The sequence below is a fragment of the Boleophthalmus pectinirostris genome, unplaced genomic scaffold (genome assembly GCF_026225935.1).
Source record: "Boleophthalmus pectinirostris isolate CB_2022bp ecotype Guang Dong unplaced genomic scaffold, ASM2622593v1 HiC_scaffold_12, whole genome shotgun sequence".
NCBI classification, from domain to species: Eukaryota; Metazoa; Chordata; class Actinopteri; order Gobiiformes; family Gobiidae; genus Boleophthalmus; species Boleophthalmus pectinirostris.
Window position 1 is genome coordinate 30,159,711 of NW_026571018.1, and position 136,751 is coordinate 30,296,461.

At 38.1% G+C, this 136,751-nt stretch overlaps 5 protein-coding genes and 2 long non-coding RNA genes across 10 annotated transcripts; 5 read left to right on the top strand and 2 right to left on the bottom strand.

Annotated features, from left to right (window-relative positions):
* Positions 1 to 16,712: 16,712 nt before the first annotated feature.
* Positions 16,713 to 41,530, top strand: rad50 (RAD50 homolog, double strand break repair protein). The gene is made up of 31 exons (XM_055148775.1): positions 16,713 to 16,956; positions 17,622 to 17,773; positions 17,927 to 18,010; positions 19,083 to 19,234; positions 19,337 to 19,522; positions 20,070 to 20,274; positions 20,881 to 21,009; positions 22,484 to 22,649; positions 22,983 to 23,041; positions 23,145 to 23,279; positions 24,185 to 24,391; positions 24,957 to 25,139; positions 25,892 to 26,049; positions 26,863 to 27,038; positions 27,542 to 27,779; positions 28,249 to 28,438; positions 28,729 to 28,855; positions 29,150 to 29,343; positions 29,702 to 29,812; positions 29,911 to 30,003; positions 30,111 to 30,224; positions 30,302 to 30,429; positions 30,506 to 30,607; positions 31,556 to 31,678; positions 36,277 to 36,362; positions 36,432 to 36,574; positions 36,780 to 36,913; positions 38,933 to 40,299; positions 40,380 to 40,442; positions 41,025 to 41,138; positions 41,235 to 41,530. The coding sequence occupies exons 2-28, from the start codon at positions 17,645 to 17,647 to the stop codon at positions 39,072 to 39,074; spliced, it is 3,894 nt and encodes a 1,297-aa protein (XP_055004750.1). The 5' UTR covers positions 16,713 to 16,956; positions 17,622 to 17,644; the 3' UTR covers positions 39,075 to 40,299; positions 40,380 to 40,442; positions 41,025 to 41,138; positions 41,235 to 41,530.
* Positions 41,531 to 53,740: 12,210 nt separating this feature from the next.
* On the top strand, positions 53,741 to 56,573 carry LOC129407382 (uncharacterized). Its single transcript, XR_008631516.1, has 3 exons — positions 53,741 to 53,877; positions 55,434 to 55,638; positions 56,103 to 56,573. It is a non-coding gene; the product is annotated as an uncharacterized LOC129407382 (long non-coding RNA).
* A 5,275-nt stretch (positions 56,574 to 61,848) lies between these two features.
* Positions 61,849 to 63,282, bottom strand: pou4f3 (POU class 4 homeobox 3). Its single transcript, XM_020917901.2, has 2 exons — positions 63,163 to 63,282; positions 61,849 to 62,757 (listed from the first exon to the last, which is right to left on the bottom strand). The coding sequence occupies exons 1-2, from the start codon at positions 63,280 to 63,282 to the stop codon at positions 61,849 to 61,851; spliced, it is 1,029 nt and encodes a 342-aa protein (XP_020773560.1).
* A 4,358-nt stretch (positions 63,283 to 67,640) lies between these two features.
* Positions 67,641 to 84,994, bottom strand: rbm27 (RNA binding motif protein 27). Its single transcript, XM_055148204.1, has 21 exons — positions 84,791 to 84,994; positions 83,787 to 83,905; positions 83,566 to 83,693; positions 83,393 to 83,472; positions 82,886 to 83,091; positions 81,896 to 82,189; positions 80,061 to 80,285; positions 77,894 to 78,061; positions 76,941 to 77,090; positions 76,712 to 76,859; positions 75,806 to 75,959; positions 75,326 to 75,559; positions 74,733 to 74,858; positions 73,928 to 74,053; positions 73,771 to 73,845; positions 73,505 to 73,681; positions 72,614 to 72,718; positions 70,964 to 71,191; positions 70,361 to 70,444; positions 70,164 to 70,283; positions 67,641 to 70,001 (listed from the first exon to the last, which is right to left on the bottom strand). The coding sequence occupies exons 1-21, from the start codon at positions 84,847 to 84,849 to the stop codon at positions 69,909 to 69,911; spliced, it is 3,099 nt and encodes a 1,032-aa protein (XP_055004179.1). The 5' UTR covers positions 84,850 to 84,994; the 3' UTR covers positions 67,641 to 69,908.
* Positions 84,995 to 85,179: 185 nt separating this feature from the next.
* On the top strand, positions 85,180 to 109,294 carry lars1 (leucyl-tRNA synthetase 1). The gene is made up of 32 exons (XM_055148203.1): positions 85,180 to 85,335; positions 85,591 to 85,712; positions 85,867 to 85,954; positions 86,037 to 86,117; positions 86,304 to 86,441; positions 86,514 to 86,675; positions 87,324 to 87,436; positions 87,522 to 87,585; positions 87,678 to 87,766; positions 87,850 to 88,075; positions 88,257 to 88,344; positions 88,438 to 88,514; positions 88,605 to 88,658; positions 88,728 to 88,868; positions 89,074 to 89,151; positions 89,244 to 89,329; positions 89,437 to 89,502; positions 89,589 to 89,671; positions 90,717 to 90,855; positions 91,518 to 91,730; positions 92,073 to 92,130; positions 92,393 to 92,456; positions 96,230 to 96,413; positions 98,172 to 98,262; positions 99,147 to 99,287; positions 100,982 to 101,122; positions 102,605 to 102,715; positions 103,208 to 103,318; positions 104,894 to 104,998; positions 105,875 to 105,970; positions 106,713 to 106,845; positions 108,403 to 109,294. The coding sequence occupies exons 1-32, from the start codon at positions 85,330 to 85,332 to the stop codon at positions 108,606 to 108,608; spliced, it is 3,555 nt and encodes a 1,184-aa protein (XP_055004178.1). The 5' UTR covers positions 85,180 to 85,329; the 3' UTR covers positions 108,609 to 109,294.
* Positions 109,295 to 113,715: 4,421 nt separating this feature from the next.
* On the top strand, positions 113,716 to 115,104 carry LOC129407516 (uncharacterized). Its single transcript, XR_008631586.1, has 3 exons — positions 113,716 to 113,838; positions 113,912 to 113,991; positions 114,271 to 115,104. It is a non-coding gene; the product is annotated as an uncharacterized LOC129407516 (long non-coding RNA).
* A 136-nt stretch (positions 115,105 to 115,240) lies between these two features.
* Positions 115,241 to 121,597, top strand: plac8l1 (PLAC8 like 1). 4 transcript variants are annotated; one of them, XM_020917902.2, is made up of 4 exons: positions 115,241 to 115,327; positions 117,528 to 117,763; positions 118,564 to 118,700; positions 120,698 to 121,597. In XM_020917902.2, exons 1-4 carry the CDS (start codon positions 115,305 to 115,307, stop codon positions 120,827 to 120,829), a joined length of 528 nt encoding a protein of 175 aa, XP_020773561.1. In that variant the 5' UTR covers positions 115,241 to 115,304; the 3' UTR covers positions 120,830 to 121,597. The 4 variants fall into 4 exon arrangements, with proteins under 4 accessions (XP_020773561.1, XP_020773562.1, XP_055004600.1 ...); XM_020917903.2 differs by having other exon boundaries at positions 118,564 to 118,687; XM_055148625.1 differs by having other exon boundaries at positions 118,564 to 118,687; positions 120,703 to 121,597.
* The last annotated feature ends 15,154 nt before the right edge of the window (positions 121,598 to 136,751 follow it).

The window sequence follows — 136,751 nt, forward strand, 5'->3', positions numbered from 1 at the left end:
CGTCACCTTCTCATGACAGTCGAGAAAGCAGAGAAAAATATTAGATTATCCAAAAGTACTTCAAAGATTATAACTTTGAAGTACACCCTGTTTACTTACATGTGCTGTACTTACTTCCCATTTTGTACATCTCCAAATCAACACCACGCCAGCAAGAATATGTCACTAGAAATAACAATGCTTTTTTTTTTTTTCAGGGATTGTCTATAATGAAAAGAGACACATCATTGCACTGACAGGAACCATGATGAAACATTTTCCACATCCACTGATCTTTTCTTTCTGATACGAGTCTTTGCAGGGTGGCTTCTGGCTGCCGAGATGTGGATTCTAGCTACAGTTTCCGAGTACAATCGACTGGCAATTATATGGATGGGTGGAGAGGAGCTTTGATTGCTGCTAATGGTTTATTATTACAATATCCAAAGCGAAGCAAACTTTGGCCAAGTGGAGTTGGAAGATGACCAGAGACACAGTAATTGTCTGTCTGAGAAGAGAAGGGTGATTGGATGGATTGGACTCACACTTTACTGCGTCGATGTGGACAATTGTCACAGCTGAAGTTCAATGCGATTTTAATGTTTTCTAGCATCACAGCGGGCAGAAACGGAGTCTGGTTCCAAGACAAACAGCAAGACAGTATGCTTTACTTTTGGACAGCAGAAAATTGAGTCGACTATATGAGCATGACTCATTCACTTTACATCAGAAATAGGACTTTAGACAAACAACTTTAAAGGTGCATTTTGTAAGTTTTCTGGTGGAGAGTTCGTCAAATGCTTTTTAGAGATGTTATTGCTTTGTCTGGAATGTTTCACAGAATGACGTTAAACCTATTTTTATCTTAATGGAGACAAACCAGACCAAGTTACAGGTCAGATCTGAGGTGAGACAACTCCACTCACCATCATAACGCCTTTTTCTACGTGTTTTCTACAAAGTTACACAGTGCACCTTTAATGAAACTACTATGTTATGGGACCCATCTCGAGATCTTGAGTTAGCCTTGGTCAGGACTGTCTTAACTGGAGGATTGTAGCTACGTAGTGCCAGGAGGAAACCCAGACAAATGGGCCTCTCTTGATAATTTGCAGCTGATGTCATCATCATTCTCTGAGGCGTGAGGCTAACTGCAAGCACTGCTCTTTTAGAAGCTCTGTTACTCAAGTTAGACTTTAATCTGAACTTCAGACAAACAGACAGACAAACAGACAGACAGACAGACAGACAGACAGACAGACAGATAGACAGATAGATAGACGGATAGATGGATAGATAGATAGATAGATAGATAGATAGATAGATAGATAGATAGATAGATAGATAGATAGATAGATAGATAGATAGATAGATAGATAGATAGATAGATAGACGGATAGACAGATAGACAGATAGGTGGATAGATAGAGAATACTTTATTGATCCCCAAAGGGAAATTCAGGTATTGATTGACAGTATTTCAGGTGCATCTTCAAGAAAAAAACAGTACAGCATAACATGAGGGGAGGAAGAGGAGGAGGAGAAAAAAGAAGCAAACTCCCCAGTGCTCCGATGTGAAGCACTGTCTGGGGACCAGGACAAAAAAAAAAAAAAAGACATGATCAAACACAATACAACAGCAAGGGGAGATGGACAGGGGGGAGTTGGCATTACCAAAAACACAAAAACAACAGCGAGGGCGTGGGATATGGGGCGGGTTTGGAAAAAGCTCCGCCTGGCCCCAATTTCAGCTGCCATGGGGCGAGTCGATTCCACCCGTCCTTGGCCAAGACTGGTACTGGCTGGGGAAGGCCAGTAAGATAAGATTCAGGTTCAGAGGCGGCACTACCATTAGGCAAAAGTTAGCTGCTGCCTAGGGCCCCCAGACCTGGAGGGTCCCCCAACCAAATGCCCTCAGTGCCACTAATAACCGAGGCCTCAGAGTAATTTCATTTTCTCTCAATATGACATTAAATGAGAGTACTTTACTTTTAAACAATAATCATAAGAAAAATAATAATAATCATGTGACATAAGTCAAATAAATAATAATAACTTCAGTTCATCTAGGGCAGGGGTGTCAAACTCATTTTGGTCCGGGGGCCGAATCCAACCTATTTTGATCCCAAAGGGGCCGGATCAGAAAACTCATGTCATATAAACCCCAAAAACAGCAATAAGTTCAAATATTTGTACAGAGAAACACAAATCTATTACAGAAATATTTTTTAATTGATGAACTGTTTCTTTTACAAAATATTATAATATTATGAACAACCTGAAACTTTAAGAAAAATGCAATTTTAACACAATGTTTTAACATGAACTTGTATGTAAATAGGAATAAGTCAATTTTTCTTGGAAAATCTTGCACTCGGCTCCACTTTTCTCATGTTGGACATTTTGCTGATGAAGGTGTCACGGTCAACAGTCAAAACGATCGTCCTTTAAGAGCGTTTGGAAAGAGACAAGTCTTCATTTGTGCTGCTCTGGTGGGAGGGGCCACGTACAGAGACGCTGGAGACACTGCTGTTATGCTCACCAACGCAGAAAATTACCAATATTTTAATAGAAAATATAATTAAAATATTTTAGTAGAAAATCAGCCGAGGGCCACATTAAAGGTCTTGGAGGGCCGGATCCGGCCCCCGGGCCTTATGTTTGACACCTGTGATCTAGGGCCTCCAGATTGCTAACTCTGCCACCCACTGTTCAGGTTGTTTGGGTTTGGGGTGAGCAGTTGCATTTCATTTATTTGAACTCAATCTGACATTAAAGAGCTGACTCAGTTGAATCTACAACATAAAATTAAGGTCCTACAAGCGAGTTAACAGTAACATTAACCAACAGTTTCTCATTTAGTCACTCTCACCTTTTTTGTTGAAACACTCATACTAGACTATGAACTCTCATATTGATCACAGGCTCCTGAAAAAAAAAAAAATAAATAAAAATTGACAGTGTTTTCTAATCTGTGCATTGTGTCTCTATGGTAACTGATGAATATGCCACCAATACAAATAAATGTAGAACACCCCCAGCATGATGTCACTACAAAGTATCAATAGGCACTGCACTGAGTTCGCCCGCTGCTCCTGACAGTTTACCCAAGGAGCATTGAAGGATGGGTCAAATGCAGAAGATACAAGACTTTAAATATATTCTTTCATTATCTAGCTGTAAATGTTACTGTAATAAGCACAATGCACTTCACCCACCATCCTCACACCCATTGCAGGTCACAGCGTTTGCTCTGACTGACTTGTGTTCTTTGTATCTGGAGTGAACAGTTGCTATTTGCTTTCAGGATGCTGCAGATCAAATCAAAACATCATTCACAAAGACTCTGTTCTGTTCACAGCGCCTCCCATCAAAGCTGTTGTCATTCTGTGCACAGTCTGTGATCTGATACAACATCGGACAGGACACAGAGGAATAGACTTTCACAGAATCAGTGTGAGAACTCTCTCCTTTAATCAATAATGTCATGAATTTGTTCAAGAATGTGTTCAAACATATAGGCATTATATAGTCAGTAATTATAAATATAAATAATATTTTAGGGTTAATTCTCAAACACATATGGTGGATGAGATGTCTGATCAAGAAAGAAAGAACGTAAACTGTAAACCCGAACGTTCAAAGTAATTAAATAGATTAAGTTGTGTATACTCAAAGTTTAAGAAATAGACATACTAACTTAATTATGTCAAGTTGATGTAATATGTTCTTCTTTTTGAGTAATTTTAACCAATATTTTTTTGATTAAATTAAACTATTGTGGGTATAAGTGAGAGTAACTTAAAAACATAGATGAGGTACAACTTAGTAGAATTAAGTAATTAAACGCTCAGAATGATAAAGTCCTCTTCTTTCTATTCATTTTTTTTTCCTTTCTTTGGTTTATTTTATTGTATTTAAATTTGTAATTAATATTGTAATTAAAATTTTATTGAAAATGTTATTTAAGTTGTATTTATTTATGGCTTTGTGAGAATAAAAAAAAAATAATAATAATAAAAAAATTCAATAGTGCAGTGAAGATGCAACTCTTTCTGTCTGTCTGTCTCTCTTTACCTTTGCATAAACCATTGTGACTGAATTGTGATATAAAAAGTCCCCATTTTAGACAAAGCAGAATAGAATGAAAAAATAAAGGTAATATAAAAATTATTCTTCTGCATAGGCAAGGGATACTTCAAGGACAGTGGTCAATTTGCCACAGGCCAGACACAGATGTATTCTGATGGACCACAATTTATATAATTTTTCGAAATCCATTTAGCGAGTGGGAGGCATTTGGAGCACTCAGACATAGCCTGTGTTAGAAGGACAAATACATATATGTACAAATTCAATCAATACGCCATTTACACATGCTCCTTTGAACTTACTTAAACAATTCATGTTACTGACAAAAACAGCTTGACAGTGACGACCTGCCCAAGTCATTCAAAGTTTTGCAAAATCTTGCATTTTAAATGTGCTTTTGGGACTTAAGGGCCCAAATTATGCTATTGTTACCTCATCAAAAAACATCCCTAGACTTGTGTTTTGTTTCATTCACACATGTTTAACACACAAATCCTGCATATTCAGGAGTTTTCTCTCAAACTAAAAATGCTCTCTTCCACCTTGTGATGTCAAGTGGCAATACAAGAAATGCTCCATTTAAACTCCACACACCTTCACTAGAATTATTTGGATAATTTTAGCCTCTACTGAATGAAAGGTAAAACGTAGCTGTTAGGGGTGTAACTATATCCAAGTCTCACAATACGATATCGTCACAGTATGAACAGTACGATATTTATTGCAATATTATGTGGAGGTTAACAAAAATGTTAATATCCTACTTCTTTCCTCTTAAAATGCCTTGACAATACTTCATCTAAAGAACTAAGACTTAAAAGTGTTTAGAACTGTTATTTCTTCATGTAGTCTGCACTGAAATAGAGCAAAGGATCATGGTCTATGTAGTTCCCTCTGTCTTTTTTTTAGCTATTGCTGCACCATAACTCTTCATTTAAGCAAAGAGACTTGTAATTCGATATATTGTGATGGTCCATGATATTATTGCGAGAACTCTGACGATACAATATCATGATATTTTGGTTATTGTTACATCCCTAGTAGCTGTTGACTTGAAAACTACCACTTTATGACATCATAAAGTGGAACAGAGCATTTTAAATTTTGGAGATATGGAGAGACTAATGAGAAAGGATTACAAAAACATGTGGGAATGAAACAAAACACAACTCAGGGTGTGTTTTTGATGAGGTAACTGCATTCTAACAGTTTACTTTTTACAGTTTTTTTTACAGTTAATTTTGCATAATATAGAACCTTTAATATTTGATTTTTTTCGAAAAGTCTATGGGAAAAATGAAAGAAAAATTGACTTCTGTACCCAGAGAAGATGGTCACTGAACTCTATTTGCAAGCAACATTAGTTCTTTCGACATTAGTAATGGATAAAAGGCCATTCATTTGATACATATCCACAATTCTAAAAGTTGTCATCTTCAATCACCGAACAGAAACACTTAGGCATATGCTACGAACCGAAAAATACATTAGCAATAATTTAAAAAGGCGGTGATCCCAAACACGAAGTAAGACTGATGCTCAATATAAGAGACAGACAGAACAGTGCCCATCTCCTGTCAGAAGTAATTGCAAACTCTCCAAGGTACAGTTGACAAAATTGCAGCACTTTTTCTGTACCTTGGCAGATTTCACGGCCTGCTAACCTCTTCATCAAACAAAAGTTATCAGGAGTCAGGCCCGGGACAATGATAAAATGGAAGAAACTGCAGAGAGTCAAAGCCATAGACATCTCGAAAACAACTGATTTATAATATATCCTTGTGTCTATGCTGTTTCTCTTTCTGGCTGTCAAAATAAACGTAAGTCTGGGTCAGCTAAGGTGATTCTGAAAAAGTTAAAGAGGAGTATTTCTAAGTTAAGCTAAATATTTCACTTCACATTTCAGAACTTTTAGATGAGTTTTTGATTAATTGTCAAGAGGGCAGCGGCTCGATGGTTAGAGAGTTCGCCCACTAACCAAAAGATCGGCAGTTCAACCTTATATTGTCACTGAGTCTTTTGGCAAGATACTATTTTTAATTTGATATTATATTTTTGTAATTAGATTGGCCAACCTGGACATGTTGTATTCTCACATACCACCACTAGATGCTGTCTATGTCACTGTTTCCCAAAGACTGGGTCGCAACTCTCAGGTGGGTCACAAGACCTTTTTTTGGGGTCGCCTTGTCACGATCTGCATGTAGGTCACTTCACTTCTTTTCCGTGCACAGAATCTCCACACACCCCTACCCCCCTCCCACTCCTCACTTTTTCTGCAGCACTTGCCTTGCTTGCCAATTTTCTGTGGGAAACACTGATTACTGTTTTTCATTGTTTAAAACTTGAGTAATACTAATTGTTCAGAGCGACACGATCACTCAGTCAAAAATAAAATATAATCATTAATGTTCAATAATGGTCACAAATTTATTTTGTGATTTATGAATAATGTCTATTGCCTTGGGTGGTGAAGATTAGTTACTTCATGGGTCCCCAGAAAAATAGTTTGGGAAACACTGGCCTACATTACTGCTGTTTCACAGAGTGCTACCTCTAACCTGACAGATGAAGACTTGCCTGAACAGCCAGTCACTTCTACTAGTTCTGTTCCAATCCAAAAGAGTCTGGAATTGGTCAATTTGGTTAAAAACCTCCATCCAAACTTGAGATGATTCAACCACAGCCATTAATTTGTATCCAACTCTCAAATGCAAATTTCATGTAACTTTTTATACCTGAGATCAGTAATAGTTTGATGCGATGCTTCTATTGTCGATTCTAAAAAAAAATCCATTCTGTTCCTCAGTCCTTTATGTTGTTTTGTCCCCCTTTTTCACATGTTTTTGAAGCAAATGGACCATGTGTCTTTCTGATTGGTTAATCTGCCTGTCAATTACGCCCTGTGAAATCAGGGAGACAGGACACAGCTCCAGATCCACTCGTCTTTGTAAAGTTTTGTCAAAGCGTGTGGTTCTGGCTGGTCAAGTAAGATGAAGACCAGAGAGGTGGGACACATTTCATAATCACATCTGTCATTTACTGATAAAAAAAAAAATTAACAAAAATAAAAATAAAATAAACTTACAGATGGTATGCAACATGTAAAAAGGGGTACTTTTTTTTGGATACTTTTACCTACTTTGAGATGAATCCAATATGATGAATAAAAACATATAACACCTTTCTAGCAATACTTACAATGTGTTTGCCAAAAAGACAAATGCATACTGGTAAATTACATCCAGATTTACGTTGCTAATGACAGTAAAGATGTATGGTAAACTCAATAGGCTTTTGCCGGCATATTGTCCTCTTTCTTACAATGCTTCACTTCTCTCCTCTTGTGCGTATGTGAAGTGCGAGTGCTGCCGTCTTCCATACAAACCTGCTAGGACCCCTGTGTAGAAGAAAGACTATAGGATCATTTATCTCAGTTTGCCAGGTTTGCTCATTTTCCTAAGCTAGTCTTTAGCCTCTGCGTGGGGCTGTTGAAACTGGAGCTATCTCTTGTCTCCAGCGGTTTGCCCCAGACCTCCTCTGAGCATAAGCCACCATCGTAGTCTTAAACTAACAAGTGGTGCTTGCAAATCTGCTGCAATGGTAAAGTAAATGCGAATGCTTTAAGTTATGTTTGGGTTCATTCAAGTCAGTAAAATATGACATTGAGGACATAATCATAGTACGGAAGTAAAGAACTGACAAGCATTGAACATTTTTACAGGCTTTTTTCTTATTACGAGAAAGTATTCGGTGCCACCATCCATAGCAACATGCCCGACAGGCTAGAGTGTGTAAATGTGCATGTGTGCCTTTGGTTATGCACAGACAGACACGCTCTGGATGTGCACTCCGGTCTCCTGGCGCATTGGCACAACTACTAATAGGTAAAAGGTACAGGCCCAGAGCTTATTACAGTAGGCCTACACGTGATTACTTTTTTAAATAAGAACATGTTGTTGCTTTAACTTAACACTTTGTCAGTTTTATGTTGCTGTGGAATAGCTAGTGCATTACATAAACGGATTGTCCCATCCTAACATCATATATTTTGTGTAATTATTTGTTTGTATATGGTACACCCCCCCAAATACTGCAGTCCCCCAAGAGTTCGCCAGTACCATTCCTGTTACATTATGCAGTGATGTACTGTGGAGGTACTCCTCCAGACTCTCAATTACCATAATTTAGATTCACCATTTCATTATACCTGTATGATAACATTCCAGAGAGCCAACCACTGTGCAACCAATTATCTAATATCTTATCTACTGCCAAAATGTTGACTTAAAGGTGCACTCAGGCTCTGCCATATGCTTATCTCCAATCAGAAGTTATTAGTTTGCCTGGAATGTTCCACAGTATGGTATTAAACATAGTTGCATTCATTCAATTACAGATGTTTTGTTGCAAAGAAAATACATTAAAAAAAAATAAATAAATAAAAAATAAAAACATGCCTCCTTACTGTGAGCAGGCTCAGTTCTCCAAAGATCTGACCAGTAACTTATCTGGTGGCATCACCTGTTTGTCTCCATGAAAGTATATAAAGTATGTTTAATGCCATACTATGGAACTATGTTCTGTTCTACCTTGTGATGTCACGAAGCAGAAGTTTTCACATGAACAGCTACCCTTTACCTTTAGTTCAACAGAGATTGGCAATTCTACATCTGAAATCATCCAAGTAATTCTAATGAAGTGTATGGAGTTTAAAAACACAGTAGAGCACTTGCACTTGTATCATCACAAGGGGGCGCAAAGTATTTTATGGTTCAGCAAAGAACAGACTAAAAATGTGTGTTAAATATGTGTGAATGAAACAAAGCACAATTCCAGGTATGGTTGTGATGAGGAAACAACATTATATCATAGGCATAATATGAGCCCTTTGAATCTACATTAAATTTTATTTTTAGTACTTTGAACAAAACCAAAATTGCACACTATGCAGACTATATTTAGATTCACAAACCTTGTTGTTGACTTTAAGAACATTGCATTGTGAGACAGAACATGACCATAGACTATACCAGAGTATGTGGTCTGTTAGCTCCACACTTTTGCCATTAGTGAACCAAGGAAACCATTTATGGACAGAAGCATTTGCCCATTAATGGTCAGGAAGCACTTTACCATAGTCCATACTGAAAACCAGATTTATGAGCAGAACCGTCAATACAACATGAGCAAACACAAGTTATGACTGTGACCTTTAGCACAGATCAGAATGGCATTTTAATAGATTAGTCTGTGCTCTATTAGACATTTCAGTTACGCTGCTATTAATGCAATCAAGTTGCATCTGGCAATTGGCAAAGCAGAATGCAAAGTAGTTTCTGGAAATTAGTAATACTCATTTGAGCCTTACCTTACCTTATAGTTAAAATCCTGCAAAAATTACTACCAGGAGTTGTGTTTGTTTCATTTATATATGTTTGAGTAAAACTTTATGATTAGTGTGTCTACATCTCCAAAGCTCAAAACACTCTGTTTCATCTTGTGATGTCATGAAGCTGCAGTTTTCCTGTTAACAACTACATTTTACCTTTTGTTCAATAGAAATGGGCAATTCCAGAGTTGAAATAATTCAAATGATTCTAGAGAAGTGCTATGGAGTTTAAAAACATAGTGGAGCACTTCCTGTATTACCATATGGCATCACAAGGTGGAGTGTTTTCTTTTTAAGAGAAGAACTCTTAAATAAAGAGTTAAATATACAGGATTTATGTGTTAAACATGTGTGAATGAAACAAAACACCATCCATTCATTTTCTTACACTTATCCAGGGCCGAGTTGCGGGGACAGCAGTCTAAGCAGGGACTCCCAGACTTCCTTCACCCCGGACCCCCCGAGGCGTTCTCAGGCCAGCCGAGAGACATAGTCCCTCCAGAATGTCCTGGGTCTTCCCCGGGGTCTCCTTCTGGTGGGACATGCCCAGAACACCTCTCGAAGGAGGCGCCCAGGAGGCATCCGGAACAGATGCCCGAGCCACCTCAGCTGCTCCTCTTGATGTGGAGGAGCAGAGAATCTTCTCCAAGCTCCTCCCATGTGACTGAGCTCTTCATCCTATCACTAAGGAAGCACCCAGCCACCCTGCAGAGGAAATTCATTTCAGCCGCTTGTATCCGTGATCTTGTCCTTTTGGTCATTACCCAAAGCTCATGACCATGAGGGGAGGAACATAGATTGACAGGTACACAATGGTCTGATACAGCAACCGCATCACTGCAGATGCTGCATTGATCCGCGTGTCATTCTCATGCTCCGTCCTCCCTTCACTCGTGAACAAGACCCCGACAAACAAAACACAACTCCACATGTCTTTTTGATGAGTCAAAAACATAAAATAGATCTGAAAATAGCATAATATAGGCCCTTTAACTACAAAATGAGTGATTTGGAATTATTTGCATTATTAGTATATTTACTTTTCGTGCATGTCTTGCTACTAATAAATCTTCTTCATTGCAGATATCTACCTGTATACTCTCCTGTAACTGATCTTTGTACTACAACATTACATGTTTTACATATTCACAATGACATGAAAATTGGAAAGGTGGTGACACAGAAAGGACAAAGGAGCTGATTATGACCATTAACAGCTTCTATTACCTTCTAATGATCTGCCTGCATTGTGCCTGTTATCATGGGAACCCCAGCCTCTCTCATAATTGCCAGTGACTAAATCAATAGCGTCCACTTGTCTATGCCATTACAAAGTCACCGTGAGTGGAGCACACCCAAGGGCACCCTCCTCCACACTGATGAACAGGCCTTTAATATGGACTGTGTAATTGTCATTCACACACATGGACAATGATGCTCAAACCGGAGCATTTACTGTTGTTGAATTATGGATTTTACCTTAAGAGAATACAAAGGGCATCTGCAAAGAACGATGAGGGGGAGGACCATTTATTTGGAGTGGATGAGATGTCAAACATGTCATTATTCAGTTTGGTAAATGTTAAGTGCGTCTCTCTCCATCGCATTGAGACAGATGAAATAAACTCAAAATAAGACTATTTCCACCCACGCTACCACAAGACACAGCTCACTTGGGACCTTTTTAATGGTTAGACTTTGCATGCTCTCTCTCTAAGAAATGGACTGAGGGAGAGTGACGTCACCCATAGCGTTCGGCTCCAGTCAAATGAAGCTCATTGAGGCTTGCAGGAATAGGAATAGTTAGAGAGAGGTAACAAGAATAATACATAACACTTGTTTAGCACTTTTCAAGACACTAAAAGAAGCTTTGCATGAGGAGACAAAGGCAAACAAAAGAAATAAAACAGTTAATGAAAGGTGGTTTTAAAGAGATGGTTTTTGGGGAAGGAGTTCCTTTGGAGGGCACGGGTGGGGGTGTGGTGGTGTAGGAGCTCAGAGAAGCAGATGGGGGCCAGGTTATGGAGTGATGTGTTCAGGGGAGGATGCGTGGATGAGGAGGTGGGCAGAGTTCTGGATGTCCTGGAGTCTGTTTTGGAGTTCGAAGGGTGAAGCGTAGAGGCGGCTATTGCAGTGGTCGAGGCGGGAGGTGACAAAAGCGAGGATGAGGGTTTCAGCAGACTGAGGGAAGAGGGATGGGCGGAGGCGAGCGATGTTCCGGAGGTGATGGAAGGCAGTTTTGGTGATGTGTTTGATGTGGTGTTCATAGGAGAGGGTCTGTTCAAAGACGATGCCAAGATTACTGAGGTAGGAGGAGGAGGGGACTGAGGAGCCGTCAATAAAGAGGGTGAAGTTATCGAGGGTTTTGGGGCTGATATTGATTATGCGACAAAACTGATATTGATTCAGTTTTGTCGCAGTTGAGTTGGAGAAAATTAGACTGTAGCCAGGAGGTGACTTTTTTTGTCAGTAGAAAGTGAATTGGGAACGAGTTGATGGAGCTGGAACCATACCTATGAAATAAATAAACAATCAATGCTAAATGATACCCAATCAGAGACCAAGATCAAAAATAAGATACCCAGATGATACTGCTCTGTGGTTGATACTGTCTTAGGTGGAGGACTTACTGTATACCCACCCTGAACTGGCAAAAGTGTTGTATTTGATTGATAATATCCTCCAGATTTCAGCCAAAACTTCCTGATTTCAAAAACACTGTCCAGATGATTACCTATGAAACCTTTTCTACTGCATTTCACCCATCCCAATACAACAACCTGTCAGAAAAGAAGCCATCTCTACATCTGTTATAGCTTCTTCTTTTTCAAAGTTATGCAACTTTGTGGTGGAAAGTCTGTCATATATTCCACTATATGGCATTAAAATATGGCTATTTATTTCCATGTATAGAATTTCAGGTCATGTCTATGAAGGGCCTAGGAAAGACAAGTTAAAATACTTCAAATACATTGCTCACGTCATAGTTTCAGTCTATTAATGTTATGTTCTTTTCCTTCCATTAATTAAATTTTCCCTACATTACAAAAGTCATAAAAGAAAACTCCAAATGGTGAGTTGAAAACCACTGTCAAAAATGTGAAACAGATTTGCTCACGGATCGGGAGGCTCCCCACCAGAGGCTTACCAACCATTTTTAATTTTGGGAATATTTCAGGAGAGAATAAGAGATTTGATTTTTCAGACCTTTCATCACTTTTCACAGCATCTATCTCACATGCCTTTATTCTCCGATCATTTCAAATACTTTACGGCTCTAAAAGCAGCAGCCTCCTGTCACCAAACTGACTACCCCAGACTGAGTGGGAGCGCTATCACAGATATGAGCTTGCAGTCTTCACCATCACAAATCAAGTTCTTTTCAGACTTCCCAGTTAGTGCCATTTCTAAAGCTCCAACTGCACCATTAAAAGTTAAAGTCTGATTGATTCTTCTGTCAGATTAAAATATTAACAGAGAATTACTCATCAGACTATCTTGATAAAAAGGTCCAAAAGGATGTTTTTTGGTAAGTTTGAGTGTCTACTGTTACTTTGCCTGTTATGTAACACTAGGGGTGTAATGATACATGTATTCGTGCCGAACCATTTTGATACGGGACGTTCAATTCGGTGCAGAGCAGTGCATGAGTGAGTTTGTGCAATTTGTGAGTGTTTACATTCCGCCACTACATGTGCACCTACACGGAAGGCACGACTCTTTAATATTCACAAGAGAACTCGTCCGTGATTGGGGTGGCAGTGTTTCCCGCAGCGCTTTATAGTTAGGGCAGCCACCTTGACAACAGTTGCCCTCCTCAGTGACTACGTCCCTCCGAACCATGTGAATCCTCAACTGAGGGATTCAACTGAGGGTTTTTTCACATATGTGTATCCTCACCAAAAAAAACTACGGTCGTCACGCCCCGGTCCTCAGTTTCGCCTTTCACCGGCACAGAATCTTCCCCACACCCGTGACCTCTTTCCCTAGTGAAAGGGCAACTGCCAGCAGATCTGCACTGACTGCAGACAATGTGGACAAGTTGTTTTTTCTGGCCAAAAATATGAAGATTGAGTAAAACTTCATGCTGGAACTGTTAGTGCTGCTTTTCAAAAAGTTTTATTTGTTGTTTACAAGGAATTTAATTTTTTTTTTAATATTTCATAATTTGTTTCTTATTTGAGAATATTTTATTTAATTTATTAGTCTTACCAAGAAGCACTTTGCTGTTATTTTATTTTCCCGTTTGTTTAATGTTAAAAGAAATTGTTAGTTTAATAGAAACACAAATAAACAACAAACAAATGGTTTTGCATTTTGTTCCCATACTGTACTGAAAATGAACCAAACCGTGACCTCAAAACCGAGGCACGTATTGAACCGTGATTTTTGTGTGCTGTTACACCTCTATGTAACACTTAAATATATTTATTAGATTACAAGCATTTTTACTTTCAAAATGATCTATGTTTTATATAGATTGATATCTGTCTGGTCCCCATGCCCTCCTTCACTTCTCAAACCAGAACCAAACATTATGGTGCAATAAAACTTTTTTTTTTTTTCAGTGACACATGTGAAATTAAAGCACTCAAATCAAATTTCTTTCACTTCAAATTAACAGTTTGGTGCTTTTCTCATTGATTCTGCAGAAATCTGTGATGTTTTTTTCTTCCCCATATGATGTTTTTCCCTTTTTTTTAAAAAAAACTTGTAAGCCCTGATTGGGTAATCCACCTGTCAATCATGCCCATCTGAACTCGGGGAGATTCGAGGAGATTCACCAGTGACCAGACTTGCAAAGAAAAAGACTTACTGCAAAAAAAAGCAAACAAAACTTTAGTTCAGTGGTTTTATAGACTGGCATCTGATTGTTTCAATGGCGTTTTATGTACGTCCATGGTGAGACCATCCACCAGAAAACTACACTGTTCCCATGTAATTTGAAATTATTGGAAGCAAACATTTAGTTTGCTATACAATTTAACATATTTATTTCACTCCCAATTTCAATGGTGTTTTTTCTGGGGTAGACTGACAGAAACAGGCCCGCCAATCTACCCCACTGGCCCCTCTGACCATCACCAATCACTCATGCTCACACCACATTCATACGTATATAGTTTGACTGAAGTGTCTTGCCCAAGAATACAAGAAAAGCACTATATGAAACTGTCAACCTTATGATGAAATACGAATTACTTACAGAAGATTATTTTTCTGTTAGCTTTTTGTTAGGAATAGATTTGTATTTCTTGAGCTACTGTGTCAAAGTAATTTCCTTGGTAAATCAATAACGTTTATCTCCCCAAGTCTAAGTAAACAGGTGGCCAAACAGAGACAAGTCACTTCCTTTTGGCTAAAGTGAAGTGAGACTGAAATGCTGTTACTTCCACTCAATCATTCACTGCTTGGCTCCAGTCGATCTTTGAGCCTCTCTTCCAAATTGAACCAATCTCCAGTGTCGTGAACACCACCAGCCCAGCCAGGAACCCATTTTCAGTCATGCAATAACAAATCTATATCATTTTCAGAGGATAATTTTGATCCTCTTCTTTCAGTCTGTTTTGTTTTTACTTTTTTTGTTTGTTTGTTTGTTTGTTTTTTTTAAATTTTCATGAGCAGCACTGACTGACACCCATTCACCTCAAAACACTCCCCAGGACCAATTTAAATACTGACTTGTAGAAGAAAGTTATAAATGTCAGAGAAAGTAAGGCTGTCAGACCATAACATATCATAAAAAAACTGAAAAACATTTGGGGTTTAGAAATTATATTTTAATAACTGCTTGGCTTACAGGGGATACAGGCCTATGATTTAACAAACATAACTGAATTATACAATAAGGGTTGGCAGTTAATGAATTACTGTCCAGTGTTGTCATTGTGTATCTTGACATAAGAATAACATGTCAATACAATTTGTAAACCTATTCATTTTGCAATCAATTCAACTTTGTCCAAAGGTTTGTAGCATTGTATCATGAGACACTTCTGCAAACTGCGAAACTCATAAGAGCTTTAGTTTATTTCAACCAAAAAAAAACCCAAAGCTGTATCCCTATGTTTAGTGAAATGTGTGTTTGAATTTGGGAATATCTAAAATACATTTAATACAGTGTGTAATATTTTGAATGTCATCATCTTCAATCCCTTATAACTTTAATAAAAAAAAAAAAAAAAAAAAGATCTATGAATGCTTCTTGCCATACTTTTGAATAAAAAGTGTGCTAAAGGTTTTCTGGTCCATCACCAGGGAGACAAACTGGTGACACCAGGCCAGAACTGTGGAGAGGGCCCCCACTCACAGTAAACAGTGCATTTTATTCAAATTATTTATGACAACAAAAATAGCTCTAAAATATAAGCATAAATGCAAGATAAACATCTATATTGCCATACTGTGAAAAAGTAACAATGCAAGAGATATCTCTACTGTTCCTTTTTCTACATGTAAAAACAATCAATCAAAACAATCTCAATGCAGGAGTAGTTAAGAATAATGCATAAAAAAAAATAAAAAATAAAAAAAATGCCTGTCTCAGCAAGTTCCTGAACTTTCAGAAGGTGACCATGACTGTATGACTTCCTTTACACAGCTCCATAATAGCACTGATATGCATCTCCAAATAACTGCAGTGGTCCAGAGGAACACACAAGGGCATGCCTGCTTCATGTCGGGCCGAGCCTGAAATAGAAGACAAGCCAGCAGTGAGTCAGAGCTGATAGCACAGAAACACAGACAGGCTGCTGGGCTACTGAGCTGGGAGGGAGAGAGGGAGTCCTAGGTGGGAGACAGAGAGAGAGAGAGAGAGAGAGAATGAGAGACACAGAGACAAAGAGGGCACTGACAAACTTCTATTCCTTAACCTCAGTTAGCTTACTCTTATCAGAATTATTATTTTGCAAGGTGTAAAAGACAATAAAAACATAAAACTAAATTATGATAATTGTTTTAACTGGTTTGAACTGGCCTGACCTGAACCTGTTCTGAAAATGCATTGACTTGTTTTGTGGCAAGTGGCAGGGCTGATTAAAAATGAGTCATCTAAATTGAGCCTTAGTCTCCAAAAGGGAAACACTGTCCTCTAGTGGTGGAAAGTCAGAATGTTTACCCCCATGTTTCTATATAGACTATAATGTCGCCAGCAGTTTTTTTTTTTTTTTTTTTTTTTTTTTTTTTTTTTGTTTTTTAGGATACTAAAAGACAAAGCATTCTGAATTGTAACAATGTTCATTTTAAAAGTTAGAATGTCCCTCCAGCAGTCCTCTAAAGATTAACAAGAGAAGACCTATAAGAAATTGTACATTCCATCGTATATCCCATTTGGTAAAGCGACCATCTAATGTGCAGGATGCATGTAGGCCTACAAATCCTGCACACACATCTGAGCCGGAAGTGTGGTGTTAACGTCATGACGTCACGAGCGCGTACCGCGAAAAGAGTGGGGCTTGTATTTGCAGAGGAGCTGCACATGTCAACATTGTTGGGTGAGCTCCAGATTTTCACTTATTTGTCCACTTACTCGATGTTTAAATACGCCTTATGTCTCCAGCTAAGAGCCCTATTGCACTACTTCGGAACACAGGGTCGACATAAACTTCGGAATAAAAGAGTTAGCTCCACTGAGGCCAAATCATGTTAGCTTTCTCGGCACTAGCTGGTGCATTGACTAATAAAAACTGTTCCGACTTAATAGGCAGGACTAAGTACTAAGTACTAAGTATGATGCGGTCAAATGTTACAAAATGCGCCGCTCTGCTATGTTGCATTAAAGTGGGTGACCAGTGTGCAGGTGTACTAATCACCAGTGTTGTGTATGTTCTAGCAATTACTTTAAAGTCCAATAGCTCGCTAAAGAGTGTCTTTGGATAACACATAGTAAGTAACTGGATGTTTTAGATTCTAAATTCTATTATGTGTAGTTCATCATTATGCTTTTCATGATCATTTTGTTGTTTCTACCCTGTTCATATTGCAAGATGTAATAACAGTATTTAAGGGATTGTAAAGTTTCTCATCTTCTAGTTGTGGACAGTGACAATATGACTTGACATGTAACTATAGACTTCAAAACCTTTACATTTTAAGTTTTTCTGCAAGGTGTTTATTACTTTCTGTCTTCTCTTCTCTTTTCTTGTCTTTTCTCTCACAGTTTCCCTTCAGTAAGCAGCAAACATGTCAAAAATAGACAAGATGAGCATCCTCGGGGTGCGGAGCTTTGGGATAGAGGACAAAGACAAACAAGTCATCTCTTTCTTTAGTCCTCTGACTGTGCTGGTCGGACCCAATGGAGCAGGGAAAACGGTACGGGCATTTTAGGATTAGTTCCAAAGTTAAATCTGAGGCGTGAAGATCATGGCGAGACGTCATTTTTGTTTTGATTTTTAGTTTGAGATAGTGGATATTATTGACTGCAAGTGCAAATATTACAGTTGTTCTACTTGTGCTTTCTTCTAGACAATTATTGAATGTCTAAAATATGCAACATCTGGTGAACTGCCTCCAGGGTCAAAAGGAGGTGCTTTCGTCCATGATCCAAAGGTACTGTACTTCTCGTCTCGTTGTAATTGTTTAAAAGGAATATTTATACTTTGTAAAGCAACACGAGTACTGAATAATTGGTGCTTTTAAGTGAACACTGCAGAAAACACAAACCAACTCAGAACTAGAGCTACACAAATTGTAATCTATTTATTTAAGATTGTGTGTTTTTAACATATTTAAGATTTATTTATTGTGATTTTAGACAAGTGTGTTGGATGATTTTAATTGGTTGTTTATGGAACAAACCATTCTGCACTGGAGCACTGTAACACTTTATTGTAACATTTTATCGTGTTTTTATGTGCGTTTTGTGGATGAATGAAATGTGAAATGTGGAACCTGTCTCTTAAATCTGCAAAGCAAATTTACCTAAGGGTACGAATAAAGCAACCTAACCTAACCTAACCTAACACAAAAGTATTTAAAATTGGATACTTATTGATACTAAAGCTAGTATCAAGACTATATACTCATATAAGTCCCAATGACAATTAACCTTTCCTGAATATCTTTAGAATGATTTTGAGCAGTATCAGAACAAGTGTAGAACTGCACAGACTAATTTACGCCCATGAACCACTACGGAACATACCTGGACGATTGAGGGATTACATGAATGTAAGGTCACAAGGTAATATAAAAGAAAGTACTAATGTTCAGTGTCGATAATGATATTCTATGGCAGGGGTGTCAAACATGCGGCCCGGGGGCCAGATCCAGCCCTCCAAGACCTTTAATCTGTATATAATATATATTAGAAATTGTGGCAAAATCTTGTCTTGCCTCATTCTCATGGACCATCTTGTATTATGTCCTGTCCCCTCCCTATGACTGTTCTATTGAGTGTACCCACACCAAATATTCGTTTGGACAAGTTAACACAAAGGCTTATTTGTGTTCTTGAAAGTTTCATTACAATAATTTCTATAAAGAATACATTGATTTGATGAAACATTTAAATGCATAGTGTTTACTATTACTATTTAACTCATTCAAAATCTGCTAAATGTAGCATACATCCTCCCTTTTAAGACTTTATTTTTTATTAAACCAAGGTGGTGTGTTATAGGATGCCCACGAAACGGATGTGAGAGCTCAGATTCGTCTTTTATTCACCGATGTCAACGGAGAGAAAGTGACCGTCCATCGCTCCATGTCCTGCACCCAGAAGGCCAAGAACTACTCATTTAAAAGCTTAGAACAGGTCATCACCCGAATTAAGTAAGAAGTGAAACCCAATTAAAGTGACATATTAGTCCATTAAACTCTATAATTAGTCAAAGTGTCCTTGTAACATCCATAATTTGTGTACGTTTTTTGTAGGGATGGAGAGAAGGTGAGCTTGTCGTCCAAATGTGGTGAACTGGACAGAGAAATGATTTCGGCTCTGGGTGTGTCCAAGCCTGTGTTAAACCATGTGATCTTCTGCCATCAAGAAGAGTCCAACTGGCCCCTGAGTGAGGGCAAAGCACTGAAGGACAAATTTGATTCCATCTTTGCTGCAACCAAGTAAGGCTATAGGATTTATGTTATATTGTTATCAAATGTGTGCGTTATTACTGTCTCAATGGCATAGCAAGGAGATAATATGATCAAATAAAAGCTTTATTCACAAAGAGTGGAGAACAGGGAATAACAGGTCTAGGGATGCCTCAATTCTAATACTAGAATAGAATATCAATCCAGGAAAATTTGCTGGAGTCGTTATCAGGTTCCATGATATCAGTTCAACTAATATCCTGGTTGGGACTTTTATTGGATGTAAAAAGACTGGCCAACAGTATCGTAGTTTCATAATGTTTAAACTTCTATTCATACAAAGCTGTTCAACAGTTACTTGGTAGAGAAGTCACACAATTAGAACAATTTTGTAGTAGTGTTTACTTTTTATTTATTTATTTATCATAGGACCTATATAATTGCAATTATTCATGAGAATTTTTTGCTGACATTCATCATCATCATTCTCCTTTTTTAATTGTCAGTCCAGTGTAAAGTTACTATAGTATTCTGCTACTCCAAACTTGTGGACTTGAGTTGTTCCTCTATGCCCCAGGTACATAAAGGCTCTGGAAACCATGCGTCAGCAACGTCTCAAACAAAGCCAGACGGTGAAGGAGTGCCAGGTGGAGCTGCGCTACCTGAAGCAGAACAAAGAGAAGGCTCAGCAGATCCGCGAGACTGTGGCCACCAAGGAGGCCCAGCTCATGGCCTCCAAAGACAGTGTGCAGAACATAGAGAGCCAGATCGACCCCCTGGAGGTACAATAATATGCTCTATGACTACTGCACTTTTACAGTAGTCACGTCTTTTGGGGTAAAAAAGAAAAGTATTTCAACTTTTTACCATACAGGCTGTATAATAAACTTGATGAATAACAAGTCTGATGCACAATTAAGATTCAGACTTTGTTTTAGTTAATCAGTTAGTTTTCTTTGCTGGCATCCTAAGAAAGACAATTTATCATCTTGCTAAAAATGTTAATGAATTTGACAAACTTCCCTTTCTGGTACTCTGAATGCTTAAATAAAACCGCTCTGACAATGCTGTTTACGTATAATGAGAAATAAGACACTTTTAAAATGGAGACACTACCGGTAAAAAGATTGACACTTTTTCACATATTTTTCTTCTTTATTTACATGATTATTTGCACTGTAGATTCTCAATGAAAGCATCAAAACTATGACTTACTGTTTGCATAAAAAATACAAAACAGTAATTATGATGGAGCTGACCAGTCTGCATGTCATTTAAGCCTGGCGTCTGGTCGAGCCCTAAACATCTTGGGTGACATGATGTCTGGCTCTTAATTGGCTGAATAACACATGCAACATTTTTATAATAACTGACTGTTTTTGTCCCAGAACCGCCTGATGGATATCGACATGAAGCTAGGCAAAGTGATGAAGCTGGACAATGACATTAAGGCCTTGGAAAGCAGAAAGAGGCAGATGGAGGATGACAACAGAGAGCTGGAGGAGACCATGGAGCAGGTGCCAGGGCAACGGCTCATCCATAATTTATACAAACAAAACACACATAATACATTCATTGCTTTTTCAATTGGTAGGATCATCGTGTACAAAATCAAATTAGAATTCAGAATAAAAATTGTGAAATAATCGGTAAATGTCCAAGTCTGTTAGATGGATGTACATGTAGGTAGACAAGAGAGAGAGATTTTTTATATTATATATCAAGTACCCATAAGGCTAACCAAAAGAATATTTTTTTTAAAGGTAACACATTAGATCACTTTTTGTATTTTTAGAAAATTTGAAAACAATTTTGTCATGCGTCATAGGCTATGTTCAGACCCAACGTGCCAAGTGACCCAAATCAGATTTTTTTCACCCCTATGAGACCTGTATCGATCTTTTAATGATGTAGTATTTAAATGGCCAAGGGGGGGGGGTCCATCACCTGCTTGTCTACATTCTATGTTCCATATTACACCTTTAAATGAGGAAAAAGTTACTTTTTACCACTTCTATCTGGTTAAAATGTGTTGTGTAGAAAGACAAATGAGCAGACACATTGAAATGAAGATGTTCTACTTTGTTTGTCTAAGCAGCTGCCTAATGGGCCACCAGACTCCCCTCTGTTCTATGTGCCTGTGCCTTCCATGGCAGACTGGTAGACTCCACAGATGGTGAATGAGTGTTGTAACTTGGAGGTGACAAGCCTGTTCATCATGCGGCTGTACTCAGATCAGTTTTATTTTTACGAGAGCAGGATGTTTGTTTTCGCTGCTTAAGACAACTCCGAAAACCCCCTCTGCTCCATCTGTGTGTTTGTAGTGAAGGAGTTTGAAATGGGGAATATAATTTGTAACTCATCAGTACCTAGTTAGTACAAAGATGACTACGAAACTAAAATTAACAAAAACAAAATAACTTAAGTGTGTTGCTTTTCTAGATGTGGCAAAACAAATTCACTGTTAAGGCTTTCATTAATAGACTGTAATGTTTTGATGTAATGACAAAACGATGACATGACCTCAAATTATTTTGGTATCAAAGTTGTCTTGCTCTAACTTACAAGACTCTTAAATTTGATTTACAAATGTTTCACTTTGTTTGCTTTAAGATATTTACTCTGCAGAATAACACCTAGACTCTGTGGTTAAAATCAAAACTGTGCTCACAAAAATCTGATTCTTCTTTTATCTCTGGACCTTTAAGGTGATTTAAAAGAAATGAAAACCACAAAACATGTTGTGAGTAATTAGAGGGACCAGGATATGAAAGAAATCCAGTGTTTTTGCTTTTAATAGTCTAATTCCCAAAATCTCATCATAATCAAGTTTTGAGTTTGCATGTAACAGCAGCCAGTCTAAATGCACAGCTCCTGGTTGTTTAATCCTTACATATATCATAACATTAACATGTAACATTAATATCTCACTGATACTTATACTTAAAGCTCTACACACTGACCCTTTACAACCACTGTGCACTGTTCCAGGTTTTCCAAGGCTCAGATGAGCAGCTGCAGGACCTGTACCAGAACCACCAGAAGACAGTGAAGGAGAAGGAGCGCAGGCTGACCGAGTGCCAGAGAGATCTGGAGAGAGCAGGCCGCGAGTGTCAGAGGCTCAACCGGGTCAAAGCTGACCTGCTGGTGGAGCAAGGTACAACCACAGCAAACATATTTATACCTCCTATTTTTAATAACTTTGATCAAATATGGAAGAACATGAGCCACAGCTATTCACATTTTATTTCAATGTCACTCCCTACTCTTCACTCCATTGTGATGATACCCTGTCCTGTCTAATAACCTGATGGGGAAAAAAAACACAGCATTCTCACTGTAAGAGTCTATAGAGCCATCTTGTAGAATTCTCAAATTAAATCAATTAGTATAGTACCAAATTGCAACAGCAATGTCACTGATGTATTGGAAGGTGCTGATAATTTCATATATAATGTAACAAACACACACTATATGTGTTATATTCCAGGTCGTCTCCAGCTCGAGGCTGACCGTCATTCTCAGAACATAAAAAATCGTGACTCCCAGGTAAAAGAAGAGCAAAGAGCTGGAAATAGACAATTTCGTATTACAATTAAAAAGAGCTATATATAAAGATGATTTTTATTTCATGTGACACTGGTTTGTGCAGGTTCGCTCTCTCTCCTCTTTTCTGGAACTGGAGGGATACGACCGGACCCCGTTCACTAAACTACAGCTGGAGAGTTTCCATCGTCAGGTTTCTCAGAGACTGGAGCAGGAGAAAGAGACACTTAGTAAAAGTCTGGTATGAGAAGTGACTAAATATGGTTTGTTTTTGTATGTTCCATTTCACATATTTTTTCTTCTTTCCATTTTTATTTTGTATAATCATTTTGTGTTCAGATTGTGTTATTCACATTCCACAACATGATGCACAGCTGCCACCATCTGTATCTCACATTAGACAGTGAAGTACAAAGGGATGTGCAGAGGAGAACCTAGTATTATATATAGGCTCACTATCTTTACCTTGGTGTGTGACCTATACACTGCCATGAAAAATTTCAATTTAGTTTCACTTCATGAGTGCGTTATTTGTGTTCAATAAATGTAGGACACTTCAAATAAATTAGTAATTAATTGGTGGGTGATTAAACATGAATATCTGTGTAATATGCATGCAAGTGTATGATGAAATTAGGACAACTCATTAATATGCATGAAAACATGAGCGCATTTGCAGCTTGTTCATGGGTCATTCACTCGTCCAGCAAGGGCAAAAGGAGCTCTTATAATTATGACCTGCTGCAAACTAAAGGGGCTGGATTCTTGGTGTGAGGCAAAGACAACAGTCACACCCAGTCCTGTCCTAGTGTCCTCATGCTGGCCTTGTGCTGTCGCTGAAATGTGTTTGTGAGTGAGAGAGGAGCTGTGCCATATTGTACAAACACATTTAATCAATCACAAAGTGATATTTACCCTGAGGAGGAAATCAGGGCCCCGTATTGTTGTAACTATATGTAGACTGACCAAAAGACAAGAATGATAAAGTCACTGCTGCAGGACCCTACACAACTTGTGTAGTCTGTATAGGAAGACTTGTTGCTGTCTGTGTTTGTGTGTTGGAGGAAATACATATATGTCACTGTCTCTATAATATCTATAATCCTATTAAATTCTGTGTTGTGATTTGTTAAATTTTTTGTTTAGGCTGATCTCCAGGAGAAGGCGCATCAGAAGCAGCATTCCATCGATGAAATGCGTGATAAAAAGGCAGGTCTGGAGAGGACCGTGGAGCTGAAGAGGGACCTGCAGACCAAGAAGCAGCAGGAGCTCAAGAACGTGAAGACCGAACTGCAGAGACTGGAGGGCTCATCCAGTCGCCTGCAAGAGCTGGAGACCGAACTGGCCAAAGCCGTGAGTACTACAGAATATTATACTAACGGGTCATTAAATAATCATGTTTAGTTTAGTTTAGTTGGTATGTAATTTCAGGGGCTCTTTACATTGACTCTTTACATTGACGCCAGAAAATGGATCTCAGATAATAGTGTTTGAAATCATCATGGGGCTTTCAGTAAGAAGAAACCGTTTTGAGTTAAGTGCCTTTAAAAGTTCAAACTCTGCTGTAGATTAAAAAGCTTCAAGGTTATCTTTTAAATTTTGAAGCAATTGGATCTCAAGATTTAGTCCCTTTATATACATTTCTCTTTTTTACCTTTTAATTTTCAGACTGTTTAACTGTTTAATCATATAATCAATAATTAACCGAATGGTTTATTTCTCAATAGTAATAAAAGTTGCATTTTGTCTGTAGGGGTGTGAACTACAGGGCAAATAGACCACATGTAGTAAAACAGACACTAATTTTGGAGCAATAAATTGTAATCATGATTTAAGTCTGGTTATTTGCATAGCCGTTTGGGTTGGAACAAGAGTAAACTGCATTGAAAGGTGTCTTTTATTTCCCTGTTGTCTTTAGGAGCGTGAGTTACAGACCACCCTGCAGAACTCCAACGTGGACGAGTTGAAGGCAGAGGTTTTGGATCTTCAGAGGGAAAAGGCGGAGCTGGACCGGACCCAGAGACAACTGGATCAGGAGATGGAGATTCTGAACACTCATACCACTGCACGCACTCAGATGGACATGCTCAAGAAGGACAAGGTAACGTGTGTGTGATCTACTGTAGGGACACTAGAGGTCAGTCATGCTACACCAGGATTGAACATTCCATCAAAAACATACCTAGAGTTTGTTTCATTCACACATATTTAACACAAAAACCCTGCATATTTAGGCTGAGTTTTTCTCACAGAAAATTCTGTTTTACCTTGTGATGTAATTTGGTAATACAGGAAGGTCCACTGCTATGCTTTTAAACTCCATTCACTAGAACCATTTGGATGATTTCAGCTCTTGCCAAACTGAACTAATGCTAAAAAGTAATTCTTAACTTGAAAACTACCACTACATGACTTCACTAAGTAGAACAGGGCATTTCGAGCTTTGGAGATGTAGACAGTGTATTAATGCAGGATTACTCAAAACACTAAATATGTTTTTGATGAGAGTACCACATTATAACATGGCTTAAAGTTCACAAAAATCTATTTTTTGTAATATATTGTTAAATGTTTGCATCAACAAAAAAACAACACACACTTACACATATATTCATTCAGCTGTCGTATTTTGCTTAGCTGTCATTCCAGGGGCAAAACAACATTGGAACTACCTTTGAATGCAATTACATTTTACTCATCCAGTCAAGGCTTTGAATAAAACAATCAGAGAAACAACTCTTTCAACTGTGCATTGTTTTAATAGATTTTGCAGGAATAATTTCATTAGATTAGAAAATAGAAAGCATTTAAGTTGACTGCTTTCACATCTTCTATATCTCTTCGTCTTGTTAGACTGATAAAGAGGAGCAGGTCAGAAAAATCAAATCTCGTCACAGTGAAGATTTGGTGTCGCTGCTCGGACACTTCCCAAACAAGAGAGAGCTGGAGGACTGGATCTACAGCAAGTCCAAGGAGATCAACAGCACCAGGGACCGGCTGGCCAAACTCAAGTCAGTCAGCCAATATATTCAATGCCCTTTATCTTGCAGTAGAATACGATTGTATCTTTGCCCTACAATGATAAAGCAGATATTTGTGGAAAAAAGAGACCTATGTTCTCGGTCTGCTTCAAATTATAAAACATTTGAATTGACCGCTAACATGGATGAGACAATGCAGCTACCTGACAGTTGTGAAATACACATGAAAAGCTGGATTGCCCATATTACACTATTTTCTTATCACTCAGAATGTTTATTTCTTCATCACAAACATAGCTGGATTTGTGTTTTGTTTCATTTGCACATGTTTAACACACATAATCTGCATATTTAGGCTGCGTTCATCTCTCAAACATTGTTCCACTTTATGATGTCATGTGATACTACAGGAAGTGATCCACTGTGTTTTTAAACTCCATACACCTTCACTAGAATTGCCAGTCTCCACTAAACAAAATGTAAAAAAGTAGCTGTTACTTGAAAACTACAGCTTCATGACATCACAAGGTGGAACAGAGCATTTTGAGTTGTGGGGATGTGGAGAAACTTATAGTAAAGGGTTACTCAAACATTTGTGAATGAAAGAAACACAACTCTGGATATGTTTTTGAGGAGGTAACAACATTCTAACATGACTTGAAGCTCACAACAGTAAATTTTGAGTCATGTAGGACCTTCATTGTACTACATGAGATAAAGCCCTGGCTAACAATGTAAAAACTTGACTAGCTCTCGCAATTTAAGAAGTGTAAGAAATCCCAGGCTAGTCACTTTAAGATGATTTGGTGTTTGATGCCTTGGCTTTGTGGTGGTTGTTTGCAGTAAGGACTTGGCATCGAGTGAGCAGAACAAGAGCCACATTGGGGCTGAGCTGCGTAAAAAGGAGCAGCAACTAACCAGTGACCAGGAGAAGTTTTTTGAAGTGTGTGGGAGTCAGGACCTGGAGTCTGACCTGAGCAAAGTTCAGGACGATCTGGAGAAGATCTCAAAACAAAGAGGTACAAGAAGATGCATTTAACTCTCAGTAATCTGGGCAACTCCAATATAACAATCTCTTTATTATTATTTTTTATTTTTTTCCAAAATGCAGTTAATTTGCATTTTGAATAGAAGTAATTTATTACCATTTTCACAAGAATAACATGTTTTTACAGTGAAGGGAATTATATGCAGAATTATGTAATTTTTCTAGGAGTCATTTTATTTCTACTCATTGTAAATATGGCATTTTACCTTGTTCTGTCAAAAGAAACAATTTGTGTTTGTACTTTGCCATTATTGTCTAGACCCAATGCCTATATTCTCTATACAACACAACAATATTTATTTTACCTGCCTCCCATCTGTATTAACTAATATTGGCCTATAGAATGTTGTTATGTCATTTGAAACCCAGTAATATAAATAAGGATGTAAAATAAGTTCCAATTGTTAATCAGACTTATTAGTACACCATTTATTCTCTCTATCTTTCTCTATTTTGTATTTTGTCTTTGTGTAGCCATGTTAGCTGGAGCCACGGCAGTGTATACCCAGTTCATCAGTCAGCTCACAGAGGAGCGAGAGCCGTGCTGCCCTGTGTGCCAGCGCACCTTCCCCTCCGAGTCCGACCTCCAGGAAGTGATCAGCGACATGCAGTCCAAGCTCCGGCTGGTCCCCGACAAACTCAAAAACACAGAGCAGGATCTGAAGAGGAAGGAGAGGAAGAAGGAGGAGATGATGTCTCTCAGACCTGTCAGGTACAAAACACAACCATCTCTGGAGTATTTCAAGGCTTTACAATGTACAATATTACAAACAGGGTTCATTTTAACATAAGTAAAGTAGTAATTAAAAACATTATGCAAATATATTTTAAGATAATCATATTTATTTGGAGGTTATTAACAAAAATACTATTTAAATGAATGCTTAGCTAGAGCTGAATAGCCTTTATGTACTACTCCTGATACTTTCAAGTCTGTTCTACTACAGAGGTTAAGTTCTTGTAGTGTTGCTAAGAATATTTATACACATTAAAGGTAAAACAGGTGAAGATACTGTTTTTAGACAGTGCTTTTACATAAGCTATAAGCTGTAAAGAACGTTTTGTCCAGTAGATGGATTTAGATTTCTATTAATAATGCTGTCATATACTGCAGTAAATAAAAATGTGTTCCAAAAGTAAAAAATAATAGGTTAATTAGATGGCCTTCTTGATACCTCTAGGGAGTCAATAGCTCGCCTGCAGGAGAAGGAGCTGCCGGAGCTGAGGAACAGGTTGCAGGCGGTGAACAGGGACATCGAGCGGCTAAAGGGGGAAGTGGAGACTCAGGAGACACTGCTCGGGACTCTCATGTCTGAGGAGGAGACCGCCAAAGTCTGTCTGCAGGACATCTCCCTCATGGACAGATACCTGGTACTGACCTCTGCTCTCACCTAAGTAACAGACAGATGGACCAAGGATATTTAAGACCACTCAATACAGTAACCCCAACTTCCTGGATAACCCTTTTCAAAGTAAACATAACTATTTCTTATTCCACTGTGAAACACTTATGTAATTTGTTGAAATGAAAGGTGCTTACAATAAAATTGTATAGTATTTTATTCAAAATTAAGTTATTATACACGCACACACAAAAACAAAAATATAATATGTATGTATGTCCTACAAATTTTTAATTAAATATTTTTTGTCCTGTTTAGATGGACCTCAAAGAAGTTGAGAGGAAAATAGCGCAACAGGCAACTAAACTGCAGGGAGTGGACCTGACCAGGACCATTCAACAAGTCAGTCAGGAGAAACAGGAGACGCAGCACAAACTAGACACCAGTAAGACCATTTCGCATTAAGCACAACACACTGATGTAGAGCTGATGTACATCAGGTCAAAACACACTGCAGGACAGCAAGGTTCTAACGCAACCTGAGGGGTGATTTAAATGGGTGCTTTATCTGAAGACCACTGACAAAATTAGGTGAAATCAGCCAAGGCATTGCGTTCAAATCCATATTCCAATTTTCCCAAATACAGACGCATGAAAATAATAGATTTTTTGCTGCTTAGGCCTTAATATTGGCCACACGTCTTTAAGATGTTCAACTCTCTGATGTTTATGTCTGTAGCCTCCAGTAAGATGGATCTGAAACGTAAACTGATCCAGGACCAGCAGGAAGAGATCCAGAGGCTGAAGAGCTCCGTGAATGAGACCAGAGCCGAGAAGCTGCAGCTCAGCAGTGACATGCAGAGGCAGCAGCAGCTAGAGGAGCAGTGTGTGGAGTTCACTGCTGACATCAAGGCTCTCAGCAGAGACATCACGGTACTGTCACACTATGTAGACAGGTCATGTACCAGTTAAAATAAGGAAATGTCTGACCACCCTTTTAAAGTTAAAAATTCTAAGTATGACTAGATATTGAAATACTTCAGTCAGCTGAGTACAGTTATTCAAATTACAGTTTTCTCTGTATTATTCAGAGGTTTTCTCTACAATTTATATAGTGTAGTTTGTTGTGTAATCCACAAAACAATACGTTGAAGTCTGGGATTTAAGAGTTGACAGTGTACAAAACTTGACCTGGACCGTAAAAAATATAAATACATATAACGACTAAGTTTATAACACGTTACCAGTGAGTTTGTATTAAATATGTGACCTCTGACCTTTATTCCCTCAGGACGCCAAAGAGCAGCTGTCTCCTCTGTCGGCAGCACTGGACAAATTGCAACAGGAGAAACAGGAGATTTTGGAGCATAACAGGCAGAAACAGGAGGAGGGCCAAGAGAAGGTGAAGGAAAAACCAAAAATCAAAAAAATTACAAAATTAAAATGTTCTGAAAAGTTGTTTCTAGTTTTGATATAATGTTTGGATGTTTTTGAATTTAGTTAAATGCCATTAAAGAGAGAGTGAAAGTTGTCAACACATTGGAGCGGGAGATCAGCAAATATACAGAAGAGGGAAAAAATGAATACAAAGAGGTTTGCTTTTGCCACAATAAATTTTTGTTAGCAATACATGTTTGTTGTGTATGGACATACATGTTTTTATTATATAGTGTTATTTATCAGAAAACTGTGTACCACAGCAAAAAGAATCAGAGCTTCAAGAAACCAGCCAACAGCTTCATGAAGCAGACAAACAGAAAGAGAAAATCAATAAGGACATTGGCAACATCCGACAGGACATAGATACTCAAAAGGTATTAAAGCATTGACTTGTTTACATATTGCTGAGTAAATGTTGAACACTGAATGACACTCTTTCTTATGTGATCAGGTGCAGGAGCGCTGGCTGCAGGACAACCTCACCCTGAGAAAGCGAGTTGAGGAGCTGAAGGAGGTTGAGGCCAAACGAGAGGTTCTGCTCAAAGACATGGGCAACATGCAGGTTCTGCAGCTCAGACAGTAAGAAACACGTCACTAGACACATGCTGTTACTATGTTGACCATAATAATATCATCTTTTTGTTTTGATTTTTAGAGAGCGTCGTGATCTAGAGCGAAAACTGGAGGACCTGAAGAAGAACCGCAGTATTGCTCTGGGTCGTCAGAAAGGATTTGAGGAGGAGATACTACACTATAGGTTATTATGTTTGTCAGTTTTGAGAAATGAGCATATGTAAGGTGCCTTTAAAAGTATCCTTTAAATATCTGACTCTGTAGAGGAAACCACTTATAAGTTATAATTTGGTATATTGGATCTCAAGACCAATTCATTTGGAAAGAATAAATTAACCTCATATTGAAATTAGTTTGTTAATTAAGTTGTCATTTTCAGTGCTCAAATCCAAATTAGGTTTAAACCTAAAATTATTTTTAGATTTAAACAGCTCTGAATCCTCACTACCTAAAACCTGCCATCTGCAGCCAGTCGTCAGTGCTAGTGCAGCCTCTGCAGTTCAGTGAGTGATATGAAGCATGGCCTGTGCATATACTGTGAATGAGAAAAAAAAAAGTGTCCCCTGTTTGCAGGTTACAACACTTGCAACCCATGTTCAGTTCAAATTATAGCATATTGTTAAAAAATGCACAGCTGCTTTACATTTCTTTTAAAGACACAATTTTAAAGACTTCCAAACATTCAAAATGTGTAATATGGGGCGGCAGTAGCTCAGTTGGTAGAGCATTCGGCCACTGATCTACAGGTTGGCTGGTGTAATTCCAGCTCCCACAGATGAATGCTGTCTTTGTGTCCTTGGGCAAGACACTTAACCCACCTTGCCCACAGTGTCTGCGTACACTGGTGTGTGAATGGGTTCCTTGTTGTAAAGTGCTTTGAGTGCCTTGAAGGTGGAAAAGCGCTATAGAAAAATGTGACCATTTACCATATATATTTACGTTGCAGAAATAATCCAAAGTTTTTTAAACCCATCTAAAACCCATGAATAATGTAGTTATTGAGTTTTATATGCAGTAAGTGCATTTGTTAAGGTGTATTACAACTTCAACAGCCATTCTCTCTGAATAAATACATTACTCTATACTACAAATTTGAAATGCATTTAATGTAAATGCCAATGTCTTGTCACAGGAAAGAGCTGCGTGAGGACCAGTATGACAAAGCTGAAGAGCGCTACAAAAACAAGATGATCGTGATGAGGACCACTGAGCTTGTCATCAAAGACCTGGACTTGTACTACAAGGCCCTCGACCAGTAAGTATCTACCATTCAAATATATCAACATTTATCAAAACAACATCAAATAGCGGCATGCGGCATTTGTTTTATTAGGAGTCAGTCCATATGAAATCATTCACCCTCCTCTATAAGCCATCTCAGATTTGGCTGAAAAAAAAAAAAATCTAAAATGACCAAATTAAACAATCTAAAATTTTAGCTCAATCCCTTGAGTCGTTCCTGAGTTATGGCCCATTGAAATTTTGGGGCCATGCTCACGTTTTCTGAAGCCTTAATTTATAAGCATGTTTGAGAGACCATAACTTCATAAAACATAGAGCTAGGAAGCTGAGAATTTGTATTAATGTAGATTCTTGGTTATAGATTCTGAATCTGTTGTCAGATATGGAGTATCTTTATTAAGGGGGATGCTGTCTCACATCGCTCAATTTTTTTTTTTTTTCAATTTTTGACATCCAAAATCTATTTAATCCAAGCAGATATTTACAAACTAACTGTAGAATATTTACTGTAGAGTATTTGAGAGAATTACCATTTCTGACAACAATCTCACATGTTTCATAGCTTTCATGTGGATGGTGTAGAGTCCCAAATATGGTCACAGACCAAATGTGATCTTTTTGGCCCGTTCTTTGGAGCCTCAGTTCCCCATGTGGGCACACTTAGATGTTAATAAAAAAATACCAGAGAAACTTTGGCATATTCTGATTAGTCTAAAGTTATAAGCGGCAGTAGCTCAGTTGGTAGAGCATTCGCCCACTGATCTGAAGGTTGGCGGTTCGAATCCAGCTCTCGACATAAAAAACATCACAGGTTGAGCAGTCAGATCCACTGACCCACAGGTTGGCTGGTGTGATTCCAGCTCCCACAGATGAATGCTGCTGTTGTGTCCTTGGGCAAGACACTTTCTCACAGTGTCTGCGTACACTGGTGTGTGAATGTGTGTGTGAATGTAAAGCGCTTTGAGTGCCTTGAAGGTGGAAAAGCGCTATAGAAAAATGTGACTAACTTCCTTCATTTCAAATGGATTTTTTGAAAATGAGCTCTCATGGGTAATTTTTGGTGGAGCTTAGGTACTTTTCCACCTGTTGGTGGAAGACAATTGGAGATTATTTGTGGCTACATTGCTTGCAAAATTATGAAAAACTGAGGGTCCAAAGAAGGGGTCAAAAAGATCACATTTGGTCTGTGACCATATTCCGGACTCTACACCATCCACATGAAAGCTCAGAAAAGTGTGAGATTTCTGTCAGAAATGTTCATTCTCTCAAATATTCAGGTTCAACAGTTAGTTAACAGTTAGTGTAAATATCTGCTTGAAGTAAATAGATCTTGGACCTAAAAAATTGAAAAAAAAAAAATATATATATATAGCGATGTGAGATTTTGGGGGCCCACAGCATCCCCCATAATAAAGATACTCAATATTTAACAACAGATTCAGAATCTATGACCAAGAATCTACATTAATACAAATTCTCAGCTTCCTAGCTCTATTTTTATGAAACATGCTTATAAATTAAAGCTTCCGGAAAAAATGAGCATGGCCCCAAAATTTCAACTGGCCATAACTCAGGAATGACTCAAGGGATTGAGCTAAAATTTTAGATTGTTTCATTTGGTGATTTTTGAAACTTTTTGAATTTTTTTCAGCCAAATCTTAGATGGCTCGTAGGGGAGATGCCTTGAAAACTGCTGATTTCATATGGACTGACCCGTACTCAAATAGTTAAAGACTAATAAATTGACTGGGGAAATCATACTCTTCTTCAGTGACACAAACTGAAAAAGATGAAAGATTTTGGTGCTAAACCACAAAGACATGACGCAACTTCCTCATTTTTTACTGTCATGACCCCTGCATTACGCACATTCAAACCATTGTTAGGAGTTATGTGATTTATTTTGGTAATACACTGATGAAGGGGAAATCCAAACTTTTAACATAGCTTATTGTTCATGTTAGACAGTGCTGAAGGGTTTACAGCTGATCCTAAGTCTTTAAAGATGCAAAAGGATCATGTTTGGTATTATAATTATGAACGCCTTAGTCTGAGCTCACATAGCACATTGTGCTGTACAGTGCCAATTGGGCTCCTGATTCTCTCCACTGGGAGTCTTTTTTTTTTGCTGGACACGGGAGATGACTGAAGCCTTGTCCCTTAATAAATGAGTAGTGATTGTGTGAATACGTGATCTCGCACTCGCAGCTTCAAAGGTGCTGACTACAACAGCACAGCAGAGCACCGCTCTGTGTGTCACACCAGAGGCACTGTGTTCCTGATGCAGTCTGAGTGAGACTCTTGCTCTATATGTCCTATTTGTGTCCTACTTCGCACTTACCCTAATAAATGGGTTTGTTTTTACATATAATTTCACACATTCAGGTCTTAAGATATTGTAGAAAATTGGTATATCAGCAGAATCATTTATGACATAAGTCAGTCTACCAGATGTGTTCCATATGACAAAAAAGACAACAGCCAACAACAGAACAAACAAACAAAACAAAACTGTCACTAAAAGTATGTAGTTTGAAGACTTAGATGTTGGAGAAAGAATTTTAACTGGTTTTGTCATTAAATGGTTGCATTGTTATTGAAATACAACTTTGTCTCTTGAAGTTAGAGGGTAATGCCAATGACTGCTGACTGCTGATGACGCTAATGGTTTAGTGCTGTTGAGGAAGTCTTTCCTTTGTGGTGGTGGCCCCTTAAACAGCATCACTTGTTGGTTGGGTGTAAATTTACTCTTAAACATGACTCAATTAGAAAAAAAAAATATTAACTAATGAGTTTATGTAATACCTACAATAATTATGTTTGCCATATTGAAAATATAAATGTACAGTTCATAGTGAAATGGTGACAAAAATGGAAAACAAATTCTGCATATGTCCTCTTTTTGTAGGTCTATGTTTATATGTATATTATAACCTAATCTAATCCATGTCCTGCAGTGAACTTTATATGGTAATGAAAGGAAGAGGCCTCAAGATCTGTTTGAAATAGCTTCGTCCTGCCAACTTTGTGCCTACCTCACCTTTTCAGTTTCAGTCATTCTTTTTGATCATTTTGCAGAAAGTTGAAATGAACTCTCACTGCATTAATTGTAAAAGGCAGCACTCATAAGGAGTAGTTATACTTTCTCTTTATTATTTACTATGAATTGTGTCATAACCAGCCTTCATATTTAGGTTATTGTGTCAAAGTGCAGATCATGCTTTCCATCAGAGGTTTGGTGGTTTAATACACTGCAGTTAATTTTCTTATTGAGCAAGACACCTCACCCAACCTCTGGCATTTCATTTTTTTAATGTTTATTTTATTTTTAGTGTTCTGCAGCACATGTCAATTGAACATTAATTAACATTGCTGCTCCAGAAATTGCCAAATGTTATTTTGCATCTGTTGTAATAATTTCTCAATTTCAACTATCCCAACCAAGGACAATGCAAGCTGCATGCAAAAAAATTATTTAATCATTAAAATAAACAGATGCCTGTATTCTTACATGACTTAACATTTAATGCTATGTGACAAATGCCATATATGCTATATACGTTTGCAAAGAGCAAGACTGTGCATTGCTTCATAGTGCAATCTGTGAACCCCAGCCTGGTGTCATTTGCAGTCATGGAGGACCTACAGATAAGGCTCTGTTGAAGTCTTCGGTAATGTTATCTAAACCACAAGCTTTCTGTTTAATTTCCTCTGTGATAACTGAACCGTTTCTAGGTATTGCCAAAAACATGGCATGTTTATCTGTTTGATCAATGAAGAGCAATGTCACAGATTAGTCATCACTTTATGTTTAGTTGTTATTATCCAATATTTTATTATTTCTCCAAATTAAGATCACTGACAGAGTGTAAAATTTTTTTGCCCATAATTCTAAAATTGCTTTTTGACTATCTATCCACAATAAAACAGATGCTCTGGCATCACTTTTTCTAAATATTTTACACACTTTAAAATCAGCCATTTTTCTTGCTTGGCAAATCCAGTTTTTTTTTTCAGTGACATGAAACAAAGGAGTTCATTGATCACCAATCATTTATTCACAAAATCAAATGTATCTCATGATTACTTCAGATTTACATAGTTTAGTGCTTCGCTCATTGATTCTGCAACATTTTTTAGCCCCCTGTGATATTTTCCAATACGGACAGACCAAGCATGTCCTTGAAGCCGCCTGTCAATCACACCCAACAGGGAGATTCATTGATCAGACTCACATCTTCATAAAGTATTGTTAAAGTATTATTATCATTAAGTGTGTATTCTGGATCATTCTCCTTATATTTATGTTAGGACGTATGTAACATAACATACATTGTTAAGTTATGTCTGTCTGTATGTTAATGCTGTTGATCCCTGCTCCGAGCCACATGTCTTTATGAGGAGACAAAATAAAAGAAAACCTAAACTGCACTAGTAATGTTTAGAATTTGCTACTTCCAGATCATAAACATTCACTGAGGGATTTTTGTTTTTGTTGATGTAAACTAATGATACTGAGATTTATTTAGTTAAAACTCGGTCATCTAGATCACTGGGTATATGACAGTAAGAACTATTGGTCTTTAACTGTTTTTTCTTGTAATTTGTCAGGACAATCATGAAGTTTCACAGCATGAAGATGGATGAGATCAATAAGATCATCAGGGACCTGTGGCGCAGCACATACAGGGGCCAAGGTGCGCTTTTCTAAATGTCCAAAATTCCTTATTGCATGAAATTGTATATGTTTATTTTCTTCTATATAGACATTGAATATGTGGAGATCCGGTCTGATGTGGATGAGAACTCCTCTGCTGGAGTCAAGCGCAGAGTTTACAATTACAGAGTAGTGATGGTGAAAGGAGACACGGCTTTGGACATGAGGGGGCGCTGCAGTGCTGGTCAGAAGGTATTGTCTATTGTTAGTTTTTGCACTGTCATCACAACAAAGTGCAGTGTTGTCAGACCTTGCTGATGACCCTGCCTGTAGATAACTGCAGTTCAGTGCAGTGGTAGTGTGTTGTTGTTTTTTTTTTGTTTTTTTTCCCATTTGTACCAAAATAACTCTTCAAATGGGATTTTGCATAATATGTTTCCTTTAAATCCCTGTGGAGGTGCTGGCGTCGCTGATCATCCGTCTGGCTCTGGCTGAGACCTTCTGCCTGAACTGTGGCATTCTGGCCCTGGATGAACCCACCACAAACCTGGATCGAGAGAACATAGAATCCCTGGCCCACGCACTTGTCGAGTCTGTATAATTTTTATACCTAAAGATAGGCTTAGAAATGCCAGACATAATATGTGAGCATATCAGAGGTTTAACATGAAGGCGTTTTGTGCAAATAGACTGTCTACAATGGACTTATTTGTTTAGAAAAAATATAAATTAATCCACTAAAATAGTCCATGTAACCGCTAGAGTTGGAAGAGGAAAAATGTTCATGCAGCCAGGCCATCAAAGGACATTTAAAATGGATAGACTTGTTTCAGATGGTTTAAGGTTAGTGAATGTTTCAAAATCCGGCATATGGACATATGGAATTATGTATATCAAGAAATGATGAGTGCAAAGCAGTGATCAAAGCAAAGATGGTTTTGTTTGTTTGTTTGTTTGTTTTTGCTACATTGTGAATATCATGGATAAGTTCAATATTTTTTGTCACTTTTTTGTCACTACCATGACCCCCCAATATTATTTCAGAAAGTCAAACCCATGTATTATATAGACTTGTTACGCATAGAGTGAAGTCAAGTCTTTATTTCTTAACATTGTGATGATTATGGATTACAGATCATGAAAACACGAAATTCTGTGTCTCCGAAAATTAGAATAGTGATAAATTGTTCAATAAGGCATGGGAAGGCATCTTGTCTCACCTATCTAATCAGCTTATTAATTGAAAATACCAGCAAATTCCTAAGCCTGTAAAGGTCTCTTGGTCTGTGTTATTAGGTTATTTTTTTTCAGACCAAGAGTTTGTTTTCATACCTGACAGTTTCGACTGCTCACTAGTGGTCTTCCTCAGAGTGGTCATGTGATGTTGCTGTGTCTGATCAGGTGATTTATACAGGTTTTGGCACTGTCAGGTATGAAGACGAGCTCTTGGTCTGAAAAAAGAACCTAATAACAAATTATTGGAAGACCAAATCAACCTCATTGGACTATTATGTCTCTCTGTCTGGCTCAGGGGGGCCATACAATCATGGGGAAGGCTGCTGACTTGACAGATTTGAGTCAAGACAGTCAAGAGTCACTACGGCCCCATATAGAGTCACTACGTCTATATGGGGCCTGAAACAATGTCAGAAGAGTCTTACCAAGGCTGTGGAGAAAAAGAACTGGACTGTTGCTCAGTGGTCCAAAGTCCTCTTTACAGATGAGAGTACATTTTGCATATCTTTTAGATATCAAGGTCCCAGAGTCTGGAGGAAGAGTGGAGAGACAAAGAATCGATGTTGCGTGACGTTCATTGTGAAGTTTCCACAGTCAGTGATTATTTGGGCTGCCGTGTCATCTGCTGGTGCTGGCCCACTGTGTTTTCTGAAATCCTCAGTCAACTTAGCGATCTACCAGGATATTTTGGAGCACATTATGTTTCCTTCTGCTGCAAGCTTTATGGAGAGGCTGATATTCATTTTCCAGCAATTTTCTGCCTACACAGCCAAAGGTACCAAAAGACCATGGTGTTACTGTGCTTTTTTGATTCACCTGCAAACTGGCCTTACCTGAACCTCATAGACAATCTCTGAGGTACTGGCAAGAGGAAGATGAGACACCAGGACCAACTAAGTATTGAGTGCATGGAAATTAACGTACTTTTCAGAAGCCTGACATTTCAGGTTTATTGATCTTATGTAATAGTAACATTTCCTAAGACACAGAATTTCGGGTTTTCATGAAGTCAAGCCATAATCATCAAAATGTCAAGAAATAAAGACTTGGGAGCTTCACTCTATGTGCCATGAGTTCTATAAAATATATGGGCTTGACTTTCTGAAATAAGTAACAAAAAATATTGAACTTTTTCATGATATTCTAATCTTTTATATATTGGTATGTCTTTAAATGTCCGTTCATTGTTTTGATGCCTTCATTGTGAATCTACAATATAAATAATCATGGAAATAAGTAACAAAGAAAAATAAATGAAAAAGTGGTAGTGTAAGAATTCACATGAAATACACATAAAAAATATGAAAAATACAGCAAAGATTTGTCCAGTACAGATTTAATTTAATTTTTTTCATATTTTTTGTGTTTCCACAGAATCATTAAGAGCCGGTCCCGTCAGCGAAACTTCCAGCTGCTCATCATCACTCACGATGAGGACTTTGTGGAGCTGCTGGGGCGCTCCAGCTACATAGAAAACTTTTACAGAATCCGCAAAAACCAGGATCCAAAACTCTGAGATCACAAAGTGCAGCATCTCTTCACTGTCCTCCTATCTACACTGAACACACTGCACAGACAGCTTTTGATTGTAGATGAAGTAATGGTGTATTTACTCATAGAAGCCAGACATCTTTCATTCTGGTTTATTTCATATTAACATTAGGAAACACGGTTAGTATTTTCTCGGTCATTAACAGGGATGCAAAAATGTATGTGTTACCTTTATGTTTGTTTCAATGCATTTCGACTCTATTACTATGCCATTACTATGTTAAGATGCACTGTTATGGAGAGGTATGGTACTAGATTTACATTCTGAATAGTCCCCATACATAAAATAGGATATCATTACATTGATCCACAAAACCCTCTAATTTGTCTTATACATTTTACCCCTTTGTTTATGGCGATGATCTCACTGTGCCTTTAAGATAAAAATAGATATAAATATGTAATGATTAAATATTAAGCAGCCTTACAGTGTCAAAAAGAAGAGCAAACAACTATATATGAAGGATTGAATCAATGTTAAAATGACGAAGATGCAATTTATAATGGACAAATAGTTTAATGAGAATGATTCAGGCTTAACTACTGAATTAATACTGCTGTCTTAAACTCTTACCTAAGTAGTAAACTATTTGTTCTTTGTGAATTAAGTTTTTGTTAATGCTTGATTAAGACTACATAAGATCTAAATATTATAAAGTGGTACCAAAGTGTTTTCTGTTTCTTATTTTACATTTGCATTGTGCACAATTGCTGTTATGTTTAATACTGCAATAAATGAGCTGTGGCTTATTCACACATCTCTTGCCATCTTTATTCAAACATGTATTTTACTTCGAGGGAGCTTGATTCACAGAAGCATATCTCACGCTTGGTTTTGTGACCACATTTTATCGGTCGTGTTGATCAGTTTTGTCTGATGCGTGGAAAAAAAAAATGCAATGAAAAGCTGTGGGTAGTTTCTGGTATAAAAGTCTGACTTTCTGACAGCTTAGAGCAAGTTGAATATTGGCATTTGAACCGTTCAGATCAAAATTTCCAAAATGAAGACGTCTTTGTATTTGCTGGCATGTTGGGTTGTTGCTCTATGGGTCAGTATGGCCATCGCTGCTCCCCATGTGGCCTCTCATCAACACAAATCTCGCTCCACATTTGATCCATATCTCAAGGCAATATTTGATACCATTGAGAAATACAACGAAACAATCTATAACGCAAAACTGACGAATAACGTAAGGCCGATTCTGGTTGCTGCACTTTGTAACTGAAGATTAGCTTTTTTATGTGTATTTATGTTGTTTTTCTTTTGTAGGATGCAGACGTGGAGTTTGTGGAAAGTGCCCGTGATTTTGCTCAAGGACCTGGTCGATGTGGGGTGAGTATTTTATTCATTTGGTTCAATATATTTTAGTTGATTTATTTGCACTGTTATTTTTTTTATTGGCTTTGTATGAGTTAGAATTATTATGAAATATTCTGGGCTCACTTTCATTTAAAAAGAAATATATTCATGTTTAAGACACATTTTAGAGAACAGAGATAAATAAATGATCCATCTTTAAACCTTCCTTTTAAAATATTGTGTTCTTATGTTCTAGAGTAGTACTGATATTTCTACAGTATGTTTTTACTGGTAGTGCACCCTGTTAGTAAGGTGTTCACAAACCTATGTACAAAGTAAAGTGCAGTGTTAGCCAGCGTTGGAAGGGCATCTGAGGTAAACCCTAGCCTAAACCACATCATTTAAGAAGTTGGTACACAGTAGAAGGCAGATAACATGCAGGGTTTGAGATCATGCTTTTAAGTGGTTGCTTGATATTTCAGGAACTTTGGGCCTTAGGCAGAAGAAACCAACTATTAATATGACCAACTATTATTTTAGCACATAGTGAAAGTACCTGAAAAATTGTTGATGTAACTATATTGAAAATCACATCTTGCGTCTTTTCACTTTCAGGATAAGTTCTTTTGTGCGGTATATGGCATCCTTTACAAGCACCGTAATTCTACACAATACAGTGAACACAAGACTCTTATGAAAAACCTGGAAAATTTCCTTAAACACCAAGACGTAAGTAATGCAATGTTCTACACACAACTAAGGTTTGAGAGCATTCATGGTGGACAACAAAATGTATTCATTTAATTCTCTTCTGTTTTTATTTAGGTTAATTGCTCTAAGGTTATGAAGAATCCACTAAATGCTACTGTGTGGGTGAAGATGCCTGAGTTTCTGTCCGATATTAAAACATGTGTGAACTGCCGCATTCTAAACGCTACCTCAACAAGCTGTTAAGAACATTAGCAGCCAGCCGCATAAGCAATGTTTACTTTTGTGTGTTGTTTTTTAATAGCTCCTTATTTATTCTAACTATTTAACTTGACTTTAATTATTCCACTTGAATTATTATTTTTTTTTATTTTAATTCTGGCTGAAGATAATAAATATGTTTGCATGCAGAATCTAGTTGTTTATTGCCTTTCATCTATATTTTAATTTTGTTTTTAAATTGTTTGGGGGGCATCAAAAACAAGACTTGCATTTACCACCAGATGCCACCAAAAGCTAATAAATGTAAAAGCTATAAGATTTTATCATAGGCCTACTGATCCTGAATCAAGATACTGATTTCCTCCTCCACCAGCTGTAATAAAATCATTCTCCTGAGTGCGGGCGACTCTCAGGCGTGCTGAAGCAAGTGCAAAGCAGTGGTTTTGCTGTACTTAACCTAAGTACATTATAAAGTGGATACTTTTTACTTTTCACTTCACTTACTACATTTGAGGGCATTTATTTGTACTTTCTAGATTTGTACTTACTAGCTGCTGAAAGTCCTGAGTGTTTTAAACACATCTGTAGTGTGAGCAAACACAAATATACAGAAAAAAAAAAAACTAGCAATGCAATTGTTCCTACTGAACAAGTCAGCACAAATCAGTATCAAAATCACTACATTTGTAGCTTTATTAGATCTCAAAATATTTAATTAATAATTTTATTATTTACTCATAAGGGGTTACTTTTGTCTCATTAATATTCACAAATACACAAATGGTGATCTACAAATAGTCATTGATTTGTACATGTGTTTTGATATTCATAAATGCAAATTTCGTATTTGTAACTTGTAACTTTACAAATAGATGTGTATTTGTAAATATTTCTTTTTTCATTTGCAAAATAAAATTATTTTATTTGTAAAACAAAAAATTCAGTTTGTAAAATGTGATTCGCACTTGTGGATCATCAATTACACGAATCCACCGATTTCCGGAATGACGTAATTTTGAGACATTCATACATAAAATATATTGTGTGTATTTTATATTCAGAATACGAATTGAAACGTTACGACGTCAAGAATTACAATCACAAAATGAAAATTTACGATTACGCTTTCATCAGTACGAATACGAATTCACAGACGGGACTTTACTGTCAAAAATGCGTCATCACTTCACAGATATTTATCGAGCAGAAGAAACATCGATCAAGATCAAGACTGCGCATGCTTAAGTTTGTAGGGTAAAATGGAGTAATGGCTTTCGTGGCAAACTCATTTTGAGAAATCCACAAACAGATCCACAAATACAGACACGTACTTGACCAGCAGGGGGCAGCAGCTGGCACATGAAACATTTGACACTGCCAAAATAGAAGCGTCTCTTGCTAACTTCACTTCACTTCACGTCACTTAGACTAATGTTTACTATTATCAAACGCCTCAACAGCGAAGGACTAAACCAGAACTGAACCAGGACTAAACCAGAACTGAACCAGGACTGAACCAGGACTAAACCAGAACTGAACCAAAACTGAGTGTCTGAACGACCCAGAAAAGAAGTTCTCAAAGTGAGCGTCTCAAAATTACGTCATAGCGTAAATCGGTGGATTCATGTAACTGGTGAACTACAAATGCGAATCACATTTTACAAACAGAATTTTTAGTTTTACAAATGAAATAATTTTTTTGCAAATGAAAAAATATATATTTATAAATACATCTATCTGTAAATACCAACATACAAGTTACAAATATTAAATTTGCATTTGTGAATATCAAAACACATGTACAAACCAGTGAATATTTGTAGATCACCATCAATGTATTTGTGAATATAAATTTTAATCAGACAAAAGTAACCCCATATACATAATCATATGCAAATAGCATGTAGGTCTCCAAAATCTCCAAATATAGGCGCCAAAATGTCCACAAACATGGATGTTCAGGCATAGCACAGACATAAGCGTTCTGCCCGCGGCGCACGCGTGCGGCGCTGCTGTTGTCAAGTGCATCTTCTGAGTGATGCACGCTCTCTGCAAGGGGTCAGCCTTATCATCAGAAGACCCTCTAGTCAGAAGGCCCTCTAGTCAGAAAATCCATGTTCAGGTAGTGTTTTCAGTATACCACAGATCTTGTAGGATATTTTCCAAATTTTCACTCAAAGTTCATAAAGACATACATTTTATGCGAACAAATGGGCTATTATATCGCTTCCGGGTTTTGTGGGCGGGGTTTGTCTTATCAGCTTGTGAGCTGTAAGCTCAAACTGAGCTTATGCGATCACCCATTGTCCGGCATCCATCCGTCTGTCTGTCCGTTAACCACGGCTGGACAAATCTAGACTGTTTGACTTACAGAGTCCATATGAATGTCTTTAGATACCTTAGGGTAAAATAGCTCTTTCCAATTCTTGAATTATGTCACAGTGACCTATTTTCTGACTAGTGGGCCTTCTCACTACAGGGTCTTCTGACTAGTGGGCTTTCTGACTAGGGGGCCTTCTGATGATAAGGGTGTAACCCTCTGCAAACTTTACAAACCTTGGCTGCGATCAAAAACTTGAATCTGAGAATTTCAATCGACGATTTCTGGATAAAAGAGGCACAACTCCAACTCCTTTGACTGAACACCTTCTGCATCGGACTACGAGACATTTCTGAGGAAAACCTGAGGTTTGTCACTTTCCTGATTCATAGTCATTACGGGTTTTCATCATGTTACTCAAAAAGCAATCATTAGTTAAGCTAATGCCCATTTATTGATGTCTAGGTCATGTTTATGGTATATTTATTTCAAGAAATGTGAGCTCTTGTGCTTCTGATCTCCTAAATAGCTGCTGTAGGTGTCATGGTTTTCCCGTGATTCCACCTAGATTGAGTTAGGTTCCAGCGGTCACTTAACTGACCATTGACTCCAGCTAGAGCCTAATAATAGGGTGACTATGGTGAGACGATACATGTAGAAAAGCAACCTTAGCAAATGAAACATGTAGTTGAGGCACTAGACTCCTGGAGGGCTCCTGCTGATTTTATTGGAACATTGTTGTTAAGCATACAGGCCTTTTCTCAAATGTTTCAGTCTAAAATTATTTTTTAAAGATACACCTGATTTTCTTGGACTTGGAATAAGATTGCACATCACCTCACAATCCCTACAGTCCACTGTATTTTTCCATTAAAATTAGCCCATATCCAGAATTTAGATCCCAAATCCTACTAAGTATACTGACAAGTCTTGAATTTTCAATAGAATTTCCTTGTGCTTTTTAGCATTGTTACCTGTGAAACATATTTTAGCATTGTTACCTGTGAAACACAGGTTGACAATATAAATGGTATAACTTACATGACAAGTTCCACATGTCAAATGAAAGCAAATGTTGAGCTAAATTAAAGATGCACCATTTCTTGAATAGTACTGTTAGGTTTATCTAGACATTTAAAAACAAGAAGAAAGACAAGATATTAATTCAGTTTTACTCATGAGGAGAACGGGCAGAGAGTGGGCATCAAAACCAACAGTCTCCACATGTTCTGATGCCTCAAGGCCGCTCTCCTCCTTTTATTTCATTAGGAGGCCCTAGTTACAGAATGATAATTCTCAAGGGGAAGGGGGAATCAGCAAAGACATAATAAGAAACTGATGCAGCTAAGCATAGTATAAACACATAAAACATGATTAACAATCAGGAGGTGCCGTAGGTATGGACAGACACCATCATAACTCTTCATGTGTGACAGTGGGAGTTGGCTTCATGTGAGGAATCATCTCGAGGTTCACAAGAGCGATAGGTCACTGCACACAGTTGTCAAACACAAAGAGGTTATTCATATTCATACAAGTGATTGGTACATTATAAATCAAAGAATTGTAGTACATAAATGGTTAACTCATAGGCCTAGAATATCACACAAGTATTTAGCAAATATGGGATAATAGAATTATTCTGACAAGTACCAAAATGAATGGGTATGTTCATAGATTGGGTTAAGTGATCTCCAGTCAGTTGTCAATTGGGGGTCTTAGAAGTTGTCTATACAGCAAACAAAAAGGAGTTTAAAGTCATATTTATTTAAGTTTAATAATAACTACTTTTAATATGTTATAAGATTACAGTTATTATATATGAAATATACCAAAAAAACAAAAACATTACATCTATTAGGTCAGTTCAGTAATCTTTGAACATTCCAAATAAGGATGCTAGCTGCTAACACTGTGTCCTTGTCAAGGGTTTTCTCGCAGATTTCACCACTCGTCTGTAAGCTGGAGAGCTGTACACTGCATTATTACCCACTGTACTTCAGACAACACAGTTAACCCTGAGATAGGACCACGTGAAATGAAAATACAAAGAGATGAGTTAAAACTTGAATACCTCAGAAGTGGAATTAGATATGAAAAAATCCTTCAGTATGTTTCATCAAAATCTTGTTAAATACAAGACTGTAAAGTTTGGAATATGTAGGTGCTACTTTAAGGTAGAGATGCACCGAACCAGCTTTTTCAGTCCCGATACTGCTCTCGATACATTTACTGTAAGTATTGGCCGAAAATCTATATTAACCAATACTAGTGTAGGGAAGGAAAATGGCACTTATTTCCTTAAAACATTTAATTCATTTCACAAGAAAGACAACTGTGTATTGTAACACCATCCTTCAAATCATGATTGAACAACTCCATTTGAATAAAAGATCAAAACATTCTGATAGATTCTAGGCCAAAATGTGCCTGTAAATGGTCTAAGTAAATCCGCTGGAAGGTCAACCAGCATATCGACTTGACCAATATCATGAACCAATATCTGATCCAGTAACTTTTTCAATATTTGATCTGTATTTCAATGTTGAATAACTGATTGAATAAATATGAAATAATCTTTGCGTGCACAGAGGCGCCGTGAAAAGTAACCTTGGGGAAAAGCGGAGCCCATAACTATCTGACCTGATATTAAGAACATTACTAAGGAAGTTTCCCCATATGGCTTTGTGAAGAAATATTAACCAATGCTGTTTTCTACAAATTGCCAGTCATGTTCAGGCAGCTAAACCATAAAGAGGGCAGTGATGAGTGATTGTCATTGGTGATAACCCTCAGTGATCCATGATGCACAGAGTCCAGGTTGTGCAGAGTGCATGACCAAACATGCATGAAGTATCACCATAGTCCAGAATAGACAGAAAAGTTGCTTCCATTGTTTTTTTCTTAGCACTGAAAGAAAAGCAATGTTTGTGTCTAAACCAGAAACCAATTTTTTGTTTGAGTTTTTTAGCCATTCTTACGTTATTGGTTGCAACACCCCTCTTTGTAATGTGTTAATGTTTTAAGTAGGGATGGGACAATATACAATAATATCATTTATTGTGACTGAGGTGAGACTGTCGTGTGACCAACTCACAACAGGTAAGTTTTTTATATTTATAGTATTGAAGTACAGTACATTTATTTGTCTGGTTTTCTTCCAATTAGATGGAACTGTGGAGAGGAGAGGTGGCGGAGGAGGCTTATATCCAGGGACAGAAATGGAAGGCTGTTTTGCTGGTGGCCTTAACCACTGCCAAACGTGTCAGTGATATTCATGCTTTATCGGTGCGTCTGTCTTGTATGTGATTCAGCACTGATCATTTCAGAGTGACCATTTGTGATACATTTGTGTTTGTGCCATAGGGACAGAAATGGGAGACATCTCAAAGCGGAGAAGTCAATGTCAAAAGAAAACAGGGAAAACATGGATTGGGAAAAGAAGGTTCGCCGTGTTGGGCATTAAGAGTAAAACATCCAGTTAGTGTCAAACAAGAGAGAAGAGACAGAAGAGAAGAGGGAAGAGGGAGAAAACTATGAAAGATAGATTTGTTTCATCAGATTTAGAATTTTAAATGCTGGTACACTTCTCACTTTTTGAACCTTGAAAAAACATGAATTATTTTTAGTCTGAAGTGGCTGAATTTTGCAGTTAACTTTTTCAATGTGCTTAAAAATTTAAAATAAAAACCTATTAATCACTTATTTTCAAACCCTCAGTCTAAATTCAGAGTATAAAATGTGCTGTGAAAAAAATAAACATAGGCTACTTCCTATTGGGCTTTCTCTTCTGCAGGCGCGATCTGCAGTGAAGAAATCACCTTGATGAGGCTAATATTGGCAAACAACATTTCCTGTTTGTTACTTGAACTAATTTAGGATTGATAACTAATGCCTTGGTATGTTAGCAGATGTTTTGCACAGCAAATGTTACACTCTGAATCTACACAGTTGAATTTGAGAACTGTACATTTAAAAAATGAATATTGATTAAAAGTAGAACATATTGAGAATGTTGAAAATTCAGCCACTGAAATTCTGAATGAAAGCAATTCCAACATATCTTTTTCAGGGTTAAAGATTCACCAGCATTAAATTTATGATAAATCCAATTAAACTAATTGTCTTCCACAGAAAACGTTTAGGTAATTTACAATAATTCGAATTAAAGGATTCTTTGTAAGCTGTGATTACCAAGTGTTGGTCAATGACTCATGTTTATATCGTTATATCAACATAACAGGTTGATGACTGGACAGCTTTGATAAAAAAAAAAAAAAGATTTAGCACGATTGCACTTATTTCAAGTTTCATTGGAAATCATATACCCTACAATCACACAATCAGAAGTTAGTTCTAGTGATGAGCAGGAATGGAAAGTACCATTAAACATCCATTACATAACATTACATGTCAAGTCAAGTCAAGTCATTTTATATATATATCACATTTAAAAACAACCATAACAAGTTGCACCAAAGTGCTTTACAGCATGAAACACAACATAATGAAAACACTAACACAAATATAAAATATTATATAGACGAGTTACTTGATGCATAAAAATAATAGTTTAAAATAGAGCTCATGGGTTGTTAAATGCCATCTTGAAAAAATGTGTTTTTAGGAGGGTTTTAAAGTGAGATAGGGAGGAGCAAGATCTCAGGGGAAGAGGGAAGGAATTCCAAAGCTTGGGGGCAACAACAGAGAAGGCTCGGCCTCCCCTGGTTTTGAGGCGGGATGGTGGGACAGACAGGAGGTTGAGCGAGTTTGACCTGAGAGACCGAGAGGCTGTGTGGGGGGTTAAAAGATCAGTGATGTATTGTGGCGCAAGTGAGTTAAGTGATTTAAAAACAAATAATAAAATTTTAAAATCAATTCTGTATTTAACAGGTAACCAGTGGAGTTGGGCTAGGATGGGTGTAATATGGTCTCTCTTTTTGGAACCGGTGAGCGTCTGGCAGCAGCATTTTGAATTAACTGTAACCTGTTGATGGAGGATTGTGGGAGGCCTGAATATAGTGCATTACAATAGTCCAGTCTATTTGTTACAAAGGCGTGAATGATTGTTTCAAAGTTATTGAATGATAGGATTGGTTTTAATTTGGCAATTTGTCTGAGTTGAAAAAAGCTAGTTTTAACAACATTTGCGATCTGTTTGTCAAAGTTTAAAAGAGAGTCCATAAAAACACCAAGGTTCTTTGCTGAACCGTGCAAATTTGTGGCAAGAGGTCCAAGGTCAGATGTGAGGGTGTCAGTGTTTGGTCCAAATAGGATAACTTCAGTCTTATTTTCGTTTAGCTGAAGAAAGTTAAAGGACATCCAGTTTTTTATTTCCGCAAGGCAGGTATGGAGGGTAACAAAGGATGAGACGTTTTTTGGGGAAACAGGAAGATAGAGCTGGGTGTCGTCAGCATAAAAAGGTGGTACTTAATCTGATGTTTTTCTAGGATTGAACCCAGGGGGAGCATGTATAAAGAAAATAAAAGAGGCGCTAGATGGACCCTTGGGGCAGGCCGCACGTGACAGGAGCAGAAGTAGACACTCTCTCACCGACTTTGACTGCAAAGGATCTTCCTGACAGATATGATGAGAACCATTTTATGACTGAGCCCTGCAAGCCAACCGTATGCTGCAGGCGTTTTAGGAGGATCTGGTGGTCAACTGTGTGTCAAAGGCTGCACTTAAGTCCAATAAAATTAATACAACTGAGGATCCGGAATCAAGCGTGAGAAGGATGTCATTGTAGACCTTTACCAGAGCAGATTCAGTACTATGATGCTTGCGAAAACCAGACTGGAACTTGTCAAGGATATGTAGAGTGTTAACATGAGCTGAGACCTGATTAAACACAATTTTTTCCAAAATTTTTGCCATGAATGGTAATTTGGATATGGGCCTGTAGTTTGATACATCTTCAGTGTCCAAATTTGCCTTTTTGATAAGCGGATGCACAATAGATTTTTTAAGGAATGTAGGAACAGCACCACTACGTAGAGATGAATTTATGATGGCTAAGATGCTTGGGTGGGTACAGGGAAATACGTCTTTAAAGAGGGCTGCAGGTAAAATGTCCAGGTAGCAGCTCGTGGGTTTGAGGTGTGCAAGAGCCTCAGTTAGTTCAGGGAGAGACACTTGCCTGAATTCAGCGAGGTGGTGGGTAGCATGGGGCATGATTTGGGGGGGGGTTGGGGGGGGGTTGGGGGACGACATACATACATAACAATTGTTTATCTGTGAAAGTGCATAGGCCAACCCCTGTGTGCCAATAACGTATCCAACTGAACGGGGTCAGGTACTGAAGTCCTCCCCTAAAGGTGCATGAGGAATATCCATTGTGCCTTTCTAATTAAGTCAATCCTCAGCACCTGCAGCCAGTCGCTAGTACTACTGTCTGCATCTCAGTGAGGAGGTTCTGAGCTTTCACACCATGGTCCATATACAGAGAATGAGAGAAATGTGCATCATCTTTATATGCAGGTGAGGGAACGTCTACTTACAACAGGATCTTTTTTTTTTTTTTTTTTTAACTGCGCATTTACGCTACACACCGTTTTTTTTTTAAGTGCACAACTTCTTGTCAATACTCACTCCATAAATCCAAATGGAAGCGTTTAGAAGTTCAAATGCACCTTCAAATATTAATATGCGTGTAAATGATTCAGTCCACAGCGAACTTCAATAGCCGTGTTCTCATACAGCGCTTTCAGTTTAACGGGACGTCCCAGAAAATAACCCCTAATCCATCGGTGGAGCAGCTTTCTTTGTGCGCCTTTACGCGGGGCTATGGACCAGTTCTCTCCCGGTAACATGTTTCACCACTCTTTTCCCGCTAGCCCAGGACAATGTAGCTGTCAGCGGTGACTTGATGCGATGTGAGAGCTCCGTGGAGGCCGTACTCTCTCTGTGCGTCACGAAGCGGCGTACGTGGACCGGTGTGTACGCGCGCAACTGAACCGTAAGCGCCTCATGACTAAATAAAGAGAATCACTCGACTTTTCATCGGCGCTTTTTATAGAACTGTTATGGTATTCCCAATACAGTGCATAAGCTTCACTCCTGTGTCTTCGCCATTAATTAAACATGCTATTTTAGTTTGATATTGGATCAAATTAACCCAATAATGTACCACACAAAAGCTAAATTGCTCAATTTTTTAAAATTTATTTATTTATTTATTTATTTTTATTTTTTTTGCTTTTTTGTTTTCGTACTTCACCTTCATTATTTAAAATGCAAAAATTAAAAATAATAATAATAATAAAAACAAAACTAATAGGCTAGATGAACTAAAGCGCAAGACAAGATCATACTAATAAAACGGCAGGATTTTTAAGGATTTTTTTAATTTTTTTCCCCCCAATATCTCCTCCTTTTTCCATCCCTCTCTCAGACCCATGCCCTCTCTTGTCCTAGCTCTATAGCGCTACTGTACATTATCCAAACACGCAGATGAAGCGTGTACTTTGCTGGTGTTTTTGTCTTCTAGAGCATGATCAAGGCTGCCCTCTTGATACCATGAGGGACTACTGTATGTAAATGAGGGAGAGACCCAGAGGCAAAATAACCAATGTTTAACCATATTACAGCAGATGTGTACATGAATATTGCCTCTTGGGTCTTCATAGCCATCTTCATCAATTTTAATATACAGAGAAGATGCTGGAAAAATAAATAAATAAATAAAAAGTGTAGTTAACTGTATAAAAGTATCACAAAATAACATTATAGCAATTAGTATTTCACATTTTGGATTTTTATTTTAAAGCTGCATTGTGTGACAGTGGGCCTGCCGTCTGCTTGTTTCCATGGAGGTGGTATAGACCGTTTTCAGTGCGGCCGGAAAGACGCGCGACGTAGGGTAAACGTCACTTACGTCAATGCTTTTGTTTACTGTGGCAAAATATCTGGAAAGCTCTCATATTTTCCACTAACTACATAAATCTGCCCCACCACCAAATCTTCATCCAAAAAGGTCAACAAAGGACATATTCTGTTCATGAAGATTTTATCCACAACTATCAAGGTAAGAAAGATGAAAATGTACAGGCTAACAAGGACTAGCATTAGTGAACTACTGAGCAAAACTAATGTTATGGTCATGAATAAAACATAAGTAACTTGTTCACTCAGACTGATTCTAGAATTAAAATTAAAAATGGATTTCATGATGTAGATATTAACATAGACAGAGAGATTTGTGCAGTTTTTGCATATCTACATGAAACCCATTTTTAATTTTGATTCTAGAATCAGTTAAGAGTTAAGTTACTTATTAACAAATTACTTATTACTTATGCTTTATTCATTAGCATAATGCTAATTTTGCTTAGTAGTAGATCACTAATGCTAGTCGTTTGTTCGCCTTTACGTTTTTGTCTTTCTTACCTTGATAGTTTGGAGAAATTCTTCATGGACAGAATATGTCCTTTGTGGACCTTGTTGGATGAAGACTTGGTGATGTGGCAGATTTGTGAAGCTGGTGGAAAATACGCGTGACTTTTCCACAGGTATTTTGCCATAGAAAAGCATGAATGTAAGTGACGTTCACCCTACATCCTTCACTCTATATTCACCCTACAAAAAGGTCTATAGATGCAGGTGTCTCCAACCTTTTTCCTCAGGTGAGCTACCTTTGTAAAATGTAAATGCCAGAGAGCTGCTCGTTTTAGCCGTCGCAAGAAATTGAGAAAGTAGAATAGCCATGGCAAGCTTCTGACGGGGTACAGTTAGATTCCTACTAAACATAAACCATTATCCATTTGTTAGTGCACAAGTTAGGCATTAAAATCACACATTTACAATGGTAAATAGTCAGATTTTAGTAATTATGCACAATACGTATAATTCAGAAATCCCTTGGTGAGCTACTTGGAGTGGGGTAGAGAGCTACAAGTTGGAGATCCCTGTATCAATGTCATTAGAAATGTTTTGCATTTATACAATTATGTATTTATTCACAAATTCTTTGAAAAACGTAGAGTACTTTTTCCTTTTTTTTTTTTTTTTTTTTTACTATTAACAATTAACAGATCTGCAGTTTCATTTACAAAACTTGGAATTCAAAACACAAACTTTTTCCAACTTCGGACCCCTCATTTCATGGTCAAATTGTCTTTTTATAAATTACACTGGTGAAAAACATGTCAACATTTTAACACTTTATAAATAAGACAACCTGGCCCGGTGAACTCAGGACTTACCTGCTTGTTCCCATGGAGATTATTTCAGTGCCTAATTGTGGAACATTCCAGGCAAAACAATAACATCAGACGGTGTACCCCCCTCCAGAAAAGTTACATAACCCAACTTTAAAATGCAGTCCTCTTCAGGGTTCAACAAAGTAAAGGTATGCTACCCACTGTTTTATTCATCAGCCAAATACTACTGTCAGTGGTAAAGTACTCAATTGTGTTACTTAAGTAAAAATACAGATACAGGGGCAAAAGATAACAAAAATAAAAGTATCACATGAAAAAAAATTGTACCTAAAGAATAAAAAGTAAAAGTCTTTTGAAGACATTTTTAGAACAGTTAAAGGATGAAATGTAGTGATTTTGATAAAGAATGTAGCTGATTTTAAGGGATTCAGTTGATTTCTTAATTTTTCTAGCTGTTTTTGTGTATTTGGTTTCAGTTGGGACTTTTTACATTTCAGTACTTTCTACTTTTCAGTCAGGAGTAGTAAATACAGAAACATGCTCCTAAATGTAGTGACGTAAAAGTAAAACGTACGCACTGTAAAATGTTCTTAAGGAAAGTACAGATACCTAAAATTGTACTTATACATTTGTTACATACTTTGTTACATTCCATCACTGACTACTAGATACTGCGGCATTGTGACAAGCATAATAATAATAAAAAAAACAAAAAGAAAGTTACATTTCTTGATACTTCTGCATTATCCCCTGTATTTCTAACACACAATATGTCCTCTTTCTCTTTAGCTGCTCCTGTTACTTTCTCCATTGTTTTTCCTGGTGGATTAGCCTGGGGGATGTCTGCAGGGCCTGGGACCGCTGGGAGCAAAGAAGAGGGGTGGGGCGAGGGGGGGGGACTGTCTACGCTGCTGTGGGACGTCCTCCGGGGGCCCCGCACTGTCCTGGCATGGCTTTGTACTGTCTCGCTTCAAAGCTATCCGCCCCATAAGAGAGACCGACAGAGGAGCCACAACGCACTCGCCATCGTTCTACCTGATACTGCAAGCCTGTAAAGGTGATGTAGCTTTGTTCTGCGACTACTACAGTTTAAAAAGTTGAAAGACATGAAACATCCACTGTGTAACTTTTCTGGGGGAGGGTTTGTTACTTGCTTCTTGTAGAGATGTTTGCCAATGCTTCACATTATGGCATTTAAGGGGCCCATATTACACTGTTTTCTGATCTGTTATAATGTTGTATCTTTATCACAAACATCCCTGAAGTTGTGTTTTGTTTCATTCATGGATGTTTAACACAAACCCTGCATATTTAGGCTGAGTTCTTCTTTGAAACTAAAACTGAAAAAGCTCTGTTCCACTTTGTGATGTGATGTGGTTATACAGGAAGTGCTCCGTCATTGTTGCACCCCCGAAATGAATGGCGAGACTTTCGTTCATTTCATCTTTTGGGCAACTTTTACTTTCAGTTCATTTTTTTTAACAAGTAAGTTTCCTTTTCTGCCTCTTTTCAACATCAACAAATCAATGCACTTTTCCCATAAGCCTTTGAGTCTCATATTCTTAAAATAACAGTAAAGTAAAGACCCTGGCCTTACAAAGGTACAACGACATAATAAAATAAAAAATATTGTCAGTAAGTAAGTATTTATATCAAATGATATTTTTTTTAAAGCTTAAATTAAATAAGAATTTAATCTTATGAATTTTATAACAGAAATAGATAGTCTGTAATTTCCAGTCTCTATTGAACTAAAGGTAAAAGGTAGCTGTTACATCTCAAGGTGGAACAGAGCATTTTGAGCATTGGAGATGTAGACACACTAAAAATAAATGATTACTCAAACATGTGCGGATAAAACAAAACACAGCTCCAGGTTTGTTTTTGAGGAGGTAACATTCTAACGTGGCTAAAAGCTCACAAGAGTCAATTATGCGTAATATAGGACCTTGCATTTTCGTACATAATAGATAAATACCTTTAAAAAATACATGCATTTTATAAACTGAGTAGGCTTATTTGTGACTGTGGCATTATCTGTTTGTTTCCATGAAGATAGATAATTTGAATGCCATACTTTAATGAATTTAATGGATTTCAGAATTTCAGAACGGACAATAACTTATCTGTAGAGATCCGGAGCATCCAAAAGAAAAGTTGCATAGTTTATGTGTATGTTGTTTATTTTCCACTGTCGATAGGCCGTGGTTAAAATATGTGATAGAGGTTTCTGTGTATATCTTTTATGAAGCCATATCTGAAGATGGTTCATTTTGATTAACCAGAACTTATGTAACAGTGGGTGGCAGCAGTTTATCATCTTTATTCAGCACATGGCACAGATCAATCATAAGTACAATGTTTACTTAGCGGTGTTAGGCTGAGGAAAAGACAATTTTGTGAAATGAAAAATAAAATTAAACTTTACAATTTGCTGTACATAGCACACAGCAAAAAAAAAAAAAAATGAAAAGAAAAACTTACTTCTGAGGACACAAATATAGCGCTGTGCAATTATCATTTACTTGAACAGAAATATAACCCAATTCAATATTCATACTGTTTGACATGCTCTCTGTTTACCTGGTCATATCTGCTTTTTCCCGTGTGTAGAGTCATATAGCATCACTAGAGTCATTCATCAGAAAGCTGAGACAACACTACGTGACTGTGGGTGGCCTCCTTGCCCTCTGACTCCTTTGGGTGCTGCTGCTGTCACCCGGGTTTACCGTCAGACTGACTGTGATGGCAGGTCTGACCTCACCTTGATGTGACTGAGACAGAAAAGAGAAAAATTTAACAAGAACAATCTGGAAAGGTTTGACTTTGTTTAAATGTTTGTGGTTTGTGAACACTGACTTAATATTAGTATTAGTCTTTAGAACAATTTCACATTCACGTTCACATTTTATATTTAATTCTACTTTCACATATCAGCAGAATCAAAAATCTTGCTAATTTTGTTTTCCTTTTATCATTTTAAACATCTCCTTAATACTGCTACTATAAGAGGCATTGTAAGAAGGATAATGGTATTTCTTCTTATTAATTAACACATTTCTTGTTGTATTTACATATATTACCTTTTAGTTTTTTCGGTACAACTTTATAATTAAGGACTAAGCAGAGAAGTCAGTGTATTAATATAGTTACTCAGCCTGAATCATTCTTAAATCAACTATTTGTTCATTATGAGTTAAGTCTTCCATTTTGTAGATTTTATGTTGTCTGTACTTATTATAAAGTGTTCTCGTATTTTCTACTTGTTTCTATAATGTTCAGATCCCAGAGTCCTGAAGACTGTTGCCATGGCGCTCATAAACTGGCCTCCCCTCCGCTCGTGCGCGCAGCTCCACTTGCGAAGAGCCTAAGTGCTTCACAGAGAGAGAGACAAAAACTCAAATGAAATCACGCCACAGTGAGTTATTTCTGGCTGGGTTAGTCTCATTTCTCTGGGCTCCGTGATAATGGAGAACACTTGAATAATGAATGCCGGGGATAATACTCTTCCTCCCGATGAAGAGGAGGCCTACATTTCTTGGACTGCCTCTAGATGTGTTTCCTAAAGCTCTTTAATCTAAATCATATATGTTCAGCGCTAAGGAAGATACTGACCCATCGGCTTCATTCCTCGACTGTTGTGTTTTCTCATGCAGCTCATTGGCTGGTGCATAATACATGTTAGTTAGCAGACAGCGTGACCTCAAGTAACTATGAGCCTATTTATATACAGTACATGGTTTCAGAGGGATGAAAGAGATTTAAAAGGGCCCGTATTACACTATTTTCTTTTCTATGTTGTAATGCTGTTTCCTCATCAAAACATACCCAGAGTTTTGTTTCATTCACACGTTTATCACACAAATCTTGCAATTTAGCCTGAGCTCTTCTCTCAAACTTAAAATGCTCTCATCCACGTGTCATGTGGTAATATGCGAAGTGCTCCACTGTGTTTTTAAACTCCCATACACACCCACCTTTAGTTAGAGTTGGTGTTAGTGCAGTAGAGAGATTGGCAGTTCCAGAGGTGAAATTATCCAAATGTTTCTAGAATGGAGTTTAAAAGCACAGTGGAGCACTTCCTGTATTACCACATGACATCACAAGGTGGAACAGAGTGTTTTCTGTTTGAGGGAACTCAGAACTCGGCCTAGATATGCAGCATTATGTTCATTATGAACATAGGCACATCATTTAACGCTCTTTAAACTTTTTTTTTTTTTTTTCATTAAGCCTTACTTTATGTCTTTCTAAGGCTAATTAGAGCTACCATCTCTAATTAGATAGGCCAACCAGTCCAACTGTATTCTCACACTTCACCACTAGATGCTTCCTATCAACAAACTTGCAGATGGTGATTTTAAAATGTACTTATTACAATGTTCCTCTAAGTTTTAATTGAAATATTTTAACAGTATTATTTCTGTGAATGCATTATTTTTTCATGGTCTTCCACTGGTCCATTTATCCTATTTGCCTGTTGCGTCACCAGCTTCCCTAGAACACGGAGTGGATGACATATATTTTACACTTCACCGCTCAGAGAAACCGGAGAGCACCTGAATGGACGGCTATACGACCAGTGACTAACATCCTAGACTCAAGTTTCTGAAACCCAGTAGGTCTGCTGTATACGCTGGCTCAGGCCCACACGGCAAACGGGAAATCTAGCAGGAGTTTAGACTGTCAAAGTATTCTGATGGACTGTTTTTCACCTGGAATAAACTTATATGTATGTGCATGAGGAAAAACAGGTGATGCGAGGCCAAATTACAGCTGAGATCTGTGTAGAAGTAGTAGTTTTACAGCTACTTTTTTAGCGGTATAAAAGTAATTGAACAAATAGGTGTAATATCTGATTGAACATTCCTGGCAAAGTCATTAAATCTCCATGGAGACAAGAAAGTGGCAAAGTCTAAAATTCATAATATTGCACTGTTTTGAGTGGTTCTGATTTAAGACATATTTGCTAATACCATGGATTATTCAGATGATTTTGTTACAAGTTGACTGATTTGACAATTATTTAGCATTAAATAATAGATTTATTCTAATGTGGGGGTAAAAAAAAAGTGATTACAGCATTCTCACCTCCAACTGGAATCATAAAATAGCAATCTGAAAAATGTATTAAAATAAAAACATCATCTAAAACATTTTGAAAGAACTTCAGTTGCTCTATTCGTTCATCTGATAAGTACACCTGAACTAGTCCAAACCTCAGATCAAGATAATGATCTGAAGCAACATTTTCAAAGTGCACGTAGGGTAAGCTGTAAGGTCTGAAATGGAGATGACGTTTTAGAATGTTCCTCAATATGGCATAAAGCTTAACAATGTCCATAGAGACAAGTAAACGCCTCCAAACCAAAGATAGATGCCATACTGCGAGACCAGCAGGTGGCGGAACTTTCACTTTAACAGAATACACTTTTGTGCAGTGGGTGTACTGTAGGTGTATAAGAAGTGCAGGCTTAGTCTCTGACGCTGATCTGAGTTGACATAATTGAGAGAGCAGAGGTAGCTGTCTCTTTTGGCTTCACTCACATTCTCATTTGTTGCTGCTGGCATGAGATGAATTATTAAGTTTGGGGTGTCTTCTCGGCCGCTCCTCCCCTCCCCTGTACATTCCCCCGCTCTCCTCTCTCTCCCAGTGTGGACAGAGCCTGTGTGTGTGTGTGTGTGTGTGTTTATATTCATGCATGCATTCAGCTTTTATCCCCATTCTGTCAGAAAACCTTTTGGCATGACATTTCCAGACCCTGTTTAGGCTATAGGTTTCTCACAACTGCTTATAGTCTTAGGTCTTAGCCATATAAGAGCAGTGAGGGAGTGATGGTTCTTTCCTTCAAATCTGTATTAAGATATTAATACATATAAACACATTTTGTCCATCCGTACAGCCATTTTCTTCCACTTATCCAGGGCCAGGCAGCTGGGACTCCCAGACTTCCCACACTCCAGACACTTCCTCCATATGAATACAATTTCTTATATTGTAATACAACAAATTATAAATAAAATCTGTTTGTTAAAGTTCTGGAATATTATGATTCCCTGATATTTAGTTGAATAAAGTGTCCCGTGTCTATTGTCTGGCTCTGCCTTTGGACCTTTTTGTATTTTTATGACTTTAGAGAATGAAACTAACATAAAAAGTGTGTTCTTTGTATACAAACATTGATGTATTAAATAAGGATGTTATTATACGTCTGCATAATTTACATATTGAAGTCTGACTTAACATTATTGACAGGTTGGCCAAAGTGTACTTCTGTATGGCTGTGGTCCTTTTTGTTATTTCAGTATGATTATAAAAGAAACTTCAGTGCTCTGTGCTAAAATGTGTTAAGTATTTGTCAAATGACAGGCCTAATGCCCCCCTCTTCTGCAGCTTTGAACTTGCCCCAAAACTCCCAAACTGCGCGTCTTTCTTAAGCGCAGACGTCTCTATTATCGCATGTGAATATCCCACGTTGCTCCGAGTGTCTCGTGAATAATTGACGTGGCCCAGTCACCACATGCTGTGAACGCTCACAGACTTCAGCTCAACTTACCCCGAGCCCCGCGCTCATCCCCGCGCATCCAGGGTGGCACCAAGAATCCTGGGAAACAAGTGGGAACGTCATGAATTGTCAGCCTTAACCCTAAGTTTTTACTGTTTGTTGTTGTTTGTATTAACTTGGGTTCTGAATTGTTATTATGTGAATGAAAAATATCCTGACATTATCACAACGTATAATTTGCAATCTGCAGATTATGGATATTCTCATGAAATAAAATAAAATCTAAAATATTTAGAATATTTTTCATCGCAATAAATAAATGAAATACAATTCACAAAAAATATGTGTTCTGGCATTTAAACCACTTGTGAAGAGAAGAGAACAGTCACAATGGACAGGGAATATAGCCTATTAAATGCAAAGATACACCCCTTATTTATTTAACACATGAAATTAGTGAGACCAATAGAGCTTAGACTTTAATATGTACTGAGAAATGTCCAGCAAATCGAGTTTGTCTTGTGGTAGACACGGTGTGGCAGCGGACTAACACAACCCGTGGCAGCCATAGGTGCAAATGCAATGCCTAAGGATAATATTTATTTAAAAACTAATCCTATTTATGATCCATTGCAATGTATTTGTATGTACTTTTATGAATCAATTATCCTGTTATCTGCTACAAGACTAAATGTTTATAGACCCGTCAGAGAAACGTCAGCAATTAGCTTTAACGTAATCATGCCTTTCTATTGCCAAGCTCTTACAGTAGAAATACCCAGTTTAACACCATAAATTATACACGGTAATTAATCTCCCTCGTATCTTCAAAGAGAATATTAATTATCGACACAAATATTTCCTTGTAGTTGCAAAGTATTGGTCCTCTGGCTGCATCCACCCGCCAACAGTCTCAATGGGAAAACCACACAACCTCAGGCCGTTTAACTCTGGGCAGTTCCGCTAATTATTTTCAGAAATCCTAATTTAGTAACATTATTAACTGCTGTCAACCGTATAGTTTGAAAAATGGAAGTTACTGAAAAAAAGAATAGGGGGTAGAAGAATAATGTAAAGCAGTGATGCGCTTCGTGAACAAACTTTGCAAATCTAGAAATGGTGCGTAAAAATAAGTGATACCAATAAGCGAGCAATCAATTTACAGAAATAAATTAGCAATAAATAAATAGATTAAACTTGACAGATAATAAAATAAAAGACTTACTTTTAAACTGGCTGAATTAACGTTTGTTGAGCCTGTTTAGTTTCGCGTGTCCTTTGTCTCCCCAGAGGCGCGGCGCACACTTCTCCGCAGACTTTAAGCTGCTCCTCCTTCGCATTTCTTCGTTTTATACCAATTTAGAATTAATATTGCATCGTCATTACTTAATAATTTCAACCCCCCTTGTAACCCAGTGACACGAGGGCATCCATAATTCACACGAGGTTAATTAGAGAGGAAAGGGCCATTAACCGGCGCGTATAGGAGGCGCACGGTTTACGCACAGCAGTGCCAAAAAACGCATAGGCTAGCCTGTATCAGCGGGGCCTTTATTTTTCCGTGGCGCTTGTATCATACACGACAATACATATTTAATCTCTGCTGAGGATTAGGGATCTATGAATTAAACAGTGGCAACAGGATTACAAAACAAACAAAGACAGCGCTGCGTTATATGAAAAAAGTGTAATTCAAAATAAAGCGCCTATTAGGCCTGTATTAGTCCTGTGAGTTAATATGGCTGTATAATGCAACTGTATAATAATACAGACTCACTTCATCAGAAAGTGTTTAGAAAATAACAAATTATTTATTAATATTTTCACACATTTTCAAGTAAAACAATAGTGAAGAAAAATAAATAAAATATTATAATAGAATAACTGGTGTATCGTATCTGGGCTATTAGCTCCAAAACACATCAAAATATTCATATAAATATAGCAGCAGCCACATCCACACGGGTTATGTGCCTCGTAGACATTAGTGTCATTGCTTTAATCAGACAGTGCGTATCCTGTGATATTGTGCATAAAATAACAATAAACAATTCACCACGACAGAGTAAAAGGTTTGGGGGATGTGATTACGATCATTTTCATCCAACACAGTGACAGTCCCAGTTTTACCTTTCAGAACATTTTTTTTTTTCCCAACCATAATACGACTGTTAACTTTATGGTAAAGAATGACCAATGCCCTTGAATCTTTTACCCTGTTGGGCTCAGTATAAACCGCTGCACAAGAGTGATTTTCCACCAAACAAATAAAAAAGATTGTTTAACTTGAAAGAGCTCTAGTGCAAGACACATTGTTGACAACATCAAAACCCACCTCCCACACACCAGCGACACCGTCCCACCAGTGACAAAATCAAAAAGTGCAACAAGAGAGGTCTAAGTCAAGTCGTTTGGAGATACTCCAGTCCAGACGTGAGGAGCTCGTTAATAAATTCCTGTAGGCTATTATTAATCACTCGATCAAAAATGTAGTAGGCTATTTTATTCATGATCTGTGAAAGTCAGTGCGCAGCGGAGTATTTCATTCGTTTCTGTTTTTGCCTCTGGTTGCAAAACCACACTCGAACCACGTTCTTTTTCAGGTCCAACTTCTCTGCAATGGCTGCAATTTTCTCCGAGGAGGGCCGCGGCTGGATGGCAAAGTACGCCTCTAGAGAGCGCTTCTCTGGCGCGGCGATGGACGTGCGTTTCCTTTTTCGTTCGTTCCCGTTGAAAAGGTCCGGCTTGCTGCTTTTCTCTCGGTATGCTGCCTCGGCTTCCTCCAGCCACGCTTGGAGAACGGGCTTGAGCGCAATCATGTTGTTGTGGGACAGGGTCAGAGACTCGAACCGGCAGATGGTGCTCTGACTGAGTGACCCCACTCCCGGGATTTTCAGGTTGGCCAAGGCAGAGCCCACGTCCGCCTGTGTCACACCGAGTTTGATCCTGCGTTGTTTGAAGCGCTCCGCAAACGCCTCCAGCTCCCGTGGATCCGACTCCACGTCGTTGACCATGCCCCCGTGCATAGAGAGCGAGTGTGGGTGCGCCATGGTGGCCATAGCCTGGTGCAGCTGGCCCATGGTCTGCAGATGGTGGTGGTGCGCCGGTGCCGTCATCCCCGGGGGCTCCGGACCTCCCATCCCGCTCACAGCCAGGCTGCTGGACAGGTGCTCCAGCAGGTCCCCGGCCTCCAGGCCCTGGCCCAGGTGAGGGTGATGGTGGTGCGACGCTATGGTGGACGGCACGTGGGAGATGTTCAAGGCGCTGGAGGAAGGGGCTGAGGTGCAGGGGACACTGCTCATGGTATGATAAGTCACGTCTGCTTTGAACGCGTGGCTCTTGCCGTGAGAGACGATGCTGTCAGCCGCCGCCAGAGCCTCTGCCCGCGCCAGCAGGCTCTCATCAAAGCCTCCAAATATATTGCCCTGCAGCTGCAAGCGAGAGGAGAGAGCATACTGCAAGTCAGTGGGGAATAGTGTCAGCAGCGCGCGCTCAGGATCTTAAAAACATTTTTTCCAAAGGCAGTGCAGAGCTCAGAGCAAGCTCCTCAAAGCGCAGGTCATAAAAATTAATATGAAGCAAGAGCATTGCTTGAATTGACATGTGTGAGAGGGGAGGGCGTACTGGGAGGGGAGCACAGATACAGAGGAGAGAGAGAGACTAGAACAAAGTCCTGTCAAAAGTGTTCTTGTTCATCCAGGTCATGGCGAATCTGGACGTAGTTTTGAGCTTCAAAGACCCAAACTACATCCAGACCCCCGCCCCAGACAATCCTCTAACCTGCTAAACTTTACACGACTTATCATAGTGATATTTCACCAAACTGAAGCACGTACCTGCGGGCCAGACACACACACTCTGCGCATGCCCTCCGAGCCCGCGTGCAGGCCGGGGTACTTGGGCTCGTGCAGGGCCGGGTGCATGCTGAAGTGCTGTTTTCCGTTCATGGTCATCATCGTTCTCCGGGGCTGCCTCCTGCAAGCAGCGCGCGAGCAGTCAAGGCCCCAGGCACACGGACGCACAGCGATGGTGTCTGAGGTCCTGCGCGAGACTCCTGTCACCCACAATGAGCTGCTCACGCGGCGGGCAGAGCCTCCCGGCACCCTCCCCATCCCTCTCCCATCCCCCTCCCGCTCAGTTTACAAACGCCAAAGTGGGGCCTCTTTGCGCAAGCGTCAAGTGGCAGCTTCGTCTTCTTCTGACACTTTGGACGCTTTTGTCTTTTCCAAACAAACATACTGTAATTATTCCACATATCCATATTTAGACATCACTTTACCCGTCTTTGATCATAGTAGTAGTAGCTTAAACCAGAGTCATAATAATGCAGCCTATGTATTTTGCCAATATGAGGTGACGTGAGGACGGGTACGGGGCTGCGTGCAGTGGTTTCAGCACCAAGGACAGAGACTGGTGTCAGTTTTGCTCTGTCCAAGGTGCTGAAATGAAACAAAAGGCAATATCGGTTATAGAGCTGCAGACTGTGACAGATTAATCTCAGTTGGTAAGTTTATCTGGATAGACCTATACCAGTTTTAAAGTTACCACAGTCTGTAATGATCATAGGTCAAATCAAGCTGTGAGAAGAATTCACTTTCACGACTCAAAATAACTTGGACATTACTGCTTTTTGGCTAACACAAGTGTATATAATTTTCTTGTCTTGGTGACTACTTTTAATAATGGCTTTGCAGATGATTTCAGAATGTGATCTTTACATTGTTTAGCAGTGACCAGAACCTGAAATTTGGAGCAACCCACTCTGTGAACCGGGCCGGACTCTCCTCTCTCGTTAGAACCCTGAGCACCGTGCACACCCGCGGGGCCGAAAGCGGAGCCAGCGCGGGACAGAGGGTGACACAGAGCTACGTGATCTACCTGCACCTCTCCTGTTCCTCAGACCCTCAATAATTCAGCAGACCAGTGCAGGCATCCATTACCGGCCGAGAGCATGTGCTTATTCATTACACAGATTAAAAGAGCCACGGTCCTTCCTATACCCTGCAGACCTGTTGCATGCTGGGAGTCACTTGTTAGCTATAACTGTGTCTAAAAAAAAAGAACAATACACTTTTTACTTTAGATGTGCTTCTTGAAGAGCAATTTATTCACTTAAACTGTTGTCATAGCAATTAAAAATCTTAACATAGCCTATCTTTAGAAACAATATACTGAAAGCGAATTGCCGATATGTTGTTTTTGGGCGACAGTAGCTCATTTGGTAGTGTTTGTCCAAGCCAGCTTTCGACATAAACATCATCGGTTGAGCGGTCAGATCCACTGTACCGCAGGTCGGCAGTGAGATTCCAGCTCCCACGGATGAACGCAGTCACTGTGTCCTCGGGCAAGACACTTAACCCACCTCGCCCCCAGTGTCTGTGTTCCCCGGTGTATGAATGTGTGTGTGAATGGGTGAGTGGTTCCTTGATCTAAAGTGCTTTGAGTGCCTTGAAAGTGGAAAAGCGTGGCCATTTTTCATTTACCAAAAAATACTAGTAACTTGAGTAGTTTTTTTATTTTTTTTTTTTTTTTTACCCCTACTACTTACACATTTTCAGCAGTTTTCTCTTTCCAACACTGTTCTTGAAATTGGAACTAAGAGAGATTGTGGTAAACTAAAACACTTATTCTGCCAATAATGTCAAATTTGAATTAAAAAAACAAAACAAAACAAAAAAACAACCAAAAAAACTAAAAACACACATACAGTTTTGTTTTCTGTTTAAAAGTATTTGCTCGTTCTGAATTCGAGATGCACTGTATAACTTTTCTGGTTTGTTAAATATTGAGATGTTGTCTTGAATGTTTCACAGCACTAGGTCAAGTTATAGGTCAGATCTGTGGAGAGGCGACCCCTCTCAGAGTCAGAATGCCGTTTTTTCTAAGTATTTTTTGAGCTATAAAACCACCTGTAATTGAATAAATGTAGGGCAGAGCTGTTTGATGTCACACTGTGGAACAATCCAGGCAGAGCAATGACGTATCCATAGAAACAAGCAGGTGACAGACCCCCAAACAAAAAGTTACACAGTGCACCTTTACGTCAAAATTTTGAGAAAAAAGATATTTAAAATCCTTCAGAAATCGTCGCTTCTTCCCAAAGCCACCCAACTGTCACTGAGCTCTGAAGTGTAAAAGTAGAGTGAATAAAGTATGAATGAGCTTTTCTCGCCCTGCTCTCTTTCCCCTCCGCAGCTCGGTGTATTTGTTAATAGCCACCACAGCCACACTTCTGTCACATCCATATTTGAAAGCTCATTGTTTACAGCTAAGTCACATCCTGCAGAGTGAGGACATCTTTTATTAACCGTGGATCTGATCTGGGTGCATTTCTAATCTGACACATGCAGTTGTACTCCAACACATCAACTTATATTTTAGTCCAGTCAGTCAGCAGTGCAGTGGCTTTAAAGTTGTTTGTCTCTATGGAAATGTTCTTGCTTTGCTTGGACTATTCCACAATGTAGCATTAAACCTGTCTGCTCTGCATTTATTCAATTACAGGCATATTTTTATTGCTCCAAAATACTTTCATTCTTACTCAGTCATGATGAACTGTCTGTGTGTTTTGTATATAAATAAAAAAGATAAATAAGCATCAGAATCTCCACCAGAAAAATTACATTGTACTCCTAAAAGTACTCCAAAGTGCCTGACATGCAGATGTGATTACTGTTATATTTCATTTTACTTGTACTCCTATCTAAGTATTTATTATTGCAGTAACAGTACTTTTCTATTCTATAATAAATGTAATATCATAACTAGAAATGTAATAATTGAAATGTAGTGATATCGTATCATCAGAAGTATCACAATAACATCCTAAATGATTTGTTTTGGTGCAGCAACAGCTAAAAAAATTGTGAGAACTACATAGACCATGATGCTTTGCTCTGTTTCAGTCCAATCTACATGCTGAAATAACTGTTATGACAGACTTTAAAACAGGGATCTCCAACCTTTTTCCACCTGTACAAAAAGAAAATGCCAAAGAGCTAAAAACTTCACCCTCGTTGGGATGGTTGGTCTAAATAAACTTGTGAAAAGAGTGTGTAACATAATCTGAGGAACTTCTGACACTCCGCTTTTCACTTTATTGCCATTTTCTGTATTTTGGTTAAACAGATGATAAATTATGCTCTTCTTTACTGTTGGCAGGGATCTGAATTAGTCAAAAAAATGTGATAGTCCTGTTTTAGACCTGATGTAATTTTTGTTTAGTCTTAGTTTAGTCCTGGTTTGGATCAAATCGGTCAAAAATAGGGACATATGGGACATTTCTTGTATAAAACTGGGACAAATCACTGGTTTTGGATAAATCTGCTGAGCTCAAAACTGGGACTGTCACAGGTAAATAGGGAAGTCTGATCACCCTATTTAACGGTAGCATAGGAAAGCTTTAGATGGGGAACAGCTAGATATAAAACATAAACCTTTATCCAGTTATTAGTGCACAAAGTTAGATAGCAATTTGTTACTTTAATTAGTTAATTCAGAAATCCCTTGGCAAGCTACTTGAAATGGGGTGGGGAGCTATTGGTAGCTCCCGAGCGACAGGTTGGAGATCCCTGCTTTAAAAATCTTTTTTATTTGGGATTTTTGGATGACGAGAGAAAAGTAGCCTACTCACAATTTTGTATTATTATTTTTTGCGTCTACAAAATATCGCAATAAATATCGCACAGTGAGATGGATATCGTGAGAATATCATATCGAGAGATTTGGATATCGTTTCATTCCTAATCATAACTCCTCAAAACCAATGCAGTTGTGAATTCTAATCCTTTAAACTTCTTTTAGCCACCAGCTGGATGTTATAAATTACACTTAATAGTCACACTCATACACCACAGACACCAGGGGCGAAGCAGGTTAAGTGTCTTGCCTTAGGACATAACAATCTATCAATGATGTTATAATAATAATAATAATAATGCATCATATTTATATAGCGCTATTTTGAACAGACTGATGGAAGCGAGGCTGCAAATCTGGTTCCGAACACACACCACTTTCATACAAGGTAATGTGGATGAAGTGCCTTGTTGAAGGACACAACAGTTTTTTCAACTGCCCCCCCCCTGTAGTTCCTGGTTTTCCCAGTGTCTCCCATCCAAGCACTAACCAGGTCCAGCCCTGCTTAGCTTCTGAGATCTGACGGGATCAGGCTTTGACAATCTGATACGACCACAAAAAATGTGATGCTGAAAGCGGGATTCAAACCACCAGCCTTTGGATCAATGGACACACACTCTACCGTCACTCCAATATAACGACAAACTATTTAAAAAAGAAAGGACACCACACAGAGTTAAGAGTAATATTATCAGGAATGCTTTGGCTTGCATTTTTTTCACTTTCATCTTTTAAATTTTCCAATATTTCATTTATTTTTTTTTCTCTCAATCTTTTCTTGGTCCAATTTAAAAAATCTTTTGAATTTTCTTTTTTTTTTTTCGTTCATGTGTTTCAAGCATCCCATTCCTCCCTCTTTATTGCCCAAAGCAAACATGCTAGTAAATTAGAAATCCATTTTTACAAACAAAATACATGAAGAAAATACGTCCACATCCTGCAAATATAAACAGTAACATATCCAAAAAACTATTGTCCAATAAACATATTACACATTTTTACACTATTGTGATAGCAGTAGCATACAGGAGTTATACAAAATTGAATCAAAGACCTCTGTATCTTCACAAGCAAGAGCCCTGTCCAATAATGGTATTACTTAAAATCAGCTTGTGAAACTGTTAACAACAAAATCCAAACATTAAGAGATGCTATGCAGATTTTCAGTCAACAAGTAGATAAGTAGATAGTGTTCTCTGGGTCTTGGAAATATAAAGCAAAATATGCATTCTAAGGGAGACCGAATTCTAGATTAATAGATATTCTTGTGTTTTTTTATCATTATTCATTGAACATCCCAGGAACACTAGCTTACAGTATACAGTATAGAGAAACCAGTGTACATGCTGAGCCTCACAGATGCAAAAGAAATCAGAATATTGTGGGAAAGTTTGATTGAGTTTGAAAGTGAAGAAGGAAGTTTAGCAGTTTGCTCACTAACCAGAGGATTGCTGGTTATATTACCACTTTGTCCCACTGCCCAGATAATAGGGGAATATCTCCCTCTGTATAAATAAATAAAATTCATCTTGCCATAAAAACACTGGAAAGTAGGTTTTCTGATTTTGTTTTCAACCCAACATACTGCATGTATAACCTATGTGTGTAGATTTTTATTTATTTTAAAAAAAACACTGTGCCTAAGTAATTATGTAAGATAAACGTTTTAGACTTTCCCACAATATTTGGATTTATTTGCATGCACCCAGAGTGAGTCAGCTTCTTGTGTCTTCCATTTGCCACAGATGAATATTGTGCAACTTAAAATGTGAGTATGCGAAAAAAAAAAAAAAAAAAAGGGAGCACTCAATTTAAATAAGCAGAGACACTCTTGCTTTGCATTTCTACCTGACATATTAAAACAACAAAAAGATACAACAGTAATTACTCTCTCAAGCATTTACAAAATGTACAAAAGTAAATGTTAACTCTTGTAAAAATTCAGCCGTTTGCTGATTGTAAGGCAAAATTATATATATTAAAATCAACAACGTTTACATTCAAACCCCTGTCTTTAGATCACGTGAGATGACCATGTCCTAACAGGCCTTTCGTATGACTTAAGAAAGAAGTGTAAGATACCAAACAGACAGAGTGAACACATACTTTATGCACTAGACAATTGTGGAAAGTGATTGTTGTCAGTAGTACTTTTCTAACAATTACACAGAACTCTCAACTTTCAGAACTCTTGTGTACTGAAGAAATGTGTGGATTTTAGGGGATGACTATATATTATTGAACAGACTTTACCGCAATATTCTAGTGCACAAAGATGCTTCATGAACGGGAGAAAGCTTCCTATAAAACCGTATTAGATGTGAGTGGAGAACTTGTAAACGTCAGTGTTGTCTATTGCACTGGGATCCTTCTGTACCTGCGCTGGCTTAAGGGACTGTATTCAATGTACTGGAAATGAGCATGCAACTAGTGCTATCAAAAACGGCAAGCAAAGTAGTGGGTAGTAGAAATGTACATGGATGTTTTTAGAGGTCATATTATACCTATTGTGTGAAATCTCCTTCAGGTACTGCACAGTGCACTTGTGGAAAAATAAAAATCTTACTTCTTACTAGAATTTGTGATGGAATGGGTGTGTCCCTAAAACTTGGGACAAAAAGTCTTCAAAAATGGCGTTTAAATACAGAATATGTATAAAAATACCTATTCACAGTAGACACAAATGTTGTGCATTACTGATACGAATCGTCTGGTAAGCACACTGAAACGTACATAGATTTGTACTATATCTATGAGGACAACTTAGACACGTTCTACTCTCAGCAAAAGTGAGATATCTTAATCAGGTTTGTGTTAATATCGAGGGTAAATAATTCAGCCCTCTGTGTCTTCTGATGTTACCTAAAGACTTGTGTTAAAAATAATTTTGCTTCAAAATACTGAACACAAAACAAGATCAGTTTTTTTGTGGAGGGGTATTTCACTATCGTCTCCAGGATCTGCTCTCATACTCGTCATCTTCGTCGTCATCCTCCTCCTCTTCCTCCTCCTCCGCCAGAAAAGAGCCACTCTCCTTCTGTTTGGGGAGAAAAAAAAAAACACACACACATTAGATTAGCTTTGTTGTGTTTTTGGCTTTTTAAACATCAAAGAAACCCATCACTGATAGCAGCTATTCGCTTGATGATCATAATCACACAAGATAAAATCTGAGCTTTTGAAATGTGTTTTGTCATACCGAGCTGTCCTCTTCTTTGGCGTCTTCCTCCTCGGGTTCAGTTGTGACGGAGGGGGTCTTGGGCTTGTACCAAGAAATCTGAAGCACACGACCTTTGAACTTTGCTCCCTGGTTGGCGGCCTGATAATTCAAAGAGTGAAAAATTTACTTTGAAAAGTCTGGTGCTTTCGGTTTACAGGTGAAGTTCTGTAACTTACATTTTCTGCTTCACTTCTTGTTTTGAATGTCATTACAACACTGTTGGCATCATGGTCACGCAAATCCTCAATCTCTCCAAATTTCTATGAGAAAAAAATAAAATCAGCATCAGCTGTGTATAGCAGCCATTATTACCAAACACCATTTGTACTTTTACATTTGGGAACATGTTTTTGGTTAAACCCACCTAGACATTAGGAGAACATGCAAAGTGCACACAAAGATCCCACGCAGGGAACTGAACATGGGATATTCTTACCTGTTTCATTGGGGACTAACAACTGCCACTATAATTCTAAATGCAATCCATTCCTCTTTGCACAACACAATACATATAAAAAATAAGGCTTTATATAACTCTACTAATAACTCTACTAGTTTAAAGCAATAAAACTACTCAGGTCCAATAAAAGCAAATGTATCAATAACTAAAAGGTAAAACTATTCAAATAAATAGAAGACACAGAGGACCACATACAACTTGAGCAGTGTTAAAGCCAGAGAATAAAAGGGGGTCCTCAGACAGTATTTCAAAAACTCCACTGTCTAAATACAAACATATTCCTGAAACTTCCTCCAACTTTCTCGTGAGTTTTTCATACCACAAAGTGCGGCATTAGCTCCTCCTTCTCCTCCTGTGTGACCCCCAGGATGGCCAGAGCTCTGGGCCTGTGGTCCACCACCATGCGGTTCACGGTGCCCCCCCTGCCCAGCCCGTCCCGGCTGCGTCCTCTGCCCCGCCCCACGTGTCCTGCTCCGTGATCAGCGGACATCTTTCCTCTGCCCCGGCCCCGGCCTGAAGGAGAGCGGATCAGGCCTAACCGTGTTGCCTAAGGAGACAACAGAAAAAGTCAGTTGGGCAAGAAAAACAGGTTAAGAGGAGTCTAATCGTGAAATTTGTGTCTTGTCCCTCCTCTACACACAAAATACGAGATTGGGTCTGTGAGAACAAGATTTTGAGATTGACATAATTTATAATGCATTTATTGTCCATTTTACAATTTTGGCTTTGCAAAATCTACAAAGCCAAAATTGTTCCAAAAAAGCCACTGTTTTTTGGAACTAAGGCCTCTCAAAATGTCTTGCCAGAGCTTAACCCTTCTTTGTCCAAATAAAATGTGAAAACATTGGTGACATTTCAGATCCTTTTTCTCATGTGTGCACAATCTTGTCAATTTCATCTTGTACCTACTTATTTGCATGAGGTTTTGATGGAAAAGACCCATCACACATCTAATCATGAATGCTCATACATAATATTGTGATGAGGAGGGTTCTGTACACAATAACAAATATTTTCAATCTCCATCAGTCTTCTGCAATGTACCAAACATAACTTGTTTTTAATCAGGATTACTTTTTTTCCTGCTCTTTAACCAGACTTTCTCCGCCCTCATCCCTCTTTCACTTGGGTCTCTAATTGTCGCTCTACAGTTTGAACCAGAACTAACAGCTCAAACTTTAATGAGACAGTTCTCAACAGTGAGAGGCTGTGTCTGATTTGGACTGGTTGCCTGCTCCTCTGGGCTTTCTTAAGTGGCTGAAGTTTAATGCGCAGAAGGAGGGTTGGCCTGGGACGACGGGGACCACATGCATTTTTAATGTCGCACTAATTTAAGACCCAGGGGGAGGAGAGAAAGAACATGTCAGGATAGGAGGGCTGTTACTGACACAAAGTCAGGGATCAGACTGGTCTTTGACACTGATGATGACCTTGTACAGTGTTTCCCTGCAAAGGGCATTTGTGTTGGTTATTGAAGCCAGGTCGAAATTACAAAAAAAAGTGTTTAAAAATTATTAATTGGCAATAGATGTTGGCTATATGTATATGTATATACTATATGCCACCAAAAAGAAATAAACTTGCAGTGTGATCTTCCAAATGTGTTTCAACTGACATTGTTGCCCAAAATGTTTGTAGTGCTTTGACATTTCAATCAGTGAAAACTCTTAACAAATGCAATATAGAAAAGTTTAATGGAATTGATAGAAGCAAAAAAAAAGTTAGAGTGCCTTTAAATAATAAATTCAAGCAACAGGTTGTCAAATGATTGCTTATTTAGATGAAGGTGTAGCTTTTCTGGTTTGTGATGCTTCAAAAGAATTTTGAGGACACATTTCCTGTAGTCACTAGTTGTAATGTACAAATTAATGACATCTTTGTTAGCAGTTTGGTGGTCTTCTCATCCTGTGTGTGCGTGTGTGTGTGTGTGTGTGTGTGTGTGCGTGCGTAGTGTGTTAGCGAGAGGCACCTCCACTTGTAGCTGCCCCAGTTTCCTCTTGAGGTCGGTGGTGTCCTCTCCAGAGTTCATCTTCTTGTGAAAGTCGAGCTCAGCATCTAGCAGCTCCTTCTGGGCCTAGACGCATTCAGAGTCACATACAAATGTACTGCACATTGCATTCAGTATCAAAGACTTAGCACTCTCAGATCACAAGTGTTGTGAGAAAAACAATATCAGCATTTATGTGATGACTAATATAAGACCTGAAAGTAACATTGTTATGGGAACTGCAAAATGTTGCAAATCTCTGCAGATGAAAGCAACCAAAAAAATAAATATAAGTCTAAATAAAATAAGTCTAGTTGGAAAATATAGATATTAAGGTGGTCACAATACTAAACTTTGAAACTCAATTTTGATACTAAAGAATATATAATAGAATACCTACTTTCATAGCCAAATGATAATTTTAAAAGCTCCTTTTTAGTCAATGCTGAAATTTTCAAAACAAAATAATCTTATTATACCATGCGGTCTTTCACTAGTTCTGTTAAAACTCAAGTTGAGACTGTTCCAAATTTGTTATGTGAACATTCTTTGCAGTATAGTTAGTGGCTTGAAAGAGCATCTATCTACAATACTAGTTTTAGTCATCGATTAGTATCTGACTTTCGATACTTTTGACAACCCAAATAGACATGCAAAAGTCTTTCCTGATGTCGCCAACTACTAAATAGGCCACTGAAACACATGCTTGAATTTAGGTGTTTTTGACCAAAAAGCTGTAAATGTATTTAGTTTGCACTAAAATGGCAGGAATAAAGGAATAAAGGAATAGTCGACAATGCTGTTAAAACATCATATAGACAGTGTAGTCATGGAGAAAAGTGGATTTAGTGTTTAGTTCCACTTTAAACTTACATCGCTTTTATTCTTGGGCTGGTTGTTGTTGGCTTTGGCACTGGTGACCTGAGCGACTGGGTGCAGGTCATTCTGAAGCTGGGAGATTTTGTCAGTCAGCTCCTTCAGTGTCTTCATGATGTTTGCTCTTTCTTCTGGCTTCATCCCTCTGTTTTTCTCCAGACGGTTTATTAAGGCCTGAACGAATGCAGCATTACGTAAATAAAAAGAACGAAGCACTGCAAATAATATACAAAATTAAACTGTTACTTCTAGAAATTACTCACTTTTTGGCACTCAATTTGTTTCTGCAACATCTCCTGCTTCTTCTTCCTCATGTCCTGCTGAAGTTTTAATGCTTCCTAAAAGAGAGCAAAAGGGATAATAAATAATAATGATTTTGCAGATTAAAAAAGTTACAATGTCAGCTTAAAAAGTTCTTGCCTGCTTCTGCTTGAGAGCTTCTTGTGCAATGAGTACTTTGGCTGTTTTCCCCAGACTCTTTGAGGAGGACTTTAGGGAGGTCGGAGCGAAGGGCGCTTTCTGAGAGTTGGTCGGAGCAGATGCCACCTACAAATGATAGGCCGGTAAGTACAGCACAGAGCAGTAAAAACAAATAAAGAAAGTCAATGTGCTCAAAAGTACAAAGTATCAACAGTACTACAGAAAATAAGTAAATATGTGCGTATCTATGTATGTATCAAGTGAATTATATGAACATGACTATATGATGTATTAGTATGTGTAGGGATATTTTCACAACTGCCTTAAATGAGGAAATTATAAAAACCTAAATACAGGTAAATAAAATAACAGACATTTGTGTACTCATTTCTTGATGTAATTAAGCCTCCTTTATAAGCACATGGGATATCTTGGAGTCTTTGTATGGACCAAATACCAATAACAGTATTACCACTGACCTGATGAGTTGTTTCAGTCCTATAAATGTTTAAAATGTGTAAAAACTTGTAATATATAAAAAGTGGTTCACATCTGGTCAAATTTTTCTATCCACCACACTGCCACTACACTAAACATACAAAATGCTTAAACAAAACCAAAAAAACCCCTAAAAAAAAATAAAAAAAAAATAAATAAAAAATAAAAAGCATCTTCATTACCAGCATTTCACATATATTCTGCAATATTAAACTCAAGTTATGACTTTCAACTAACTACTCCTTTTCCTATGTATAAAATGCCTTTATTTGGTATAGATGAAGGTGATGGTCAGGTGTAACCGTACAGGGGCAGGCTCAAGACTGGCGCTGTCCGCTGGGCTCACACCGGACGTCCCGGCTGTGGTCTGAGGCCGAGGTTTATGCACAGTCTTGTTCAAAACGTAGGCAGCTGCATTGTGCTGCTTTATCCCCTGTAGACAAAGGAACAAAAAACAACCATTTAGATATAGGCATATTTTGATGCACTATCCACCATCTTCTTGTCTCCAAGGAGATTTCATCATTTTGCCAAGAATGTTCCACAACCACGTATTAAACCTATTCATTTCCATGGAGACAAACGGGGCAAAACAAGACACATCTGTGGAGCCCTTGAATAAATGCAAGATAGATACTGTAGGCATCATGCTTTAGTATGGACAAGTTCAGGCAAAGCGATAAGATCTCCATTGAGACAAGCAGGTGGCTGATCTCCTATCAGAAATGTTGCATGCTCCTTTAAAAGTAAAAAAAAAATCATAATAAATATACATTCCTAGTAAAAATGTCATATAATTGGGTAATAAGCTGTAGGCAGCTAAATTGTTCATGCAAGAATCTACAAAGGCATCATCAACCCTGAAGCAAACCCTATTGTCTTGAACATGAACAGTAATACCTTATGCACAGTGGGGTGCTGGGGTCCATGGTTGGGTTGCGGTGGCACAGTTTGGGGTCCTGTGCCCTGTTCCTGCCCTGGGGCCCCTGTGTGGTTGGCCCCGGGCTCTCGGTGCCAGTACACTCTGATGAAGCGGTTGTTCAGGACGGCCTCAGTGCTGGAGATAGCCCGCCTCGCCTCCTCATTCTTTGTGTACTGGATCAGTGCTGCCTCTGGGTCCCCACCAAACACCACCTGCTCCAACAAGGAGAACTACTCAGTAATTTGTTTTTTCCAAGACTGGTATACCGATAAAGCTCAATTTCAAATTCTTAATGTCATTTGTCATGTCACTTTTTGCAGTTCAAGTCCTTTGTTTAACTTTTATATTGGTGTCTAGTCTTGAACACCCTTTGGCTAAGTCTAAGTTTAGTCCTATCTTATCCCAGATAGTTAGACTGGTTCCCTTTTTTAATGTAAAGTGAAACTTAAAGTCTGTACCTGGATGTTGACGATGGTACCAAACTTGCTGAAGTGCTCGTTGAGTTTGGTGATGTTATTTAGCTCCCGTGGGATCTTGCGCACCTCCAGTTTGGTGTTGATATAATGGTTCCTCTTAGGAAAGGGGCCTTTGTGTTGGTTGTTGAAGCCAGGCCTAAAATAAATAATAAAAAAGAAATTATAAAATGACAATAGGTGTTGACTATATACCATCTACTATACCACCAAAGACAAATGCATTTGTAGTGTGATCTGTATAAATAGACATTTCTGCACTTTGCAGTACTTCTTACATTTTTGCAACGTCAACTAAGACTTCTTCAGACACGTTTAAACATTTCTGATGGTTTGGGACAATATTTTCATTCTGAGGAAATAAGCTCCATGCTGGTAAATTTTAAGACCAACTCTAGTTATGCCATGTAATATCAGAAACAGCTATGGCAAAGTGGTTGTAACTTAATAGCATTCAGTTGCTCCTGTGTCCCAGACAAAAGATAGGCCTCTGCCCTATGAGTCACCTTGTACAGAAATAAGGATCCTACAAGCTCTAAGAGGAAGCAACTGTTTGCTCAAATTTCAAGACCCTAGAATTTTTCTCTGACATAAAATTGGAAATGGTCAAGGCAATATTCTATCAACTTTCTGGGTAATTCTGAGACAATAAAGTGTAAAGTTCTGACAACTCATATAGCAAAAAGTAACAAGAGAAGGAGAAGTGGATTAGTAACGCACCTGAGGTATTCAATAAGGTCAAATCTAACCTTATAATCCTGAGAGGCATGGGATTGTTTTCAATGAATAGGAATATCCAAATACAAACTGAACAACTAGAGTATGAGTTTTGTGGTAAAACAGTTTTACATTGCTGTCCATTCCTTGAAGTTGTGAATGTATTGGCCTTACTTGTCCATCCAGGGCTTCTTGGCCTGTGGACCGTCGGTTGGGCCAGTCTCGAGGCTCCTCTTCCTGACTTCCTGCTCTGAGCTGAAGCGGTTTGGTACTGTAGTGCTGCTGCCGGAGGAGGGCTCTGTCTGGATCACTATGTTGGCAGCTGTTAAAATTCAAAACAAAACAAGATTTAGAGTAAGGATCATTTTATTTTTTGATATTTATTGAGGTCGTTGTGTGGTACCTCTGTTGCCTTGGCCCTCGTTGGATGTGAGCCCGATGAGGTTTGGGCGCTGTGTCTGAACCCGAGGAATGAAGTGACGAAAGGGGGCGCTGCGACCTGCTCCAGTCATGCCCGGAGCCTCAGGATTATAACCCTCTGCGTCATAGTTATCTGAACACACAGACACAAGCACAGCAGATCAATACAACTGAAAATGAAACCAAAATCACTACACCAAACTGTGAGGCCTTAAATTAAAGTGCATATGACAGATCTGACTCCTCATTTCACTAAACTTAGTAAACAGTTTGCCTCAGTTTACTAAAAAATCTTGCCTAGGTTCTGTTTTATTTTATTTTAGTTTAGTTTATAAATTTTACTTCCTGGCTGCACATGACAGCTGACACGTGCAGATAATCCTGTAACTGCTAGTAGCAACCATAATAATAATTAACAAGAGTCTGAATCTAAATTGCACACTAGTTAGTCTCTGAATGAATGTTTAACAGAAAAGGTTCTATAATGAAACACCTTTGCTTATTGTATTTTGGTACTTTTTTCCATAAACTGCCACTTGACTGATATAAAACTAAGATAAATATTTACTCATCTCACCACTATTTCTAATTACAGCTATTTAGCAATTAGAAAAAAAATCAAACCTGTCATATGCACTTTACATGACAGATCACACAAAATAATGAGAGCAGGAGAACGTTTCATTCCTGAAATTGATGAACAGTGTCATCTTGTGGTCAACAACAGTTACTACAAATACACAGCATCACACGTCAAAAATTAACTCAAAATCTAATACAACAAAATAGCATTTGTCTTACTTTCTGATTTATTTTACACTGAACAGTAAAATAATAGTTAATTGAAATAACAAAAAAAAATGAAAGAATGAGCTTTGTGTAGATGCAATTCACAGGAAAAAACAGAATCGGGTCTCAATCTGAATAGGTGCTTACATTCAGACTGGACAAACTGAGGATGCAGAGAAACGGAGGAGGACGAGGGAGGAGGAGGAAGAGTAGGAGGTGGCAGGCCAACGCCAGGCGGTCCAATGGGAGGAGAAGAAGTGAGAGCCGATTGGTGGTTGGGTGTGTCAATCCCACTGGTGACTATCAGTGGGGGTCCTGAGGGAGACACAAGCCCAGGCTAATGTCTCAGGGTCATCATCAAAACACTTCATCAAGTCACAGCAGCTCATCAAGTTAATGTGAGTATTGGCCCAAATGTTCAAAGTGGGATAAGCAAAGGCCAAACATGTTTCAAGTTATAAATTTCACATATTACACTTAATACATTTTTGTGATCTTCACATTCAATAATTCACATTCATAACTTCAAAACAGCACCACTTTCTGACCAAACTGTATCAAGGCACAGTTTCAGATATTTCAGATTAATTGTCTTTACAAAAGCAAACAAAAGTCTATTTACAATAATGCAACTTTAACCTCCATATTTGAGAATAATGTGGCAAATAACATCTGCATTGAAGGAAATGTATATGCCATACTACGTCAATTTACATCTGCAGTCCAACCTCAAATGAAGGAGTTAAGGCTCATTTATGCTCCACTTTCGTACATAAGCAGATCTGTACAGTTCAAGTATAGAAAACGTCACTGCAATTATACTTCCAATTGTTTCTAATATCAAGGCTGCATTTTCTTAAATAACCACTAGACGGCCCTAAAAGTCAGTTTGAGAATTGACCAAAACCGACAAAATACAGCAACAAATAAACAACACACAGCAGTTTTCAGATTGTATTTGTTAGAAAAAGAGTGCATAAAAATATAGTGAGGGAAACATTTATTTGTTTTGCAGCTGGTTCTAGTCACTTTTAAAAGTTTAACTTTCACTTAGAGCCCTGCACTGCGGGACTTGATGCAAAACAGTGCTGCACGGAACACATTTTGAAAGCTCACTGCGGGTGAGAGCGGGACTGCACAATGCGGGAGCGGGCGGGACGATAAACTACAGTCCCACAAACTAAATGAGTGTAAAGTAAAATATACAAAAGATTAATGTTTGCCTATCATACATAATTTGTGCTGGATATTTTGTTATGGTATTAATAAAAACATTTTAAGCAGCCTAAACTTGCACATTTTAAACAATTCATTTCTGCTTCTCAGTGTTTGATAGAGCTTAAGAATGCGAACGTCCCCCGGGATTTGTGGGTGGGATCGGGACAAAATATCACAGATGAGGGTGGAAATGAAAATTAGAATATTTTGCGGGCACGGGCGGGACTGAAAATTCTGTCCCACGCAGACCTCTACTTCCATTGTAAAGCTGTGTTCACTACTGCCGCCAGTGGTCTGTTCATGTACTGCTCTCATGCTCTTATTCCACATGTTCTGAGAAGATGGACCATATTATAGACAGAGCAACATAGATGGACAAAAATCTTGCCTAGAACGTGGAGCATAAATAGGCCTTTAGTCACAATGTTGAAGGCAAGAAATTACACACTATATTGATATCGCAGTTTTATGGAAGTATAGATGTGCCAGAAGTTTTGATTTAGAATATTTCATGATGAATGAAATAACCTGAATAAAAAAAATTGTTGAAATGGAAATTATTGGACAAAAAGAAAAAAAGGATTAATGTGATTATGTTTCAGCATCTTTAATTCAGACTGACAAAATTCAAGTTGCCAAATTCAGATACAAAAAAATTCCAGTTTCAGGTCAAAGTTCACCGCACATTCTGTTACTATGGGAACTTGCTAACACCAGGTGGCACCATACTCATAGAGGCCAAAAAGCAGAAGACTATTTTTTATAAAATTTTTTTGTTCAAGTTATTTCAATCATCATGAAATATTCCAATTCAAAACTCTGGCACATCAATACTTCCATACAGTTTAGTGCTACTCTAACCTTGATTTGTTTAACAGGTAGCCATTTCAGGGTTAAAATCAAATCAAATGAATTGAGCTATATGTAATATATATAAGTAATATATGTAATATGATAAAATACCACAATATAAACAGGTATGAAATATATTTTTTTTCCCCTCATATTGGTCAGCCCTACACCCAAACAGCATTCACAACTTGACTGAATCTGAAACTACTTACAGTGCAAGTGACTGCACCTCTTTGGTACTTACCCGGGAAGACCCCTGGAGGTGGTGGCTGGCCATAGGGGGGCATGGGGTTGATCCGTAGGGGGGGAGGGGGCTCTGTCATGGGAGGCAGAGGTATCCCAGGGGGCGGGGGGAGTACAGGCGCTGGGGGGAATGGCAACATGTTGGGCAAGTTCACATCGTCCACCACCAGGGGGTCGTTACCGTGGTCGAATGGGCACAGGTCGCCACGGACGCAGAAGCCCTTCTCTGAAACACAGGGACAAAAATATACCATTTAGAAGCGCGATATATTGCTGAAGAAAAAGCTATAAACAATAACACTAAAATCTTATTTATGCCACTGATACAAGTGTAAAGCAGCATTATAGCAAAAACAATTTTAAATATACACCATCATTAAAAATAAATAAATAAATAAATACAATGAAATAGATAAATAGCAAAATGAAACACATTCTAGATGTAGCAGAGTTGGCATAAATTGAAAATGAATCATAGAAGTTATTTATTTAACCAGCTCAAAATAAATTTTTGTACTCTGATACATATTTAGTATTTCCCACAGACCAAGCAGCATTGTGTAGCAGATCTGCAAAACATTGAGCAAGAGTTTTGTTAAAAGTACTGACCATTTTTTATCTATTCAGTAACTATCACAATATTCTTATAAAGAGCTACATCACAAGGTCTACACAATTCTTTTGATAAATTTTAATAAGACAGGTGGGCCGTGCCAAGTTCCTGAATTCAAGACGTTTAATGTTTATTAATGTGAGCAAGCAAAATCAAATTGTTTCTGCACAAAAGGCTGTCAAAGGTATTGGGAATCATACTAATCAAGACTAAAAGTAGTATCAAAACTAGATACTAATTTGAGCAAGTATCAATATTGCAAATCAATTCATTAATATTGAAATTGAATTTTTGAGTATTGTGACAACATTTTTTTTAGAGTTTTAGATCTTTAATTCTTCCATGGCAAGTTTATTCTACAATTCTGTATTTTTTGACACATATCTCGTGCACCCTACAGCCTCATTAACGACAACAGTGCTTACTGCTGTGCTATGTTTTCTTATGGGATGGAGGGTAAGTTTAGCCCTCCCTCAGAGGAGCACTGCACAGTGGAGCAGAGGTGTTGTGCTAAACAGTGGTCATTAGTGATGGGATTAGACAAAGCAGTTGGTGGCTCTCCTGAGTAACTATATCGTCTGGTGTAGAGGACATTTACATGAAAACACCATCGTACCACAGCTACAGGTGCATCTCTGCTCATCTGAATATGTTCCCCAGTGGCTCAGTTAAACAGTGAAGCATATAGTAGCTTGTACTGACTTGTGTTGGTTTAGGTTTTGTTAATTTTGATCATTATGCAAAATCTAAAACTATCAACTACTGTTCAAAATGTTAGCTCAGATTTTTTAAAATTTTCCATACCCAAGAGGTTATAAAAATGTGACCTCTTCACATGAAACACATAAAAAGTTTAATAGAGTTTTACAAGCTGTTAACCATGTCATAACAAAGCTCCCCCATCATTAGCTTTGACAAAGTTGTATTTTAAATTATTCCAGCAAGTTTGAGTTATTCAGCATTGTCCTGCATTGTCCCGCATTGAGGCTTGACACAAATGTGTAAAATCCCTGTTTATTTTACAATCATAACTTACTGTTAAGCATAATAAGTCTTCTTTAAAGTAACCACGTGTGGAACACAGTTAACAGGAACGTATTGTGTAGTAAACAAAATATGTAATTATAATAATTTACCAAAAAGAGGCGTGTGATTCCAGCAAAAGCCAGAGTGTAACTCCAAAGGAGGGTTGCAATAATCCCACCCACACACAAAATATTTACCATCATAGTCTCTGCAGCGCTGCTTGAGTGGGGTGGTCTTGTTGACAAATGGTTTGCCAGGGTCCAGCCTCTGGTTGCTATAGAAAGTGGACCAGCTGTCTGTGGTGCTGTCGGGTAGGTGAGCCGGTGTGACCACGGGGACACCCGGAGGCCCCGACACCCCGCTCGAAGTTGAGTATGGATGTGGTGGGGTGGGGAGCAAAGGTGATGGGTGCTGCTGTGAAGGGGTCCCTGATGAGGCTGTGGTGAAGTTTTCTGAGTCCTTCCTCTCCACATCAAACTTGGGCTTAAAATCTAAGCAGGAAAAAATGAATACATTTAGTCTGAGAATAGGCAGGTGGAAAACAGTATTTTGTAAAATAAAGATATGCAAAATAATTCCCTTCATCAAAATACAGAATAGTAAATGTATGCCAAGATACTAGAACACTTTTCTAACACCCATTGCAAATGTACTTACAGAATCACATAGATGTTTGGGTTTTTTTTTATAACATTTTTAATTACGTGAGGCAGAACATAGCAGTTTCTGTGTTGATATGCTTGAACTTGTTATACAAAATAACCCTTGTTATTGTGCAGTCCTTACAACACATGAATACTAAATTAGTCATAATGTTGTCCTGAAAACCTGAAGTGAAATAACTGAAAAGCAGCAACAAATCCAAATGCAGATCATATACAACCAGCACAAACCACTAAAACATGTACCACGTCCTCGGGCTTACCATTTATAATGTCCCTCTCATGTTGTCTGTAACAGGGGTTCCAAGGCCAGCTGTTAAATGTCCAATGTTGTTGAGCATGAAAGGCATAGTTCCTCATTTGTAAAAACACTGACAGCTGATATTACAAATGCACCCTAACCACTAAGCCAGTCCGTGTATGTGGCAGTGGCTCCGGTCTTCCCCTGACACCAGCGACTCAGCAATGACAGAAGGTGCTACTCTTCCTGGTGTGTTGCTGTTTGTGTGGGAGTGCCTCTCTCACCTCTACCTCCACGGTGCTCCCGGTCCCGGCTCTTCCCTCTGCTGCCGCTCCTGCTCCGACTGCGGCTCCGGCTGTAGCTCCGCCCCCGAGGGCTACCACGGCGACGCTCATGTCTCTCCCGCTCTCTGTGGGAGTCGTTGCCGCTTTTCCCGTGGCGATCAAAGTCCCGACGTTTGCGGTCATCACGTCTTCTCTCCTCTACCCTCCTAGTTTTTCCAAAAGAGTTTAATGCACTAATGACTTTTAGTATTATCAAGTTTTTCTCATTCTGCTGAGACTATGGTGATCTTTAAATCAGTCCAGAGTAAATTAACTTGTTCACTTTATTATGATAACTGTATAGCTTTACATTCCATAGTCAAGCATATACATAAAATCATGCTGAAATATCTAAAATTTAGACAAGGCCTGCCAGAGGTTCTAGCTTAAGCCAATATTTCAACAAAGTTGTTGTAGCTGATTAAAATAAAACCCTATAAATAAGGGGCTCCCACAGGGGGCCTGTACCTGGATTCATTAAAGTCAGAGCGGCTCCTCAGAGGACTCCTCCGACGTCTGTTTTCTCTCTCCTCTTCTGATATTTCAGGCTTAAGGGAAATAAGACAAAAATAAAATATAAACTAAACAAAGACAATCTACATGGTTATATAATTCATCATGCTACAAAATATATTCTTTACCTCCACAGACTCAGTTTTAGTTACAGGTTGCTTCACATCTTCTTTAGGGGTTTCCTTTGGAGGAGGATTTCCTAGGTAGTTTTTTGTTGTCAAGCTTTCAAACAGTTTTTCAACAAATCCCACAGTCTCTGTAATGAGGAAAAAAAAACAATGCATTTGCTGACTCAGGTACAACCTTTTCATTGCTTAAAGGAAATAAAATTTACAAAAAATATCAAGACCTTTTTGCAGGAAGACTTCAAGCTGATCAGCGCAAAGGGCTTTAAGCTCCTTCTCAGGTTTGTCTTTCTTTACAAGAGCCACCACATAGTTGGCCAGAGCTGCAGGGTCAGCGTCACATCTGAAATCAAACATGAATCACATTGCTTCATATTGTTTTATAGTAATCATCCAGCTATGAAATAGCTAACAAAATCTTGACCTTATATCACAAATAGGTCCCTGGGTTAGGGTTAAGATGATGCATGCTGCTCTACAGTTACCCAGAGGCACTGGCTGAAGGAGTTTCTCATTATGTTTGTTTAGGATCATTGAGAAAACAAACCTGAACCATTTCATTTGGCTACAAATAAAATTTCAAATAAGTAATTATTTCTTGATTACACGTGCATTGTTTGTTTGCATATGAATTAGGTAGATTAACTCTTATATGCACACTGAATACTAGTCCACATAATCGTATTATGTAACGTTAATAAACTAGGAGTCGTGTGTGATCAGCAGAACATATGGAAACGCATTCCTCCCACTGATCAGCACGCTCCTGGATACGGCATGTGATCATAAAATCGTAGTTTTTGTACTACATGTAGCTACATGTTTACAGTCCATGAAAAATGAATACGAAAAATGTGTACAAACACAGCAAGTGGACACTTCTTTTTCAGATATAAACAGCATGCTGCCAGTGCAGTACTGCATTCATTGCATCTGAAGTAGTTGGTAGCTGTATAAAGAGCTGTATAAAGTTACATTATTTCGGGGAAACTGCGTTTATAAGGACTCCAAAACAGTCCATGGAAACCTAAACGAACATGCGAAAAAGCTTCAGAACTCTCAACAATATTTGTACATAACGTGTATGTCCTAAACTGTGCAGGCGTCCACGGGCACTGGCTAACTCGTGCAGAAATTGCCATCATTTTCTAGCAAACTCATTGATGCACAGCGAGCTAGCGCAGCTACGTAGCATCCAAGCTAAATGTCATCTCACTTCAACACTTACATGGGCTCCAGGAGTTTCGCAAGCCACGTCTTCAGTGCGTCCACATGCTCTATGATCATCGTGAGAAAGACTAAAACACGATCTATAACGTTAAAATGAAAGTGCGTGTAAATAACCCAGCTTTCATCGTCAACCAATTTATAAGCTTAAAGGCCTATGCTGTCTTTACTGGCAGCTCGTACAAAACGGTTTACGGCATGGCAACACACAAGTCCTGTCGTAAAGAATATATTGAATGATATTGTAACGAATGGTGGTCCTGCTAAAATTATTGTCATCCTAGCTAACCAAATTGTGATTAAATAGAATATATAGATTATATATAGATGTAATGCAATTACCAATATCAAGCACTCATTTTCAATATTCTTAAATAAATAATTGTACGTGAAGACTTCATTTCCCAGACGCCATTGCGTGTTTCTGAACGTGGATGTCATCAGCCGAGCACCGGCGGCGTGGGTTTCCCTGGTACTTCTGCTCCGGCTCCTGTTTGATATTGACATTAACTCGCCACATATCCAAGATCTGCGGTCAAAATGACGGTATGTTCATTTTTGCGTGTCACCATCCTATAGTTTGTTTTATGTCACAGGTGCGTAAAACACTGGTTTATTTTATAATCATAACTTACTGCTAAGCTAATCGTGCTAGCTGTTCAGCCCCTGCCAGCCTCAACACTGGTAAAACTAAGACAGGAATAGATCCTATACCTTTGATTTCTCTCTAGTATTAGCTACCTGTGTACTTAAAATACGGGACATACATTCGCATTAAAGTTTCTTCCTCATGCTATTTAGGAGAGGAAAGGAACAGCAAAGTTGGACTTTTTGAGAAAGATAGAGCTTGAAATTCAGGAGAAGTGGGAAAAGGAGAAAGTGTTTGAACATGATGCCCCCACAACCATTGGAGCAAGTACAAAGTAAGTTTCTTTAGATTTTGAATCACACTTTGCACTGAAATGTATTTAACTGTACTTATTCTGTAAGAAGACCATGCATACATACTAACCCTAACCCATAACATGGACAGAAGAACAATGAAATAAGTATAGCTTGTGTTTTGTTCTTTTGCAGCAAAAACAAGTACTTTGTTACCTTCCCTTACCCTTACATGAATGGCCGATTGCATCTTGGTCACACTTTCAGCTTGTCAAAATGCGAGGTGATGGAACAAGCTAATCTCCATAGGTATGGGCAGTTCCGTATTCTGACTGATATATTGTATTTTGTCTGACTTATTGCAGTTTGCTGTGGGATATCAGATGCTAAAAGGCAAGAACAGCCTTTTTCCTTTCGGACTACACTGCACAGGAATGCCCATCAAAGTGAGTGGAGCATTACAACTGTATTACTTCTTTCTGTTGATCCATCTATTGTTCATTACAATCAATACTATTGTTCTTTAGTAATGTGTCATTTATCCACCAACGTGCAAAATTACAATATAATTAGATATTTTGGACTAACTTTGAACCTGAACACAAACAATAATGAAAAGTGTGATGTCTTAGGCCTGTGCAGACAAACTAAAACGGGAGATGGAGCTGTATGGAAACCCTCCGCAGTTTCCTGATGAAGATGAAGAAGAGAAGGAGAAACCCAAGACTAATGATGAAATTATTATCAAAGATAAAGCAAAAGGAAAAAAGGTGTTTTAAAGGGATAGAACAAGAATAACCTTTTTAATGATCATTGAAATTGACACATTTTTCACTTTTTAGAGTAAAGCTGCAGCAAAAACAGGGACCGCCACATACCAATGGGACATCATGAGGTCTTTGGGTTTAAATGATCAGGAAATTGCCAAGTTTGCCAATGCTGAGCACTGGTTGGAGTACTTTCCTCCTCTGGCTGTCAGTGACCTTAAAAGCATGGGAGTCAAGGTAGATATGTATCCTAATTATATTCTTTCTGTCTCACTGAAAATGTTTTTTACTTCTGTATATATAATAAAATACAGGTATATAATGCAGAGTTACTAGCAAACAGAATACTTTTAAAGTCTAAATTTTGTTGTGAAAATGTTTAAAGGACCTATGTTACGCTATTTTCTGATGTATGTTATGTTTTTTACTCCTCAAAAAGATACATGGAGTTGTAATTTGTTTCATTTATAATGTTTAACACACAAACCCTGCATATTTAGGCTCAGCTTCTCTCAAACTGAAAACACTCTGTTCCAAATTGTGATGTCAAGTGGTAATGCAGGAAGTGTTCAACTGTGTTTACTCCATACACCTTCAGCAGAATCATTTGGACGATTTCATCAGCTTGGGAGATATAGACAGACTAATAATAAAGGATTACTCAAACTTGTATGAATGAGATAAAACACAACTCCAGGTATCTTGTTGAAGAGGTAAGAGCATTAAAACAAGGCTTATGTGTAATATATCTTTAAAAGAAGTATTTAGTTACTATATCAAGGTGTATATTACTTGTCAAGCCTCTGTCTAGTGTTGGTAGTTTTTAGGCATTCAGCCCACATTTTCATGCTAAATTGGAGCCAAATGTCATGCTGTTCCTCACAGGTCGACTGGAGGCGTTCATTCATCACCACCGATGTCAACCCTTTCTATGACTCCTTTGTCCGGTGGCAGTTTGTTACACTGAAGGAGAGGAAAAAGATTAAGTTTGGGAAAAGGTGAGGTGGTACTGGAGGATATTGAAATATTTATTTTTGAAATAATACCTGTGATTCTGTGAACTTACATTTATTTCTCTTGCAGGTATACAATCTATTCTCCTAAGGATGGACAGCCATGTATGGACCATGACAGGCAAACCGGAGAGGTATATTGATATAAGGGAAAGTATTATTGTTTGTCACGAAAAGACTAATTCTTTTAAACTAATTATTTTGATGTTATTGTATTTGCAAATAGGGAGTTGGACCTCAGGAGTACACCCTCATCAAAATGAAGATTGTTGAGCCATATACTGCAAAATTCAAATCCAAAGTATTTTATAGCAGGTACAAAACAAAAAAATCTTATTAATGTAAATATAATACTGTAATAACTATAAATAGGTTCATATTGTCATGTGTCTTTATAGTGGCATGAAGGGCAAAAACATCTTCTTGGTGGCTGCCACCCTGAGACCGGAGACTATGTTTGGTCAGACAAACTGCTGGGTCAGGCCAGATATGAAGTATGTGGCTTTTGAGACGGTGAGCGGAGACGTATTTATCTGCACGCGAAGGTCTGCAAGGAACATGTCCTTCCAGGGCTTCACCAAAGAGAATGGTGTGGTGCCCATCGTCATGGAGATCCTTGGACAGGTACACATGGTGACATATTTACTTTAGTTTGTCTATAAAGGATTGAAGATATAATTAAAATTATTTTTGTTTCAAAGATTTCCACTATATGCCTTTTTTCCACAGCTATCGATTGACCACATACTAGTAATCTTCACATATTTGCTTGACAAACATAAATTCACCTTCATTTCTTTATCAGGATATATTGGGATGTGCCTTGAGTGCCCCTCTAACGTCCTATAAAATCATCTATGCACTGCCTATGCTCACCATCAAGGAGGACAAAGGTAACACTTGATAAATAAATGTATAATTTTAACAACTTCAAAACTCTGTATGATTCCAGCATATCTTATCAATCAATGTCAATTTCTAAATAGGCACTGGAGTGGTAACTAGTGTCCCATCTGATGCTCCTGATGATATTGCTGCTCTGAGAGATATCAAGAAAAAAGAGGTACATGTTCACTGAAATGCTAGGAGTATTCTATCAGTCTTTATTATTGAGCTATTTAACCATAAGTGTATATCATATTGCTGTCTGCAGGCGCTAAGAGAAAAGTATGGCATTGAAGACAAGATGGTGCTGCCTTTCGAGCCGGTGTGTAGATTTATTTATATCCAATATCTTCTCCTGACATTTTAACTATATGAAACGTCATGCCTTTAGGTCCCCATCATTGAAATTCCTGGCTATGGAAACTTGTCAGCTCCTCTGGTCTGTGATGAACTCAAGATTCAAAGCCAGAATGACAAAGAGAAGCTGGCTGAAGCTAAAGAAAAAGTTTACCTGAAAGGATTCTATGAAGGGGTGAGCCAATTTACATCAAGGTGCAATGTTTAAAGGTGTACTTTAAATGCATTTTTTGGAGAGTTCTACCGCTTACTTGTTATATTTATGCCTGACATGCTCCAACAGAAGGGGGTTAAACACACTGAATCTATTTTCTTACCTTGCCTAAGTGGATTCTAAAAAAAAATTGGTATCACTGTTCTCTCCTACTATTTTATTTCAGATCATGTTGGTTGAGGGATATAAAGGTCAGAAGGTTCAGGATGTCAAAAAACCTATTCAGAGGATGATGGTTGAGAAGGTAATGCCTTCTATTCTCTTCATAGATGGATGTGAAGTGCCTTTGATCCATTTGTTGCCGTCTATGTCATCATAATAATCTATTTACAACAGGGTGAAGCAATGATCTACATGGAGCCGGAGAAACAGGTCATGTCTCGTTCAGCCGATGAGTGTGTAGTGGCTCTTTGTGATCAGTGGTGAGTCCTACTTTTGTGTCTTAAAATGACTATTTATTTGTATATTAAATGTTATGTTTATGTGGGACTGCTTTATCATAGTTTCTCTAAGTCTCTAAATATTTCAGGTATTTGGATTATGGAGATGCGGAATGGAAAGCAAAAGCCAATGAAGCCCTCAAATCATTGGAAACGTAAGATTTTAATATTGATGCTATCTAAAGCAACTATAATACAATAGATTTTTTGCTATTCTTATATTCTAACTATTGCCTTACAGATTTTGTGATGAGACCAGAAGAAACTTTGAAGCAACCCTGGCTTGGCTACAAGAACACGCCTGCTCTAGGACCTATGGACTTGGTAAGATCTTAAAGGAAAATAAATAAATAAATAATAAAATAATTTAAAATAACTATAATAATCAAATAACCCTATAATCAGATCAGCCTTTTGGTGTGTCAGTTAATTTGTGTTTTTGTGTTTGTTTTTCCCCCAATAGTAATTTGTATTTTGAAAGACATAGTACAATGGATTTTAAAATGACTGTCAAGACCTGTACAGCTGTAAACAACAGATTACTCACATCAAATGTAACTGTTTATATACCACATCAATAATCTGATCTGATCTCCAGAAATTAGATAGTGATTTTTGTTGTGCATGTAAACATAGCCATTGATTTAAACTTAAGTAATCTTAAAAAACAAACAAAAAAAAACATTTGACCCTTGCATGTTTAGTATTTGGTCTGTAGAGGGAGACAGAGTATTACCAGTTTGTGTTGTTACCACAGGGGAGTCTTAAGTGTTTGAATAGCAAAAGATTTTGACTAGAAGCCATCTGGCATGCAGCACAAACACATAGTACAATAGACTTGATGTTGACTCGTTCTGTCAACAACCCATACATATTCACTACCAAACCCTCAGAAAACATTCTTTTTTTTGTTTTTCTAGAGCAATCACATTCTCAACATAACATTTCTATACTGCAGATGATATACTGTTAAGAATAATTGGCCACTGTTAAATTCTTGTGGGCACCTCATTTTATGTACTCACAAATCCAATATTCTGGTAAAATAAGGGTCAATATCTGTAAGAGTGAAATGTACAGCCTCTAACAAATAATGATTTCAAATTATTGCAATCTTTGGATATTATTTTGAGTAATGTTTGTTTTGTATGTTTAAAATCTCAATAATATGTCTAATGTAGAAGACATTTTGGCAGCTGGTTAAAATTTTTTATTTTAAATCTTGAATTGCCCACAAATCTGAATCCCATAACTGGCAATGGCTTCTCTCTTTCTAATGATTGGTTGCAGTTTGTTGTGTTTATAATTAGTCAAAGTAATATATTTCAAATCAAGATTAACGTAGTGTTGTTTCTTTTTGCGTTTACAGGAACACGCCTGCCTTGGGATGAGCAGTGGCTGATTGAATCTCTGTCGGACTCTACCATCTACATGGCTTACTATACTGTGGCGCACCTGCTGCAGGGAGGTGTACTCAACGGACAGGGCCCTTCACCACTGGGCATCAAGTATGGACTCTCAACAAATGTGATGACAAGCACTCACATTGAAATCAATACATTTAGCGCTGTGTGGCATTTTAACAAGAGCATAATGAGCCATTCTGATGTCCACTGACTGTCAAATGGAGGAAAGATAATATCCTCATCATTTGTCACCCTTTATAATGGCTCATTCTAATTGCATGTGCTAGTAATATTTAAAATCAGTAATTCATGAGTTCTCACAAAATAACTACCGGTTTCTTTATTCATCTTGGTGTTCGTGCAAATGAGGGGCTAGATTTACAGTTGGGATACTGGCAGTAAAACAGAATTCATGTGGACATTAACTTTGTAGTAAAGAAGTAAGCACATAGTTGAAAACATTATGTATGTGCTTATGAGCTGTTTATTTACAATTTATATTTTAGCAATATTGTGTAATAATTTAAAGTTTGGCGATATGCCTAAAAAAGGTTGCATCACAATTTTCTTAGACCTTAGAAACTCAAGCCATCTTCTTTCTCTTAGAGTCCACACTTGACTATGATTGGTTCTTCTTCCCGTCACCTCCTGCCACCAAAATACAATATCTCAAAAGGGTCAAACCATAACTAAGTTTTTTTGTAGTGTGATAATAAATACTCAGTCTGGGAAGCAACTGCTGATAGTTTATTCTTTTCTTTCAGACCTGAGCAGATGACCAGAGAGGTTTGGGACTTTATCTTTTTCAAAACAGCTCCCTTCCCCAAAACATCCATCCCCAAAGAGCACTTGCAAAAGCTGAGGAGGGAGTTCGAGTACTGGTATCCTGTGGACGTCAGAGTGTCCGGCAAAGACCTGGTCCCAAACCATCTGTCCTATTACCTTTACAACCACGTGGCTATATGGCCCAATGACAGGTCAGGCAGACACTATTTTGGACTTTATTAATTACAGATTGTTCTATTTGAATTACTTTTTTTCTTTTAGAGAAAATGGATCCAATAGTTAACCAATTAAGAAACTGCCAAAGGCTTGTATTGATTCTAATGTTAAAATACTTTTCTAAATCTGTTCAGGAAAGATTCAAGTTTATCCCATTTATGATATCACTTGTTGTCTAGTAACATAGTTTTGGTCTTACTTCACTTGTAATTTGTCATACCGCTATGCCCAATTGTACACTATTTAGCATGTAAAACTGGTCTGGATAATTAGATTGACATTTTTGGATATAATCTTTGCTTTATTACATACACCAGTGGAAAGTGGCCCCAAGCAGTGCGCGCCAATGGACATCTGCTGCTCAACTCTGAAAAGGTTACTCCAATCTTAAATGCATTTTAACATGATACAATATTTAGATTTCACACATTGTACTCATTCTGAATTGTCATATCGCAACTGATTTTGAGTCCAAAGAGACACTCCCATGGTTACTCTACATGCCACTGATTTGTACTAATTAGCTCTCGTAGTATCTCTAAACACAATAGCTGCACGCGACAGTTGCTTGGTAATGAACTTGTGTGGGTGGATACTTGACAATCTAGCTGCTAACATCTGTTTCCCTGTCCTCCAGATGTCCAAATCCACTGGAAACTTCCTCACTCTCACCCAGGCTATTGACAAGTTCTCAGCAGACGGTACACCTTCTTCAATTTATTCCTCTCCTGTTTTGTCTGTGCTGTTTTGTTCTCTGAGGGTTTTTCTGTCAGTCATTGGCAGTTATGACTGGAGGCACTTTTTTTTTTTCCTTCAATTTTTCAGTTGGCTGTTTTGTCTGAATCTATAAATGGCTTCAGGGACTTGTTAAATTAGCAGCTAATGATGGTTAAGGTCAAGTTCACTGTGACATTACAAAGCATATTTTTAGACATACTGATGAATGAGGTTAAGTACAAATGAAAAAAATCTACATGTTCTTTAATTAAAACAAAGCGGTCTGAATTTAACCTTCCTAAAATGAATGGGCCCAATTTGTAGTTTGTCTGTCACTCACATTAAAGGGCGTATATCATGCCATTTTCTAGTCTATGTTATAATATTGTGAGCTCATCAAAAACATACATGGAGTTCTTCTCTCAAACAGAAAACACTCACTTTTACCTTGTATTGTCATGTGGTAATACAGGAGGTGCTCCACTGTGTTTGAGATTCCATACGCACTAGAATCATTTGGATAATTTCACCTCTGTGATGTCATGAAAGTTTTGGAGATGTTGACTAATGGAGGGTTACTCAAACGTGTGAATGAAACAAAATACAACTCCAGGTATGTTTTTGATGAGGTAACAACATTATAACACGGCTTAAAGCTCACTATTCAATTTTGCATAATATGGGACCTTTTTAATTGTGAATTGCCAAAAGGAAAATACATCAAACATGGTTATATTCTAGTTTTTAATACCAACTTTTTTCATTTTTGCTCCCACCAGTCTACAACAGGATTATGTGGGGTCTAAATGAGCTCCAAATCAGATTTTAAAATTACTCAAGTAGTTTTGAATTGGAGACCAAACTGTGTGAAAATGTTAGTTTTAGGTTGAGCAAGGGCAGAAGTGGAGAGGACCCCCCCCCAGCATGACTCTCTGTTGTTGTTCAGGTCTAGATAGAATTAGGGCTGAAGTGTCCGAAAGGTCAACAGTGATTTCAGGACCGGACCAGGGAATTTCTCTAACTCGGCCACATTCGTTCACTGGACTCAGGCTTAGACACATTTATCAGCAGCAGGTTAAGGTCACAGCCAGAGTGTTTTACTGAACATGAACAGAAATGCCAGAGGGGAATTGAATGCAACAGTGCGTCATATCTAAAAGTCAGAGGTTATTTTCTGTATACAGCAAAATGGCTTTACAGTCTACAAATTATATACACTGCACTGTTAGTCTTAGGCAGTAAATCATGAGACAAATTACTTTACTACTATAGTCTTGTATTACTTACTAGCTACAAATTAATTCAAACTATTACAATGAAACATGATGTATAATCTAAATCAAGTCTGACATTTTACCATTTACAAATTAACACTAATTGTATCCACTAAGGAAGCCATAAATTATCAATTATATAACACATTCACTATGTTTCTGCCTCTACCAAGTCACATCATCTTTCTTCAAGTCTTTTAGCTTGACACTCTTCTGTATCCACCTATATATTTACTATCCACACTCTGTGCCTGTCCAAAATCATCAAAATACTGCCTCTTTGATTTTATCTCAATACTCCTCTGATGTTCTTTGCTCCATCTTTAAAGTGGAACTGTTCTAAACTAGAGATTGACTGATAGGTGTGTTTTCATGGCTGATGCTTATACCAATTGTTTAGAATCCAGAGCAACCGATAGCTGACAAGCTCTGCCGATTCTGCTGATATTTTGGAGCCGAGGTGTAGGGCTGATTTTATATTATTTTTCGAAAATGATGCTATTTAAATTTTCTGCAAACTCAGCCCTTTTTTTTAAACCACCCACACGCATAGGTACATTTTGTGGCTAAGTAAAGCTTTGTGTGCTTTTAGACAGCAGATCGACCAAAACTAAATATTGGCTTGTGCTGGAGATTTAAGAGTGATAGCCGATATGCTCAAAATCAAAATATTGGTCCGCCATATTGGCCAACCCATATACCAGTATATCTCTACTAGGAGTGTGTAAAAATATTGAAACATTGCTATATCTTATTGTTTAATGTGATGATACAGTATTGTGGTAGTATCATGGGCTGTTGTATCGATATATTGCCAGGAGTATTTTTTGGTATATTTTACTAAATTATTTTGTTACAGAGCTACAGTTTTTTTTCTTTTTTAGAGGGAGGAAACTCATTTTTTGCAACACATTTGATATTTTCACTGTTTTAGGGATTAAAGTGTTTGTGTTTCATATTCACTTTATGCAAGAAATGTGGTTCAACAAAAACTTTTACTGTCACAGCCGTGATTTAGCAGTAATTTTTTTATTGAATCTTTTCAAATCGATTTGAAATGTATCGTATTGAATCGAAACTGCACTATATTGAGATATGTATCATATTGTGGCTTATGTATCAAGGTACAGTATGTATCACATCAGCAACTTCTTAATGATACCCAGTTCTAATCTCTACTTTAAACTACAGTCTGCAAAGTAACATTTGCTCTAAAATGGTAAAAAAAAAATATTACAATTTTTACCATTTACCATTTACTCAATCACTAAATGTACTGTTGAGTTCCCACACTACAGTACAAATAAAACTCTAACTCCAGTGTTACTCATTACCAGTGTGATGAATACAGCATCGTAAAACATGAGTAAAAAAAAGACATAGGCAACAATATTGTAACTTTTTCAAAACTGACTTGCACTTCATTCTATTTTAAGCTAAGACTTGTGTTTGTACTTTCTTTCTCCCTTGATTATGAATAATGATTCTTTTCTATGCTACTCCATTTGTTTTGATGGCAGTAACTCATCATTTGGGCCTGTCTCTGTTCTGTACCGTTTGTTTTATTGTTGCCCTTTTGGTGCGTTATGTTCAGAGGAAAAAAGCTGAATTATAGATAAACATTTCCTGTGAAGCGCTTCTGATTCAAGCAGCAGAGCCTGACAGCACCACGATGTGTTGACTTTATATCTGCCAACCAAAGGGATGCAATTGAATTTAAGAACAGTCAAAGGTTCCTGTGCTTCAAACTACAATACATGATTGCATTCCCCTCTCGAACTTCCCACTACAGTGACCAAACAGAAATCTCTGTTTCTGTTCTTCACCACTATTTGTCTTCATGTAGCCTAACCCAGAGATGTAACTTCTATTTCCTCTTATTTGATTCTAGCAATTTGAATTCCGGATCTGTAGTACCAGCTTCCTTAGAATAGACTTTTGAGCATTAAGAGGGACATTCCCTGGATAAAATATTGGAAAGCATTCCTGCTGAATGTTAGGCCTATTGCTACAGAGCAATATTGCAATAAATGATACTATTGAAATTACTTTATGCCACTCACGCTATAACAAGAAAGCAAGATAATCCCATTAAACATAATTTAAAACCATGAGCTGCAACAAATAATCAACAGAATGAACCTATTATAGAACTTGTATAGTAAAATCTACATAGTTCAAATCTCACTGTACATTACAAAAAACTAAAATCTTTCCACTAGTGCAAAGAATAAGTTTATTATTATTATGACACATTACAGTCCATGCTTAACCAGAGGCTATGCTAAATGTTTATAAAAAGTCGTGGGAAGTGCAAATGATGGTAAATTAAAAAAAAAACTACAACTACACTAAATCTTCAAAAAATGTTGTGGAGTGGGATCCTGCTAGATAATCCTGTTCAAGAATGCAGTGGGCAACATTTTGTACAGGAAGACACTGCTCATAATTTTCTCTAACAGTTGTTTTTCCTTTCCGTCCAGGGATGCGTCTAGCCCTGGCCGATGCTGGTGACACTGTGGAGGATGCAAACTTTGTGGAGACGATGGCAGACGCGGGGATCCTGCGCCTGTACACGTGGGTGGAGTGGGTCAAAGAGATGATCGCCAACCAGAACAACCTGAGAACTGGGCCCGCAGACACCTTCAATGACAGAGTGTTCGCCAGGTAAACAAATATGCAAATGAATTAAGGTGAAAGAAGGTAGTATATACTTTTGCAACATGATTCTGTATTTTTCAAACTTCAGAAAATTCAGTTTCATTCACTATATTTATTCCCTTCTGATAAATAAAAGGACTTCCCTCAGGGCTACTGTGACAGATGGGAAACTATGAAACTCAACTGAATTGTATTGCTGAGAGATGAAAAAATGTGTGGTGTTTAAAACTGTTCATAAACATCCATAGTATTTTTAATGCGTTTTACAACTTTTTTAATCTTCTGATGCTTCATTCTTGTTGGGTTTACCGTATTTTCCGCACCATAGGGCGCGCTCTTAAGCCTCAAACCCCTTCAAAAAACGACCGCGCGCCTCGTAATCCAGAGCGCCCTATACACGAATCCACCCACACCGCACGCAAACACACACGGAGTAGACAGCGACCGAAACACACCTGCAGCCACACTCATCACTCCACACGGAGGAGGAATGGAACGGAGGAACGAACCGAAAAAGCGAGTGCAATGTGCCACTTCTAGCCAGAACTGAACAACTGAGTCACTGAGAACACGCCAACAATCCAGCGGTCCCAGACAGCACCCTCCCTACACGCCACAATTGAACAAAGCCGAGAGTCACCGTGAACGCGCCAAACAAAGTCCCACTGACCCATCGAGCTGTTGTGTTTCGTTTAAAGTCCGGTGCAGTTTATTTGTGAAAAAAAGTTCGAAAATAGACCATTTAATGAATCCAGAGTGCCTAATAACCCGGAAAATACGGTATTTGGTTTCAGCTCCTTCGTACTACTAGAATACTGCTAGTATTATTGAATAGCTGATAAAAAAAGAAAAAAGCCTTGATGGTGATTTCAATACCATAACAATAATTGAAAACACTTTTAAAACACACAATAGCAACAATTTTAAAACAGATCTCTTATACAAAATTGACTTTTCAGCGCCTTTTTACCATGTTATATTTGTTTCCCTTCACCATTTACTCACACAAAGTTTTATTTGGAGTGATATGTGATACTGTATGTCCACTGCTCTGTACTGCTCCAATTATATTTTCTTATTCTGTGATACACATTCATTCAGCAGCATCACGTAGTTATTTAGGTACAAATTAAATAAAAAATCTGCTACTTGCTAGCTAGCTATCAGAGATGCTGACAGTTTCACAGCTCTTTGTTGTGAATATTGTGATTTAAAATGTCCAAATTATAACATAACTATATAGTAGAGACAAGTACTTAGGTCTTCTTGAAATATTGCCATGTGGTTTTACACCACTTATAATATAGGTCAAACCATTTATGAAACGATTCACAAATTGTTAAAATGATTTATGCAAATCAACCATATTATTCAAATTACCATCTAGTTTCAGTAGTTTATTTGCTGAGATTCTATTACTGATGATCTGATAATGGAATAACCTCCTGAAGATGAACACATTTTATGACAATTGCTTAATGACTTGTTAATTCAAATGTGTATATAGTCTGAAGAATACTGAGTGTGGACAAAAACAGGTCTGATATTTGGCACATACTGTATTTTATAATGGGTTTTGCTCAGACCTCTTTGCAGCTTTAATACCATCACACTATTTCCACCGGCCCTGTTACACTTCAGTGGTTTTACAAAACTGAACAGCCCTCTCGACTTGTACAGTCTCGAGTTTTTGCGGCCGTCCTAAATGGTATGGGAAGCTGCCTATTTCACACTGATTGCATGGATTTTGTGTTCTCTCTTCAGTGAAATGAACGCAGGAATCTTAAAAACTGAGCAGCACTACGAGCGGATGATGTACAAGGAGGCGCTCAAGAGTGGTTTCTTTGAATTTCAGGTAAATAGACAATGAAACAGCTGTCCAATTACTTCTCATTACTACCATTTGTAAACTCAAGTACCTTATTCACCAGAAATGTTTGGAGGAAAATTAAGTAATGTTATTTTGCCAACTATTTTTGTGCAGAGAATTAGTTTGCTTCCTGCCGATTTGAGGTCACATATTGAGGCAGATTAAACCATCAATCAGAAAACAAACTCTAGTATTTGAACTGATTTTGTTTCCACTACAGAGTTTTCACACTCACTTAAAGGTTACTTGGAGCATCAGAACTGGCTTAGAACCACATCTTGTCTCTCTAGATACAGTTGGGGCATGACTGACAGGCAGATTAACCAATGAGAGTGACACATGGTCCATTCATGTCAACATGTTGGCTTATACTTAAAAAGGAGAAAAAAATAATGTAGAGGACTTTGAAATAGCATGAATCTCTGCAGAACCAACAGGCTCTAAACTGTTATTTGTGAAAAGAAGTTATGTATTTTGTTTTGAATGTTTTTTTGTTTTTCACATTTGAAAGGCATGTGCTACAAATTAGCAACTGATTAGAGCATTGCCGTCTCATATTTGTGAGAGCAGTGTTACATTTTGCAGTTTAGTCTGAAATTCACCTGAGGAACATTCAATTCATTAAGAAGGTGTGTAGGATATTTTATTATTACAGAACATGGCAACATCCCCATCACCAAGTTAATTAAAAACTGTTAAACAATGCCCCTCACATTAATTCATAGGGATGAAAAATATTGCAGGATAAATGATTTTCTGCATAAAATCCATTTACAAAATGGCATACTTACAGCATACTTTTTGAAAAGCTGAAAGCATTTCATAGGCTTCCTGTAACCTGCATTTCAACTGCTATTTGCTGTTTTCAGGCCGCCAAAGACAAGTACCGTGAACTGGCCATCGAGGGCATGCACAGGGACCTGGTGTTCCAGTTTATCGAGAGGCAAACCCTGCTCTTAGCTCCCATCTGCCCACACCTTTGTGAATACACATGGGGCCTGCTGGGAAAGGTAACTACCACCTTGCATCTGGCTTTTTGATTACTATTTTCATCATCTTCCCTGACTTTCTTCTTTCTCCCTTTTACTGCCCCTGAGGACTTACTCCTGACAGAATAACAGATTTTCAAACTTGTTGTATTCATTTACATCTATGAAAGCACCTGGGACCAGCCATGGAAAATATGCTTGTGCACTTTATATAGGCCTTTAGTTGTGGTGTTCCCATTGCTCATTTACCTCTGTGAAACGGCTCCTAGCACGCACGCACTCCCTATGTGGCCCTTCTGTCCATCAGGAGTCTGTCTTCACACTATGTTATTTTTATTTTTTTAATGCTGTCCTTGTGAAAGGGTAGGAAGCGTCAATGCATGTTCCCAACAGCACATCCAGCCAAGAATATTTTTAACACTTGAGTTTATGAATATGAAAAAGGCCCCACGCGGCTTGAAATGGGCTTTTCAACTGTCGCTTAGCAACAACAAAGGCCCCGTAACTAGTGTTTTTTTTTTTTTTTTTTATCATGTGTAAAGCATGTCAAACGCGGAAGCATACTGCTTTTATAAACCACAATAATAACTAGGCATGTGCAAGTCTCCTGGCCTGCATTTGTGGATTAAAAGAGAGTATCGATGGCATTACCCCGTTGACACAAAGGTTAGCGGTTTGATCACAGCATCCACAAGTGCATACCATTGATGTGTCCTTGGGCAAGACATTTAATCTCCCTTGTCTCCAGTGTCCAGATGGAGGTAAAAAAGTCCTACAAAAACATGTCAATTAATCTTTTTTTTATTGTACAGTGTGGACTTAAAAGCCACAAGGGTTAAAAACCAAAGTGGTGGTTCCATATCTGTAAAAATGGAAAGTCATGCTAGGGCCCTCTAACAGTAAAAATATGGCAGTAACACATTGGATTCTTAATTGGAATCACAGATGAATAAAAAGCGGATTGAAGAATTAATGAGCTGCTTGTGGTATTTTCTGTAACTTTTTTCCTAAGAGCAAATTAGAGTGGGAGCCAGAAGGTCACCTTTGCTCCAGTCCCACATGCACAATATAAAACCAATAAGCCGCGTCACCCGAGTGAATTGGTGATTTGCTAGAGCAAACCCGGCATGAACCAAAGGGAACAGCCAAAATTCATTAATTTCTTCATTTCATTGACTTGAGCATAATAGAAATGTCACTCCTGCATAAACAAATGAGGAAAATTAAGGTGGGGATCAATTTGTTTACAGATGTGTCTTGTTCTGCATCTCTCCAAGGCCATAGGTCTTCACTAATTAAAATGTCAAAAGTCCAGCATGTTAATTAGACATGGAGAGTAAATGGTTTGTGGTATATTTCTTCATCATTTACTTATTCTAATTACATTCTTGATGAGATTTATTGTACTTGTTGTTACTCTGGTAGAAAGGTTTTCAAAGGTCAATGGACAATGAGAGACATTTCAGCTGCCATCCTGAAGCCATTATCAGTCTGAAAGTACGGGTCTGAGGAGTTAGAATTTACACTGCTCTAAGGGAAGGGGAACAAGATTAGTACTGCCCTTAGAGCTCTATACTGTCTTTTCACACCCACCTATTTATGGCTCTTGAGCAGTAATATTTTGTGTGTATATTCTCTACATCTAAGAATTATTTATTAAATGAAATTAAATTGTACAATATAACAAAGCTTTAAAAATGTTTTTCTCCTTTCAGAGCACCTCTCTGATGAAGGCGTCCTGGCCCGTGGCTGGTCCTGTAGATGAGGTTCTAATCCGCTCCTCTCAGTACCTGATGGAGACCGCCCACGACCTCCGGCTGCGTCTCAAGGCCTACATGCAGCCGCCTAAAAACAAGGCGAGACCCATCACTCCTGTCCCTACACTTCACTGCCTGCCCATAACTCACCGTCAGCTTTGTGATTCCAGATTGATTTCTTTCTTTTGCTCTATCTTTCTTAGATCCAAAGTGTTTATGAAGCGCAGTAAATAAATCTAAGGTAGCGAAGTGTGGCTTCAGCCCCTCAGGGGCTGTTTAATACAAAGCTCAATGAGGCATAAAATAATGAAACTTTTGCTAAAGAAAGTTAGCAGATAATATTGTGCCCAAGAGCAGAGATTTGAGTAGTTTATTTCATCAAAGGCAGGCATTAAATTGACTTAAGTAAATTAACACCTGGCCTGATACAAATCTAGTTTTAACAAGTTATTTGAATAAAGGTAATAATTTTAAAAGCCTGCATGCATAGCAATATCACCAGAAGGAAACAGACCAAAAACAAATGCATTGTTTGTTATGTTAGTTCTAGTTTGTTTAGACCTTAGACCTGTCTTAGACCTGTCTTAGACCTGTTTTAGATCTGGTTTAGTTCATGAATAGATCATGTTTATATCTGGTTTAATAGTGAGATAGTCCTGCTGAAGTTCTGAATCAGCTGGATTCATAAATTAGAGTTTAATTAGAGTTTATCTTGTTTAGTAAAACTAGGACTCTGTTCACTGTCCATATCCATCATTAAATGTGAATAATCGAAAAGAATTGGTCTTGATAATTCAGGGTCACTTTGCCCTTTCTGTCCGAGTGTATTATCTGAATACCACACACTTCATATTATTATTATTATTAGTAGTAGTAGTGGTATTAAGATTTCGATAAGTGGCTGTGTGCGGCCTGGAGAGCAGTATTGACAGAGGGATATCTCCAGCTCCCAGCCTGTTTCGATCGATCTGCTGAAAATAGAGCTGGGATAAAAAGTGATACACTGGAATACAGAGATGGAACCTGAAAAAAGTATACTGTGCTACCAAGAACATTTGAAAGACTAATGTGTAAACAGCATGCAGAATTATAAAAAATATATGAATATGCAGATTCAGCCTTCAAACTTTGAGCAAAGATGTGTATACTTTTGTAAATCAAAAATATCATTACTTTTATCTTAATTTGATGTGCAGTATTTAAATAAGAAAAAATATAGGAAGTTTTGCTAAAGCAGAACTCAAAGAATCCCTGCAAAGACATAGTTTTATTATTATATTTCAAACTAACAACTAAATGATGATGGCTTTGAGCCATTTTAAAAGATGGCATAATTAGTGGTGTAATTGACACCAAGTCAGAGCTGAACCTTTTTGGCACAGGTACTAAAGGTATAAAGATCTAACTAAATTGTTTTTTCAAAAATAGAATTGTAAGATTGGCAAATGTGTAATACCTTTTTTTTTTTTTTTTTTTTTTGACATTTTGTTTCAACTAACTTAAAACCTATTGGTGTATATTTTGAGAGAAAATATTCAATGCAACAAGTTCATGATGTTGTTTTTTTCTTTCTGTGAACAGAAGGGTGACACCAAACCCCCTGCAAAGCCCTCTCATTGCACCATCTATGTGGCCAAAAACTACCCCACATGGCAGCACAGCGCCTTGTCCCTGCTTGGCAAGCACTACAAGGTATATCATCACACCTCAACACCATTCATTTATATATCTCCATTAGGGATGTGCACAACAGTCCATGTAGGCACAGGACTTGGCAATTCTCTAGTAACAATCCAAGAAATATGTAAATATGCAGTATTGAGGTATCACAATTAAAGGTAACAGGTGCTTCCACTGGTTTAAAAATGGCTACAGTCACTTAGAAGTAAATACTAAATGCCATAGATTTCATAGCCCACAGACACATCATATTATCATATATCCCTATGATGATGACTGATGATGATTTTGGTTCATTCTGCTTTCTGAATTGGCATTATACCTTTTTATCACAGTTAATAATTTACTTCATATCTGAGAACATGAATGATGATGATGATGATGATTCATTCATGATTCATACATTTGTAAAAACATATAGTATACCATCTTTAGTGTTAGATAGTGTTCAAATGCTTTGTGTGGCTCATGTTTAATAGTGTCTTGTTTATATTTTTGTCCCAGAGCAACAATGGAGTCCTTCCAGACAACAAGGTGATTGCGAGCGAACTGGGAGCCCTGCCAGAGCTCAAGAAGTACATGAAACGAGTGATGCCCTTTGTGGCAATGATCAAGGTACAGCTCTGCCACTGCAACACTGCTGTTATGAAACCCACAGTGGAGAGGTGCTTTGCTGAAATTTAAAATGCACATAGGAGCTTTAATACTGTATTGAACCTGCCTGGTTCCATCCCACTGAATTAAGGTGGGCAATATATAGGTGGTAAGACACATAACCTTGTCTGTAACTATAGAGCCTATATGGCATTACATTCAATGTAGAGCATTGAGGTAAACTTCTATACAACATAATTTAATTGACCATTGGAACTATATAGCACCGTTCAAGATACTCATTATGTATTATTCATTCACTTAGGCTTAGACTTAGGCAAACTTTGATTCACTTGAGAAGTTGTTTTGTTTCTGTTTTCCTATTGTTACCACAGCTGCCCTGGGACAGACTGATGGAACCAAGTCTACCCCATTTAATACAAACATTCACGCACTCACCACATTCATATACTAAGAAATGTGGGGGAAGTGTCTCTCATCCAAGTACTAATAACTAGACCTGGCCTTGCTTAGCTTTTGAGATATGATGAGATCAGCCTTTGACATGCATGAAATAAGTAAACGTTAACTGCAAGATTTAGATGTATGTTTTAGATGTATGTTTTTTTCTGTATTCTTAGTATAGTAAACATGTAATTTGTATATATTTACATATATAAATCTATAATTCTGCAAAGATTGGTAAGTATAGTGGCTTGTACATTTTTTTTTAATCCATATTTTACAACAGTTATCAAGAAAACAGATCGGTTAATATTCAGATCATTTTCTACATTCTACAGCCCACTCAAATGTGTTACAATTCACTGCATTGATGATTGCATTCCTTTGGATGCCAATATTTGTTTAACCATTGCTTGATTGTTTGTTCTCCTACTCTCACCCAATTGATTCAGTCTTTTAAATACACTCGCCTGACTGCTGCCTGCATCTGCTTTTCCATTTTTTAAGCTCACAACAACAAATGGCCCATTTGAAAACTCCAGTTGTATATTGAAAATACTTAAATTGTTTTTTATTGATCTGAAAGAGTGATTTGCAGGCTGCAACTTTTCTTTGTTCTGTGGGTTCTCTCTTGGAATACTAACAATATTGTTAATATTACAATCTTAAAACTACATCTCAACTTACTGTACCGAAACTATTTTATGTCAACATTAATCAATAAACCCTGCCTCCTCTTCACTGTCCACACAAAGGGGAGTTTGTTTTTGGGGCAAATATTGAATCCTAAACTTTATTCTTTGTAGACTGAGTGGAAGATATTAAACTAGTGCTTGTATTTTTGCCTCTTGTTGTGTTCAAAAATAGTGCTAATAAAAATAGTAATGATTTCTTTTTGTTTTCTTTCTAAAAATCCTTTCTCAAGCCTTGTTTTCAGCTTTTAAGTTGTTGTCTCACACTGTGCCCCCAGTTTGATGGTTTGTTTTGGCATCTCAAAGCCCTTTTCTTTATATTTTACAAACAATTGTGTCAGAAACACAGTGACAACTTGATACTGTTACTAGTTTTTTAGTGTTGAATAAAAGGTTAATTATGTTTTTCATTTGTTTTTGAATTGTTTTTTTGTGGTAGGAAAACCTGGAGAAAAATGGACCGAGGGTTTTGGACCTGGAGCTGGAGTTTGATGAGAGGGCTGTCATCATGGAAAACCTGGTTTACCTCACCAACTCACTAGAGGTAAGTACACTGTTGGTGCTTGGAAAAAAAGATCATAGTCATTCATTACAAATTATGAATTGCAATTTGATAAGTTATATAGTTTACTTTCTATTTATTGTTAAATTTCTGTTTACGGGGCAAGGGCATGGAAGTATTGTGTGTGTAGAATGCAGACTGGAGCATTAGGGGCTTTGGCTGAGTGACAGCGGAGCTCAGAGGTGTCTCACTGGGTTTAACAGAGGTGGGAGAGCAGCGCTTAAAATACCCACTTTTTGACTCGAGAAATCCAGACACTTTCATATATGCCAAAGTACTGAATGGGCCATCTCTGTCCACATAACTCTTGGTAACGCTAGAATAAATATCTGTATCTAAAGAATATTTACCTTCAGTTTTTCTCTTTTTCATTGATTGTAGTTTGGAAATGGACATTTAATTTGGGTAAACAATCAGTGAATATGTAGAATTAATTTACACCTGAGAGAAATACTTTGACTCTTTACACACTTTACACAGGACAGAATATATTTTCATCTTCCAGTTTTGAGAAATTCTAAATTGCAAATCTCATGTTAAGGGCTTATATTAAGTTAGTTAAAAGTGCAATCTTCACTTCACTACCAATAGTTTGTTTGTGCACTTTCTGGCCAATTACCTTGCTGTGTAGTAACTGCATTAGTCGTAACAAATTTTCTCTGCTGTGCACCATGAAGGACAAAACCCTCCATGGCACTAAGATCCTATCTCCGTCTGGAAAAGTGTGACGGATTAGCTGTAAGCCACATGTTGAGCCTCTAATCGCCCCTGGACCGTTGTTAACACTTGTAAACACACACATTGGCTTCCTGAAACTCATTATTTGTGTTTTTTTATATGATTATTTCTTTTTCGCAGTTGGAGCAGATTGACGTGCTGTTTGCGTCTGAAGCCGATGACAAGATAAAAGAGGACTGTTGCCCCGGGAAACCGTTCAGTGTTTTCAGATCTGAGGTAGCTACAGGCTGTTTGATTTGCCCGTTATGATTTGTTGTATGCTCCAAATGCAAATAGGGCTGCAGAACCATGTGCCATACAATGTAATATTATTATGGCATACACAAGCTGTATTTTCATATCACAGGAATGTCAAGCAATTAGTTCTGACTGACATCTGGTTATATAAAGAGGCTGTATTATGCAAAATCTTTAGACTTTTGGAGCTTTCTACCTTGTTATAATGTTGCCTTCTCATCAAAACCATGTCAGAAAAGGTGTTAGATGTCATCCATGCATGTTTGAGTCATTTTGCGATCTGTACCAGGCATGATTCTTACCCTCCCTACAGTTAGCAGTATGATCCTGTTTAAGACTCAGCCCCTAAAAAAAGCCTACATCCCTGATCATCCTACATGGCCATTTTCCATAAATGTACAAAAGCATGATAAAAAACTACACTACAACTTCACAAACCTGATACGATGTGCAGTAGTTTCATTAGCAGGATGCACGCTAAGTTTATTATAACAGCACTCTCAAAGGGAGGAGGGACTCAACTGATTAAACATGATCAGATCTATAATAGAAGTATAATACCCCCTCTTTAACCCTGGCTGAGAGGAGTTTGTTGCAGTTTTAGTTGTATGATGGAACTTTATTGATCTCACGCAGTGGAATCCGTCACGTGTATTGCCTGTAACTTATTTAATCAGTATATATTACTAAAATCGTCATTGGTCTTGATGAATGCTTTCAGCCTGGAGTGTCCGTGTCCCTCATAAACCCCCAGCCGTCCAGTGGTCTGTTCTCTCAGAAGGTGGACATCCGTCAGGGTGACAGCAGGGACAGCATCGTGCGCCGTCTCGCCAAAGTCAACCGCCTCATCAAAGGTCTGCACTGTTTATATTACAGGGCTTCATGTATATTCGCATTAATTCAACTAGGCCTGTCATGAGAACACATTTAGAAATACAGTATATTGGTGAAGAAAATATAGATGATAAATGATAAACTAACTTATGCCACCGAAACAATAACCATAAAGCAGGATTGCCCCCCCAAAACCTATTCCAAATGTACAGTACTGTTAAAAAAATGTGATGTGAGATACTTATTTTGCATTGGCTTAGTGAATAATAGGAGTTATTTATTCAACTCTCTATACCTCAGTTTGTATTGTAGTGCATAAAAGTATCAAAACGTCTACATCTAGTACATAGAAATAGTACTCACCATAAATAATGACCCCCTACAGCTATAGTTCTACCTTTCATATGTAGTAATTATGGTGTCAGGCTTACACTCACTAGTTAAAGACAATATTTTAACCTTGAGTTGCATAAGATAAAAGATAAAATGCACACTATTTGGAGCTGCTGTATTAAGATGGTAGGTAAAAAAAAAAAAACATTGTACTTTGCTCAGATTTTGTATTAGATATCTTATAGCAAAGTCATGTTTTTCAAAAATGAGATAACTATATTAAATTCTGTCCTGCTTGGTGACTCACTAACTGATGACTAAAACAAATTCAGTTCTGGAGCCTGGTGTCATATTACTATGGTATTAAAGGAAACTCTTGATATTAGATCCTGATTTCAACACCACAATCATATAAAAACAAACAAAAAAACATGTACCAAACAAATACCATGGGGTCAACTTGTCTTTTTTTTTTTTCAGTATTCTAACTAAAAATTTGTATCTAGTTTTGATGTCACTATCTAACATTGTAACATAGTATTAGGGTGTTTCTGATTCAAATCATAATTAAAGGTCTTGTATCACACGAAATAGAGTCTTGTAAAATTTAAGCCATGTTATAATGTTGTTACCTCATCAAAAACATACCTGGAGTTGTGTTTTCTTTCATTCACACATGTTTGAATAATCCAGGTTTATTAGTATGTCTACACCTTCAGAATTCAAAATGCTCTGTTCCTCTGTGATATCATGAGATGGAAGTTAACAGCTACTTTTTACCTTTATTTCAGTAGAGAGTGGCAATTCCTGGGCTGAAATCATCCAAATGATTCTAATGAAGGTGTATGAAGTTTAAAAACACGGCTGAGCACTTCCTGACATCTCAGTCACAAAGTGGAACAGAGTGTTTTCAGTTTGAGAGAAGACCTCAGCCTAAATATGCAGGGTTTGTGTGTTTAAACATTTGTGTACGAGACGAAACACAACTCTGGGTATGTTTATGATGAAGAAACAACACATAACATATATCAGAAAATGACGTCATATGGACCCTTTCATTTGCATTCGTCAGTAATCACAGTACCAATATTTTCTCAGCAAATTTCTCCATCAGTAACCAATATTTTCTGGATGTTATAAATTTTTCTATACTTTTTCTATACTTTCCTTTCAGCCAACCTTCACTGCCTACCTTCCCCATTTGTCGTAATTTAAACTGACCTCTGTGTCTCTCCCAAACACAGACCTGTCCCGCGTGAAGTTGATGAGGTACGAGGACCCCCTGCTAGGCCCTCGCAGGGTGCCCGTCCTGGGACAAGAGGAACAGGGCAAACTCCCTATTAGTGAAAAGTCTGTGTTCAACGTCAACCTGGAGCAGAAGAAGATCACTTTGGCTGACAACGGGCTGACTGTGGACATCGGAGACACTCTGGTTTATTTGGTTCAATAAATATACGACAGGAAAATGGCAGATTCAGCGGGGAAGTTGTGTGAAAAGTAGAGCAAATAAGGCCATATTTTGACCATCAAGCACAAGACTGTAAGTCAACTCTGAGCAGGTGATATAACATTCTAAACTGGCTATTTTTATTACAGCGGAGATGGAGTGGAGATGTGAATTCTATGGCAGAGTGAGTATTTTAATTGCCTGGGTTATGGTTAAATGTGCATTATGCAGCTTTCCCATTGTGGAATTAATCACCTACTTGTTTCCATGGAGATTTTATTGCTTTGCTTTCAGTGTTTCACAGTATTGCATTAAACTCTTTTCCAAAAAAAAAATAACAAAAAAAACACATCGATCTGACCTGTAACTTTTTTCCTTGGAGGCAGATCAGTTCAATGCCATACCCTGGAACCTAAGCCTTTTGCTATTGTAGTTTTAGCACAATTTCCCTGCTGAATAATTATTTGGTATTGGGACCTGAACAGTTTTGGAAAGCATTGAAGGGATAACGTGACTTTCATCATTTTCTGTCTCTGTAACACGGCCGTGATGGTAACTCTTGGCTATCTTTGTCATCACTTTTTACTTGTAGATTTCAATGTCAGTCTGTTGTCCGCTGTCTAATGCAAACAAGCCTAAAGTAAGACAATATATTTGTAACTTTTAAATAAAGTTTTCTGAATTGGAAAGTAGTAGTTGTTTTGATTATATATTGTCTGGCCCCCACTGTTTTAATATAGATGCTAATAGTGTTTTCTCGGTTCAAGGTTAGACGCGCTGTTCTCTGGATTGTCACGTTTCTTCTCCAGCAACAACCACTACTTTGACTTTTTCAGAAGTTATAGAAGTTTTAGAAGGAATATTCTCACCTTTAAACCTCTCCCCTTGCTGTGGAGTTGTTGTTTCTAAGATCATCAACTAATGGAGAGCCCACATCTATTTGTAGTGCAGATAGGTACATTTTATAGTAGTTTTAACATGTAGTGTTTCATCCCCATGCTGTAACTTTTTTTGTGAAAACTTTAAAATACTTAAAACTTAAAAACATGTTACATGTTGGGGGTTTTATGGTGCCACAGTGACCACAATCCCCTGGTTCTGTAACTACATTTCTAATTCATTTTTCCCATAGATTTAACAAATAACCACACACCCTATAATATTATTTAAGATCTGTTTCTGAACTGTTATAAGTTTCTAAGTTACTAAAGCATTTCTTTGAACTTGTGTTTTATATGTGCTTTTTGAACTTAAAACAACCTTGTGGATATTTATGGAACTTCCAGAACCGGAGCAGTCAACATGCGTTCTTACTGTGAGTGAGCTTGTATCTCTGCTAACTCTTGGCTTGGAGGGCCTCCATCTGCTTGTCTTCATGGAAATGTTGTCTTGGCTATAATGTAATATACACAGTATGGCTAAAAACATCTGTTTCCATGGAGATTGTTCTGAAGAATGACTTTATCTTTTTATTTCACTCACTGTTACAATCTGTTAATTCTTTAAGAAAACAAGGTACACAGTGTAGTTGACTAAAAAAACCAAAACCTCCAGCTAATGAAGTCAGCCTTTGCCCTATAGAGACATAAAAGAGAGATAGATGTGCTCAGAAATCACTACGCAGAGTCGTCCTCAAGGCTACAGGTATTGACTGAGAGTTTGGAAGGACGGAGAAGATGGAAAAGCCTGTTACAAATTTTCACTTGACTGAATAAGTAATACTGAAGTCTAAATGAAATCGAGCCTCATTATCTTTCAAGGCCGTGTGTACTTCATTTTACAGACTTCGATTCAATAAATGTGCTTAGAGCTATATGTAAATATTTTAACACTGGGATATTGGAATAGGGGAGCTTAACAGGATCGCTAACCTTTTCAGTATTAGTCGGAAATGTTCAGGTGATGGAGGGCGTAGCAGGACGTTTAATCACCCTTGCCTTCAGAGCCAAGATGGGTTCTGTTGCCTGAAATGTCTCGCAGTTTGGTATTAAATATAAATGTTAATGTTTAAAGGGATAACATTCATGGAGACACGCAGGCGGTGTACCATTCATCAGACAAGTGATGTAAGCACCTTACAATGACTACAATGACTTTCAGGAGATGTTGTTCTTCCCACGGAAATTCTAAACTAATCCCAGTCTCCCTCCTATTTTGAATAGGAAGTGTTCATGGGAGTGCTTCTACAGTAGCTCAATCAGCTTTTCCAATTGAATTTACACTGAAAAATGATCACCCCTCTCCTGTAACTGCTACTGTGAGCTTCGTCATTTAGGTCTTAAAATGTTTGTTTTAACCTGTTCTACATGATCTTTTTTTTTTTTTCCTACTTTATTTTGTATGTAAATAAATTCCTATTCAGTGTTGGGGAGTAACAGATTACATGTACCGGCATTACGTAATCAGAATACAAATTATGAGTAACTGTATTCAGTTACAGTTACTCTTTCACTGAGTGGTAATTGGATTACAGTTACTCTGCTGAAATAAATGGATTACACAGCAGTATTTTCCTGTTTTCATATTTTGGGCTATATCCCATTTTTTTTAATTATTATTTCAGTAATTCCACTCTGCCAGAAACCCAAACAGAATGCGGCAATAAGAGCTACGTAAATGTCGTGTTAAAATTGGTGGCGTCAGTCACACAGTGGACGAGGTCGAGGAGCCAGTAGAACAGCGCCAGCAGTGCACAGGTAAAAACACATTTGTGTCCTCGAAATTCAGACATCACTTTGTATTTAAAGAAGAGAGGGACCATGCACCTCCTGTGCACCTCTAAACCAGAACTAACACCAGGACTAAACCAGGACTAAACTAGGACTAGACAATATGAGCAGTAGTGATCTCATATAAAAAGCATTTCTCTATCAATAATCGTTTTAATACGGTTCAGTAAAGACTGGGGTTTTTTTTAATGTCAGACAAAAGATCTAATGTTAAGATTCTAGTCTTTGCTTCTCTACAGCAAACAAAAGTCTGTTCATGGAGACTTGGGCTCAACAGCCAATTTGAAGAGAACAAACAAGAATTTTCAGGATGTGGTCGTTACATTCATGTAGTTTTAAAAAGCAAGACAATATCAAGTAATCCAAAGTACTCAGATTACGTTACTCACTTTAAGTAATTTAATGGATTACGTTACAAATTACATTTTGGGGTATGTAATCTGTAGGGGATTACATTTTAAAAGTAACCTTCCCAACACTGTTCCTATTCCAAGTGAGCTTCATTTGACTGAAGACAAACTCTGGGTGATGTCACACTCCCTTTGTTCACTTCTTTATACAGTTTGTGGATAAGTTAAAATGTGTCCACACAGCAGCAGGGTGCATTTCAGATGTTTCAAAAACAGACTGTTAAAAAAATAATAATAAGAAATAGCTTGTTTCATCACTGACCAAAACAACAGAGCAAAGTGACAGAGGGCTTTCCTGTTGTGTGTCCAGACTTCACCTGGCTCCCCCTGGACACTGCTGTGATACTCAGGCTTCAGGGCAGAGACGATGAACACTTTTGTCCTGAGGGCTGTTACTGTCCTCCAACTGCCCTGACCCTGCCTGTCTGAGCTGCATTGAGACGTCTTTTGTTTGAGCTTTCTATTATTACTGTATTTCACTGCTCAATGTGCTTAAATTGCCTCTTGGAGACAAAGTGGTATTGACTGATTAGACAAAGAAAGAGAAAAGCAGCTGAACAAATGGAATTTGGAATTTTATTTCAACAACAATGGATCAAACTAGACACAACATTTTGTCAAAAGCAAAACTTAAACCTTAATAGATTAATTTGAACCATATCACCCTCACTTTTATGTACTCCCATTTTTATGTAATATGTACTTCCATTGCAATACTACAATCAATTGGCCTATGAGAATTTAAAAGACCCATGTGACGCTATTTTCTTATCTTTGTTATAATGTTGTTTCCTCACCAAAAACAGACCCCTAGTTGTGTTTTGTTTTATTCACACATGTTTAACACACTGTAACGGTCAGTATTACATTTATATTATTATTGATTCTGTAATACTTGATTGCGCCATCAGGTGGCGCCCCTTTTATTTTCTATTATACTGCAAGTCACAGGTCACAGGTCACTCGCTTGTTGCGATGCTGTGTAATGTAATGGACACACACCTCTGTGCTCTACAACTCAAGTAATGTGCGGTACCGGTGTTAAATGGACTATTTCCTATTTCATGTATGATTCAGACTTAGCGCCGTGGAGACCTGGCATAGTATGGTTTCTAAATGTGTAATAAACCAAGTATCAGTGGAAATCAGAAAGTCTCGCTCTTCTCTCAGCTATCCCAGAGCACATGTTAAGGGCTATAGCTAGCGCTCTCCGCCGGATCACTACCACACATTACAACACAAACACTGCATATTTAATTTTTCTCTCAAACAAAAAAACTTCCACCTTGTGATGTCATGAGGTAATACAGAAAGTGCTCCAACATGTTTTTAAACCTTCACTAGCAGTGGCTGTTCTAGGATTTTCCTGAAACAGGGGCCATTAAGGGGCCACATGTAACATTCAGGGGCCAAGTGCAGGGTACATCCAAGCACACAAATGATTAATTCAGTATAGTGTAAATACAAGCATAATCAGTAAAAAAAAAGCCCTCCACAGGTCTCTTTCTTCTCTTAAGTTGTCTGCTCCTATGTAAATGTCAGTGTTGTATGTCATACTTGTGTGTTTGTCTATTGTGACGTGTTTTATGTTCTTATGTCTCTCTGACCTGCCGGAGACTACAGATGAAAAGTAGCCTTCAGGCTCATTCTGGCATATTTACAAGTGTGTGTTCATGAATATGTGCTGTCCCTTTTAAATAAATAAAACTAAAAAACACAATAGGTCCACTGTCACCAAGAGTTTGGGGTTGGAATTGCATCAGTGATCATTGAAGACTCCAGTTGTTCTTCTCGTCAGTTGATTGACAGAACAGTGGCACTTCAGGGTACAGTTAGATTAGAGGTGGGACCAGGGACCCTGTGGCCCCTCCCCTAGAACCGCCTCTGTTCACTAGAATCATTTGGATAATCTAAGCCCTGGAATTGTCTCTACATAACAAAATTTGAAAGGTAGCTGCTAACTTGAAAATTACCACTTAATGACATCACACGGTGGAACTGAGCATTTTGACCTTTGGTCAAGGGAGGCGCCCAGGAGGCATCTGGAACAGATGTGAGAACCACTTCAGCTGACTCCTCTCGACGTGGAAGAGTGTAACGATGATTACATGATATTTTATTCCACTTGTCATTACATTTATTGGACTAATATATTTTGATTGAGTAGAGCCCTCTTGTGGTGACCGGTAGTGATAAGTGCCCCTGGCGCCGAGAGCATGTTGCCAGTTCATGAGAGATGGGCACGAGGTGGGTCACTGATTTTAGCTCTGTTGGTAAAAATTGTGTATTTCTGTTTAATTTCAGTTAAATTGCTCATTATATATCACAGCCTAATTGTACAACTTATTTATGTCATCCAGAACATTTATGAGCTAATATTTCGTGCAGTGTATGAGTTATTACACTGTAATGGACTTGTGACAGAAGCTAACTTTTAGAAGCTAATATGACTTGCTATCCTTGTAGAGTGCTGCTCGCCGTGTTGAATCACGGTATCCTGACCAGTACATATTTTGTTTCATGCAGATTAAAACCACAAAGACAGCACCGTGTCCTGGCCATTTCTTCACAACACAACGCAGATAAACTATACAACGAACGAAAGATGAACAGATGGGTTATTCCTGCAACCAAGCTGGGCTTTTGCACGACCAAGTTCAGTGTGGTTACAAGAGCAGTGGCTCTACTCTGAGCTCCTCCCATGTGACTGAGCTCCTCACCCTAGACTTTAGACTTTTATTGTCCCCAAGGGGAAATTAATTTGCACGCACACAGAACTTGTTTGTTACATACAGCAAAAACCCGGCACAACACAACACACAGACACATTACAGTACACTCAGTGGGGTCTGGTGTTTAGAAATGTGATGGCTGAGGGCATAAGGCTTCTGCCAAAGCAGGCCCTATCTCTAAGGGAGCGCTCAGCCACCCTGCAGAAGAAACTCATTTTGGCTTTGTATCCAGGATCTCGTTCTTACTGTCATTGCCCAAAGCTCATGACCATAGGCGAGGGGAGGATTTTAGATTGACCGGCAAATCGAGAGCTTTGCCTTCCGGCTCAGCTCCCTCTTCACCACAATGGTCCAATACAGAACGGTGAAACAAAACACAACTCGAGGTATTTGTTTGATAAGATAACAACAAGCTAACATGACTTCAAGCTCAAGTTGATTTAGCACAATATGAGACCTTTATAATGATGACTATGCCACATTTTGTCTTGATATTTTTGCAGACAGTTTCTCATAATAATAAAAATATCTCAAAGAGTCATCCGTCCACACATCTGATAATTCCATGCCCGACATTCCCATTTTGCTTTTCTGATGCTCATCTGCTAACGCTGCTACTTGTGTTCCGCGCCCCGGCTTTCCTTTTGGGTGGCAACTACACAACCGCGCTCTTATCTCTGTCACCCAGCTCCGGGGCCTTCAGAGCGGCTTTATCTGCCCGCCGCACACACCCTCTCGCTGGGTACAGTGTCGGCGTGGTCCCCCCCCCCTTAAGTCTGCTCATTCTTGCTGACTCCAGTGCACCAGCATCAGCAGCCCCCCTCAGTCATGGAGCAGGCAGTCACACACCAGTGAGTATGTCTTAGCGGCGCACTGTGTCACGGACGCACAATCGAATTAGAGCACCAAACGGCTCACTTTGGCTTTGTGCCTTCTAGAATGCTGTAGCTTTTTCTCGCAGTAAGCTTCAGTAGGCTTCTCCATACATTTACATTTTACGCATTTGTTTGTGAAGGTTAATGTTAGAAAGGTGAATTGTGTAACGTTTCTGGTGAAGGGTCCGTCAAATGCTTTTCTCCACGGACATTTTATTCCTTTGTCTGGAATGTTTCACAGTATGTTATTAAAGCTTTCTATTTTCATGAAGAGCGAGCCAGCCAGGCCAAGTGACAGGTCAGATCTGTGGAGAGGCAACCCCGCTCACAGCCAGAATGTTTTTCTAGGTATTTTTGAGCTATAAAACCACTTGTAATTGAATAAAAGTAGAGCTGTTTAATGTCATACGGTGGGACATTCCAGGCAGAGCAATGACTTCTCCATAGAAACAAGCAGGTGACAGCACTCCATGTGAAAAGTTACATAATGCAGCTTTAATGTATCACAGTATGGTATAAACTCATCTTTCACTGATTTAATTACAGGTGTTTTATTGCCAAAAATATGCTTAGTTTGTCTACATACTAATTGTTGAATTGTGTGTCACCTAAAAAACTGTGTAATTGTATTCAGAATGTTGTAGCCATCAAAAAAATCTACTGACAGTATCGTTTGACAGTTGAACATTGGCTGAACTTTGACCTACTTTGATAATGTACTAGTATGTATACTTGCAGAGTTTGGCTAAAAGTACTTTTGTTTTTATTTTGACAGTTTTCAAGAGAATGCTTTCAGTACTATCCCATCCCATAATTTTTGGGGTAATATAGACTTAGACTTAGACAAACTTTATTGAGCTAAATGGGATATTATGTGGGCACCGTAGCTCACACATTACAGTAAATATAATAACAGACAGTCAAAATACAAATGGTAATAATGAATTCAAAATAAGCAAAAATAGTAATAGACCGGTGTCAGATAAAGCATAATTATAAATATGGGCTACAAGTAAAAATAAAATCTATATAAAAAAAGATAATAATAATAAATATATCTCCTGAATATACCATGACGATGTAATTGCTGCACTTGGAATGTTTCACAATAATGTTTTAAGCTTAACTATCTCGACATAAACAAGGTAATGCCACCAGACCAAAATACCAGTCAGATCTGTGTAGAGGTGTGCATGTTCTTGAAGCAATAAAAACACTAATAACTGAATGAAGATGGATAAGTTAAAAGGGACAGTTCGGAATCTTGGACACTCATTTAGCTCACTCATTTCCTAGTGAACCACAGTGTTGGAGATGCGTGGAGTCACTTTTTAAAATATTCCATCCAGTCCTTGTATTTGCAGAGGTCGCTGGTGCTAGGCTAGTGCATGTCAATGGCCATAGTTTGCCTGCCACTAAAAACAGTCTTACAGAATCCACAAAATACCTGAAGCAAATCTATTATAACGCCAGACTGTCAATGTAAATGTCTGTGTCGATAGAATCATTTTAGAAGTAAAACCAGCATTGCATTTGAAGGATTTATGTCTGAGCAGCAGCAGCGAGTTGTACTTCCTGATAGAAAGCTTGGCAGGGGCGGACTGATATGTGAGAAAATAGTCCATCAGCATGTAACGATTCATGCGATGCAAGGTTAGTTTTATTTCAAACATTATTCTATCAAAACAGACATTCACATCAACAGTCTGGCATAATAATAGTTTTGCTTCAGGTGTTTTGTGGAGTGGGTAAGATTGTTTTTAGTGGCAGGATAACTATGGCCATTGAGATGAGCTAGCCTAGCACCAGCGATCTCTGCAAATAGAAGGACTAGATGAAATTTTTTTTAAAGTGTCTCCACACATCTCCAAAACTCTGGCCACTAGGAAATGAGGTTCTTTGTCCAAAATTCTGAACTGTCCCTTTAATGCTACAATGTGAAACGTTTCAGACAAAGTAATACCGTCTATGGAGAGCAGGTGATAGACCCTCTACTCTAAAAGTTACACTGTGCACCTTAAACATAACTGCTAGACTCCACAAATATATATATATTTTTTTCACAAAAGGAGTACATAATTTTAAGGCTATACATCACAATGTTTTTTATTACAGACATCTTCAAAACATGTGTACAAAATAAAACAAAAAATCAACTACGATTTTTTCTCTTTAGACCAAGACTTTCATTCTCCAAGCGCCTCCCATCAGACGTCCAATACCAGCAAATGGCAGAGTTCATCCCAGGAAGTGAGCAGGAGAGCTGGAGGCCAGAGGTCATTCCCACGGTGTCAGACCCGGTCCTGACTCAGCCGGGTCTGGGCGTCACCACGACGACCATCACAACAATCTCACAGACTGGTGGAGACTGGAGCACCGAGCTGTTTGACGTCTGCAGTGACAGAACCATAGGTAACACGATACACCATTTTACAAATAATTCTCAATAATATCTGTGTTATTTTGTTATTTATTTATTTAATTCTTACAACAAACTGAATTTCAGCAGAATTTACAGCTTTAAAATCTCCAAAAGACAAGAAATAAATACACTTAATATTTCAAATTCACACAGGTCAGAGTTATTTCTTTAATCCACATTTTTGTCCTTGTTATTTAAAGAAGCACTGTGTAACTTTACCACCTGCTTTTCCCTGTGGATGTTATTGCTTTATCTGGAATGTTTCACAGTATGGCATTAAACCTTTCTATCTTCATGGAGACCAAACCAGGTCAAGCTACAGATCAAATTTGTGGAGAGGTAACCCTGTTCAAAGTCAAAATACCTTTTTTTCTGGGTATTTCTGAGCCATAAAACCACCTGTAACTGAATAAATATAAAGTAGACCTGTTTAATGTCATACTGCGGAACATTCCAGACAGAGCAATTTCATATCTATACACAATGTACCTTTAAAACTGGTATGGCTGTTGTGTAATTATATCTGACACCTGTTTTAGCTCTGGTTTAAACTTTAAATAGTCCTGCTTTAGACCTGATTTAGATCTGGTATACTTGGAAAACCCAATATGTAGGTGGTACTTGGTGTTACTGCAGTATTTTATTTAAGTCACACTGGCACCTCAGACCTTTAAAAAAATATATCTTGATGAAACTGGCACACATTTAGTAGCACAAAATGAAACCTAAAATGTATTTATATTCTTGAATGGCATGTTTAATGATACATTCTTCTCCACTTTGTGTTCAGGGATTCTTGGAGCTTTTGTACCGTGCTGTTTAGACCTAAGTTTGGCTCACCAGTTTGGAGAGAGCTTCTGCCTGCCTCTCCTGCCCGGCTCCACACTCGCACTGAGAGTTGGAATCAGAGAAAGGTACAAGATCCAGGTGTGTGAGTGTATATGAAAGTAAAAATGAAATGATATAAAAGTAAAAAAGTATTGACTGTGTACAGAGTAACGGTTTGGTGTTTCTTACGTTTTAATAATTTTGTAACCCAGCAGACAAAACCAAACAAACGTGTATCTTTGATATTTCCAAGGAACAGATTATAAAATTATTATTGTTATTATGCAGTAAAGTTCTACAGACATATGCTGCCTGGACCGTGTCTCCTCCCGAAAGTCGTGTGGGTCTCGCCTCTAAACCAGAACTAAACAGGACTGAACCAGGACTAAACCAGGACTAAATCAGATGTAAAACAGTTCTGAAACAGGTCTAAACCAGGACTAAACCAGGACTAAAACCAGGTCTAAACCAGGACTAAACCAGGACTAAAACAGAACTAAAACCAGGACTAAACCAGGTCTAAACCAGGAATAAATCAGGTCTAAAACAGTTCTGAAACAGGTCTAAAACAGGCCTAAAAGAGGTCTAAAACCAGATCTAGACCAGATCTAAACCAAAACTAAAACCAGGACCAAACCAGGTCTAAACCAAAACTAAAACCAGGACCAAACCAGGTCTAAACCAGGACTAAACCAGGTCTAAACCAGGACTAAATCAGGTCTAAAACAGTTTTAAAACACCTCTAAAACAGGCCTAAAAGAGGTCTAAAACCAGGACTAAACCAGGAGTAAAACAGAATTATCAGGACTAAAACAGGAGGTACCGCGCCCCCTCCTGTACACTTGGTCTGCGAAATATCCTTGGCTATAAAACCGGTCCATGGCGCAAAAAAGGTTGGGGACCACTGAATTAAAGCTTCAGACAGAGGAGAGCCTACAGTTAGCATCACAATCCCAGAGAACATTGATGACATCAGCTGCAAAGTATCAATAGTTGAAATACGTGATGCAGCTCTTTAGAAGTAGCCTACACATTATTGGAATATGATGGGTAATCCCTCATTTGTCCAGTAGCGCTTCATTGTAGATGGACATGTGGACGTCGTTTTCGCAGTCAAGATGTTTAAGATCCTGAAGCCGTTTTCAATTTGATGAAACTGGCTTGAATCATTGGGCTTTATCCTAACCTGAGTTTATTAAATCCAGCCCCAAAGGAGTTTGAGAGTGAAACTGACTTGCTAACATCATTATGTCTTTATGTCCCTATTGTGCATTGGCTGTCTCGCTTGTTGCATTGTTAAGTACCTGATTAGTATTTGATTGGCTTATTCTGGTCTTTTCCATGGGTTTAAATACTTCTATAAACAGATGGTAGATTATATTAGAGTGCACCATTTCTGTTGAGAGAGGGAAGGTGTTTCTTGACATAAATAGGCTCCTTTATTTCCCTTGTAAACTGCGCTGCGCTGATTTTCTGATCTAGGTTATAATGTTGTTTCCTCATCACAAACATACCTGGAGTTGTGATTTGTTTCATTCACACATGTTTATCACACAAAACCTGCATATTTAGACTGAGTTCTTCATGCAGAAACCTCTGTTCCACCTTTTGATACACCGAAAGTGCTCCACTGTGTTTTTAAACTCCATACCCTTTCACTAGAATCATTTGGATGATTTGAGCCAACTCAGCTCGACTGAACAACACTGTAACATGGTTTAAAGCTCACAAGAGTGAATTATTATTAAGCGGATTCGCCTCTCCATAGATCTGACGTGTAATTTGGTTTGGTTTGGCCTCCGTGAAGATAGAAAGGTTTAATGCCATACTGTGAAACATTTTAGGCAAAGCAATAACATCTCCATCCGGAAGCATTTAACGGACCACCAGAAAACTTATACAGTGCACCTTTAAGTACATTTTTAATTTGGTACTTTCTTAATACTTAATACTAGGAAACTATTACTTGAATATTTTTTGCTCCAGTATCTGTACTTTAACTTAAGTAACAAAAATGATTCTTCCACCTCTGATTAAAACACTAATGCCTGTTCACGCGTGTGTTTTTCTATATGTCTGATTTGTGTTCTGTTCAGGGCAGTGTCTGTGATGACTGGACCACCGTGTGCTGCTGTTACCCACTGGCCCTGTGTCAGATGAAGAGGGAGATGACGAAGAGGATGAAGACAAAGACCTACCATGTGATCACAGCTTTGGACAGCTCCTGAAGCAGCCCCAAATAACAAAAACAGGACAGAGAAGAAGAAGAAGAAGAGGTGGCTGCTATGAAAAGTATGAAGAATCGATAGAGGCTCGAAACTGACTATGGAAATGCCAGGTGTCTTTGGGTTATACATGAAAATTCTCACGAGCTACTTTTAAAATAAGGACACTGAAAGAAACATTGAAGTTGAAACCAGGACGTTATGCTGTTTAAATCTTCACTTGAAACTATTGGATTCATTCTATTGAGTTTTTCTATTTCTTTTTATTTATTCCTTCTCTTCAGCACTTGTTGTTTTTAAGTACGTCATAAATAAAGTTGGACTGGTTACATTTTCTCACTACATATCTATGCAATACATCTATTTATTTGTAGAGGGCTTATCAAAGATGCTTTACGAAACACATTTATAAAACCAGGCAAAAGAGCAATAAACAAATAATACAAGAAATCATTTTCCCAATACATCATATTCTGAAAGTTAGGAGCTGTCAAAATCATATTCATATCAGAAATTCAATTTGTCAGCTGGACAAAAGTTTATTATGGTTATATTTCTCAACTCATCCAAGCTGTTTCTTCAGTTGTGGTCAAAATGCTGGTGGAAACTTCGTTTTATCTGCCTGCAGGGAGGAGCTAACTACAATGAAACTACTCTGAAATTAACACACCTACTTGTTTACATTATTCATGTTGTATTGTTATTTACAGGGATGCTGATCCTTACAGAAAATAAGTTCTACATGTATTATAAAGTCGTTTTAAAGTCTCAGTGCAGAGTGACTTGTGGGTGCACATGAACATTGAACATTTGACACAACCGACTGATACGACTTTGTCATATTTAAGATGCAAAAAGTTTCGGAAAATTCTCCATTACATGAATGGGATTCCTGTTTAAATGGAAGTGCCGCCACAAAAAAAAAAAAACTGTTTAGGAACTGTTTAGGAATATTTGTAACCTCTATTACCTTATTATTAAATATGCCACATAACGTTGTGGAAAGGCGTTCGTTAGTGCACTATGTGGTCTGTTCTCTATGGATGGGCATGGAGGGATGAGTAATAGCCGGCCTTTCATAGTTCCTGGTCTGTGACTGTCTCCAAGAAATCAGTAAGATTTCATAACTATTGTGTAATGGATGTTCCAACACCAAAATTGTGGTTGTTTATGTGCCTAAGATACAATGTGAAAAGAGTGATTTTGCATGAGACGGGCCCTTTAATCCCATACTACAAAACATTCCAGACACAAAGAAAAGCATTTGACGGACCTTCCTCTGAAAAAGTTACACAAAGCACCTTTAAAGTTAGATAATATATTCATTAAAATTCATAACGATAACTCCTCCTCGGAATAGTAGGGAGGCGCTTAAAAACACACAATTATGGGCTTTTGTGATGTTCAATCAGGTACCTAAAATGTAACTACTAATACAACTTTTATTCTGGTGGCACTCATCCATGAAACTGAAAACGAGATAAGAATACTGTCAAAATTTTAACAAACCTAAAGTAGCCCAGTACCTACGGGCTGATTGTGCTCTTGTTCAGATAAAAAGTGAATAAATGAAACTATTACTTTGAACCAAAAACTCATCAAGGGCTGTTGTGCAGATAAAAACAGAACCTTGGTGTGCGCTTGTTTAATACGGTGTTGTCAACGGATAAGAAATATTTGCGGGTAATGGGAATGTGTTTTGATCTAATTTTCTACCTGAAAATAGTTTAGAGATGGGAAAATATAGGTTAAATGTATCTAGAAATACAAGGTTCGGGTGAAAAGTATGATTCAGTGTGGATTTGGAGTTGTTTTGGTGGTTGCAAAGGTCAGCAGACGCATTGCTATGCATAGTCCCCTCAGATCTGACAGGAGGAGATGATCCATAATGCCGCTGTGTGGACGTAATCAATACAAAACAAGTGGAAAATGTTTAATGTTTGTATTAATGGCCAACTCGAATATTTATATCATTCACTTAACATTTTGGTTGACCTCGGAAACTAAACAACAATTAGATTAAATGTGCATTGTGTAACTTTTCTACTGGAGGGTCTGTCAAATGCTTTTTTCCGTGGACATTTTATCACTTTCTTTGGGATATTTAACAGACAGCATGGTATTGAACATTTCTATCTTCATGGAGACCAAACCAGACCAGGTTACAGGTAAGATCTGCAGAAAGGCGACCCAGCTCACAGTCAGAATGTCTTTTTTTCTAAGTACCGTAAATTCCAGACTATCGAGCGCACCTGAATAAAAGCAGCATCAACTATATTTTAACAAAATTTTAAAACTGTACATACATAGGCTGGACCTGAATATAAGCCGCAGGTGTCCACGTCTTCAAGAACGTTTTCGAGTTTGGGCCGTTTGTTTTTATCGTCTCTGAAAGTTTTTGTCGTCTTTTTGCAGTGAGTCAGTTCATCACGTTGCCGTCGCCAAAATCTCACCATCGACTCTCTGATGCCGAGTTCACGTGCAGCAGCTCTGTTTCCTTCTTCCACAGCCACATCAGTTGCCGTTAACTTAGAAGCTGCATCATCTACATTTCTTTGTGTGTTTTCCATGAGGAGGGTTGTGCATGAAGCGCAAAATAACTGTTCAAAACACAATCAAACAAGCATCTTCCTCGGCACATCATCCTTGTCTCTCCCGGGCTCTACTGTGCATGTCTCCTGCAGAAAGAGTCACTGTCCTGTCTGTATCATGTCAGTGTCTTGTAGGATTTCAGCAGATTTCAGGTTCTCTCGGGGGCGGGGCTAGTTCTATCAATCAGGTATGAGTGGATGTCCAGCTACTGAAGTTTGAGACGCTTCTTCTCGTCATTTACACATACGGGTAAGATGTATCCCCCTCACTAATGTTCATTTAGCATCATAACTTATTTTATCACACGGCGATAAACTGTTTGAGTGTGCTGACAATATCTCTACCTAGTGTAGGAACTTCATGTTAACCCTAGATACATGTGTTCACCGCACACACAACGGCGTTTTTTGCACTCAGGCTGCACACATCCGCTTTGTTGCCAAACCATAGACCGTATATATGAATGGACAATGTGCCAAACAAAGAATCCGTCCATATATTAGCTGCATTGTTTTATTAGCTGCATGATTCAAAGTGTGAGAAAAAAAAATAGCGGCTTATAGTCGGGAATTTACGGTATTTTGAGCTGAAAAATAATTCGTAAGTGAATAAATGTAAGGTAGAGCTCTTTAATGTCATACTGTGGAACATTCCAGGCAAAACAATAACATATCCATATGTAGCAGGGGGCAAAGGCAGTAAATAGTGCAAACAGTACAATTCTTTATTTAGTTAACAGCGAGATTAAAAAGTTAATTTTAAACATTTAAAAGTACAAAATCAACACAAAAAATTGGAACTAAAACATGGGATTCAACTAAACTAAATTAAATCACACAAAACCAAAATTAGTCAAGCAAAACCAAACATTAATCAAACCAAAACAACCAGTTGAATCTTGGATTTCAGTAACCAAAGTGCTAGTGCTGTGCAAACCAATATAAAAGATGCTGTAGTTTTTTTTTTTTTTAGCTGTAAAGTGCTTAGGTGTGAGGCCTTGAAGTCCTCTGAGGTATTAGATGTTTAAAGTGCAAGGTGCTACTGCAATGCACTGACCTCTATTGCACAAACTATCCCAATCAATACATATATAAGCACTATAGCAACTACACTAACTACACTGAGATAAAAGGAAATTATGGGCGAACTTTGAGATCAGACTTTGCGAGAGAATTCAAAAGGGTTTAAGCGAGGATCTGAGAGAATTTGAGAGCAGGAGTAACAGCAGCAGCATAATCTGCCACAAAAAATGCACAAGTTACTCCATAAATGCCATCAACCACCACCAGCCCAAATATACACCACCAAAGAATCTACCTGGATTCTAGAAGGGCTTATGTTTGGTCTCACCAAAGCTGAGACCAAACCTACACCCTTGAATTAAGGATGGAAATTAGCTTTGGCTACAATCCTGTATATTTGCAAGTACATGTTCACATTACCATAAATTCCAACCTATAAGCCGCTACTTTTTTTCTCACACTTTGAACTCTGCAGCTAATAAAACCATGTGGCAAAAATATGGATGGATTCTTTGTTTGGCACATTGTCCATTCGTATATTTGGTCTATGGTTTAGCAACACAGTGCAGCCTGAGTGCAGAAACCACCGCTGTCTGTGCGTTTAACACATGGATCTGGGGTTAACATGAAGTTCTACACTAGCTAGTGATATTGTCAGCTCACTCAAATACCTTATTGCCATGTGATAAAATAAGTTATGCTAAAGAACATCAGTGAGGGGGATACGTCTTACCTGTTTGTGTAAATGACGAAAAGAAATGTCTCAAACTTCATTAGCCAGACATCCACTCATACCTGGTTGATAGAACTATCCCCGCCCCCGGAAGAACCTGAAATTTGCTGAAATCCTACAAGACACTGACATGATACAGACAGGACAGTGGCTCTTACAGGAGTCATGCACTGTAAAGCGCGGGAAGAGACGGGGGTGATGCGCCGAGCTATTTTGTGCTTCGTACACACACCCTCTATATGGAAAACACACGAAGAAATGCAGATGATGCAGCTTTTAAATTAACGGCAATTGATGTGGCTGTGGAAGAAGGAAACAGAGCTGCTGCACGTGAGCTCGACATCAGTGAGTCGATGGTGAGATTTTGGAGATGGCAGCTTGAAGAACTGACTCAATGCAAAAAGACGACAAAAGAATTCAGTGGCGATAAAAGCAAACTTGAAAATGTTCTTGAAGACGTAGACACCTGTGACTTATATTCAGGTGCGGCCTATATATGTACAAATTAAAAATTTTGATAAAATTTAGTTGATGTGGCTTATATTCAGGTGCACTCACTAGTCCGGAAAATACGGTATCTTCTGTTTAAATATTCATTGCCTTTTTAATAAACAAATACAAATACAAATACAAGACACTTACCTCACCTTGCCCCCAGTGTCTCTGTACACTATTTTGTACTTCTATTTATTTACTTCATTTTATTTTATTTTACTGCTTTTGTAGCTCAGTTGGCTGAGCATTTGTCCACTGATTTGGAATTTAGGGGTTTGAGCCCCACTCTTGACTTAAACATTATTGGGAGAGAGGTCCAATCCACCTACCCACCTACCCGCTGGTTGATGATGTAATTCCAGCTCCCATGGACGAATGCTGTTGTTGTGTCCTTGGGCAAGACACTTAACTGGCATCGCCCCAATATCTGTGCACACTGGTATATGAGTGGGTGCGTGAATGTTTCCTTGATCTAAAAATTTTTTTTTTTTAAATTGAACCACGTGATTATGTAAAACAATTGGGGTAGGACTCTATAAGTTTTTAAAATTCATCCTACTCCTTTTGAGCACCAGGTCCCAAATATGTTTATGTACTTATCACTATTTTTGTTATTGTTTTTGAATTTTGTTGTACCTGGCTCAAACAAATAAATAAATGAAATAAATTAATGAAAGCGCTTTGGGTGCCTTGAAGGTGGGAAAGCGCAATATAAAAATGTGACCATTATATTATTTTTATTTATATAATAATAATAATAATAATAATAATAATAATAATAATAATAATAATAATAATAATAATAATAATAATGAAGACCGTTGCTTTTTGCTTTGCTTATTAAAAAATAAAAATAAAAATTTTAAAAAATCATTCTCATCTGTCAGATCAGGCTGAGCTAACACAATGATTGAGTCTCAATTTTGCCTATTTTCTTGTTTCCCTCGATTGTTATTTTAAAACTGAAATCAATGACATTTTCTATAGTTTAATGGATCAGAACATCCCATGACACAAACATAATTACGTTAGACCAATGACATTATTAACAGCATTCAGTGACAAACACCTGCACAAAACAGCACTTGTATACAAATTACGCACATGGCTTAAAGTCTCAATGTAATTAAAATCATTCTATTGTTTGCAAATCATCAACGCATCCAATGAAAGGTGATTCATTTGAATAATTGAGCTGAATGAGTTAGTTTGTATGCATGGTACCTGTGCTTGTGTCTACCTCCCAATACAGTTCAAGTGCTCTGACAATAATAAAACTCATTTCCATATTTCCTCTATTTATTCTGGCTTTTTTTTTTCCCTGGCGCAACCTGGAGGCACTCAATCACAATATTAATCCTGTTTTGATTGCTGCGCTGTGCCCTGAACTCAAAATGCCAGGCAAAACGCGAAATACGGAAATGCTATTTATACACACAGGGCAAATTTGTCATCTGTTAAACTTCCATAGTTGGAAAATATCATAATGGAATCACTTTGGACGTAAATTGATTCAAGATTTAGCACTGTAATTCCCCATTGTGTTTCCTGTTTCATCACACCAAATAAGGTTGTGGCATGCCAAGAAAACTTTTATCCTTTAGACTTTACCAGTTACAAGTACAGTTCAGTTGTAATAAAATGAAGATGAAAAGATGGTGGTAAAGATGGTGAAGTGTTAAACTATGAGTGTTCTCTAATAGTTTTTGTCTCCTCATAAACTTAATGTTCCTTTGGGAATATTTTCTTAATTTGTTTATGAGATACTCTGCTCAGAAAGCAGCGGACCAGTGCACATCAAGGGCACATTATACCAGACAAATACTTTTTCCTTACTGAACATAGTTGTATTAAGTAATAACACAAAGAAACTCTTTATAGCCTAATAATTTGCAACAAACTGCAGGTGTTAAATGTCTTTATCCTTCCTTATCCCAGTGACCATGCTATTTCCATTCTGTTACCAGGCTGTTACTGTTTCCTCTATATTAGTGCATATTACTGCAATTACTTTGCCACTTTGTAAGAACCTTTTCAGTATTAAATATCTGTGGTCTTTTACAAAATGTCAATTGCAAATTAAATGTGTTTTTATTACATAATGAAGTGACAATTTTTTTTGGAGTGGATTATAATTATGTCATGTGGCATTGAACTGCCACTTCAACATGTGGAGGGTTTTGAGCTCCCAAATAATCCTGGGAGTTATACTGGAAGGCTTCATCCCCCCTGGCAAACAGGTCAGGTGACGGGTCAGACTAGGTTCAGAAGCCCCTTATGAGTAGTAGTGAAAGAACAAGGCCAATGATGTTGCCCAGATTGGCGTCACCAGCACCCCACCCTGGAGCCAGACCTGGGCTTGACACAAAATGTCTGGTGACCGGGCCCTTCCCCACGGGGCCTGGCCTGGCACAGCCTGAGGGAGAGATGAGGGGCTGTCCTCCTTTGGACCCCCCACCTGCAGAAGGAGCAGTGAGGGGACAGTGCAGGAGTCTGGACACAGAAATAAGCTCTTAGCACATGCTGGAGAAGCTGGAAGAAGTGTCTGGGGTGAGGGAAGTCTGGGAGTCCTTGCTTAGACTTAGATGGATGTTGTTATTATAAAATATGCAAACCTCACATTGCCCATTCTATTCAATACATTTGAATAAAACATTAATTCAATTGTCTTGCATTTTAGTTACAATAATAGTTTATAGCCCTGACATTGTGTATTGCCAAGTCACTTCCTTCCTCACAGTAAAGTTTTATCATCATTCATTCTGTGTGGACTTCCTCGGTTAATTCTCATATCAGAGCTCTTATGAGTTTCTCTGGAACTCCGTGGCTTTAGCCCGAGATGGCCGGTGGTAATCCCAAACTCATCCCCGCTTAGACCAGCTCAGACTCCTGAACCTGGATTACCAAAGAAAGTCTGGATAAATAAATCCTACTGGATATAATGTGTTGTCAGTGGTCAGACAAGACCAAGAATCCCATCACAAGTTCATTGTGGCATACACGTAGTGAAGGTTGGTAGTTAGATTCTAGCTCTGACCAGTCTGACTCTTTTATTGTGTCCTTGATCAAAGAGGGAGGGAGTGCTTGTGCTGATTAGAGAGGCCTATGCGTTTGGCTATAGGTTACCTAGGTTGGTTAACTCTTTTCTGTCAACCAGCTGAACTAAAAAACTTGTTATTGTTTTGGCTGAAATGTTCCATAGTATAGCATTTTCTGTATGAGAACAAGTAATTGACACCAGAGAGGTAAGTAACAGGTAATCTGTGACAAGTCAACTCTGCTATGTGCTTCTCTGTCAGAGTATGGCATTAGATTTATTTATCTCAGTGAAGACAAGTGACTGATGTCACCAGGAAAAGTTACAGGTTACATCTGTGGAGAGGCAACACCACTAACAGAAGGAATGTATGTTTTTCAAAGCTTATTACAGTACTATGGAACATTTCAGGCAAAGTAAGCTCATCTCCATGGAGACAAGCTGGTGGCAGATCCATTCACCAAAAAAAATATATATATACTGCATCTTTAAAGGGCCTATATTATGCCAAAATGACTGTGAGCTTTAAGTCATGTTAGAATGTTGTTACCTCCTCAAAAACAGACCTGGAGTTGTGTTTTCTTTCATTCTCACATGTTTGAGTAGTCTTTTTTTATTAGTCTGTCTGCATCTTCAAAACTCAAAATGCTCTGTTGCACCTTGTGATGTCACACACTCTGTTGTTATTAATTTCCTCTCATAATAAACATTTTATTTTATTTTTTTTACAGAGAACAGTAAGCCTGCTCTCAGCCTTACATCATTAACCCTCACCCTCTTCCTGACAGCTCCAGTAGGGGGCAGTGTTGCTTCAGCCCTCACCCTCCACACGTTACATACAGCTGAGTGCCTCTTCTGCCTCTTCTCCTCAAAGCCTCTTTCGGGTGAGCTCAATCCTAAAGCGCTGATCTGGGGTCAGTGCTGGGATTTCCAACTGCAGTGTGGGTCAACACCTCCAGCAGTGAGGCAGCTATTTAGCTCGTATAGTCCTCCAAGAGTTTCAAACGTTTTCTTCTTCTTAAAAATGTTGTCTTCCTTTTTTATTTTTTTTCCCATATAACCTCTTCTGCAGTTTGAGGTACAGAGTAATCACTGACAATAGCTCCCTTGAGAGTTGCACTTTATTATTTTTGGTGTATCTGATGGAAGAAAAATATGAAAAAAAAAAAAAAAAAAAAGTTGTGATTTTTAATTTTTTTTAATTTTGTTATTTTTTTTATGAGAGTTGCAATTACATTTGTGATTTTTGTTTTAATAATAGGATTCTGTTCAAAGTTCACATCTCATTTTAAACAAGTCCAGAAGAATTGACAAAAAGACAAATTTAACAGTCACAATCCAGCAGGGGTCAAAATGACAAATATGCAAATGTTACTGTAATTGAGTAGATTTTGGTACTTTTTTTTTTTGTATATTTTAAAACTTGTACTAATAATACAGGAGCCTATACTGTAATTCTAGCTATGTATTTGTAATTAGTTACATTTAAAATCATATACGAGTCATAGAATATGCAAAATTACTGATAAACAAATGCCACAAATAAGTAACTTGTACTATGGATAGAATTTTTCATGTGTACTTTTTACTTAAGTACAATTTTAGAAGCAGTCCTTGGACTTATTAATGAGTATATGTTTTGCCATATATGTGTACTTTTATGTGAGTATTTTAATTCATAGTACTCTTTCGATTATTTCAATTTAGAACATGTTTGTGCAGCTCTGAACTACAGGGTTAGCAGCATTTTTGCAGAATAATACTGGAGATTTTGTTGTTTGTACAGAAAATTGTGATTCCTGCAGCCTTTCTGATTTACTAATTCATTCACATTGCAATTTTAATTCAGTTTTACCCTCACAGCTTATCTCCACTTTGCATTTCCTCTCTCCGTTTCTCAAATGTATACAGCCCTCTTGCTTCCTATTGGCGCATATTACTTCGTTCTGTGTTTTTGAACGTTAGTGCAAAAGGAAAAAAAGAACAAAAATGGCGAGAGAAAAGAGAGAGCCGAGACTGGCTAAGAACGTGCCCCTCGAGATGCTTCTATCCAGGACAACAGAGCCACCTGGGTTTTACGTAACACACACACAAACGCACGCACGTACACACACATACAGTAGGTTGGCTGCATCATAAGAAATTTTGTTACCTCAAGGTCTGATACAGCCTCGGTCTTATATTTGAATAAAAATTAAGCTTTTTTATGACTTAATTTTCACAGTGGAGACTTAGATATGTGCTGAATTTATGTACAGTATGTCAAAATACACAATGGCAGTCAACAATTTGCAGTGTTAAGAGAGAAAAAATGAGTAGCTTATCAACATATTAACGAGCCCATATCATGGTGTTTTCTGATCTATGTTATAATGTTGTTTATAATGCTGTTTCTTCATCACAAATGTACCTGGAGTTGTGTTTTGTTTAATTCACACATGTTTAACACACCACATTTAGGTTCTTTAAATTTAGGTGAGTTCTTCTCTCTAACAGAAAACACTCTGTTCTACCCATGGGTCTATAATAAAAACTGGATCAGGTATTCCCCCTCCATCCCAGCTCGAGACTGACTAGTGGCTGCTCCAGGTACTGCAGCTCCCAGGAGCTTGTGCCCAGAAACAATTTTCCCATAGAAGCACAATGTATTTTTTGGGAATTCAAACTTCCTGTGTGGGGCTGACAGGCCACCCACAACTTTCACAAAGGTCAGATTTTGTAGGATTTTTTTCTATTTTCACCTTTCTTTTTTTTTTTAATCCTCAAAGTGCTTAAAAGTTATCTTTGCAACAGTTAGCCTGGCCCTGCTCTGAGCCCACGCAAGCCAAGCCTCAGGGTTTTAAAATGGTCGCCCATTCAAGTCAATGGACGGAGCTCAATGGCACGTATCTCCAGATTAGCCTTTAGCCCAACAAGATACTTCCGGTGTCTGCAGGCCAACCAAGCATGCGCAGTACTGCTCTTTTCTCCCATGGGCACATGCGAAAGCACTTGAACGCACGCACAGAGCGCGGTCTCGTGTATCACGTGATCACGTTGACCAATCAGAGTGAGAGGACCTAGAGCAGAGCAGAGTGGAGCCGGAGCGAATGATTATAAAGTGTTTTAGTGTTTAGTGTTTTTATTTTGAGCTGAGAAAAAGTTTATGACCTAAAAATATCTGATTTTTTTTCTAAATTGTAGGTGCCCTGTCAGCCAAACATGAGCAGTTTGTGATTACATTGTGCTCTATGAAAAAAATCTTGTCTCAGCCCAGGGGATTTTTTCCGCTGTAGTACCAGTGAGTGACCACTACATCAACTCAAGGCAACTACAAGCAGCAACACCCTATCCAGTTATTTTAATAGATCAATGGCACGAGGTCCACTCTAGCAGCTCTCGCTCTGATTGGTTCAAACGGTCCACGCCGTGCATGTTACACTGAAACAGTATGATGCCATCTTGGGTTCACCTTCCAGATTTTATTATAGTTCTATGGTTCTACTTTGTGATGTGATGTGGTAAAACAGGAGGTGCTCCACTGTGTTCTTAAACTCCACAGACACCTTCACTAGAATCATCTGGATGATTTCAGCCCTGGAATTGCCAATCTCTACTGAAGTAAAGATAAAAGGAGCTGTTAACATGAAAACTACTACTATGAATGAAACAAAACACAACTCCAGGTATGTTTATAAGAAAGTAACACCATTATGACTTGACTTAAAGCTCACAAGAGTCAGTTTTGTGTAATACACGATGTTCAAAGAAATAACGCAAACAAAAAATGAATTATGGTGGTGAAGAGGAGATGAAGAGGCTGAGGTGGTGGACGGTTTTGTTGCTGGACATGGATTGGTTTGTGAGGTGATTGGTTGAAATGATAAGGTAGCAGCCAGGTTCAAAAAATTTGCATTTGAAACACTGAATTAAAGGTGCACCGCATAATGCCTTTGATTGTTTGTCGCCATGGAGATGTTCTTGATTTGCTTAAAATGTTCCACAATTTAGCATTAAACGTGCACTGTGTAACTTGTCTTGTAGTGGGCCCAGCTTCTACATGGAGATGTTCCACAGTATGATATTACACTTATTTATCTCCACGGAGACAGCAGGTGACGCCACAGGGCCCTGTTACATGTCGGATCTGTGGAGAGGCGAGCCAACTCACGGTAACAATGCAAGTTTTGAAGTCAATAACTACAAGATAAACACATTTAATGCCATGCCGGGACATTCCACACAAAGCAACAACATCTCCATGGAGACAAGCAGATGGCAGACCCTCCACTAGAAATGTTACACAGTGCACCTTTAATCTAGCCAAACTGTATTGATTATATTTGATTATTTGGCAGATAAAGCCTTGTTTGTGACTAGTTCCACTCAACATTTACCTCTCAAAGCACAGAAATCAGCATGTTTTATTCAGATTTTTTTTCACACTTCACCGAAAATACAACGTGCAATTTTTCTTTTCCGACCCTCACAGCAAATTTTGCCGATCAGTGAGCAATTTGCAGTATTCTACAAAGTACTTATTTTTGTTGGCTAGACATTTTAGAACTCAAAACAAGTTGAAAATCTGCAAAAAAAAATAAGATGTCTGGAAATGCTAAATCTTTAAAATGCGTTTGGTGCATGTTTACCCCATGAATGTCAAAAATGTCACTCACTCATGTCTAAGCCTCTGTGAAAATAGCAGCCGGGATCCAAATATGACTAGGGCTTTTTGGTGACATTTTGCTTATAATAACAATGTTTATAGGTTTTCTGCTTTTATTTATTTATATGTTTTCTGTTTAGTATTTTATTTTTATTTATTTTTTGAGCATTGTAGGTGTGCAGTGCCAAACGTAGTATTCTCACCGAGTTGCGATGCTTAAACATACACTAAAAGAGTATCTCTATTTGAGCCAATACAAAGGTTGATGGTTCAAATCCCGCTCACGAAAAAATTTATTTGCAGAAACCAATATTAAAGAGGGGGCATTATGCATTTTTTCTTCTTTCTACCATGTTGTAACGTCGTTCCCTCATCAAAAACATGTCTGAAGAGGTTATATATCATCCATGCATGTTTGAGTAATTTACGACTTGCCCGGTGTTGTCTCTCTGTCTTGGGGAATGTTTATTATGAATGTGAATGTGGGTGGATCATATAAGTTGTTTTTTTTTATTTCCTACAAGGAAGACTGAAATATGCATTGAGTAATAATGTGTTTAATGCAGCTTTGCACTAATTTGTACATTTTACAGAAATGAAACTTAAAACCACATTGCTATTTTCCATAAACTGTAAGCGCTGAAAAAAGAGCTCGATCCTTGTGTGCTGATGCGGTCTGCTTCTGTTGGACTTACTCTGCAAGCCTCCTGACTACAGTAGCTGCAATACTCCAACAATCCATTAAGCAGTGCAACTTTATAGTTTACCAAAGTTGTACTAAAACATTTTGACAGATTTCTGAGCATCATGTACCACATAAAATCGGTTCGAGGTCAGTACACACCACCAGAATTAACATAAGGCGCACCGGATTATAACTCCCTATTTACACCATAACATAAAGCCTAACAGCGCAGGAGTGCAGCAGTACAGCATACGAGCAGAACACGAGCAGGTTTGGTTTTCCATTTTAATCGGTCAGACAATCTACACCAGCAGTGTCATACGCGCATCCAACAGCCGGCATGACGCTACGTGCTGCTCAAATTAGGTTGAAGTTCTAATTTGCAGTGTCAACAGAGTGTTTCTCTAAAACCACTACAATTGCTAAAACATCATGTGTCAGGAGCTCAGGGAGTGACTCGTGATGGACTGCGGAAAGTTTACAGCTGCGGAGGATAAATAAATTATGCACTTTATGACAACAGAAAGAAAGTTTACAAGAAGAACTTCTGAAGGAAAAGGAGCGTGGTGCAGATCAACAAAGTTAACTAGTGAGTAGCTTTATTAATGCGAGCACCGCTGATATGGATTGTGATTTAAAACATAATTCATCCAATCAACAATTAATATATACACAATGTAAAAAGTTTAGTGTTTAAACATGAGAATACACAGAGGCTGGCGTCACAGGAGCAGTTTACGTGCTGCAGACACTCCTGGTTTAAATTCCGGGTAAGGTGCACTGTCAAGAAAATTTAAGAATTTTAAGTGTGCCTTATAGTCCGAAAAATATGGTAAATTTAAATGATATAATGTGAGGAAAATTGGCTAAAAAATATTAGCACATCTTATCTCTGGATTTTAAATAATCGGTATCGACATAGGCCATGAGAGAAAGCTCATATTAGTTGATCTCCATAAAAAATCATGGCAAATACAGTTAGTGACCCCCATTATCAAGGTTTGTTGAAGGAAATGTTTTTGGTGCCTAATCATTATATTTTTAATTTATCCAGATTAAGAAATTGTAGTCAAAATCTCCTGTAGCAAAAAGAGAAAATTATATATTATATTAGTACTTCAGACGTCTAATGTGATCATAGTAAAGACAGGCCCTACACGTCTCCAACTGAGCTAAGTCTATCCATCCTGTGTGTTTATGTATTGTGTCGCAGGCATCCTGGAGGGAAATACAGTCTCTTTGAAGGTATCATGAGGGCCCCTCTGTGTGCTGACTTCAAAGTGACTGTGTGAGATCTGCCCTCAGTCTACCACAGGGACTTGTTGCTATTTTACAGATGCACTGATATTCGTCCAGTCCAATCCTATTTGTTTATATAGTGCAAACAGTTTCCAGAGAAGACCACAGAAAATAAAGTGTCACTATGAGCCTGTTCCTGCTGCTTACAGTGCACTTCTGACCCACAGCACTGCATCACCATTTCTCTATACTTTCTCTCCTCTGGGCATGTCTACTTGTGGGGAAAAAAAAAAAAGTTATAATTTTTTTCTAATGAATAAAAGATTGAAGTAATGTTGTAAAAAACAAACCATAGAGCAAACACCAAAATGAACATTTTACAGAAAAAATATCAAATTAACAGTAAAAATATAACCAAAAAGCACCTGTACAGGAAAGACATTACACCAAATCATCAAACTGTTGGAGGCAACGTGGTGGACTGGAGGCAGCATTTTGGAGAGAAATGCATACATAATTAAAAACTGTGTCGTGTATTGGCATACCATTTCAGCTTGAGTCAATATATGTGGGTCTCCTGATGAGTGAAAATGTAACGTATAAAGTTAAATACCTGTTCTAGATTTTGAGTGCAGCAACTAGGAAAGCTTTAACCAGGAAATGGCTCAATTCACAAATATCAGCACTGGATGAATGGTTTCAGATTATGAGCACGGCACGGCCCAGAAGTCCCAGCGCGAGTATGCCCCTAATACAGCATCCGTTGGTGGAGACAGTCACGCTAACTGGACATCCCTGAGCAAATCCTGTGCTTCAGTTTAAAAAAACAAAAAAAGTGTTGTGTGCTGTGTGTCCTTTGTACGCTGTGTGTTATATACTTACATTATTTATCCGATCCCTGATAGGAACATAACGTCCGAGTCCTGATCAAGTCCGCAGTCACATGATCGGCCCCGATTTCCGATCACTCACAAGTCTGAATTTTGCATAATATAGCACCTTTAAAAATGGTAACGCAACAATATAATGATCCAGTAGAACAACAACTGGAATAGTGAATGATCATGTGAATGTATTTAAAATGTTCTTATCAAAATAAAATAAGCATGGGAGAGTTTAAGATCAAATGTATCCCTTGAGCTTATCTAAAAATACACTTTACTACAACAGGAGAGGAGGGCATATAAGCCTTGGGGCAGCTTTGGGCCAGTGCGGAACCTTCCACACTGAAGAAGAGATACAGGGGATGAATGAAAAGTCCATGTTTCACAGCCAGTAGTAATAATAAGACCTCTGAAAACAAAACATTTCATTTTCATTTCAGCAAGTTTTGGAATTCTAGCTGTTCTATCGCAAAAATACACGTTCAGTGCTTAAATGGGTGATCACTGTTCTCAATATACAGTACCTTAAAGAGTCCATATTACACTATTTTCTGATCTATGCTATAATGTTGTTTCCCCATCACAAACAACAT

Bases quoted from the DNA above. Each gene is read 5' to 3' on its own strand.
- rad50 (XM_055148775.1), top strand. From the start codon at position 17,645: ATGTCAAAAATAGACAAGATGAGCATCCTCGGGGTGCGGAGCTTTGGG. The intron at 20,275-20,880 runs GTACAATAATAT...TTTTTGTCCCAG, and splicing joins GCCAGATCGACCCCCTGGAG to AACCGCCTGATGGATATCGA. The intron at 30,608-31,555 runs GTTATTATGTTT...GTCTTGTCACAG, and splicing joins GAGGAGATACTACACTATAG to GAAAGAGCTGCGTGAGGACC.
- pou4f3 (XM_020917901.2), bottom strand. From the start codon at position 63,282: ATGATGACCATGAACGGAAAACAGCACTTCAGCATGCACCCGGCCCTG. The intron at 62,758-63,162 runs GTACGTGCTTCA...TCTCGCTTGCAG, and splicing joins TGTGTGTGTCTGGCCCGCAG to CTGCAGGGCAATATATTTGG.
- rbm27 (XM_055148204.1), bottom strand. From the start codon at position 84,849: ATGATCATAGAGCATGTGGACGCACTGAAGACGTGGCTTGCGAAACTC. The intron at 76,860-76,940 runs GTACCACACAAC...GAATTTTAACAG, and splicing joins CGAGGGCCAAGGCAACAGAG to CTGCCAACATAGTGATCCAG. The intron at 70,002-70,163 runs GTATGACAAAAC...CTCCCCAAACAG, and splicing joins CCAAAGAAGAGGACAGCTCG to AAGGAGAGTGGCTCTTTTCT.
- lars1 (XM_055148203.1), top strand. The intron at 92,131-92,392 runs GTTACTCCAATC...CCTGTCCTCCAG, and splicing joins TGCTGCTCAACTCTGAAAAG to ATGTCCAAATCCACTGGAAA. The intron at 98,263-99,146 runs GTAAATAGACAA...TGCTGTTTTCAG, and splicing joins GTGGTTTCTTTGAATTTCAG to GCCGCCAAAGACAAGTACCG.
- plac8l1 (XM_020917902.2), top strand. From the start codon at position 115,305: ATGGAGCAGGCAGTCACACACCA. The intron at 117,764-118,563 runs GTAACACGATAC...CTTTGTGTTCAG, and splicing joins CTGCAGTGACAGAACCATAG to GGATTCTTGGAGCTTTTGTA. The intron at 118,701-120,697 runs GTGTGTGAGTGT...TGTTCTGTTCAG, and splicing joins GAGAAAGGTACAAGATCCAG to GGCAGTGTCTGTGATGACTG.